This window comes from Apus apus, chromosome 5, assembly GCF_020740795.1.
Source record: "Apus apus isolate bApuApu2 chromosome 5, bApuApu2.pri.cur, whole genome shotgun sequence".
Lineage (NCBI taxonomy): Eukaryota > Metazoa > Chordata > Aves > Apodiformes > Apodidae > Apus > Apus apus.
Window position 1 is genome coordinate 61971954 of NC_067286.1, and position 144179 is coordinate 62116132.

General features: G+C 44.6%; 1 protein-coding gene across 1 annotated transcript; it reads right to left on the reverse strand.

The window, feature by feature from the left end:
• Positions 1-29733: 29733 nt before the first annotated feature.
• PELI2 (pellino E3 ubiquitin protein ligase family member 2) lies at positions 29734-104272 on the reverse strand. The gene is made up of 6 exons (XM_051621247.1): positions 104056-104272; positions 78434-78563; positions 42571-42672; positions 35880-36077; positions 34998-35186; positions 29734-32104 (listed from the first exon to the last, which is right to left on the reverse strand). The coding sequence occupies exons 1-6, from the start codon at positions 104130-104132 to the stop codon at positions 31538-31540; spliced, it is 1263 nt and encodes a 420-aa protein (XP_051477207.1). The 5' UTR covers positions 104133-104272; the 3' UTR covers positions 29734-31537.
• Between the last annotated feature and the right edge of the window lie 39907 nt (positions 104273-144179).

Sequence of the window (144179 nt, forward strand, 5' to 3'; positions counted from 1 at the left end):
CAAGAGGTTGAGGTGCTCAGATGCTTTGTTTTCCAAATATTTTAGGGAAACCAGAAGCTGGGAAAGATTCCTGCCCAGGGCATAAATCCAGCTCATGTGCCCACAGGAGAAGGTCTCAGCTACCTCACCCCGGGGAGGGGGGAGGCAGTGATTTTTCATGGCTGGGGTTTCCATCTCCCCCCCCCCCCAAGCCCATAAAAGGTCTTTTTCTTGCAGAAAGAAGCAGCTTTGCACATTTTCATTTATTGCCACTATTTAGTAAAGCAAGTGGCTCGAGCTCAGCGACCCTAATTTTGGGAAGAAGCAGGTGGGGTGCATCACAATCCCCAGGAGACTCAAAATGTGGATTATTCCCAACTCTGACCGAAACACTGAGCTCCTTTCATCCATTTCAATGCAGATTTGGGCAGCCTTAGAAAGCAGGCATGTGTGGCTGGGGGAAGAGAATAACACCTCCCAAGCTATTGCTCCCAGAGGGTTTGGGGAAGGGTTTTATCCCTGTTTGTGGCACTGGATATTTTCCTTTCTGAAAGAGAACAAAACCACAAGACCACTTTTAGTATGTTTGGTTTTTTTTTTCCTCCTCTTGCTGAACCTGGGCTAAATCCAAGTGAGTGTTCAGAGATGAGGTTGGTCAAAATCCAGGAGGTGGAGATGAGGATCTGCCCCTGGAGTGTCTGAATTTTAGCTGGAGAAAAGAAATTAATCAGGAAGAAAAAGAATTACCCAGCAAATTCCCTGGACGTGTTGTACCAATTTAAAGCAATGTTAATGTTGATTTATTGATTGGGAAAGGTACTTACATTTATAAAAGCAGCAAGGACTTGTCTATAGTGCCAATAATATAACACAGACCTGCTGTCTCTAATCCTGCAAGTCCCTTATCAGCGTGTAAAATCCATCACGTGAGAAGGATGCAAAGGGAGAAAAACCAGGAAACCAGATTTTTCCTGTAAAAAGAGGGAAAAAAATAGGCTAATCCATGGTTCCAATGAAGGACAAGATACTGGATAATGAGCCAACTCTTCTGCAAAGAGCCAAGGAGTTAACTAAGCTGGAAATAAAGCAGTGATTGGATGGAGAAGTGAGATCACTGGCACATCTGTGGTTCAGGGATCAGTTACTAGAACAACACCGTAATTCCCTTAAATAGCCCCAGAAGCAAAAGATGGTTACCCCAGAGATTCAGCTGGGCAGCTGGAAGCAGACAGAATTTCCCAGGCATTCCCAGCAGGAAAGGTGGGAACAAGAAGCAATTGATAGAATTTTTTTGGTTGGAAAAGACCTTTCAGATCACCAAGTCCAACCACTAACCCAGCCCTGCCAAGGCCACCACTGCCCCATGTCCCTCAGCACCATCTACAGGGCTTGGAAACCTCTCCAGGGATGGGGACTCCACCCCTGCCCTGGGCAGCCTGGGCCAGGGCCTGACAGCCCTTTGGGGAAGAAATTGTTCCCAAGATCCAACCTCAACCTCCCCTGGTGCAAAGTGAGGCCATTTGGTGTCATACAAGGAATGATGCTTTAGGGCTGCCTGAGAATGGATGAACAAACCTGGAACAACTTTCCTCAAATCCAGGTGTTTCAGGTGTGTATTTAATGGCAGAATTTGGTTTCTGAGAAGCCCCAGAGCTGTTAGGTCAGAGTTGCTCAGCAAAAGGACAATTTTCAGTAAGAGGAGCTTTCTGGGCACGGGTTTCCTCTGGGCAGCTTGGCAAAGTGAGGTGCCAAGTCAAAAGAGGTTTCAGGAGGAAAACAGCTGAGAGATGAGATGCTGGATGCCAAGAGCCTGGCAGAGGCCATGGACAGACATCCCTGGGGACACCACGAGACAGCACTGACCGTAGCTTTTTTCTCAGGTCACCACAGCTCCCTCTGCTTGGTGGCTTGTCCAGAAGAGATTCATCAATGGGAAGAGCAGGAGGAAAACCCCCTTACATGGCAAAGACAAACCAATAACCTCTTCCAGGCTGGCTGTTAGAGAGATGTGTTAATAAAGACATTTTTAGGACTAGAAGGCAGAAAAATAAGTAATTTATCGTGGATCCAGTACAACCCAGGTCAAACAGGCAGTGTAGGAAGGACTTGCTTCTCCAAGAAAAATCTATATAAGCTCCCCACAGTTTGATCAGACTCCTTACCAGCTTGTAAGAGTAAGGGGAGAATTGAGCTTCTTGCACAAATTCTGCCCCTGGGATTATTCCAGGCTGGAGTGATCCAGAGAGGATAGAAAAGCATGGAAACCAATCCATTTTATCAGCCTGGACATTCCTTCTCTTCATCCCATGAAGCTCCAGGATCAACCCCCCGTGTCCCCCCAGATACATCCCTGATGGATGGGGTGCCCTGTTGGCAGTGGCAAAGAGGGAGGTTGCTCTCTCAGCAGACAAATGATCCACAAATTGTACAAGCCACAGAGGTTGTTTCAGTTACTAAATCATTAAAGCATCTAATCTCTGGAGCCACGAGGATGAACATGGTTTAAAAAACGGGATATTTGGGGAGGGAACTTCTGCAACATCTCTCTGGGGGCTGGGCCGTAGGGGCCCTCCGAAAGAGCCCCAGACAAGTAAGACATCCTTAATAAATCAATGACAGGGAAATAAAAATGGAAGTAGATGAATCAGCGAGCTGATGGGGTCACAGATGAAAAATAGCACATCTGCTGCTGCTTTCAGTGCATTAACAAATAAGGCCACTGGCTCAGACACACTAATGCTCGGAATAATGAAGCTTCAAGACCGATTAGAGCATAAATCACTTTTTAAAAACATAGCTGGTCCCTCCCTGACCATTGGGAGACGTGTTTGCTGTATCCCACACATTCCCAGCAGCTGCCAGCTGGTGCAAGGGGCAACGCTGCTGCCTGGTTCTGCTCCTGGTTTCTATAGGGTTGGATCCCAGCAGCTGAACATGGGGAGCTGCAGCCAATCCATACGTGAAATCCGTGCCTGTGACCTCCACACCGACCTGCTCCCCAGGTGGGCAGGACCCAAGCACCTTCCCCTCTTCTTTGCCCCAGTTTGGGGTTTGATTTGGATTGAAAAGGGCAGCAACCACCAGCTGCAAAATGATGAGCTCCGAGTTACCTGCTTGGATTTTGGGAAGGGAGACAAGGCCACTTATTTCCAGTCACATCCAAAAGCAGGGAGCTGGGAGCAGCCCCAGCATGAACCCCCCGGGTATCCCTGGGGACCTTGGGTTTGGGAGCAGGGACAGGAGGGGGACAGTGTTGCACATGGACCCACACGTTGCACATGGTGAGGTGACACCGAGCAGCCAGTGCTCACCAACTCCTGCATTTTCATTCCTTCCCACTTTCCCCACCATCGATCATGTTGACACAGCCCGGCACGGCATCCCAAAGGTTCCCCCTCATCCATCAGCTCCATTCCAGCCACCCCACCAAAAGCAGCTTCCCTCATGTCCCCCATGATTTGGGGACACAAGCCTGGAGACAACAGCACTATCTGGACACCCCACACCACAACCACAGAGACCCAGGGGGCTCTTCCCTCCCATCCACTCCCCAGTTTCTCCCTGCACAGTTCCACCTCCTCCATCCCCTTCCCTGGACACCATGGACACTTGCATGGAAACGAGGAGATCTATAAGCCAATCAAGCTGCTCCCCCTCTGGGTTTGATGGAGAGACAGATCATTATTGGTGTTTCTATTTTTAAATACATGAGAAGTGCCTGGATATTACAGCCATGGGGTTGTCTGTGTCCCCAGTTTCACTGGGTCATGACCTCCCAGCAGTGACAAGAGGCACAGCCTGTACATGGAAATCCAGCAACCAGAACCATGGAATAATTTGGGTTGGAAAAGACCTTTAAGATCATCAAGTCCAACCATTAACCCAGCCCTGCCAAGGCCACCACTGCCCCATGTCCCTCAGCACCACATCTACAGGGCTTGGAAACCCCTCCAGGGATGGGGACTCCACCCCTGCCCTGGGCAGCCTGGGCCAGGGCCTGACAACCCTTTGGGGAAGAAATTGTTCCCAAGATCCAATCTAAACCTCCCCTGGTGCAACATGAGGCCATTTCCTCTACTTCTATCATTTGTTCCTGGGGAGCAGAGCCCGACCCCCCTGGCTCCAACCTCCTCCCAGGCAGCTGCAGAGCCAGCAGGTCTCCCCTCGCCTCCTTGTCTCCAGGCTGGACACCCCCAGCTCCCTCAGCTGCTCCTCCTCACACTTGTGCTCCAGCCCCTTCCCCAGCTCCCTTGCCCTTCTCTGGACACGCTCCGGCCCCTCCATGTCCTTCTTGTGGTGAGGGGCCCAGAACTGACCCCAGGATCAGAGGTGCCCCCCCAGATCCCTGAGAGACAATCCCTGCCCTGGTCCTGCTGGCCACACCAGTGCTGACACGAGCCAGGATGCTGGTGTCCTCTTGGCCACCTGGGCACATGTTGGCTGTTGACCACAACCCCCTGGTCCTCTTCCACCAGGCACTTCCCAGCCCCTCTTCCCCAGGCCTGGAGTGTTGCCTGGGGTTGTTGTCACCCAAGCTCAGGACCCAGCACCTGGCTGTGTTGAACAACTGGCCTTGACCCACTGATCCAACCTGTCCAGATCCCTCTGCAGAGCCTTCCTGCCCTCAAGCAGATCAACACTCCCACCCAACTTGGTGTCATCTGCAAACATACTGAGGGAGCACTCGACCCCTTCATCCAGATCATTGATAAAGATATTGAACAGAACTGGTCTCGACACTGAGCCCTGCAGAACACCACTTGAGACCAGCCACCAGGGGATGGTTGAAGATCAGGTGGTAGTGAGGAGGAATCTCAGGGAGTTTCTGAGAGGAGAGGGCTGGGAGATGCTCTATTTATTCTGGCTTATCAAAAGGCCAAGGACCAGCCAGCAACATGCATTCATTAGGAAGAGCGTCATGAAGGAGCCTGCTCAGGCTGAGATTACCTGTTTGCAACTGATATTAATCACTGAAGCAAAAACTAATTATGGGGTTCACTAGTTTTTCCCTTTTCCTTCCACAGCTCCACTGCAAATCCTCTGGACCTAGTGGTCCGGGGGATGGGCTCTGCCATGGCACAAAACACCTCCTCCTTCCAAAAAGGAGAGGTTGGGGTGGTTGAAGATGAGCCTGGAAGAACATCGTGGGGTTGTCAAACCCAAAGCTCAGCTGTGAATGAGAGGGAGATTTGCACTGAGAGCCCAACTGGGTTTGCACCTCATGAGCCTCCAAGGTGAGGCCACCGCGTGGGTGGGAGACATTGGGGCTGAGCAATGAGTTTTGGGAAGGGAAAGTCCCAGCTGACCCACATGCCCCCTGAAAGGTGCACCTTCACCTTGGGAAGTGTTTAAAACTGCAGATTTTTACCTAGGAAGAGCACCTTGGGTGTGCCTTCAACAGATGTCTGTCCTTCAAGTCCAAAAAGGCCTGGTGGGGAAGGGTTCTGCCAGTGGGGCTGGCAAAGAAAGGGGGAGAGGGAAGAAAGGGGGAGAGGGAAGAAAGGGGGAGAGGAGAGGGGAGAAGGAAGGGGGAGAGGAAAGAAAGGGGGAGAGGAGAGGGGAGAGGGAAGGGGGAGAGGAAAAAAGGGGGAGAGGAAAAAAGGGGGAGAGGGAAGAAAGGGGGAGAGGGAAGAAAGGGGGAGAGGGAAGAAAGGGGGAGAGGGAAGAAAGGGGGAGAGAAGAGGGGAGAGGGAAGGGGGAGAGGACAAGGGGGAGAGGAAGAAAGGGGGAGAAGGAAGAAAGGGGGAGAGGGAAGAAAGGGGGAGAGGGAAGAAAGGGGGAGAGGGAAGAAAGGGGGAGAGGAAAAGGGGGAGAGGAAAAGGGGGAGAGGAAAAGGGGGAGAGGAAAAGGGGGAGAGGAAAAGGGGGAGAGGAAAAGGGGGAGAGGAAAAAAGGGGGAGAGGAAAAAAGGGGGAGAAGAAAGAAAGGGGGAGAAGAAAGAAAGGGGGAGAAGAAAGAAAGGGGGAGAAGAAAGAAAGGGGGAGAGGAGAGGGGAGAGGGAAGGGGGAGAGGAAAAGGGGGAGAGGGAAGGGGAGAAAGAGAAGGGGAGAAAGAGAAGGGGAGGGGGAAGAGGGGAACAGAAAAGGAAAAGGTTCAAACATTCTCCAATCCTGGAAACAAGGCCAGGATGAGAGGAGCACCAAGGACAGCCAGGGCCGAGCAGGGACAGCACAGCTCAAGTCACCTCAAGTCACTACCAAGAGCTGGCCGAGGAGAGAACCGAGCGCAGCACTGATGAAGTGGGTTAATTCCCATCCCTCAATGATTCTTTTATCAGAGCCACGCTCCTCAGCAGAGCACGGGCCCTGCCTCCCCAGGCTGCTCCCCTGCCCGCCTGTGCCAGCGCCGCCTTCCCCTGAAGAGCTCCCAATCTAGGTCAGAGCTGTGCCTGAAACGTCTCTCAGTATTAAACAAAACTAAGGAGCTGAGAACAACACATCAGGGGGAGGGGGTTCTGCTCCCATCCAGCAGCTCCGTGGGAAAGGCAGCCTGGAAAAAAACACTAGAAGGCTAGAAGTGATAGGACAAGAGGAGATGGCCTCAAGTTGTGCCAGGGAAGGTTGAGGTTGGATCTTGGGAACAATTTCTTCCCCAAAGGGCTGTCAGGCCCTGGCCCAGGCTGCCCAGGGCAGGGGTGGAGTCCCCATCCCTGGAGGGGTTTCCAAGCCCTGTAGATGTGGTGCTGAGGGACATGGGGCAGTGGTGGCCTTGGCAGGGCTGGGGGAATGGTGGGACTTGGTGATCTGAAAGGTGTTCTCCAACCAAAACTATTCTGTGATTCTCTAGTGCTCAAAGTCTCAAACCTGGCAGAGTCCAACACAGTAACGATCTGTTCAGCTAATATTTGATATACTGCTCAACCTCACGCCACATGATGGTGGTTTTGTGGCTGGAAAAAGCCAAGAGTTTGCTTTGTTCTGGAGCTCCGTGAGTTGAAGGAGGGCTCAGTGTTCTCCCATGTGAGGGAGGCTGAAGAGCACCCCCCCACATGAAGCTTCACACTGTTCCTTTCCCATTCACATGAGGATGGTGGGTCTGGCACTGCCAAACCTTTGGGCATAGAGGTCAGGATGAATCCCCATGCCTCCGGGGAGCACATGGGATTTGGGGAGCACTGACCATTGCTAGATAGAGCCTTGGTGCCCCATATCCAGGCACAACTGTTGTGTAATTGCTATTGTAGGGCATGGTGAGCATGGTCAGGGGCTCCAAGGTTGGGGTTTGTGAAGAAGATGGCACTAGGTTTGGGTTCACTGTGAGGGTGGTGAGACCCTGGCCCAGGCTGCCCAGAGAAGCTGTGGCTGCCCCATCCCTGGCAGTGTTGAAGGGCAGGTTGGATGGGGCTTGGAGCAACCTGGGCTGGTGGGAGGTGTCCCTGCCCGTGCAGGGGGGGGTTGATGTAGCTGATCTTTAGGGTCCCTTCCAACCCAAACCCATCTCAGATTCTATGACTCTGTGCCCACTCTCGTCCATTCCTGCTGCAAAAGCTCCAGTTGAAAGGGGTTTCAGACCCAATAAATCCAACCTCCCTGTAGTGCCTGTTACTCTCTGCAGGAAGGACACCCCTGGCCAGAAAGACACACTCACAGCCCATTTTCATCCTTTTGATTTATAGAGCTTCTGCTTTAGGAGATGTTCCTCTCCTCTCCAAACGAAGCCAACGCTGACAGCTCCATCCATCACTTGGGCTGTCAGAGGCCCAGTGCTTTAAATAAGCTACTGAAGTGAGATCTAGCTGGTTAACACTCATAACTGAGCAGAAACCAGAGAGTTTACTCACTTCAGTGCCCGGTGAAATTAATTTCCTTGTAATGAATGGAGACCAGAGGGAGAGATCAATCCCATCTGGGAGATGCAAAGATATGCCTGACCCCAGAAGGGGCTGGAGCACCAGCTTTGAGCACCTACCCATGCTTGCTCTGGAGGGGGAATTTGTCTTCGTTACTGATGGCAAAGCCTAATTAAGGGACTCAAACACCCATGGAGCTTGGCTGGGTGAAGGAGGCGGCAGCTCTTTCCCTGGCAGCCCTTGGGGACCCCTCCATTGACCTGCTGGGATGAGAAACAGGGATAAACTTAACAACTTTGCATCTATATATTTATATAATATGAAACAACTTTAAAATAAGCCCCCCATGGCAGGGGGGGTGGAACTAGATGATCTTTAAGTTCCCTTCCAACCCAAACCAGTCATGTGATTCTATGAAATAACTTTTGTTGCCTACTAACATTACCTATTCTGCTTTTTGGTTCCCTAAAGTAGATGTTCTTTACTTACAAAACTAATGTTGCAACAGATGTTAAAGGTTTTCTTGCATCATTAACCCTTCCATTTTTTTTTCCTGGCAAGCCCTGAAATTAGTGTTAAAATAAATAATGAGTACTGAGACCCGAAGCTTATTGCCTATGTATGACTAAAGAAATAAACATGATCTAAGTGTGATTATGCAAGGAAAAGTCCTACAGAAGATTGAAATTGAACACAGCAACTGTAATTATCTAAAAGGAAGTCTATTACTGTAAGATAAAGCTGTCAAAATAATGATTGGAGGCTCCTACAAATCCTGCAGAAGATCAATACAGCTAATCCCACGTCACAGCTTGAGAATTTAGAAATGGTATTTTGACCTTAATTCAGGATGGAGCCATTCAAAACACATTTAATAAATGGGTTAGAGTCATTCTCCTTAATTAAAAATTCTAACTGTTCCTGCTGGGCTGGGATCATGGTGGGGCCAGGCCCCACTCTGCTCTGCCCAGCATATCCCATCGCATCCCAAAAGCATCCGTGGCAGCAGGACACGTTCCTGGGCACTTTGTTTTCCTCTCAGCTCCCCGAGGGAAAATCCAGGCACTTTGTCTTTTTTAGTGAGCCCAGCATCCCTGTCACCTTTTCCCTTTCAATTTCCACCAGCCCATTTCATCCCTTCCCACCCCACCATCTGTCTTCGTTGCCTTCACCCCATCTCACCCCACCTCGCCCCCGCTGATTTATTTCGGAGCAGCCGGTTTCTGCACCAGGTGGGCCAGGACACCTGGAAATTGGCTTGGATTTAATTTCCAGACCCAGAAGAGGAGCCAGAGGAGTTTGCAGGAATAGCCCTCACCAAGACAGGCCATGAAGGGGAAAATCAGGACCCCAACTATGACCCCATCCTTTGGCCTCTGGATAATTAATTAATGACCACCGATGCCCTGGGGGAAAACCTGCTCTAAACCTTCTGCTTGGCTTGAAGCCACCCACCAAACCAAACTGCTTTGCCTTTACAGCATTTTTGGCCCCAGGGTGGGTGGGGAGCATTGCTTCCCAACCATGAAACCCTTGCTGTCCAGCAGCAGGGACAGCTCACTTGCTGCTCACAGCATAGTTCATTCCTCTGGAGCAGCAAAGCCCCACCTGAACTGGCCCGTTGGCCACAGCCACCTCAGTGGGGCAGGGCAAAGATGCCATCACCCCACAGTGAAATGGACCAGTGGTACCCAGTCCCAGTCCAACCCCTCCAGAAGTTTGATTTCATGGGCACAGGCCCCCAGAATCTCTTATTTATATCCACAGGCAAATATTTTGCTCCACAGCCTCCATTCCCAGCAGAAGGTGGAGGGCATGGCACTGTAGGATGCTGCCCCCTCCTTGGACTACACATGGGGGAAAGCCCTCATGTCCCCTTCCCAGGGGACCTGCCATGGTGCCATGGGGACAGGGGAGCACGCCAGGCTATGGAGGTGATGCTAATACAAATTAATTAAGAAGAGGCTATTTTTGACAATGAGCAAGGACTCTGTTAACTCCCTGTTGCTCACTTACTTTGCCACCTGGGCATGGCCACCCCACACTGGTGGGGACAAGGCCATAGTGACCACAGGTGTGGCTGGTGGCTGTTTCTGCCTTCAGGTGAATTTAGGAAGCATCACTGCAGCGAGGAGACCCTGGAGAAGGATGTGGCCACGGGACTTCACACTGATCCTGTGGGACAAGGCACAGCTGTGCCACAGCCAGGGGACCATTTCTGCTCCTACCACTGCTTATTGCTCACCCCATAGACAACTGGTGCTGTGAACACATGCAGGGAGCTCGTTGGTGTTGAAACCAGCCTTCAAAGAAAGAGAACAAGGTTGGTTTCATTCAGGTTGGTTCCTGGATCAGGTCAGCGTGGCCCTGGGAGGGTTTGCACCAGCACAGGGCAAGGGCAGCTCTGCTAGGCTTGGTTGAAAGCAAAAATACAGCTCCATTTACCTTGGTGCTACAACTCACCTGAGATCTGGGAACAAATAAGACATGAGGATAATCCAAGTGTACCAGCATCTGTTGTTCTAAGTGTGAAAATGTAATTACAGCCAAACTGGAGCATCGTGGGTACCCGGACCACATCCTGCCTGTTCCCATCACCATGGAACCTTCTGCCTGGGGCTCCACCTTGCTCTGCTGTTTAGTCTAAAAGAAAAAAGAAAATCATCATCATCATCAAGGTCACAGTGTGAGGGCAAATGGCTGCTTTTGGGCAAGGAGTTGGGGAGAAGAGAGGGGTCATGCACAGCGACAGGGAACGTGCCCAGCCCTGAGGGAAGCTCAGCCAGACAGTGATGAATGGGTAGGACGATGAAAAGATACAGCCATATTTATTACCACTGGTCATTTCTGACAGCTGAATGTTAATAAGAATACTAATAGTCAATATTTCTTCAGCAGAGGCTTCATCCATTTTTAGCAGCTTGCTGGAGCACAGTAGATGAGTTTCTTCTGGGCTGTTTCCTGCGGCTGCCGACGTGATGTGATGAAATCTGAGCTCCTGGAGCCGTGGCCCAGTGCAGTGACACAACCTTATTGGGCTTCCAGAAATGCAATTTTACTGTGTCCAATATTGTGAGTTGATTAAACCTGATTTGAATCGACACACGTGCTGGGGGGGGAGGGGGTGTGTGTGTGAAAAAGGGAAAGAGTTCAATAAACAGGCTTGGGAGATAAAAAAAAGCCTCTACTTTTATTCCAATAAAACACCCGTGTCAGAAAGCTGGGGGTAGCGTGAAGGGTAAGAGAGAGAAAAAAAGAAAAAAGGTGTCTCCAAGCCAGTGAAGTCTCAAAGATACCAAGAGATTCAAATGGAAAAGCAGACACCAAGGCAGTACCTGGGTGCAGGACCTATAGGCAGAGTTTGGGGATGAGGTGCAGAGAGAGGGAGGCCACAGGAAAGCAGCACTAACCCCCCCCCAGCACTCACCACAGCAGCTGACTGGTATTTCAGAGCTGTCAGGGAGGGCTTGACCCTGGGAGGGAACAAGCCTCTGATGAGCTCAGGACAATATCAACCTTTCCTTCCAGCTGCAAACACCCTGCTGGGCTCAAAAACAGGCTGCTTTTATGGTTTAAAGAGGTGGATCACAGCACCCAGGGCACTACTGGTGCTCTGGAAGAGCCTGAGATGGCAACAGAGAGAGGGAGGTGCTCTCCACTCCTGTCCTGCACATTCATCCAGCCTTGCTTAGGGTCAGGATGCAGCTCTGGGGGTCCTGGGCATCAAAGCCCACCCCCAAAACCCAGTTCATCTCCCACCTCCAGCCCAGTGCAGCTGCCTGGCATTAAAAAATTGTGCCCAGGGGAGGAAGACAGGGTGTCCAGCCATCCCTGATGGCAGACCCCACACCCCCTTTTCTAAAAGCCTTTGGCCCTCCAGGTTAAACCTGGAAGATCCCCAGCCAGCTCCTGCATTACATTTGCACTCCCCTTCCCATAAACCCAGAAATCCCTCACCACAGGGAGCCTGGCCTGCATATTAACCAGCAGCAGTTGGTGAGCTATAAATTCCCTGTATCCCTCTTTGCTAGAGCCGTTTGGAGCTGTCAGAGCTGGGGATAAACCCTCCCCTCGCTGTGATTTAGCTCGAGGAGGGAGATCAAACATAAACAGGGGGCTCTGTGATAGAGTCTCTGCCCAAACACTGCAGGGTCAAGGAGAGCCCCTGCCCTGCATCCCTCACACCTCAAAAGCTGCTGCGAGGATGGGATGTAGGGAATGAAACCATGGAATCACAGGCTCATTTTGGTTGGAAAACACCTTTAAGCTCAGCAAGTCCAACAGTGAAGCCAGCGCAGTGCCCAGCCCACCACCAACCCATGCCCCTAGCATAGTTTGGAAATGGAAATGCCATACCTGGAGGTGAGGATGGAGGAGCTCAGAGCCCCAGCTCCTGCCAGATCCTGGTTTTACTGCCCTCATCATGTATTTTGTCCTCTCCTCTGCAGCCGCCAGAGTCCTTATTATTCAGCCTGCATCCGTGCCCATGGCTCTCTCCCAGGCAGCTAAATATCACAGCCAGAGCTGCTCCAGACAGTCACTGTGACTTTTTTTTTTTTTTCATAAGAAATATGTTGTCAAAACCTTTTTGCAAAAGGTTTAGAAGAATTTTCCAGCCAGGGAGTGAAGATATAAGCTGTTATTCTCAGTCATCCAAGAGAGACGACGGGCAGAGACTGAGCCAGTCTCTGAGATGATGCTCGTGGCTGTCTGAACAAAAGCAAGAGTGCAAACTTCAACCAGCATCTCCCATGGGGCCAGGAAATATCTGGCTTTCCCCAGATTTCTCTGCCTGGACATCTGGCATGAACAAAGAGGAGGCACCTGGCTGTCTCTGCCCTGATCTCCAGGATTTGGGCATCCCACACTTTTGCCCCCAGTGCAGGAAGTGTTCAGGGGTTGTGTGGGTGTCCCAGCCCCCCACAGCACCTGGCAGATGGAGGCATCTGCCCTCACCCATAAAATCCCAGCCTGGCTCCTTGCAATCCCACCTCTGCCCAAGCTTTAATTGCGTGGAAACACAAAGTACCTTGCACCAAACACAAAATTCCTGGGTCTGTCGGATTTGGGTCTCTTTTGAAAAAGTTTGCAGCTCTAGCCCAGGCAGAGAAGGCAAAGCTCAGTATTTGCTGTCAAACTTGCTCTCTGAGCAGCAGCCAGGCCTGGCCATGCTGCTCCAGACAGTCCCTGGCTCCTCTCCAGCTGCCACCAGCATCCAGGCAGCTCCTGAGGAGCACAGGGAGCATAGAGCTGCAGCTCCCCATTTGGTAAAGGTTGCCTCATCACATGCCCCCTGTCTGACACCAAAACATCCATCTGGGCAGTGGGTGACACCCATCACCTCTCCTTGACCACCTCTGGCCCATGGGCTCGTGTGTCAGGCAAGGACAGGGATGCAGAGGGATGGAGACAGCTTTGCTCAGCAACCCTGGTCCCTCTGTGGCCTGAGCACTGTTGGTTTGTTTTGCCCTTGAGAGCCAAAATAAAACAGGATCTTTATGCTGGGAGCTGGGGGTCATTTATAGAATCCATAAATGGCTCAGGTAGGAAGGGGCCTTTAAAGGCCACCTAGTTCCCCTGCAGTGAGCAGGAACATCTTCAACCAGACCAGGTTGCTCAGAGCCCCATCCAACCTGGCCTTGAACGTTTCCAGGGATGGGGCATCTACCACCTTTCAGGTCAGCCTGGGCTGGTGTTTTATCACCCTCATTGTAAAAAAAATTTCTTCCTAATATCTAAGCTGAATCCACCCTCTTTTAGTTCAAAAACCATTACCCCTTGTCCTATCACTACAGGCCCTGATAAAAGCCTGTCCTCATACAGCTGTGACACTGAGTTTGGAGAGATGTCATCACTGCAAGAACCACCTCCCCACCTTTCTCCTCAGCCACACACCCAAATGGGTGGACCAGCCTCTGAGGAAGAGATTATGGACACAGGCTCCATCCCAACCTCACACTTGTTTTATTGCCCTCCTGGCTATCATAACCTAAACATGAAAGGATCAGCCTGCCTCTCCTTTTCCATCCTCCCCCACCCATTTCCCTCAACAACATGTTTTCCCTCCATCACTTCCAGCTTTCTGCCCTGCTCCCACAAAACCAGGAGCATTTCCAAAGCCGTTAGCCTGGGAGGTGCCCAGGATCAAAGAGTATCTCATTGCAACACATGCACCTCCTGCAAGTGCAAATCCACCCCTGTCCAGGGCACCCACAGCAAAGTGACCTTGTCAGGAATAAAATCCACAGCACTGGCAGGATGAAACATCCATGGGCAAACCCTCCCTGTCCCGTTGGTGCTGCAGGTCTCCAAGTTCCAGCAACAGGGATAACACGGATGCACTGCACAAAAATCCCACTTGGGCTTCTGCTTTGCTAAAGCAACTCCTGAAGAGATAGAGGCAGCAGCAGGCAGGGCTGCAGGCAGTCCTGGGCTGCCCCGAGGCACCAGCTGAGGGAATCTCTCCCCAAAACCCACCACAGGTATTTAACAGCCCCGGGATCTGCATGAGGTTTTCAAGCACTTTTAAAATCAAATCATTTTATGCCCAGGATGACTCAGAGCAAGGACCTATCTCCAGGGCAAGTGGTCAGCAAAAGACATTTTCAACCCAGTTTTTCCAAGTAACCAGCTTTTCCTCAGCAGCTCATAGATGAAGGTTGGAAATCTCAAAACTGGACCTCCCCATTTTCTGTTTTCCCCACTTTCTGAGTATTGAGCAAAAGCTTTAATTTCTCAGGGATCATGTTACATGTTGGTGCCACTTTCCTGCTCTAAGTATTGCATTTTGGAGGGTCTATACCCAAATCCCCAGCAGGGAAGGGAAAATTTCACAAATCCCCGAATATTTTGACCACGGATGCTCCAGGGCTCAGGTTCTTCACCTCATCTGAGAACCAACCCCCATCCAAACACACCAGATTTTCCTGGGAAAGCTGCATCTTTCCTCACACCAGCAAGCCTGGTCCTTCACAGCAACCCCAAATGCCTGCAGCAAAGAGAGATTTTGCTCTGCCAGGGAGAATAAAGAGGGAAATGACACAATTAACAGCTCTTCAGGCAAGAAGGAGCTGTGCTTATTTTCCCCCAACACCCCCTTTCCCTGCCCCCAACACCCCTTCTTTGCCAAGTCCCAACTGCCCAGGAGGTCACTCAGTTCACATTCTCTGTTTACTCCCTTCTTCTATTTTCCTGTCCCCAAATCCCTCAGCATTTTAAAGCCAAATCAAAGCCCTATTTGGGGTTTTATGTTTTAGGGTGGTTGGTTGTTTGGGTTTTTTTTTTAATTACTCATAATTAAGTGATTCTTGGCAGGGAAGACCATGGAAACAGCGTTATCCCACAGACAGGAATTCAGCTAGGAATTTCCTCTTAGCCTCCTAGCCCTAAATTCATCTGGAAAGAAAGTATAATCACTTCATTTATTATAGCAAGTATTTCCTTGTAAATACAGCCCTCTCACAGCACCCCGGGACCTTGAGCACAACAGCCTCCAGCAAGACCTTGAGCTGCACCTTCGTTTCATTATTTGTTGAGCTTCACTTTCCCTCCTGCTAAACTTACTGGGAAAAACCCTCAGGGTTTTGTTTATTTTGGGGGGAGGGTGTCTATTTTTAAATGCATTGGTTGGTGCTAAGATAGTGAGGGCATTGCCTGCACCCCCACAGCTGCAGGAGCTGAACATCTGCTGAAAGCTCCGTGGGTTTGGCCATTGTCTCCATCGTGCTGGTGGTCTCTGGTGAGTTACAAGGTGGCCGTGACAAACCCTGAGAGGCCCTCCATGGAAAAGCACCATGGCTTTGGTGAGGGAAGAAAGCAGATCTTCAGTGAAAATCTCCAGGGACATCTCTTCCTGGTGGATGAAAAGCTGGACATGAGCTGGCACCGTGCACTGGAGCCCAGAGCCCACCCGTGTCCTGGGTGCATCCCCAGCAGCGTGGGCAGCAGGGCCAGGGAGGAGATTGTCCCTTCTGCTCTGCTCTGCTGAGACCCCCTGCAGGGCTGGGGCCAGGGCTGGGGTCCCCAGCACAGGAAGGACATGGAGCTGTTGGAGAGAGGCCAGAGGAGGCCACAGAGATGATGGGAGGGCTGGAGCAGCTCTGCTCTGGAGACAGGCTGGGAGAGTTGGGGTGTTCAGCCTGGAGAAGAGAAGGCTCCAGGGAGACCTTAGAGCACCTTCCAGTGCCTGAAGGGGCTTATGAGAAAGCCAGGGACAGACTTTTCAACACTGCCTGTAGTAACAGAACAAGGGTTTATGGTTTTAACCTAAAAGAGATGAGGTTCAGACCAGATGTATTCCTGCTGGAACTTACATGACGAATATCATACCCGCAGCTGCATCCCACCCCAGCTCTAGGCCACATGCTGGACTCAGAAACTGGAGAGATGCAGGGATCAGGGAAAACCAGCCTGTTGGTCAACAATCTCTTCCAGCCCTTCCTTTTTATTCAGACCTGCCTGCAAACTTGGGTCTGCCCCAAAGCACCAAACCCTTTGAAGAGCAGCTGCATCCTTCCCCCACGCTCCAAAGCAGGAAGAAACCCCAAGACTGCTCTTTTCTGACATCTCACAGCATTTCAGGAAGACCACCCATGTCTCCTGGGGCAGGTAAGAATGCAGCCAAGGGTAAAACCAGCCCCAGTGGCCCCTTTCCAAGGTCAGGACTATCCCCCAGAAGTGCTCAAAGGACCGATGAAGCAGGTCAAGCAGGATGGGCTGCTTCCCAAAACCCCAGTGCACCTGGGGGAAATATCACTCACCTGCTAAACCCTCCAAATCAAACCAACCTTGTTCACAAACCTCCAACATGCCCTGCCAGACCGAGTTGCTTTGAGCTCATCACACTCTCAGCTTTGCACTCGAGTTTAGCTCCACTTTTTTTCCAAATAAGCCCAAGGAAAAGCCAGGATCCAAGACTGTCAGCTCTAAATATTCATAAGTCATGAGACTGGCTTCAAAGTCTGCAGGTTTTTTTAGAAACCCACTCACACATTGCCATTATTCAAAATTGTCTTAATTTTATATATTTTTTTTAATGCTCCATATTTGGCTTTCTTTTGATGTATCTCCTCTTTGGGTTTGTTTCTCCCTGCAACCATATGGGCTTTCAAAAAAAGAAAAGGAAGCAAGAGATGCTGCAATTCTGATACATTCACACAGCTCCAGATGTTCATCTTTCAAACAAAGCAGACAGGGGGGAGAATTAAAAAAAAAAAACAACCAAAAAAAAACCCCAAAACAACACAAAAACAACAAAACAACAGGACGAAGCCACAATGGCTGGTGGAAAGTTCTGCACCCAAAGCCCCTTCTGATAGCCAGGACACCTCAGAGGTGTCTGTCCTGTGTTGAAGAGCGATGGCAGGGACCGAGATGGGATGTGAGTCAGGTACCTTATTGTTCTGCTGGATCTGGATTGGCTAAAAAAGCAAGAGGTGGCCATAAATCTGCAGAGAAAATCTTAGGAAAAAAAGCACTTTTGGGTGACAGGGATGTCTGTTGAACAAGGCAGCTCTGCTCCCAAAAGCTGGATGGGGAATCAGGGTGATTCCCCCTGTCCCATCTCCGCACCCTGTGCCTAGAACAGGACAGAAGGAAAATAAACTCTCAGTTCCTGCTCCTGCTGAGGAAATTAGAGGAAAAACTCCATCCTCAGGCAGCATCCCCAGGGAGGGTACCTGTGCCCCCTGCAGAACCCAGCCCTGTCCCTGAGCTTCTCCAACCCCCATCAGCCCTTTGCAGCACTCCCCAAATCCGAGTGGTTCCGGAGAGAATCGAGCCCTTGTGCCAGGTGCCTGCCTCCCCCTGCCTCTGCACAGCAAAACGTTTTGCATAATCCAATTAAATAAAATTGATGTGTTAGTCAGCACGACGTGGGGCTGGTGGGAGCTCCCAGGTAAGCACCAGGGAATAAAAACTACTGGGACTTTGATCGCTGCTGGAATATTCCCTGAGGAGCAGCTTTACCTTGGAAATCCTGGAGTACAGGGTTTGGTGTTATCACTAAGGGGGGGGGGGGGGAAGAGAAAAATAGGGAAATAAAAAGCAAATGCTTGGGTGCAGAGGGCTGGTGTATTAATGGACTGGGTGAAGAAATGCAGCTCTTACTGGTAGTAGTGGGAGCAGTAGCCAGTCATCCCTGCACTTCTCAGCTCTGATCGTGCAAAAACTGGAGGAGACAAACCTGCCAGAGCCAAGTGGGGCTTGCAAGGGGCTGCTAATAATAACTAATTAATTCATAGAACCACGGGTTGGTTTGGGTTGAAGGGACCTTCAAGATCATCCAGTTCCAACCCCCTGCATGAGCAGGGACACCTCCCACCAGCCCAGGTTGCTCCAAGCCCCATCCAACCTGCCCTTCAACACTGCCAGGGATGGGGCAGCCACAGCTTCTCTGGGCAACCTGGGCCAGGGTCTCACCACCCTCACAGCAAAGAATTTCTTCCTCATGTCTCATCTCCATCTCGTCTCTTCCAGTTTTGATCCATCCCCCTCATCCCATCCCTCCCTGCCCTTGTCCCAAGCCCCTCCCCAGCTTTCCTGGAGCCCCTTCAGGCACTGGAAGGTGCTCTAAGGTCTCCCTGGAGCCTTCTCTTCTCCAGGCTGAACAATTGCAGACAGCAAGGAAATTCTAGAAAAAGAAAGATTATTCAGTGTGGATCTAGGATCAAATAAAGCCAGGAGGAGTAAACCCAGGCTGCTTCCCACCTGGTGTTTGTCTCAGATGGAAAATCACAGGCATTTGCACAGGATTCAACTCAAAGAATAAAGAAATGTACAAACAACTGGTTCCACTGAGTGGCTGGGTAGGAAATAAGCATCAAAGGTGCTTTCCTTCCTAATGAGCTAATGCTCAGGTTTACCAAGAGCTCAGCATGCTCTGAGGAAGGCAGGGAGACTTTCCAGGAGGATTTGACTCCAAACACTCTGACATTTGAAAGCAGGACTAGAAAATATCAATAAACACGGGCTAAATGGTTTATGACATGGTCAATACCAGACTCTGGCTGGGGGGGCAGGGCCCCAGGGATCAGCACTGAGCTGCTGCCTGGGGACTTTGCTATTAATGAGCTGGAAATCCATCTGAACATCTCTGCTGAGAGCAGTCAGAGGGTGAAGGCAGGACAGTTGTTGGAGCCAACAGGCTCATTTGGCACGGTGGGAGCTGCCCCAGGAATGGGCCTGATGGCAGCAAGGGGCTTCAGGGTGAAGGTCTGCAGCCCAAATTCCACCCAGATCAGCTCAGCAAAACCAGGAACCCCCACTACTTACCAGCTGCCCAGAGCCTTGCAGATATAAACAGAGCATGGCAAGGATGGGTTATGATCTCACATTCTCACTGAGGAGCTCAGCAGGAAAGTGCATGCACAGAGCTAGTAGAGAAACTTGAAGGAGCCCAGAAAAGCACAAAAATGGTTTTAAAGCCAGGGAAAATACCATGTAGAAAGGCTCATAAGGACCTTATCCCTCTTCTGAGAAAGAAGATTGGCAGTGGCCTGACTATGTCAATGCACCTGAACAAGAGGAAAAACCTGAGAGGTAAAGGGCTCACAGCCTGTTTTGAAAGGGAGTGGCTGAAAAGCAGGACCAGACTCCATGAACTAAGGAGGTACACACCATCCATGGGAAGGGTGAGTACCAGCAGGACATTCTCCAAGGGAAGTTCAGGGCTATTTCTCTGCCAACAGCTCAAAAATGAAGATGAGATGCCACCTTGGTCAGACACAAGCTCAATCCAGGCTCACCCAGCAGCCTGGGCTGGGGTTTTGATCCCTCGTGTCTCAGATTTGTGGAGACTGAAGGTGACCCCTGAGCCCTCCCGGGCTGAGCTCCCAAGCAGTAACCTGAGGAGCTTTGGGGAGCAACAGGAGTGGGCACCACCAGAGGTAAGGCAGGTTCCCAGCAGCCATCTGCTCCTCCAGCTGCTTTTGGACACAACAGCAAGACGTTGCCTAAATGTGCTCTGCCCCACAAGAGCCACTCAAACCTGATGACCTGGTTCCTATCCATGTGTCCATCTCCCCTCATTACCTCTGCCCTCAGTATCCTATTGTGCCCAGCTGCCAGTACTGGGACACTTACTGCCCTTCCCTTTCCACACACTCCTTCAACACAGCCCACAGGGAAACCTGGACAAACCAGTAGATCACCAGAAACATCCAGAACAATTTGCTTGAGGCTGATGGTGCTTTGGGTCTTTACCACGGAGGGGCCCCAGCAAGCTCGTGAGGAAAGCAAGGAGCAACTCAACATCAGTGCAAAATCCTGCAGTGAAATGATACTCTGGACTGTCAACAGGAACAAAAACACAGCAGCATCTGCTGATTCTGGTTAAAACAAACCAAATTAAATCTCAGTCCTTAAGATGCATCAGCCATCCCTGTTCCACCCCAGCGCTGCTTCCCCAGCAGGTGAAGATGTGAGATTTCAACCCATGTCACATCCCTCTTGAAAGAAGAGTTTTTACAAGCCCCAGGCCTGGAAGCTCTTTGCTCCTGCTGCTTGATGCTCTGCAGATCAGGGTCCCAAAGGAAACCCGAGCACCAGGAAGGGCTGCTGGAGCAAACCCTGGGCTATGGCATCCATCAGCTGCTCTGGTTTCCCATTGCAAAATTATTCTTTGCTCCAAAACCAAGATAGTTTTGGGTTGTTTCTTCATTTTGGTTTGGTTCTTTTCAGATCAGTCCATCAGTGTGAGAGTGTCTTCAGTTCAGAAGGGCAGGACCTGGCTGTTTGATCCATGCTTGAAGAGCACAGGAGATGCAGAGGAACAGGGCTGCTGTACACAGTGACAGTAACAGGGCTTTATCCTCCCAGGCTAAACATGGCCCTGCTTTGAAGAATTCCTGCCAAAACCCCTGGATGTGTTTCCAAAAAAGTCCCTTTTAAAAAAAATTAAGATCCAAAGAAGCCTGGGGCAGTAGTTTCACCAGCCCCTGCAGCAGGGCACTGACTTATTTTTGCTGAGGTGAGGGGCCAGGACCCTATTTCCTCTGTGTTTATTAATTGCAGACCTTGAACAACAACTATGCCAAGTCCTTCAAATCAACCAGACAATGTCTGGGTTCTCTCTCCAGCCTGCCTAGTATCATGAATCACTTGAAAAGACTTCAGGCTGTCAAGGAAATTTGCTGGCACACATGATCTGTAACCAGAACCACTGTGGAGTCATTGCCTTGAACCTCTGACTCTTCCTGGAAATCACAGGCTGGTTTGGGTGGGAAGGGACCTTCAAGATCATCCAGTTCCAACCCCCCTGCATGGGCAGGGACACCTCCCACCAGCCCAGGCTGCTCCAAGCCCCATCCAACCTGCCCTTCAACACTGCCAGGGATGGGGCAGCCACAGCTTCTCTGGGCAACCTGGGCCAGGGTCTCACCACCCTCACAGCCAAGAATTTCTTCCTCATATCACATCTTAATCTCCCCTCTTTCAGTTTGAAACCATTCCTCCTCCTCCTACCACTCCATGCCTTTATAAAAAGTCCCTCCCCAGCTTTCCTGTAGCCTCTTCAGGTACTAGAAGGCTGTTATCCTAAAGATGTTTTCAGTATTTTAATTCACACAGCTGTTCAAGATAAAAGTTTAAAACCTCGAGTTTCTGTAGAACAACCCATTCCCAACACTTCCTGGTCATGGCAGAGTTTACTCAGACCAAACTGGTTGAAGTTTTCTGAGTGGGGAAAACTTTATACAGAAAGAGATCTGATCTGGATTAATTAATCTACAGCAGTGGAGCTTTGCATTTGTGAGCAAAGACCCCCCAAAAAATCACTTCCCCCTGCCACTGGATTAGACAATGCTTAGGATGAAGAGAAGCAAGTTAGAGTCATAGAATCATCTTGGTTGGAAGGGACCTTGAAGATCATCAAGTCCAACCATAACCTAAATCCACCAACCATAACCTAATCTACCCTTTCAGTGCTTAAATCATGTCCCAAAGCACCATATCTACATTTCTTTTAACACTTCCAGGGATGGTGACTCCACCACCTCCCTGGGCAGCCTGTTCCACTGTCCAACCACTCTTTCAGTAAAGAAAATCTTCCTAACATCCAGTCTAACCCTCCCCTGGTGCAGCTTCAGGCCATTTCCTCTGGTCCTGTCACTATTCACTTGGCAGAAGAGCCCAACTCCCACCTCCCTACAACCTCCTTTCAGGTAGTTGTAGAGGGCAATGAGGTCTCCCCTCAGCCTGCTCTTCTTCAGACTAAACAATCCCAGTTCCCTCAGCCTCTCCTCACAGGACTTGTCCTCCAGACTCCACCAGCTTGGTAGCTCTCCTCTGGACCTGCTCCAGCACCTTGACATCCTTCTTGTAGTGAGGGGCCCAGAACTGCACCCAGGACTTGAGGTGAGGCCTCACCAGTGCCCAGTACAGGGGCAGGATCACCTCTCTACTCCTGCTGGCCACACCATTCCTGATGCAGGCCAGCATGCTGTTGGCCTTCCTGGCCACCTGGGCACACTGCTGGCTCATGGTAAGTTGGCTGTCAACCAGCACCCCCAGGTCCTTCTCCACCGTGGAGCTTTCCAACCCCTCACCCCCAAGCCTGTAGCTTTGCATGGGGTTGTCATGACCAAAGCTGCTCCATTGCCTGTAAAACAGCCCCTTCCACTGAGGCTACAGACACAGCCTCTGGACTGGAGGGCTAGGAATTAAACTTTAATAAAAATCTCCTCTTCCTCCACATGCAGAGTCTAAGCAAGTGAAAAAAAAGAGTTCTTCCTGACCTAATGGCTTGCAGCAAGTCCACCCAATCAAGGGCACCCCAGACCTACTGCTGAGGAGTTGAACCCTTCATGGACAGACCAACCTTGAAGTGTCTCAGATTCCCTGCATGCTCCTTGTCCATCCAGACACATTCAAGCCCTTTCTGCATTCACTGCACACGTGCACATCCCTGCCTGGGGTAGGGACATGGGAACCCACCTTTGCTGTCCAGGCAGCTGAGGAGCCTACAGGTCACTGCAGCAAAAGAGAGGCAGAACATTTGGCCCACACGTGTGCTGGGGAGGAAAGATTTCTCCTTGTACATCAGGGACTGCCTGGAAAACTCGCTGTTCTCTCCCCTGGAGGCTCCTGGCTGTCTAGACATTGCCTGGTTGCATGCACTCAAATCCCCAGCCACTCCTGATCTGGCTTGAAGTGACCCTCCTGGCTCTCCTCCCAAGGAAGGGCTGGTGCTCCCTGCCAGCAACACTCTCCCCAGCCAAGGGAAAAGCAGGAGCATCTTGATACAAAGGGCCTGGCCAGTGGACTGCAGTGGTTGATCCTGATGGGAAGGGAGAGAACAAATCTTACCAAGGAGACAACACTCCTGGGAGCCCCTGGAGGGTGAAGGAAGAAGAGACATGAAGGAAGACACTGGTTTCTGCAGGGAACGTTCCCACTTCATGAAAGGGAAACATTTATTTTCTGCTTGCAGGGAAGGGGGGATAAAATAATGAAGTTAAAGCCAGATTTCTTACAGAAAACTCTCAAACCTGTTGTTTCAAGCCTGCAAGCAGGGCTGGGAAGCCCTGTAGTTCCTTTTCTTTAGACAGGGAAGAGGAAATGGACAATGTCCAACTCAAGAGCAGGGGGGAGCCAGACCTGCCTCCCTGCTGCCTTTCCCTGGGCTCTGTTAATTGTTGGCTTTGGGTGCCCCCACAGCACAGGGTGGCTGTGGCAGCTCTCGTAGGTCCCTCTGTGCGTGGATCTGAAGATCTTCACGGAGGTCAAGGTTTCCAAACAGGACAACGCAAGACGTGTATACATGGGAGAGGAAATGCAGCTTTCTCAGGATGAGGAAGCAGGGCAGAGGTGAGCCCAGGGCTGTTTGACACAGGAGGCACTGGGGAACACACCACTCCCCCCAGTTCACACAGGCAGGGTTCCCTTAATCACATCTAACGCCAGAAGAGACTCAACTTCACACAGATGCTGCCTGGACAGAGCTCAACCTGGTCCTTGTCAGGACCCTCATCAGGAGAAGCCCTCTGGCCTCATTCTCCCTTCCCCCACCCCTGCCCTAGCTCTTCACTTCTCTTTAATCAAAGAGAAATCGAGAGGGGAGGGGATGCACCACAGACCTGAGGTTAACCAGATGTTCCTCATTGCTCTCCCCAGGCTGCTGAGCTGGATTTGTGGCCTTAAGCTCCAGAGGCAATTTGGCCCAAATCCCCCACTGCCCTGAGTCTGAGGCCAAGCCCCAGCTCCTCTCCTTGTGAACACTCTGGGCTGTGCAGCTGCTGGGCAGAGCCACAGCTGGATTGCAGCAGCCTGGGGCACACCCCCTGCACAGGGTGATGCACAGAACCACAGAGAAAGCATCATCCATGATGAGACCCACCAGCAGCCCTTCTCTGCTCTGTGGGCCCCACAGCCAGCACAGCTCCATCCACCCTCTGCAATTTAACTCCAGACTGAGGAGGGGAGTCTGAGCTGCTCCTCTGGAAGGGGCAGCAACGCTCTCCAAGGCCTCACCGTGTTTCTGGAGAGTCGGGAGTTTAATTTTGGACTTCAGCAAAGCCACATTCCCTGCCTCCCACTGCTGCTCTTGCAGAGGACAGCTTAGCAGAAGTGGCTCAGTCCAAAGGGCAGGGCCTCTGCAATCTGTTTCAGCTAGAGCTTTAAGAACACAGCATTTAAGGCAAATACTCCACAAAATGTATCCCTACACATATATAATTATAGACATGCATATATATCATTTTAAGCACTGATGTAATTGGGGTTCTGCTGAATTCCTTTCTGCTGTCAAGTATTCCCTCCTCTCGAGCCTGTCTTCAGGCAGGAGTTTTCAGTGAGTTAAAAAGGAAAGAAATATCAGGCTCAGACTCCTATGTCAAACTTCTGCCTGCCTTAGTTTTACATGAAAGGGATTTTTTTTCCTCCTAAAAATATACATCCATGCAGAGATACCTTGAAAGGGAAAGAAAAGCAGTAATCACAGATGCTCTGGGAACCTCTCACAAAGCACAAGCTGCAGTAAGTTAGAAGTGAAGTTTCATAGCCAGGTAACACAGAGGCAGGAACACACTCTCTTCAGCAGGGAGTGGCAAACCCCCCCTCACAGCATCTTTCATCAGGTAGCTGGAAGAATAAGAAGAAAAGCAGCAAGGAATGGGATGATTAGGATGATGTTTAGTCCTGTTGTGTCACATAAAACAAACTGAGAACAGCCTGAACGCTACAGGCTTTAAATTCAAAACCAAATTGGTTTTGTCTGACAGAACTGCTACAAAATCTGCACACTTGGCATAAAAAGCCCACAAAAGGTTACCAGCCAGGAGAACTCCAGGGTTGGTTTAGGATCTGAGTGGTGAAACTTCTCTTCCCAGGCCTTTGGAGGACACCACCAACCACCTCCGCTCCAAACACTCCCTGTTCCTCCCTCTCAGTCCTTTTTCTGGCCTTGATGCTCATCTCCTCATCTAACAATTAGCAGCAACCTCTCCCCCACCAACACCCCCAGCAGAACTACTAGGTTACCTCCAACTACTTTTAAATAAAACAGGACCATCCCTATCTTTGGTCAGGTACAAAGAGCTGTTCTTCACTCAGACACTGCTTTTCTTCAAGCACAGAATCCCTACTCAGAAACCCACCAGGCCTGAGACTGCCCTGACCCATCTGTCCAGCACCACTTGGAGCACATTTAAGGTGTCTCAAAATGAAGCTGGTCCCTGTGCAGACAGCCCTGATCCTGGAGGGAAGAGCTTCTACTCCTCCACTGATAGGTGGACTCAGCTACACAGAAAGAACCCAAAGCTTCCCCCTCTTCCACCCTCCTGGGAACATTTTCCCTGGAAAGTAGTTACCACTCTTCAATGTCCTGGCAGCCTGACAGCCAGCTGGCAGACAACCACATCCAGGGAGACCTGCAGATATCCTTGTTTCCCTTTTCCATGCTCACATCAACCTTTGTTCTTTTTAATGCTTAACAAAAAAAAGGCAGACAATTCATTTTAGCTTGTTTTTAAAAGAAATTTAAAACCTCAAGCTTACGTACTCACAGAGACTGGGCACAAAAAGGGACCAATACACAGATGCAAACGAAACACTGAATTACCAGGCTGGAAATTAATTTGAAGAGTCACAAAACATATTATTCCTGGAAATTGCTTTTATTTAGCAACGATGTGAACAGCGCAAGAAGGCAGCTGGCATCAAACAAAACAGGTCCATTTGAAAATCAGAGAAGTGAATTCACTTGAGATTTCAGGGCACTCACACCTCAATACACTCCACTACCTGGAATCCTTCAGAAACCTCAAAGGCTGAGGCTTTTGTTTGTTGAGGAATGGAAGAAAGAGGATAAAAGAGAAAGATAAACTGTTTCTTTTTCAACTTATTTATACGGTTTCGCAAATCAAAGTGAAAACCTGACACCAACCAGGGGAAAAAACTGAGGGAGTCATGTGACAATACAGAGATAATATTTTAATTTCCTTTTTAAGATTTTTTTTCCCCCTGTAAAATGGCTTGTACTTCCACAGGTACCACAGAAACTATTTCGGTCCAGTTCACACGGTGTATAAAAGAACAGTTTTACAAAGAAACCCAGAAGCTTTAACAGCTGCCAACACTGTTTCAAGGTAAAGAGGGCTCACTGTGGGAACGAGACCTTTCCTACAGCTGTGTCTCGAGGAGCCTTCCAGGGACTCTTCATCATGGATTTGATCCAACAGGAAAGCCATACCCATCCCCAATCACCCCGACCCCAAGGGACTTCCAGGTGACTCAAACACTGGCTCACCCACCAGGAAAGCATAAAGATGCCCTGTTAAAAGGAAATCTGGACAGCCACTAGTTTTGTCTGTCATTTGGACATCCAAGCAACTTGTATTTTTGTTCCACTGCCAAGAAATGAAAACTCTGATCAAGACAGAAAGGAAAGCTCTATCTTCACAGCTTCTTGCAAGACCAAAGTGTCTGCTGCAGTCAACTGGACGTGGTTTGCACAGGGCCTGCAGAACTACTGTGACTTCATCCTAGAAACTACCCCCTATCCAGCCCCACCCCCCAAAAAACCAGCCTTACCTTCTAAGTTTTTCCTTTAATTCACAACAAGTGTGAATTTAATGTGAATTTTAATTCACACAAGTGTGAAGACTTGAAGAGTGCTTATAAAAATCGGAATAATGGGAAAACCTGTCAGAGACATTTGCAACTCCAACTGGTATTTTCCTTGAAGAGATAAGCAAAAGCCTGAAGGTATCTTTTAAATTCTCTTCCTTGTTTTCTTCCCAAGCTGTATTTACTTGTTTAGCTGCAACTACACGGATAAATAGTAAAGGAGAGTAACCAAGAACTCACTGAAAACTGAGCAAATGAGGAGGAAGAATCATCCTTGGCCAGAACTCTGCAGAAGAGCTGGACTGTCCTCACCTCAGTCAGCTCAAGCACCTGACAGACTTCTGTTCCTACCTCTCTCCCGTTGATTCCACTACCCACCATAGGCAGCATGTTAACAAGTCTGGGGGAAAGTAAGACTTAACGACCCATAACAGACGGTTCCTTTACAAAGAACAGCCAAGCACAGCTCGTTTCAAATGCACATTAGCAGCTGAACTGTAAGCAAGAGCAGGAGTTAAGCCAGGAGAGTTTTCCTACCACACTAAGAATGCATTTAAGTGCCTCTGCCAGTTCCCAGGATGGTCACACCACGACCAACAGCTCTCTGACCCAGGGAAAGTGTCAAGATTGTGAGCTGGATGAAGGGAAACATGATGGTCCAGGAGAAGCTTCCTTCCACTTCCAGAAGATAACAGATGGTGAGCAAAGTGATCAGCTACTGCAACAGCACTAAAGGGAGAGTTGCCAGAGTTGAAATCCACAGTTTGTTTTGGGTGGTGCATGGAGTTAAAAAAATAAGTTCTATGTGGAGACTGCTGCAGTTTCTCCCTCTGATACACCCAGCCCCCAGCCAGGCTCTGAAGCAGAGCCCTCAAATTCCAGCAACTGCCACTAAAACACCAAAGTGTCCCAAAGTGGGAAGATCACAGCCTTGCCATTTCGTCCGGGAGCTTTGTAAGGAACAGAGGAGAGCATGAACCAAGACTGAAAGAGGGAGCAGCTACAATCACTTTCTGATCCTGGCATGCCTGTGCTTTCAAGGTGTGTCTGTCCCTACTGGAACCAGCCCAACAACGACTTTTGTCTCTTCTGAGCCCTATTTCCACCCTCACAAATTAAAAAAAATAAATCCTCCTTTAATTACTCTGCCAGTAAAGTACCACCACTGTACCCTGAGGCAGAAAGTGACCACCCTTGAAAAGAATTCATGATTAAAATGCAGTATCATGCTGACACTTTTGTCCAACTTGGACCACGACTCAAAACAAGAGCAATGCTTACCACTCAGTCAGCTATTCAGACTTCAGCACTCAATCAAGAAGCTGCCAGGAAAAAGGAGAGTGTTACAGCTCCAGTGTGCATGGATATGACAGCCTGTTCTTTTTTTTTTCCTTTAAATACTTTTAGCTGCAAGTTATGCACTCACAGCTGGGTTTGAAGCAAACAGAATCAACAGTAAAAGGAGAAAGAAAATCCTTACAGAATATGTAGTCAGCATTTGAAATCGTATGCAAGAAATGTCTGAAATAATGAAAAAAAACCAACTTTCAATACAAAGTTTGAGGGTGATTTTCAAGTTCACTCACACCAAACAGAACTGGTCTGATTTATCAAGAAATTACTTTCTCCTATTGAGTTACCAGAGCATTGAAGGTGTGTTTACTGAGGGGAGGAGGAAAGCACTAAGCAGCCAAATGGTCCATCCTTTGATCAGAGCAGCATTATGTGGCAGTACTGTTTGAGCAAAACAATGCTACAGACTCTGTCCTCCTAGTAAATCCAGCTCTGTGGGGCTCACCCTAAATTTCAATACTGCTTCATCTCCAAGCACCTGGATTCATGCAAAGGAATAAATTTCCCAGGTAAGAGAATTTTCCTTCCTGCAGTATTTCTTTGCATTAAACAGAATTGCCAACAGGGAAAGAAAACAAAAAATGTCACTGAAAACACAGTGTTTTCAAACAGAACTTCCCTGGGATACAAATCCTTAGCCAGTCTTTCACTTCATGCAAGCCAGACACACTATGAGCAACTGAAGTGCTAGTGTTTCCCGTGAGGATCCTCGAGTGCTGCACATTCACTTTGCTCAGGGTGTAGCTCTACAAAGCCCTGAAGCAGCAATTTAGCTGCAACAGCAAAGCAAGGAAGTGGAGAAGTTCAGTAGCAGAGGTGCTTGGGAACCCCATCTTTACAATCCATCTATGCTCAGAGGGAGGCTATGCCTACAAGTCCTGGTCAGCTCAGCAAAACAACTGTCACCTCAGACCTGTGAGGCTGTCACACAGCTCAAGACCTCTCTGGCCACCAGCCTTAACACACAGCCCATGGCCTGAACTCAGCAAAATGTTTCCTGGAAGTCTGTTCTCATAGCATCTCATGAGAAACCAAGTATTTCAGAGAGTCCACTAAGAAGGAGGTGGAGGTGAGACCACCTCTTGCAGATGAGGTATATGCTAAATAGAAAGAATGCTGCAGAAAGCACGTGGGACCTGAGGAGCTGGTACTCAACATCAACAAGGAAGAGGCACCTGCAGATTTAGGACAGAAACCGTGACAAGGAACTGAAGGCCAAAGGTGATTCTTCCCAATCCAGCTGGGCTGCCACTCTTGATGAAGATTACCACAAGGTTGTCTTGTTGGGAGTAAGGATTCAGAATATGGAATCACAAGAGGATCTCATTGAAAAGGCACTAGGAAGTAGCATATAGTTTTTTAGGTTAACAAGATTGATCCTATTTCCAATCACTGAGTGGGACAAAAACTGCAGAGTTTGGGATTTTTAGAGAAAATCCTTCAGAATTTTCTTAACAGCAAAAGCAAAAAAGTAAAGCTATTTTCAAATTATTAAAATGCTGAACAATTATACAGCAAAATGATATTAAAAACAGCAGCAGACAACATAAGTCCCATCACCACTGGCAAGGGACATGTAAAATGTTTATAAGGTTAACTATAAAACAATTTTACAACCAAAATATGAACAGGCCAATTCAAGTATATATATACAGAATATATTAAAATCATATAAATTATGTATTTATACAAAGGGCACAAATATAGCAAAAAGCTATAGTTGACTAAACAAAACTTGAATGATCAATTTCATCTAGAGATGTTATTTTCTCCCAAATTCTATTTTTTTTTTCTTTTAAACCTGGATAGATTGATACCTCAGATACCAAGAGTACAGAAAGCAAAAGGAAAAAGAGCAAGTCACAAATCAAAGGGTTATCATTCCGTGTGAAATGAAACTAACAGTGGGTGGGGTACATCTCATATGAAATTCTGATTTAATTATTTCCATAGTAAACATTTATCAGCTCTCTTAAAAAGTCAGGAATTTCAAGTGATCCACTTCAGATGTACCACCCTGGCGCATGTATTTGATTACATTTGAATGCTGCTTTGATTTGAAAACATTTGGGGAAAAAAAAAAAACAAAACCAAAAAGAATGGATACAAACACATTTCAATCTGCAAAAAAAAAAAGGTGACAGATGGCAGCAAGTTGAAAACTGAACAAAAATACTCAGCTGAACTAGAAACGATGCTCTCCTTACAGCATTTTGGCTAGTAAGTGAGCTTTAAAAAGTAACTTGTCATTGCTTTTTGTATTTCAAAATGTAACAGCATATAACCACAAACACTTGAGAATCTCAACAGTCCCATCCCTTAGGCTTATATTTAAACACAAAACAAGTGCTCTCCTCAACTCAGGTTTATGGAAACAAGTTCTGTATAAGTTGTGCCTACACCTTCTGTCTTGCTGCAGCACTACCCCTTCACTAATTAATGCAGTTTTTAAAGCCTTGCTACATCTCAATTAACCCAACAGTCCAGGGCATGCAAAGAGCAGTCAGGGCAGAAATTAAAAGGCCAGACTACACATATACAGAACATTGGCTTAAAAACCAGAACTAGGCTTGTAAAACAGTGAAGTAGTTTCACCAGCTGCAGGTTAAACAGGAGAAAAGGAAAAGAAAAAAAAAAATCAGCCATCTACCATACATAATGAACAGTGGATATCTGTTATACTGAAAGGAAATCAATGCAAACAGGATTTCCTCAGTTTCAAGTAATCCTTGATGCCTTTTTGGCCAGCTGTGTTATACCATAATAGATATTTTAATAGCTTTTATACTCTACAATTTAGGCAGCTAATTTTTCTCTTACATATCCAATTATCTCTAGTGAACATTCACCTGTGGCTGTCCACACATTCCATATTAGCTCCTTCAGAAACTATTCAAGTTAAATTATATTGTAAATTAAAGACAGTTACATTCTGTATGTTCCTTCTCCATTTGAAAAATAGGTTTTAAAGGCTTGTCAAAGTTTAGAAGAGAAAACCTTTCCATTAAAAAATCTTAGCTTAAAAAAATCATTAAGACACCTTTTTTTTTTGATCCAGGGTACTAATAAAAAGATTACAAATATACTACAATTTGACCAAGAAGACTTCATGAATATGCTGCTTTTGAGCATGCAACACCACTGATATCTGTCAAGTTCCAGGTATCAACGTATCCCAATTCCACCACAGTTCCTCACAATTTCCTTGTCAGTTTCCCCACCCCCAACCCCTACCACCCTATTAATAACATTATAAAAAAAAAAAAAAAAAAAAAAAGGAAAGTCTAGAGTTAGTGGCAAAATCTTCACAGTAAATTGTTAAAGAAATTTTTATTGTGGTCATTGCAAAGTGATATCAGTCAACTGGACCCTGAAAAATCAGCTTGACGCAGTTGTGTTCCCCAGACAGCTGTGTTGCACAGAAGGGGCAGGCAGCATGAAATGCATGAGTACCATGAGGCAGTGGGATCTGAGACCAGTATTTTGCAGACTTCTCGGAGCAGACGTGTCCACAAGGGGTGAAAGCATGAGTTGGAGGACCAGCATCCACGTAAAAACCTGCTTCACAGCCAAGCCAGAGAGGCACGTAGGGGCCAACGGTTCTGCACATCGGACACTCCCGCTCGTTGGCTTCCGTGTCACTGCGATGTCCCCAGTTGTGATAGCCATGAACGTGACCACAGCTGAGGTATGCCCAAGGCTGCTTCTCTTCTACCACATCCTTACGGTTGATGCTGGGAAACGCCAAAGTGTTTAACCCCACAGGACACTGTGGCCTGGCGGCGTTGATCTCCTGTCGCAGAGCTTCAATGTGTTTCTGGGTTGGGGTGTGAAACAGCCCATCTGCCGTTCTCCACAGAAGGGTGGCTCCACACAGGTCAATGAGAGAGCCATCTTGGAGGACGTTGGTCTCATTTTCTACCTAGGGGTAGAGCACAAAGATTAGTTAAGCCCAAGAGCTTTTACAGGCAACTGAGTTAATTCTATAATCGTGGAGGCCTTCTCACCAAATCATTACTAGGGACAGCATGCTACCTCATCTTGTCTTACTGCATCCTTGTGACCCCTCCATTTGTATGAATCCATCTCATGCCTCTTATCCTATATTTAAGATAATAATGAGCATGGGTCTCTTATTCTTTGCTTGTACAGGGCATCCTAAATTTGCAACCTGCTATGGCAATACTAATTATTATACACAGTCTTCCTGCCCATAATTCTTTGGCAAAAGTATTACCTGAGTAATCACTAACATCTTCACAGATACCTCTGAGCATGCTTCTTCCCTCTAATATTGATTCTCTGTGTGACTTTGTCATGTTTAAGGTAAGCTCATGATGGACTGAAGAGGAAACTTGTCATTCCCTAAGAGCTGTATTAGCGGATCGTTCCCCCAAAATCCTCTGCCCACACAGACTGGCAGAGGCTGCTCATGCAGATTTTTTTGGAATAAAAGCTGCTGCCCGGGACAGACTAGCTGTCTGCTACTCAAGATACCTTTTTTTTTTGCCTTGTGGGAAGTGCAAAGCCTTTGGCAGAAACCTGAGCTCCCAACAGCATATCTCATCAACACTGAAACTCTTCCACAGGTACATTAGGGACAAATGACAAACGCAACACCAGCTACAGCTACTTGCATAGATTATCATTACAGAGGACTGAATTACCAGCTGAATTTCTGAAGAGATAAGTTCTGCAGCTGAAGCCAGGCAGGCTCAAGTCCTGAACAATTAGGCTCTTTATTTACTGAGGTATTCCATGCAAATACAGCCCCACCGGGCACTGCTTTTCTCGTCTGACTAGAAGCAGGTACTTGAAACACTTTCAAGGGATTATGCCAAAAGCATGTTATACTTTGCTGAAATATTACTTGATTTATTTTAATGTCACCAACGTATAAGCAACTTATGCTATTGCTTCCAGTTCAGTGATATATATTAAGAAGGTTCTTTATGAAACTAAGGAGGACAACAGAACAACTGCCTGGCTTTATACATGGAAAGCACGTAGAAAAAAATACTGCTAAGGAAAAAACAAATGCCCAAATATAAACAAATACCTTAAGTAGGTCACATGAAATAATCACATCTGCCTAAGAATACTATGAATGATAACCAATTTGGCATTTAGATTTTAATCCAGTTTAAATTCAGATTAACTGTGGATCACCCTTGCACAAAACACCTAGATGGTACAATACAGGCTAGAGATAAAAGGTCACCAGTGGAAAGAACTCCCAGCAGAAAAATCCAGCAGTTCAAGTAGAGATGAGAGAAGCCTTGATTTGATGCACTTTTCTGATAATACCTTCACAAACAGCAAAGCAAAAAAGCTCTCTCTTATGCAATGTGTTCAGTTCATTATACCCCATGCATTTGGTTTTATGAACCCAATCAACGAACACTGATCACATCTATACCAGTCTGCCATGTAATTTTATTTAAATGAGAATTCGAGTCATTGTGGATGCAGGGAAAGGAATTTATTTGCTTTAGTATTGCCTTTCTTTAGCAGCACTAAAGAAGGTGTTTTGCTAACCACGTACAAAGGGTGCAATTGCAACATCATCTGTCTCAGTCCCGGAGGCGATGTTTGCCTGCCACCATTAAAGTGACAAAGCAATTTATGCACTGCAGGCTGCCTCCTGAAAGCACAGCAAAATATTCCAAACTCCATTTTCCCAACTCCTTTAAGCAGCCAGTTTCCTGCAAAGCCAATGGCAAAGCTGAAAAGTCATCCCAGTGTGAGTGTGTGGGATACCTCTAACACCAGCGGGCTCTGGGAGCTCCAAGGCAGCAGCACAACAGCAACTTTGGCAGGAGAGGGGAAGGATCCTGGCCCCACCATGCACCCCCTTTCTCAGTCTTTAAACTCTAGCAGAAGAAAAAGGGCACCTCCAGCTCCTGTGAAGACGCCCCTTGAACATCCTCTCACTTCTTAAATCGTAACAAAGAGCAGAGGGGGTGAACCATGAAGGTTCTTCCATGCCTGGAGGCAGGACAACAGACTAACCTATCCAGAGACAAAGAACCTCTGGGAAAGCTCATCTGCTCGAGTGGAAATACAGCAGGCTGTACTTCACTGGGCTACTTCTAGGTGGTAGTGTTTGACTTCTTTTTTCTTTGACAGCTTGGGGAAGAAGGGAGAGCCATGATACCATCTGCCTTCCCAGACCCCACATATCTTGGGGAAGGAAAAGAACAAGAGAGCTTTGGCGATTCCCTTCGGTTTTCTATGGAGAAGTGGACACATCCTTACATGGGGACCTCTCTCCTGGTGATGTATGACAGCACTCTGTGGCAGTTGAAACCTTTCAATGTTGGTAAAGGCAAAGCCCATATTGCTCCATCAGATAAAACAGGAATACGCTTTGCAGGATTCCCCCTATCATCTTCTTCCCAACGGCAGGTAAATCAAACAGGAGCTGCATTATCCATGCATTTCCATGCAAGTGGGGTCTTCCTTTTAAGATAGTACTGCAAAAACCAGCTCCCTGTGCAGTTACTTCCAGATATCCCCATGTCCCAGAAGAACATTTCAGAGATGGAGATTCAAGCCCAAAGTCTATTTACCTCTTACACTCTAGGCTGTTTCAGCTGGGAAAGTGACACTAGCAGAAAACTTGAGGGTTCTCCTGCCTAAGCAGGAGCAGAACAGCAGCACCAAACCTACTGTAACACACAGCTACTTAGATGACTTCAGTGCCCACTGCCCAGGGACAACGTTATTGCTCAGCAGTCACCCTGTGACTGCCTCTACTCAACATCAGCAAAACACGTCTCCCTTGTTCCAATTACCAGTTATTTTCAACTTACCAGCTTCCCCCTTTGCTGAGCAGATCTGGTTTCCCGCAGGGTGTACACATCACCACAGACCGAGATCTCCCGCCAAACTCCAGGTTTGGACTCCTCAGTGAACCCTCCTTTTGGATGCATGACCAGCACCCCATTGGTTGTCAGTCCATCCATGTGGCCATCAGGGTTTTTCCATTTTGCTGCTTTTTCCTACATGTGACAACCACCCCAGGAAAGAAAGAGCTTGTCTAAAAGAGTATGGACTCAAAGTTTTAGACACTGAAGTTTTACTAGCACGGTATAAAACACATTTCCTCAACATCCAGCTGTGCTTAAAACACAGATTTACCAAAAACCCACAATTTTTTACAATATCTTGTGCCCGAGCAGTAATATCATCTGCTTATGAATCTTTGATTAATATTCTATCTTAAATATTATTATTTTAAAATCAGCTGAGTGCCTCTGACTGCAGGTCAGGTAAGAGATAAGGCCTCAAAGGCCAGCAGCATTCCCCTAACACCTCCTTAATGGAACACCACTGCAACAGGCACATCCTTTTCCTTTTCCAAAGCACAGCTGACACACTCCTTGGTCTTCTGTGCTCAGAACTGCAACAGCAGCTTATTCACAAACAGCCTCAAGAATATATCTAACCAACCTAAAGAAAATCCACTAACAGCTACTACAGTAGAGCTGCATTGCTAAAGACAATTAAGACCCAGAGTCCACGCTGTAATAAATTAAGCACATAAAACTACTGTTACTACTTAACACTGCAGCTGGTACACTGGGGTAGTACAAGTTCTCAACTAGTACAAAGGGAATTTTGGGGCTTAAAGATCACAGAGAATAAATAGCAAAGTTTGCTTGTACATAACATTATTAGCAGTAGGTACTTACACCAAGAAATATGTTTTTAGAAGAGTCAAACCCAGCTGCAAAAATCCTTGCTGTGTATGGTGGGCTCCTGTCACAAACAATCCTGCACGCAAAACGGGATATGGTGCTTTGTGTAATCTGGGTTTCATCATTATTTTGACTTCCAGAAATAGTATCTGTTACTACAAAGTCTATAGGGCTTTCTGTTGATCTCCCCACCTGCAAAAATATTAAGGTAATGGTCTAATTAGAAAAAGCCATAGAAATATCAAGCATTAAGAACACAGTTTTGCAAAATTAATGTTGATGGCAAGATCCAACCGAAGACTGATCTGTATTTTCACATTTGTCCTGTGCAGAAATACATCCCTGACACAAGACAAATTTCCACTTGCTACAGCTGCTGTACATGCTTGTCCAACACAGCTGGCATGAACTGTTGGGCTGAGTATTGTCAACAGCATGGAAGTATTATCAACTTGATACTTCTTAATCCAACCACAGCAAATTACTTACCTCTCTATTCTTTCAATGAAGAAAATGCTAGCTTGAGATGACAACTTTTATTCACATTTCTAATTCTAAGTTAATATGCCATGAAAAATGACCCAGAACCTGGTTATTTTCATACATCACAACAAAAAGCTACTACCCACCTTCATCTTTTTACATGTTGTCATTCCAAAATCAAAGAGTTTTCAGGTAAAACCAAAAAAAATATGATTCAATTTATTCCTAATCATGCATGTCCATTTAAATTAAAAATTAGAAATTAAAAAACTTTCTTCAGCAGAAATAAAACACAGCTGATCAGTAGACCAGAATATTTTTATATCTTGACATCTACACATTTTAATTCTAAAACTGGAAACATCTAGGCATCTAGAACAGAAAACTTCATTACAGAACAGAGGGATCTGACTGCCAAACATACAGTGAGACTTTCTCAATATTTCTACAGGCAAACTAGTGTTACACCAACTTTGAGCATAACTGGGAAAGTGGAGCTGAGGAACAAGGAGCAGAACAGAGTATTAATTGTATAGACACCTTATGGTCAAACAGAAGAAAGTTAAGAATATTCTTCACATGAAACTGCCTTCAATATCAGGAATCTACAATTATATAAAATAACCTCCTCACTAAGCATGATCTCATTGTCCCCCAAGAAGTTACATTCTGCTCAGCTTCTTGTTCTTCAAAGCCAGCTGTGGGAACACACGTGGTTCCATCATTAACAAGAATCTCTGCAAACTAAACTTGTGTCTGCTTAAACAGTAAAGGAACATTATTCAAGAGATACTTACACTTTAACCCTTGTCACAACTGACATGATAGCAACAGCAATCTCTCCCATACTTCACTTCTTTCGCTTCTACTTTGCAGCATTAAACTCAAACACATGCCAAAATTCATGTTTTTAAGTGACACATCCAGTTACTTTCCCCACGTCACGTGTCTCAACCGAGTATAAAACGTGACGAGCCACCAAAGAAGCACCAAGGAAATTCTAAAGAAGGCCTAATCAAAACTATACATTTCAATTTTTCACAGAAAATAAAGCGAGTACTAGAATACCCCAGAGACAGCATTCAGAAACTATTTATTATGGGACATTTCTGATTCGTGTAACTTGAAGCTAAAACTATATTCTTCTTTTTACAGTGTTATTTCTAACAGCCTTCTGTTCTCCATGCCATGCAAGTCCTGCTGAGAGCCAGCACCAACCAGCAGCAGGAAGCTTATTCACAGGTTTTGACTATTCTCTATCTGTATGCAAAGTCTCTTAAAGGAGAATCAATAACAAAGACAAAATAAATTTGCTCATAACAAGTTTCTGCCTGTTGCAGTCTCTCAAATAGATCACTCTAAAAGTTTTAGATTCCATTAGAGAAAAACCTGCCTTATTTTTCCTTAAAGGATGAGAAAACACACTAGTGTCTGCTTCCAGTCTTCCTCACATCACACCAGTCAACATGAAAACTGAGTATGTTTGGATATAATCATAACAATCTATATAATAAGCTTTTGTGTGTTTTTAAAAATCTGAATATTTTAAGTGATAACATAATTACTTTACATATCTAATTTGTGGCACAAGTATGTCTATACAACTTTGGCTTTCCTTTTTCTTTTTCTTGAAATAAGCCTTCTAGAGGATCAGTCTCATGTCCTTTGCTACAGTCCAACACTAGAACTTATTTTAAGTGGCCTTCAAAACATGGTAATTTCCTCCTGCTCCATACAATTCAAAATTTTGGGGTTGAGATCACCAGAAATGAAAGGCCCTTGGGAACAAATGAAGAACTTGATGTTATCAACATTGACCCACCAAAAGTTTCAACCCATCTGATGTTGCAGTCTAACTATAGTCCTATTCAAAGCTACTCTTCACAGACTTTATTACTCAGTTTCCTTCTACTCTCCTCTATAGTAGAGAAGACTTTAAATTTTTAGTCATTTTAGGCTGTATTTTGGGACTCTTCTTGCCAACTTTGTCATATTCTGTATTATTTCACCAAGTTTCTTCCAGTAACAAACCATAAATCTTCCAACTGATGCATGAGACAGCTTCTGTTGTCTGCACTGCAGGTTATTGTTAGGAGCTGTGTAAAAGCCAGGCAGTCAATCACTTTCCTAGAGTCTACAGTCAGTCAAAGAAGTGCTATTAAAAACACTCATTCCTGAGACAAGGCAAACCCAGACAACCTGCCAGCTGATGATTTAACAGCTGCAGATTCTTGGACTTCAACAGAATTTCACTCTGATTATAGGGAGAATTGGACCATGCATCTTCTGAAGGGCTGGCCTTCAGAAAAAAAAAAAAGAAAATCAATTCTTCATATTGAATGTACCTGCTTCTTGTAGAAACTTGTAGTTATTTAGGGTACTGGCTACACATTTTTTCTTACTGTAGTAGCATGAACAGCTATAATCACCCTACTCTCATCTAATCAAACCATGAAAGAGCAGGTTTTACTCCAACTGATGCATCATCAACAGATTGGTTACTCAGTTCTGAAGAAAATCTTCATTTTTAGCAGCATATAGATGCTGCAGCACAGAGTTTGGGAGATGGCAGGTGGAACACATAAGCACATTCTATTTGTTATTAAGAAATCTGATCCACGAAGATACATATTAGCACTTATAACCAAATTCCACTAGAGAATGCCTTCAAATCCCTGCTGCAGGAGGCTGGGAAGCGATTTTGTTCAAGTGATCCAGGAGATGTAGTCATTTGAGCAGGATACAAGTAAGCAGGGAAGACAAAAGCACCCATTTCTGCATTGCTTGCAGCTTTCAAGAAGCAAGAACATTCCTGGTTAGTGCTTTAAGTAACGTTTTCAAACATTTCTGTGAAGAGTATGCTTACTTGTAAATAACTCTTCAGGTTATCTTCAGAAAAAAGCTAGAAGGACAGGGGATAGGACTCCTGTATGAAACATCATCAATGCAGCCATTGAACATGCACAGAAGCTGTGTGGTTAACAAATGATGCATATCTGCATGGGCAGGGGGTGATAGAGTTACATGCATGGTAACTTAAACCCCTAATGAACATGCATGAAAATATGGTCATGTTATTATGAAAATTTTGAAGAAAAGTAGTAGCTGGACAGCCTGGACACTGCTCTTCAATACCTACTGAATTGCCTTACCAGACCTTGTACATATTTTTCATTTGTGTATCACTTCTGATAAACTGGTACTCATGCTTCTTGGTTATAGGCTTGGAAAGCATAAAACAAGAAGCTATTCTGGGTTTACAATCTTCAAAAGGTTTGTTACTGGAAAAACTGCAGAGCATAAATCACTAACAGGACTGTCCTCACATTTTCCTTCAAAGAAAAGGACTGACCACAGACTCACAAAGTGGAAGAAAGAAAAAGGTGACAGCTTTTTTGTCACTTGTGGATGTCCCTTGCTTTCACAGGAAATCAGCTCCAGCCCAGTGGATTCACAGGTTAGAAATGGTACCCTGGCCAAGGAAACAAGACAGAACTCATCCCTCCCTTTTCCCTGTTTCAGGTTCCAGTGACCAAAGTGTCAGTAACAACTGCTGTTCCAAGCTTATTGCATTCCTTACTATGGTTCCCTGAGTGAAGTCATGCAGTGCTACTCTTCCATTTCACAGAGGGGGAAGATTGAGATTAAAAAATAGAGTTAGGTGATTTGCCCAAGAAAATACATGTTACCAGCAGCCAAGGAGGGGGCCCAGTCCTCAAGATAATCCTGCAGTCCAGACCTTATCTTTCCCTTTTCAGCTTCCACATCTTTGCCAGTGTTCTACAAAAGCTAGAAAGACTTTTGAAAACAGCTGCTCTATGGACTGTCTATCCAAGTAATGCTTGATCAGCAGGAAGGTTTTATTCTATGAATAAATAAAGACATGTAATTCACCATCATGTACCACAGGGCAGCACAAAACTGCCCTCAAGTAACTTTTCTCTGACCCCCCCCACACACACACAGTAACATTACTGAGACCAATTAAAACCTAACGGCTTATCTAAATAATGGCAACATCTTCCTTCAGCTGCCATGTGGCATTGCTTCAGCAGCAAAGTACTGCCACAGTTTTACAGACCATTTATTTTCCCATGCTCACAGCTGTCAGCCCCTCTAGGCCAGTGCCTGCAGTGCAGTTCTCAGAAGACAGCTACAGAGTGGGAACAGGAACCAGGACACTGCTCAAGGAGAAGCTGAGATCAAGTCGCAGCATGTCAGTCTACACATCTCAAGACAGAAGAAACAGGCTGCACTGAAAAGAGAAATGTCAGCAATATGGAAGCCTTAACCCTGACACAGCCATTTGAGGGGGCTCTAGAAGGACTGAGAGACACTACCAACACAAGATGCAGCTCAAAAAGTTTTATTAAGTGGGATAGTTTGGCCTGTTACAAGTAAAAGAAGTCCCATAACTACAGATGTATGGTAGATCATTGTTCGAACCACAAGCAGCCTCTCACAGGTGAATTACCAAATAAGCCAAAATTAGAGCTTTTGTGACATTTCACCAGGTACCCTAGAGCTGCCAGAAGAAGAAAGCAGCAGTAAAGCAGCAGTAAGAGATGTGCACCAGCCATGGAAACACAGCAGGTTTCTGGGTCAGGCAGCACAGTCCGAGCTGCCTCAGTGTACTATCCTGTGCAAATTCCTCCTCTGCTGATCATCAGTGGATCTCTAAGGGGAGAAGGGGAAGGCAGGTAGTTAGCTGGGCTTAACCAGCCCATTCCTCACTGAGCCAAAACCCTGCTTCAGTTCCAAAGCATCCTTCCTTATCTCCCTTAACCTACTGCCTCAGACAAGGGTCCCTTGAACTATGGAGCACTGCTTTGCCTGTGCTGCATCTCCTCGCCTCAGTGAGTGACAGTGACATGAGTGACAGCTTAAGCACCCCTAATTATTTATCAATATCCCCCAAGTAAAAGCTGTCATCACCACTCGGATATTATGCAGTCAAGAAAAGCACTGTCTATAAACAATACAACCAGAGAAGCAGCTGTTCTGCAACTCTCCTTTATTCGTTTTTTAGTGTACACAAGGGGAAAAATTCCAGCTTCCAAAATGGCTTTTCAAAATATACATTAGAAAAAGTTTCATTGGAAGTACTCAAGACACAAAAGCATCTTGCAGATATGAACAAGCATCACACAGTAACCCAGAGGGATGGCTTACATTTTCCTTTTACTAGCTAACATACAACAACTTACTTCAAATTCCTTTCCTAGCTACCTATTCATGCAGCACCACATGAACAAGACTGGTTTTTATCAATCCCTATTTGGACCTAATCGTTCCAAAGTCACACTAGGAAAAAAGGCCACATGAAGCAAGAACACTTTCATCTTGACAGAGCCATTTCCTCTTCTGCTAACAACACTCAACTGCTGACCCTTCTAAAAGTGAAAGAGTGAATGAGGAGGGATAACAATTAATTATAAGATGCCCTAATTACAGAGGTCACTGACAAGATAGACCCAGTTAGCCTGGACTAGAGAAGGTTGCATGTATTTGTTTTCCTCTGAGCTTCAGGTTTAGGTTTGTGCAGAACTTCTGCTCTCTCATTATATACAAAAACAAGCATTGCACAAGAAAATAACCTAGGTTACCAGAATGTTAGACTATGCAGAAAAGCACAAATGCATACATGGGAGAGTGAAAGCATGTTGTGTTGGAGAGCAGGTAACTTAGAGAAACTCAGCACAGTTCACCACTTAAAATATTTACACACACTTCAGGAACAGTTTTGCTTATCATTCTATCACCAATTTTGTCTCCTTTAGAGCACAGCTCCCATATTCTCCCTCCCTACCTTTGCTTTTACCTTCCTCCTTCCCCATCCCATGTCTTACTCCTATCTACTTCCTTTTACTTAACAGGAGGGTTGAGGGGCATATTCTGGCACTTACTCATTTATACAAACAGCAGACATTTCTTTCCAGTACTATTTGTAGAGTTGCTACACTATCCTTGCAGAAAAAGCAGAGTATAGTGAAAGCAGAAAGGTGGTAAGGATATTAACAGATGCTGGTACTGGCTTGAGAACTGCAGATGATGCAAAATTTCAAATGCTCCCCTATTAATGCAACTGGTTTCGACCACAAAAGTTCCACAGATCACAGAAAATACCCAGATGAATAAAATGCAGAACTGTGGCTCCATATGTTGCTTTTAAAAAACCAATACATATATTGCACAGTCTTACCTGAAACATGTCTGTATCTTTATCATGAGTGTATTCCACTACAACAGTCTGGTTTCTGGATAATGTGTAAGAGATACTGTGCTGACCTTTACAGCTGATCGCCTGTTGAATAAAGAAATATGTCTGTTATACACAGATTCCACATAAATATTATAATCAAATTCATTTCACTACATAAACACCTTTACAATGATCAGGAAAATCAGTGTCTCGTATCATTATATTACAAGGCTGGGTGAACACATACAGTGTGGCTTTTTGTTTTATTGGAAAACCTCAAGCTGTACTTGTTTGTTTCTAGTTCAGAAGCACTCAATACCTACCTTTTTAGTAGTTTAGACACCAAACACATGGTTTTCTCTCTGAAATTAATGTTAATTTCCTAACCCTCATAGAATTGTAGCCCAGCAAAGACCTAGGGTTTAAGGTTCATCAGTTTGTTTGTTTGTTTTTTAAAGCAACTGAGGAATACACCTGATTTCTAGTTAAAAGTGCCAGGATTTCAGGAGTATCGTTACAGTCAAGTAGATTTCTAGTTATATCAAAAACAGCCTAACAATTTTGTCATGAAGAGCAAGCACTTTCAATGACTTTTCCTCATTAAAGGATACTTCTTACTACCTGTCAAAGGAAACTCATCTCTATAGATATGGCTACAGCAAAGTCTAGACAGTATTTAAAACAAGACTAGAAGATGACAACTCCTGTTATTCTGCTGGATCAGGCTAAAACTGAATTAGCTGCTTGTTAAGACTTCCCAGGTTTACATCTCTAGCTTGTCTTTTTGAAAGAGTCCAGGAGTCCGTTCCCTGAAGTAGTCTCTTGACTAGTAAAAAGAGACATCAGCCTCACCCAGGAGCAGTCCAAACTCAGAAAGAAACAGTGAGAACCAGTTTTCCTTGATAAACCAACACACAGCATAGTTGCCACAGCCAAGAGCTATAAAGGAGGGACAGCAATCCTGTCAGAACCTCCAAGACTCAGCATCCAAAATCCTTGTGGCACTGATGACCCTTTCTCAGGCTTAAAGACTAACACTCACTCCAAATGATGTAGTGGTGTCATAGTGTAACTGCACTATGTACACTGTAAATACATTAGTAAAAGTATAAAAGCTTCAGGATGGGGGAAACAAGCCAAGAAACTCAATCCATTGGCTAACAGGGAAATACACGTAAACGTAAGGTCCATATAACTGCACACAATTATGAAAGGCAGTGACTGCTGCTGCTCAGAAAACACTTTGCAGACACTCAACTATTGAATTAATAAGTTAATTAGAGCTTTCTCCAGCTTTCTGCTAAGGGGGGTAATTTTCTAGAAGAGGTTCCCTCCCTCACTAGATGCATTCCTTCATGCTGCTCTTCACCTACAAAATTCGGAGAGGGATGATTAAACTCAGCAGCTAAATATATTCTACACATCTGTCACCCCTCACAAAAGTCTAAATGATTCCAAAGCCCCAGATCAAGTATGAAACAAATCATTAAAAGCCTTACTGAATGCTGGAGGTACAGAAAGCACCTAGGTGCATATTAAAAGCCTACTGCAGGTTAGCAAAAGTATGTGACACAGAATCATTGAAAAAAAGTAACAGAATAGTTCTTTTTCTTAAACTTTGTGCATTTACAGCAACAGATTAGAGATTATTACAATATGCCTCTTGCTGAAAGCTCTTAGCAGCTCCAACACCTGCTAAAGATGTAGGCTTAGGTGATAACAGCTGGAGGCAAAGGATTGGGCAAGATGATCTTTCCCAGTCCTTTCCAGTCCTTTTTTTTTTTTTTTTGTTCTGCAATGAAGCTTTGTTTAAAGTTTCAAGCCACAAAGTCTAGCTTCCCTGATTTTCTTTCCCCCAACAGTTGTAACAACAGCTACAAAGAGAGGTAAACATCCATGGTGATTAGCAGTAAACAGATTTTAAGTTTCCCAGTTTGAATGTGTAGCCTGTTTTGTAATAACCATTATGCTAACACAGTATGCTGCAAGAAGAAACAGCATCTCGAAATGCAATTCAGCTGAAGTCACCAACACTTGGTGACCTGTTAGGACACTGAACCATAAGACCAAATAGTTTTTCCTTTGTATGTGTTTGACAACTAACAAGGGGACCTCGAGCCCTGAGCAGGTCTCAGGTGTTCCTAGAATATAAATAAAATGAAGTGATAAACATGAGACCCTTACACCTCATGTTTTAAGTGTAATATGGCAATAATCAATTTATATTCATATTATCAGAGATGATAATTTCAAACATAGAATGTAACAACTTTCACACAAAGTTTTCATTCATTTCCACAAAATGGTGTTGCAGCTGAGGATACAATGGAGGACAGGCCCATGAGCATCTGTTAACATGATGGTACTGGCTTCAGCTCCAGCCAATCTGTGCAGCATTGACCACCAGGAATGGTGTAAAATTCCCAGGCAGGAATGCATTCCCTAACATTATGCTGTTAGTAAGCACTGGATCAAATGGAAACTTAGGTGAGACTCAAAACTGCAAGTTTTATGGTCTGATGGAAAAAACAAGAGGGGAAAGGTATGAACTTTCAGAATTACCTAGTGAGGTCATGTCCTACACCTACAGAATTAGGGCTCAGACATGTTAATCATTCCTGTTAGGCTGACCAGGGTCAGTATGTCCTCAGATATACTAGAGCAGGCTGTGTGTGTCTTTTCTGTGTGTTTGTTTTCCTTCCCAACTTTTATTCCTCACGTTATTTCCCCTCCTCTTTCTTTTCCACTCTTTAAACCCAGATATTTTCACTGTGAAATGCCTCATTTCGTTTCCTGGGATTGTGTATAAATTTTTAAAAAAGCTAAAAACATTATGAGAAATGTTTCATCTTAGGTGCTTTCACAGTCTGCTTAGCAGCAATAGTTGTTCCAACTCAGAAATTTTACAGGCATTTTAATTGCTGGTCTCAAAACATTTGGCCAGTTCCAAGTTGAAAACTAACAGTATTTCAGGAACTGTACAAAACAGAAGAACTATGAACTATTCACGATGAACTGTGACACATGAAAGGTAAATATCTTAACAAAGCAGTACTGTTAAATGGAATGCAGTCACGGACAAAATAATGAAGGATTTTGACAACCTGAGGAGCTGTAGAACCACACTAGTCCCTTAAAATTGGTTTGTAGCAACCAAAATACTGACGTTGCCTTTTTACTGGTTTTGGCATTCACATTTCTAGACTCTTTTTCCTGCTGGTAGGATTCCCCCCCACTCCCAAAACAAAAAACAACAAAACAAAAACAAACAAAACCAAAACCAAACAAAAAACAACAACAACAACAAACAACACAACATCATGATGCTGTCACCTAGTTGCACTGCTGTGGTAACTGAAGTTATGAGAAAAGCCCAGAGTCTCACAGGACAAAACAGCAGCATCACAAGTTCTAGCAGGTCACTACTGAGTTTCAGCTGGACACCATCACATTAATCTTCCAGGCAGAAATTACAGCACAAATGAACAAAAACTGGGCACTAAATGTTACCTGTATCTCCTCACCTCCACCTCAAGGCTGTCAAGGTGATCAGAGCAATAGTGCCTATTTTCAATGCTTGTACTCAAGAGTCCACCAAACTTTTGAGTGTGTGGGCCAACATCAGCTCAATTTGGGAGCAGCTTTTCTCATAGTTTTTAGGGTTTTAAAAGTTTACTGAAAATCAGCAATTGAGCACAGGAGAAAACACACAACCTAAATTAGTTCCCGAAAGAAACAAATGCTGTAAAAATCTCTCTAATGTAGGTAGCCTGAGGCTGCCAAACAAATTGGAAACATGTGGCTCCAGACTGGCCCTAGCATATGCCATCTCTTGTCCAGCTGAAATGCCAGTGGAGAGATACAGGCTGAATTAATTCAGCCGTCTACACAAGAGTTTGATTTATATGAATTCAAGTAATTCCCTTTGGAGGAAACAGATAGCAAAGCAGAGACTGACAGACACTCTGTGGAGGAACAGAGGGAACAAACAGCAGCGAGAGATTTTTCCAGAATAATTCCACTGCTAGTGACTCTGTGTTACAGAATCACAGAATCTTAGGGGTTGGAAGGGACCTCGAAAGATCATCTAGTCCAACCCCCCTGCCAGAGCAGGATCACCCAGAGCACATCACACAGGAACGTGTCCAGGCAGGTTTTGAATGTCTTCAGTGAAGGAGACTCCACAGCCTCTCTGGGCAGCCTGTTTCAGGGCTCTGTCACTCTTACAGTAAAGAAGTTTTTTCTGATGTTTACGTGGAACCTCTTATGTTCCAGCTTGCACTCACTGCCCCTTGTCCTATCACGGGACACCACTGTCCACATTGGGGCTGAGGGATTTTAAAAAGTCTAAATGCTACGTGAAAGCAACATGGGAAACCTGAAGTGCCATGTTCCACTTGGCATGAAGGGATAGACTTCCACAGCACCATCCCAAGACAGAGCTCATGTTTGCACAGTGATCCACCCGTCTTCATAGGGCTTTCAAGCTGGAGGACAGCGCACAGCAGCTCTGAGCGTCCCTATGTACAGGAAGGCTTCTCTCCTCCCCATTGCTCAAAGCCAACCCAGCAGCTACCCCCACTGTGTTCCAGTGATTTGGGGTCATCACAACAGCCATATGTTATCAGAGACTGAAAGGAGCTGCATCTGAGCAGGCCCACTATCTCACCCACCCACTAACATGGTCCACGCAAATATTTTTTTAACTTTCCTAACAGCCCAAGTTTTCAGTTCTGTCCTTCCTGCTGGCTGCAATTTCACTTGGCCTTAGTTTTTGCCCTGCCTCCTCATTTCATTCTTGCTCCCTTCTCTCCATTTTGAGAGCAAAACCTCATTCCAGCACTCTGCGCTCACAATCAAAGCAGCAGCTAAAGGCAACAGCTTACAAATCTGTCAGGTCTCAGAGGAACAAAGATCAAACAGAGACTGTTTGCAACTCTGCAACTCAGCCAGCCTCTGGAACAGCCCAGCCCACCTGGAAAGTCCCCCTGCTATCAGTTTTACCCCCATTTCAAGAAGAAAGCAGAACCACCTCATCCCACATACAAAAACACCATGCAGATAAGGGAAACAAGAATATACAAAGGTTCCATTTGAAAAGAAGTTTTTCTTAGTACTTTGCTTTTTCAGCAAAGATCCAGAAAAAGGAGGGAACACAACCCCCCAAAAAAACAACCAACAAACAAACAAAAACCAACCAACAAAATCCCCAGCAGACTGGACATAGGCCCAGCCAACCAGCAGCAATGCACACCACCACATCTGCAGAGTGTTGCTCAGGAGCACAGTGAGTGATACCACTGCACCCAAGTGCCACCTCTCTCTGATCCAGAGACAGCATAAGTGGCTACTGTCCTCGAAACCAGCAGAAAGGTCAGTGCATCTGAAAAACTGTTTCCTGTTGTATAATGACAGGCTAATGTCAAGCACATCTCCAGAAATGCCCTTATTGACTGGAAAGGCACAAACCAGCAGCAGACCACCCCTTCTGAAGAGCATACAAAAAGCCCCTAAGATAACCTGACCTAGGATGGAATTCTTTTTCAAGAGGTTAACTATACCGTGATGGATCAATCCAAGTGCAAGAAGAAAATCCACATTTTCCCTGCACTCCTTTATGGGCTGTTCTCTGAGAGCTGTTTAGCACACAGGGATGAACTAGTGCATCTTCTTAAAGTTTGCCTTCTGCAATCAGCATGCCATTGTTTTGAACAATCACAGATTTAAGAGTACAGCAAACACCCTGGCGTAAGGTTCAACCTGAAGAAAGGTTTGCAAAGTGCACATGTACTCTTCCCCTTGCTCCCCCAATTATACTAATTGTTTTAGTAAGAGATTCTATATTTATCTAGTACACAGACTCATCTACCCATAGCCCTGTCTAGGAGCACCTCCTGGTGTGCTGCAGCTCTCTCCTGCACGCTGGTAAAGTTGCTCATTTCCCTTAGTCATCTTCAGCCCAAGAGTTCAAGACCAGGTCAGGAGCTCACAGCACGACTACATTAACACCATTAGGTCAAACCTTCTGTGTAAGAAGTGTGTTAGTGAACTAGAGAAGCAGATCCCAAAATGATCCCAGCCTTTGGGCTGCTGCTTATGAGGTTTGCAGGGAGCAGGTCTAATCCACTTCTAGAAATGGAGATTTTTACCACTTTTTTTTCTGGTCTGCAAACAATGCTTCTGAGAGAAGAAAAAAACCTGAACAAATAAATCAAAAAACCTCTGCTTTTGGAAATTTAAACCTCCCAGTTCACTTGTGCCTAGCCACCTCCCCAAAGATCATGAAAGGGACTTTACATTATTATGGTTACCAACTCTTCTGCACCACAGCCAAAGCGAAGGCTAAAATCCAGAAGAAAAGAAGCAGATGTCTCACAGGAAGGGCTGTGCCATTAGGAGTTTTAGTTTAGTTAATTAGGTTGGATTAGGACAATAAAATGATTTATGGGAACACTTTAGTTTTCTTTGTTGGTAGTCAAGCTGACCGACACCACACTGACGTGTTTAAAATTAATGACACAAGTGCCTTCATGAGTTAAATGCTTTCTTACTTGGCTGCTGGCCTTCAATTTCTTTTATAAAGAGAACACAAGCAACACTCGGGATGTCAGACAAAAGATCTTGCAAGTTAAGAGAAAAAGGAAGCTTTAGCTAGCAAAGAAGAAATCCTTTTAAAGCAAAGAACACATCACATTTGCACTGGATTTTTGGACAGACTGACTGCCAGAGCCAGCAGACACTAGGTTACTGTAAGAAAACACAACAAAAGCTCATGATCATGACACACTGATATTTTGCCCACAGCAGAAACATCTGTTCACTTAGGAAGTTTCCCAGCAGATTATAACAAACGTCAATTCACGTAACATGAACAAAAGACTGTTTGCAATTTGTCTCAACTTAAACCCAACAGCAATTGACCAAAATTACTTCTGGAAGACTAGATTTCAGTAACCCTCAAAATTCACACTGACCTCTGGCTATTGATACGGCTCTTACACACAATTTTCCTCTAGCTTTTGCAAAGGAAGTAAGAGACATTATCACGGAAACCCAACATGCTTCATGTGCCTACAGGAGGGGCTGAAATGACTGTACCAACCAGAACCACAGGCCCAGTGGTGGAACAAGGCTGCTTCCTGCACAGCTCTGTACAAGCCCACCCTTCAATGTTCTTCCTTCCTTTTCTCATAAACAAGTGTTGACATTACAACTGCAGCAACATTTTTTGAATACCAATGCTAGGACCTGTCTGTCTCTAATATTTCAGCTGTCAATATTCTGTTGACAACTAAATGAGTGTTAGGAAATGGTCACAAAAGCCCCAGAGTCAGCAAATGCAGGTAAAGTAAAAGAACATGCCACCATAAAGAAATTAACTACATTTTGTACAGAGCACTTCATGAGCATTTCTGACAAATTTTTTAAATGCATATACTGATGTTGCAGCTACCTACAGGCAAATTACTTCTTTTTTTTTCAGTACATGGTAAACTGAAGAAAGCAATGCTTGCCTTGTAAAAAACACCATTTAACTGGAAAACCATTACAAATTCCTTATTGGTTTCAGATATTTTTGTTCAACGATTGTTAAATGATCCAAGGAATAACAAACAGATTGGGGGGAATTTAAAAATGCACGTGTAACAAGTAATTGGATAACAGATCCTTGACATCTAAAGAAACAGTTTAAAACTAGGTACACTGCCTGCAATCTCAAATCACAATAAACAAGTTGATGCATGTAACCTGCAGGCCACTCCTCTTCAACCCATTGACTGTAAATCACCCCCCCTGAAATTCCTGGTACACCAGCTCAGTCCCTATGCAGAAACAATTTCAGCAAATACTCCAGTTTATTTACACTTCAAGCTTTTATGGCTTTCAAAGCATTCACAAGTGTGTTCTTATGTACCCTTTCATGCTGAGCTTGGAGATTTGAGGGGGAGGCGGCAGAAGGGACAACACATTTGTCTCTTGCATACATCAAAGCCATCTGCTACAAGTGCACATGTGAAGCAGTGTGCTACTACTCAACCAATTTACCATTTATCAGCTCAACAGGCAGATGTTAAATGATTTTCTCCATTTTCTGAATTTGTGTTTGAGTGCAATTTTAGACAACCAGCCAATCCAGTGCACACCACCCTTTCTCCAGAAGAGACAACAATGTATGCCATTCCCATAACTCTCCATTCAGGGTACTGCAACAAGCAAGGAGGAAACAATCTAAAAGTATTGCTATTTAAGCTACCACAAAGCTAGATCAGGGTCGACAGACACTTGACTGCGTGCTGTTGTTCCAGGGAATAATGTAGACCACCTCTCTCAGACAAAAGCAAGTAGTCAAAACACATCTTCAAAATGCACAGTGGGTGTCGATTAAATCACACAGATTAAAGTTAAAACCAACCATCGTTGTTGCAGCCACTTACTAGACCCAAGTCTCATCTCATACCTAGAACTCCTGACCAGCTCTGGTAAAGCAACCCAGGTTGTTCCAGTTAATTCAAAGTATTAAAAGCAGCTCAAAATAGGTGCCAGTTTATACCACCAAGCACAGCTATAAGATACAGTGGCTCAGGAGTTGTTTTGTAAATCACAAACTTCTGGTGGATGTGAATCAACACTTTACCCAACCAAGCCACAAGTAATTTTCCTCTCAACCTCACCTTCTAGTTTTCTAACCATTAAATCCTTTCTTTCCCCTTTCGTTTTTCTTCCATCTGTGTTCACTTACATTATATTGCAAGAGATCTTTCATCCATCTTTGAAAAAGACTGTAGTTCTCCTCCTTTAGTCAGCTTGCTAAGGTTCCTCCCGCAAGCAGACTAGAACTAGAGAGAGCTCAGAGGCATAACACAAGGCTGCAGCAGTGGCAGATACATCAACTACTCACAGCATAAATCATTGACCCCCAAACTCCAGAATGCTCCCCTGGGCAAATTACTGTCTGCATGTTGCTGCTACACTTCCCATTGCAACTGCATGTTGTAGTAGTTCTGTGCTGAGGACACATTTCACCTGTTTTGGAAACCCAGGAGACATGTTCATCGCTGTCCTTTACTGGGCTTCATCTGTTTGATATGCAACATCAAATGGTTTTTTAACAACTGTTTCAGACTGGCAGTATGTGTATATTCCTCTAAATTTTGCAGTTCATATATTGGTAGCCAACAATAATTTATTCATAAGTTAAAAAAAGCTGTCCTACTACAACTTCTCATTCATGCCGAGGTATTATCTTTTCATTATCTCTACAGAGTAGAGAGAGATCCACCCACTGTCTTACAGGTACCTGTCAATACAGATTACAATTGAATGATTAAGATACTTTTTGGAAGACACATCTGTTCTTTTTTCAGCTTCAACCCACCATGCAGTCATATCACTACCTAAAAGAAGCAGCATACAGACATCAATTTGCAAAGTGGTTTTGCAGAGTATTTTACAGCCATTTGGGAAAAGGAAGTAAAACAGCTCAGAAGAGGACCAAAAATTGGCATATTCCTGCCAAGATACTGCTTTGAAACAAGTCCTCTTACAATAAACATACACCAAGCATTCGGGGTCCCCTATCTGCAACAAACAGGGAAGAAGGGAGGAGATAAGCAGCTGAGCTTTGCTGAGAGCTACTACTGTTCCTGGTCATGCTGCTAGGACTTTGGCAGTACTGAGGCTTGCTACCTTCATATAATAGAGCTGGTTCTCTTCATCTCCACAATAAAGAAGCCCAACAAACCTTCTTTAAAAGCAAGAGAAGCTGAAGAGACTAGCTGTTCACTAAATGAGACTTCACAGGAAACAGTTCAGTTACAGACACTTCAGGGAGAAAAGAGACTGAATGGTTGACTGGAAAAAAGCATACAACACCAAGAGCTGGGTTGAATATGATGTTTACAGTACTAAGATCATGTACTGAAGACCAGTAAAATCTTCCCCTGATGTGCGACCTTTTGAAAGCAAAATCGCTGACCTCAAAACCTCCTGACGTTAGTTCACTAAGGGCAGGATTTCTTCTGAAAGCCTACAAGCCTATAAATTTAAACATGAAGGCGTTAACATGATTTTGCCACTGCAGCTGGAGCACATCCCCCAAAACTCTTGATACACCCACAAAAACATCAGTAATTAGAGAAGGATGCAACAGTATAGCTGAACACTCTGGTGCCAACAGTCTACAATTAATTTATATACATACATCAGGAACAAAAGCAGCAGATGCCTGGCTATACTTATGTATTTGGATATGCCAAGCACACAAAATAGCCACAAATTAGAACCCTTAACTAAAAAATAGACAAAAAATACAGTGATAAAGTCCTCTCAAGGGCTTCTATCAACACACAGGCTGAAAGATTTGTACACTTGGTGCATCAGCAGTGAATGCTTCTGTGAATCAAAGCACCCATGAGCACCAATCTAAGCCTTCCTGCCAAAGGAAAGCACATAAGATGAGAAGCTGCATATCATTCTGTAGCTTCCAGAAACCATAAATTCAAACTGACACAAATCAATTTTACATTAAGACAGCCAAAGACTCTCCAGACAGTTACCTTAACAGACCTGTTAGGCAGCTACATGAAAATCTCTCAAGAGGAAAAGAAAAAAAAGTGAACTTCCTCTTGCCAGAGACCTATTTAGTGCTTATAGAAAGCAGTTACAGCTTATAAAGCCCAACAAGGGACAGAAGCTGCTTTCTAGACTTCACACTATTGCTGGAGTGTTGCCCTAATAGAACACATCCAAACCAAATCATTCTATTCTATTGGTCTGAAATTCCTACAGCAGCTGCAGTAAGTCATTGCAACACACGAGACTTTGTAGCATTTTCCTTCCTGGACAGTACCAGCAAAAAATAAATCAATCCTGCAGAACAGCTCAACTGGTACTTGAACCAAGTTGGATAAACATTACTGACAATAGCTCTCAGGGGAACACCAAGTCAGCCCCCTTTCAAGGGCAGCATCCTCACTGCAAGACATTTTGGGAGGCATAATGCACAGAAGGGTGCATTTGCAGGCTCTGTTTCTTGTGTGGTTGAAGGCAAAAGTCTGACCAGCAGGGTCTCGGGGCAGTAACACTCAAGTAGAAGCAGCAACATGTAAGTTAATAGTACATAATTTGCATGCGGGATACTATCAGGTTTTTTTTAAACCTATGAGTCTACTGTAAACAAAAGTATTTCTTATCTTTCAGTGACCATCTACACACACCACCAAGCATCTTCCTGTGTAAAGTTGAGAACTCACATTCCTTATACGTAAGTTGGTATATTGAAAATACACACCCTCTTTGTTTGAACTGAGCTACGAGAGTGATTTTAGGCAACAGGATAAGACACTAAACAGCAGTCAAAATGCAACCCTAATTTATGCTGCTGCACAGGATTTGAAAAATCAACTTGTTAACAAGTGGGAAGCAAGGAGCTTTCTTCACCACACATGCAGTTGCCAAGCTCATTTTGAAATATAACTGACTGTAAGCCCCTCCAGTGCTGGCTCTGAATCTATACAGAACTGAAAAGAAGCCTGATCCTGATTCCCCAACTTTGCCTTTTGCTTTTTTTGTGTGTGTGTTAAACTATTCAGGGAAAAAAAGACCTATCAGCTCTTCATGCAGGAGAAGGAATGGCTCTGTGAGTATGCAGTCACCAGTACTGCCTCTCCATCTTACAAACTGTAACAAACAAGTACATATCCCACTCTCAGTCACCCACCTGAACTATATCAAGTGTTAACAACCAAATTAATGGTTCATTTAGGAGAATGTTTTGTCCCCGACTGTGACTCCAAAAAATTGTACGGTCCAAGCCAACAACTACGATCACACAATACATTCAATACCAGTAACAGGGAGATTCAACTGAAAGCAACTTTGTCTATTCAAACTTCAGTGTGCAATACCAGATGGGGAAAAATTCAATACCAGCAACATGCTACAGAGTAAAGCAAATACAAAAGATCTGTCTGACAGCGCATAAGCCAAAATATGGGTCACGTCTGCCACTAAATAGCTTGGATATCAAAGCGGAGTGAGAGAGAACATTTACGGGTCAGTCCAAGATAAACAGTCGCTGCTGTAAATACACCCCCTCCTCAGCCCCTTCCCCCCAGTCGTCTATCTACCTCATGTTTAGTTACCATTTCAAAGGTGAGCACTGGGCAATTAACACCCAGGAAAATTAGCAGCCGGGAAAATTCAAGCCCGAAGACACATTTAACAGAGTCGCCACATCTGTTTCACTTCTATCAGATAAAGACCACCACAGCCCATTACGATTCTGAGTTGGCAGCAAAAAAACCCTCTCTTTGTAGCTAAATTTATTCCATTCCAAAGCTTACTCGAGATTGTACTGACGGATATTCTGCAGCACAATTTCCAGTGTTCAGAGAAAGTAATTAGAGGATTAGTCGCCTCTATTGGTCTCAGTTCCTGTTATTTTCATTGTATTCTCAAATTCAAATCTTCTGTCTTTTTCTGCAAGATTGATTCAGACAGGGGAGGAAGGAAAATGTATGTCCCTAAAATTTAAATCCATCATGCCAGCTTAAAAATTCAAGCCACAAAGATCTGTTTTAAAATTTATAATACTGGAATTTGGTTTTAGCAGGCTGTGCTAGATGCCCTCAGATCCAGAAGTCACCACTTATCTTTTCTGCAGTTTATTAAAATTTAAAGCAAGCTTTACAGGCAACTTTATATTCCTATGTAACGTGAGATAAGTGAAAGGCTCATCAAAATCCATGCATTTCATACAACAAGGTTTTACCACGGGTATAACCCGTTTCCCTCCCTCCTCTAAACACACACACAAGCTCTCCTAGAAATAAGCAAGGCAGAACTCTGACCTGTATTAATACATTTTTGCCACATATACCTTTGGTAATAAGGCCCAAGTTGCATGCACATGTACTCAGAAAGACCTGCTTTTCTTTTCAAAGGTATAGCATGAGAGCTGCAGCAGCAAAATTACGGGATATGTCACTGATGCTGTGAAAAACAGAGTAGTGCCCAGTGATGTGTGGGATTTGGGGGGTTATATTGAATGAAACAAAGACTGAGAAACAATGTTAAGCAATGACACAATGCACTTAGCAGCCCCTAGGCATAAATAAGGCACAGTTTTAATTAGGCTATAGAATAACAAGTGCTTCAGAGGATAAACCAGCCTACATTTATGTGGAGACCATAGAAGGCTTATAAATTACATATAGCACGAAGCACTTCAAGTATCTCCCCCCTCCCCCACCCCTCCCAACATGCCTGGGTACAAGGTCTTTACATAAAAATAAATCATGTGTACCAGTATTAATTGATTTAAACTATGTTTTAATTTGGTGTTTTAAACTACTTGATTTCTTACATCAGTTGTTTAAACCAGCTTTTAACAAGTTGGAAAATCTTTGCTGCATTGAACTCATCTCCTGGTAGAGCTTCCAGCCTCAGTCTTGTGACTGTATTTAACACATTTTAGGGCTGCCCAGAACAAAGATGATGACTTCAGGATTATTACTTACATTTAAGAATTCATAAATTTACATATATGTTGGAGAGTTTTAATGGCAATGCTTGACATGTTCCACAGTGAAACCACCTCACCATACACAATTTTACAAGTTTACAGATAAGTAGGTAAAAAAAACCCAACAAACCTAACACCCCAGTGTTTCATGTCTTAACCTCCATTCCACTGCAGCACAAACACAGACAGAGGGTGATGAACCAGCAAGTCTCCCCTGTATGACAGGGCACTATGTTCAAGTTCCAGCTCTGCAAACTGCCAGAACACTCTGGCCCAAGTTTAATGCTTCTGACTGTTGCTGATACATTCACTGTTTTCCCTGGCAGGCAGCCCCGAGGTGGGGATTGCCAGTCAAAGAGCCTTGGTGCAGACACCTACACGTTTTGCATACAGCTGAAGAGATTACTGCTTACTCAGGCACTCTTTGCAGCCCATGACCACAACTGTTGCCAATGGAAAAGCTTGAGCATAAGTTCCCGAACCTGTTTGGAACTGTGAGCTGAGCTAGTTGATGCCCACCATTTAACGCATTTTTGACAAACCAAGCAGTTTAAAGGACAACCTCTTTCATCCGCTCAGCTAGGTTTGAAGCTCAGTCTGTTGACTATTCACATTACACAGGTTTTTAAGCTTATTTGGCCTATGATGAACACATCCTAACTCCTGTGTATTACAGACCAACATTCAGAAAAGTTTGAGCTCTCATGACTCCAGCATAAAAATTATGCTGCAGGTAAGAAAAAAGATTCTCTTCTGCAAGTCCTCTGCCAAAAAGCCCCATCACCACTTCCTAGAGAGCTGCAGCATAAAACCATTGTCAGACTTCTCTAAATCAGTCACACTGTCACTTTCTTTTGCACCCACCTTCACCTCCAGACTTGTCTGTCCTTTATGTTCACTTGGCAAAATACCTTATGACTGTTGTTACATGATTTGGAAAAAATACATATCACATTATATATATATATATAGTATAGAATTAAAAGCATGGTTTGGGTCAAATGCTAGGCAAATCCCAGTACATTTGTGGCATATCAGGATGGTGTCCAAAGGAATCTTCAGGACACTGAATGCAGAAATGGCAAATTAAGTCAACAGCGTATGGGTGAGTTAGAAAGCAGGTATAGGGACCCCTTAGAGCCAACATGATCTACAAATAAATTATCAGATTATCTAACATAGGCAAAAGTAGGAAAAACATTAATGGTTTGGGGATTTTGTAATATAAACAGCAGTAACAAAAAAAACTGATCAGCTTCCACTCTCTTGAGCTAAAAACAATAATTTCAGAATAGTTAATGTGGGAATCTGCACTGAAACCACTTGATTCTTCCACAAGGTATGAACTGTAAAGCTATAAAAACCAGCAGGAAGCCTAATTAATGACAACAGATGAAAATGGTGATCCAGATCAAATGTCAGATAAAATAATTAAGACCATACATATTTTTAGAGCAGATAAAATAAACCGAAAGCCAAAGAAAAAGATAATGTATTTAAAGTCAATGTAACTGAATAATGTATACAAATTTACTCCTAATATAATTATAACTCAATAAAATTTTATCACTTTTCATAACAACCACCCAACAAGCTAGTACAGATTCACCTTAGGAACAACAACTAAACAACATAGTATTGTTGGAGAAACACGGACCACAGAGAGTGTAATACCAAGACAAAAATGCTTTTTATGTACAGATTGTACACAAATAGTGAGCTTTATTAAAAGAATTGCTTTCAGAAGACTGTAGGGGAACCCCTATTCCATTCTTCTATGAACACGTAAGGAAAGGGTTTAGTCTCTGTCTCAGTAACTGAATGCACTCCCCACCTGCAACACAACTTCAAACAACTTACTGTCTCAGCATGCCTTGTCCTATCAAAATATGAAGTCTTGTCTTGACTCTGCCATGCTTTATTTAATCTCTGGGATCATGGCATTCATTCATTAACAGGAAGTGTAGTGAGGGAGGCAGTAAGCAGAAAATATTCCACAACTAAAAGGGTTTTTTGCAACTACATTAATCTATCCTGCTGTACCAACTTCTGTAATATATAATGACTATAATAACAATAAGTGATTTAGAGCACCTTTTATCAAAGCACCTCATTTTGGCCTTTTAGTTTATGTACACAGCAGCTAATTTAAAATTATTTTCACTCGAGAGATTCGCCCTCTGACTGTTAAGTTAGGTCAGCAAGTGGGGATAACACAGAGATTTAATATGATGGCAGAAGCTATAAACTAAAATTTACAGTCGATTATAAACCACTTCTTCACAGCACATACAGAATCATTCCAAATTACAATTCTGCAGTTTAAACACAAACTTCACTGTGAGGATTTTTGGTATCTGATTTTGTTACTGAGCCTCTCTAAGAGTAGCAAATACTCTCCTAAATCTCTACTCTGTTAAAGATCGTCATCAACTGCTTTATCTAATGAAGCACCAGAAACAAAAAGCCTTGGAAGCTGAGAGGGTTTCTTTACATCCATGAAGGCTCAGCCTTTTACCTCCTTCCCTGCAATATGATGCCTCTGCAGACAGAGCCGAAGCTACAAATCACAGATGGGCAATAAAGCTGGTATCTTCCTTTAATCTTCCAAGACTAATGCTTCCCAGGTTTCACATTTTATATACAGATAGTACTCTATCTAAGCAGTATCATTTTCTACACCTAAAAGAAACCCACCCCTGGAGCCACAATTTTGGCATTTACTCACAAACAGCCCTAATTTGATTTTACGAGATCTATTACTCTCCACATCCAGTTTCACACATTGCAAACAGTGGCTACTGTAACACACAGGAACATTTTCCATCGTTCTCAAGACAACACAAGAGCTACCATGACACAAATTACCTCAACCCCCACCCCGACTTTAAAGAAAACACTGAACATTTTCTTCAGAATAGCCAAATACCTTTGTGCACTTTAATATTCATTTATCCAGAAGAGCACTTTAACCAATTTAGAATTTAAACATTTTAATTAGCTTTTCTTTAGCAGCTCCAATTTTCCCCATACCAGATACCTTCCATATTGGCTTTTAAGCACACTGTTTCACTAAGGGCTTTTAATCTCCATGCTAATTTGATTTCATAAAGATATTAAAAGTCATTTGCCTAACTCTCTTGCTCCAGCAGTTAACTAGTCTACTAAAATGCTTCCCGTTAGAGTTGGTTTGGCTTCAGCTTCCAGCTGTCATTATTGATTCTCCTGCTAGAAGAGAATTGCCTTTTAGTGTCCTGTATTTTCATGGCTGTGGGATGCACACTAGCAGAGCTCAATAGTCTTTCAGAAGCAAAACAGACTGTTCTTCAAGGAGCTTCAGCTGTCACGCAGCAGCAAATTACAATTGTTGCAGTTCAAAAGCAAGTTTGTGAGCCACTTTCTGCCATGGAAATGGCAATTTCTTGAGTAGCTGTGGAGAGGAACTTGTAGAATAGCTAGTTTAGGCTGCCAGTTTCTATTTGATGCTATCCTACCTACACAAGTCAAGAGTTTCTCTATTCCCTCCTTCCAATAATTTTTGCAACTTGTTTCCATCCTCTCCAGTTTCTCAAAAATCCTTCTGAAAACTTGACAGCAGAACTGCACACAGAATTTCATTATGCAGCCTCATCAACATAGGCTGTATGATGCTACCATTCCCTTACTCATACTTTCCCCCTTCATCCAAACCAAGAATTCTAATACTCCTTTTCCTGATTGTAGAAAGCTCTACACAATCCAATTCCTCCAAAACTCTGAAACCCTCCAAATACTTGGCTTTGCTAGTATTTTGGTTATAGCTGGATTACAACTAACAGCCCTTTTTAAAAAATCCATATCACCAAGTCATCTAGGCAACTCTATGCAGCCACTTTGATCTTATTTACCCTTCTGATAATTGCTCTGCTGCCAGTTTTGTCAAATGTAGTTTGTGGGGTTTGGGTTTTTTGCAGCAGAGGTTGTTGCTTCTTTTAAAATTTTCTTTCATATGATGCATTTAATGCAGTAAATTGCATATCTCTTTGGAATCCCGCTAGTAATCAGCTCTGGTATTGAAATGTCCCAAATAATTTCTTGGGATTTCAATTCATTAATAGCCAGCTGATAATGGTTAAGATAATGCCTTAGAGTGTTCCTTCCCATCTCTCTCTACTTGGCTTTTCATACTACACTATCATAACAAAAAAATCTTGAAGGATAAGGAAAATACAACACGCTAGCATCAACCGGCTGTTCTGCCATCCTTGTACACAATTCTCACTTCACAGTGATACTGTGGAACACTAGCAGTTACTTTATCCCTCTCAGTTAAAAGTAAGTAAGCTGCCTCACATTCACCACAGTAACAGCTACTGTTGTCACCAGGCAACTGAACCACAATATTTTAAAATTATATGCTACATGGTATCGATACAGTTGATCAGACAAGCTTGCATGCAGAGGCCCTGTGTAAATCAGAAGATTATTGACAAAAGCCCATTATCCACAGGATTGTGTTCACTGGCACAGTATTCCCGTCCTGTACACAAAGTTCTAAGAAATTCAACTCTGGTCCCTAACCATCCAGTTTACCTTTTCACACTCTTAGCTGACCATTAAAACTCTTCAGGAATTCCCCCACTGCTCTAATACCAGCAATCAATTACAAAGCCAGTGTGTGCTCTTGCTTTCTCTCTCTCTCTCTCTCTCTCTCTCTCTCTCTCTCTCTCTCTCTCTCTCTTTGGCTACTTGGGATTCTTGGAAACATACCTATTTAAAAGTGGTGGTTTTTTTCTAGTACATACTCAACAGACCAGGACTCCAGTGAACAGACACACTGTTCTGCTTTCCTCCCCAAATACAAACAAATACGTGTGAGCTGGGATGAAAAGGCAGTGCAGAGGTGCTGTGCAGGCCTTACCATACCCACCTACCTTTGAGAAAGAAACACAGTCAGGCTCATGTTCTTGATGAACAATACTTCAATACTGATGCCTCAATACTTCAACTTTAGGAAAGAGACTGTAAGGAGCCAAATCTAACTAAAATGGATGAGAAACTAGACCGTGGCATTCACGCTGTGCTCCAGCTCCCTTCCTCAATGAACAGGAGAGCCAGTAGATTAGAACACCACATTCCCCCTTCCTTCTTGGCCATACACTTTCTGAAAGCATCCTTTCTTAGATCAGCATTTAATTTGCACAAATCCTCAGCAAGTTGCAGAAATGCCAAAGAAGGCTTCTCCTCAAGTGATGGCTAACAGAGATTCCTTGCATTATTATGTAGGCAAGCAAGGAATTTCTTCAGACTAGAAGCTACTGACTGAGTTTATCTTTGCTACTTAGCAAACTTGGCATAGACTGCTCCCCTGGGTGCTCTAAATTGTCTTCAACCCAGATGAGAATCCCACTTGCAAAAAAGTTAGGGTCATTCTTCCTATAGTCCTAGCTTGAGTTAAAATGGGTTAAAATAATGCACAACATCCAAACATTTAATTGTCACTGGTCATGGTACATTTTTTTCCCTTCTCCTTGCTGAGGGAGTCTGAGAAAGCCAGGATTCACATGGTGCCAAATCTATATATTGACATACTCTCTTTTAAGGAAAATATACTGGATAAAGTAGCCTATACCACCTCTACTTCTAAAAATAAATATTGAACAATAGCTAACATTTATTTTCCAGGCACTGAATTGCAGATAGCTACTTCCATAGCTTTTTTTTTCCCCAAAAGATCACAGACATTGCCTTAACAAGGAGCTACAAATGCATGTATAAACTATTGATTTCCCCTTACTTGCACTGAACACTTAAATGCTGGCAAAGACACTCTAAGGAAACAGAACTAAGCCCCACTAAAATACAGAACCAAAAAAAGAGCATTCAGTTGGAAAATATATATATTATTAATTATATGGAGTTTAATCATTTAAAGGGTCTTGAAATACCCCTTGCCCAACTGACACATTATTATACAGACAGCTTTTGTGTCCATAACCCAATGCATCTTTATCAGTCTTGTGCTGAGGATCACACAAGTGATTCAAGAGCTAAAACAGTCACATGGAAGAGGGTTTAAGTGTTTTGAAAGAACAAAGTACTACCTGAAGAGGACAATTGCTCTACAGTGAAAAAACAACAGCCTGGAAGGTCTGAAGTATTATACACTTGCCTCTCAGGGTTTGGTTATCAAATGCAAAACTTCAGGAAAGCCTGCTTAAATACACGTTATCCCATCATGAAAGTGTTGCTATAGCATAAAGTTTTAAGAGTTAAGGTATTAAGTGCCTGTCAAATCATATTAAGCAATATTAGAAATACACCAGTTTAAAGCCATTTCAGAGATGCAACTATCCCTGTCTTCAGCTGGTAGCAGTGAATGAGCTGATGCAGCAGAACAGCTGATACTTTTGCTACGTTGCTATCAAACAAGTAGGTTTAAATACTTGAAAGTCTGTCAGAACTCACATAGATTCTTCTGTTGCTACAAGAACAGCAAAAAAAAAAAAAAAAAAGGGGGGGGGGGGTGCTAAATGGTCCTTCTGCAGGTAGGAAATATTACACACACAAAAATAATTCTTGTGTCTGCTGAATCCCAAACTTCGCTTTGCTGGGGAAGAGAAGCTGCTAATGAGGAGCCATTTTAATGAAGCCCCACGGGAGTAGAAAGATAGAGATAATAGCAGCTTTGCCTCCCTGCACATCCACCTCACTAACTTCTGTTAGGAAGTTCAAATGTAATTTCACAAATTAATGCAAGATTTATTGGGGTGTTTTTTTGTTTTAGTTAAAAACAAACAAAAAACCCACACAGCACTTACGGAAAAAGCATTCATAAAAGAACAATGCACTTAAGTTGGAAGAACAAAAGACATTCCTCCGGGATGGAAAAAAGCTGAGTTGTTACTATGAAGCTTCTCCAGTGCAAACAACACAGGAAAAACAAGCTGAAATTCTGTCCAAATCTGGAAAGACTCATTTTATTTGTAACACCAGGAGATCACAAATCAGTGTCATGCTGCTAGACATACAGGTAGATGCCTGACACTTTCTGCTCAGACCAGCTTCCAAGCAAAACCATAGTTTTCAGGAAACAATAGCTGTGAAAAAACAGTACGTACCCTACATTTTTCCCTCCAGTTGCAGAGCCTCAGTATAAAGGAAAATATAAAAACAGCAGAAGAGTTTGAAGTCAACCATAACATGTCATTTTTAATGCTTGCCTCTGTGCATCTCACTTAGCAAAGCATGTAAAGTATTGGTTTTCAGTATGAAATAGTACAACGAACAAATAATCTAGTGTAACTAATATTCTAATTATAGAAGCATGTTTATTGCTCCAAGATTCCCCTTCACAGAAACATGACCCGTTCACAAACAGCAATGCAATAAAACCCTACATCTTCCTGCTTTACAAAGTTAAGACTTATTTATTCATGAAGATTCCAAACTAGGATTCAATGAAGATTTTAGGATTTAAGTCAGAACCAGCAGTGTTCTGAATTACCTTCATGAACACGGGCATTGAAAACAAATTATTAAGAAAACAATTTGTAGTTCTACATTTTAGGTTATTAAAATTTCTTTCCAGACCTGAAGTTACGTGCGAATATTCTGTCAACACATCCCCTCCCTTTAAGTTGCTACACTGCCATCATCTGTGTTCAGAAACAAGGAAAGAAACTTCCCACGGCAAAAACAAGTTTCACATTTTGGCCAGCTGAAGGGCAAAAAAATCAAATGCTACCCACAAGGAGCAAGGGATCAACATAGTGAAAGTGTTTGTGGTACACACGAAAACTGGGACACTGGCTTACAATTCCTGAGCATCCTGGACTATTTTTACTTGATGTATTCCAGTAGGAACAAGGCACTACAACAGTCGTGAGTGCTAAGCACAGTGCATATATGTTTTATATATTAAATGCAAAACAAGAAGGAAAATTCTCTTTAAAAACCCCCATGAGTACAGTTTTAACATTTTTCTTTCCAAAATGAAAACGTTCAGCCATGTTTTTCTAAAAATCTCAAAGACATCTCACTGATACCCATCATAGCCCAGCTAGAAAAAAATAAAAAAGAAACAACCACAACTTCTGGCTCCTGGTGTCCTTAACTTCCCAGTGACTAAGGAGCACTGAGTAGAGGAGCAGCACAGGATGGGCAAACTGGCAGGGATGGGAGAGGGGAGGTGTGCTAGGAAGGAGAATAAACATAGAAGGGCTTTGATTTAATAAATTGGTTTGAAAGGATGGGTTAAAGTTCCATTTCTTTCAGCTATTATACCTATTTTCATAAGATGCACAGGAGATTATACGTAAGGGAAAAAAGACCAGCAACAAGCTTATTTATCAGCTTATTTCCATATACGTCATCTTCCCATAAAAGGTCATTAGAATATATTCTTCCAAAACTATGTCACAGCCCGATCCTGTATGTCAGTTATTTGAGAGTTTAATGCAACCCTCAACCCCCTTTTTAATGATTCAAAATCTTGGCAATGTTAGTCCCCTACTCCCAACCTAGCAACTTTGCAGCAGTGCACTCAAAAACACCACATCAGAGAGCAAGTCTCACTCTGCTTACACATACAAACAACCCAACTACATACTTAAGACAACCTGCCCCAGAAAGCTATCAGTCTTAGTTTCTGCCAAAAGCACTTTAATATAACCACAATCCCTATTTTAAAGACAAGGTGTTTTCCCCTCAATGAGAAGCAAAACATACACTCAGTGTAACAAACTATTAACACAGAATTACTACAGCAAGGCACAATCATAAATGAGATTAATACTGTACTGACAATGCCAAGGCATTTAGTACATTTTTTGGCCTTTCTGTTCCACATGCAATTGTTTGCTGCTGGCAAAGTTATGCCAGCAAATTCCATCCAAGGTGTATCTTATTCCCCTCAAAGTCTTCCACCAGTCTGCATGAAAACAGCCTTCAAACATCATACTGGCCAAATAAATAGGACACCAAATAAACAGTTTTAAATGTATCTGATGTGCTTCATGAGAAAAGATTGCAATTGTAATTTGCATGCCCCTCCTGCCTCCCCACATAAGTCTCCTTTAAGTCATCTATCTTAATAAGAGTGTAGTGCCTAGACCAATGCATAAACAAAAAAACCCACAACCATCACATCAAATTAATATGAAGACTTTGGTCAGTCGTTGAAATGAAACTGCAAGTCTTTAATATTCTAATGAGGTTTTCCATTAAAAAAACACAACTACTTAAAATTTTCATTGTCCTTCAAATCGAAAACAGTCCAGAGGAGCAGGACTTGGGGGTGATGGTGGACAAGAAGCTCAACATGAGCCAGCACCATGCTCTTGAAGCCCTGAAACAATGTCCCGGGCTGCATCAAAAGCAGCATGGCCAGCAGGGGCAAGGAGGTAATTGTCCCCCTTTACTTGACTCTTGAGACAACACCTGGAGAACTGTGTCCTGTTCTGGAGCCCCTGACATGAGAAGGGCATGGAACTCCTGGACAAAGTCCAGAAAAGGGCCATGAAGATGATCTGAGGGCTGGAGCCCCTCTCCTACAAATACAGGCTGAGAGAGTTGGGGTTGTTCAGACTGGAGAAGGTTCCCAGGAAGACCTTATAGCAGCCTCCCAGTAACTGAAGGGGCTACAAAAAAGCTGAGGAGGAACTTTTTTCAAGGGCTTGTAGTGAGAGGACGAGGGGGAATGGATTAAAACTGGAAGAGGGGAGATCTAGGTTAGATATTAGGAGGAAGTTCTGTAGTGTGAGGGCAGTGAGACACTGGAACAGGTTGCCCAGAGAAGCTGTGGCTGCCCCATCCCTGGAAGTGTTCAAGGGCAGGTTGGATGGGGCTTGGAGCAATGTGGTCTGGTGGGAGGTGTCCCTGCCCATGCAGGGGGGTTAGAACTAGATGGTATTTAAGATCCCTTCCAACTCAAACTGTTCCGTGATTCTACAGCAATGGGAACAGTTATATAAATAACACAGAAGATACACTATGTACCTGTAAGAAGGGTTCCAAGTGCTCTCTCCTTCCTGTTAATCAAGCCTGAGAAACACAAGACTGAGACAATCCTGGCACACTAAACAGGCTGATTAGACAGAAACAAGGTTCTTGTGATTTATGAACTTTACTTGTACTAACAATGCAATTCACAAGTTGGCAAGTGAAAGCACTGCCTTTAAGGCAGAGCATTCAGGGCGAATAAAGCCAGCACTAAATATGAGCAGGGCTATGCACAATTAACAAACAATTCTGAGCATGACATTTCCTTGAAAACTTCCTTGACTGCAAAACAAAGAGTATCTGAATCTTGGCAGAAGTACAGAAAAAATTATTCTGCAGACACTCCTTGAGTGTTTGGCAGAAAAATTACTGAAGGACAACAGATTGCAGGAGGCTTCCAAAGTGTCAAATATCCACTACACCCATATTTGCTAGAGTTCTGGAGTCATCTTCAGCTGGAGTTAAATCTTCAATTGAGACACCCAAATTGGTATGACCTGCTGCACACATCAGATGCTCAAGCTGCTACTGAGTCAATGGAGCCTTGAGCAAATCAGTTTGCTGTGAAAAAAGCAGGTCCTGCTCAGCTGAGCCACCTCCTGAACTCCACAGAGGAACCACACAGACAAGGCTTCAGCATCTCCCCACACACAGCAAGTGTCAACACAGGTGTCGGCCTCAAACTCAAGCTCAGCCTTAATGTCCCCAACACTCCCCTCCACAACCTCCACAGGTAAGAGCTGCTGAAAAAGCAAGGCTGCCAAAGTGATGGACTAGCTCCACTGCATCTGCCTTGGAGCACGCTTGTGCCGTTTTGGTTTTATCTAGTGCAAAGTGGCTTATTCACAGCAATTCTAGGCAGAACTGTTACACTTACAGCTGGGAGCAAGACTGTTTGGGCACCAGGGATCATCTAATTCACATTAATACTCTGCCATCAACACAGCAGCGAAGCGTTATGTGGCAAACAGTGCAAAAGGAAGGATTACTGCTTCCTGAAAGCCGCAATGTTTGCTTGTTGAGGCAGAACTATCATCTCAGAATTTACATAGCCCGAAATCCTACCTGAGGCAGAGGTACTGTTTGTTACATTCCAAAACCTTCTTTGCAGATATTTGTTTGAAGCCACCCAAGCCTCTCTCACCTAGGACGGTGTCTCTGCACTCTCGTTTCAAAGTGGTTTAGTGCTTTCAAATGTGGTTACCTTCCCTGCCACCAAGTAAAACAAATTACTACTTCAGTCTGAAAAACTCAGTACCTTCAAACTGCCATGCTGTGATGGTGCTCCCTCTTGTCACCTCTATTTGGTATGCATATATGTATTTTTATTTGTCATTAAGGCTAAAGTTTAAGCAGAGTATTTTCTACACAGAATTCCTGAGCATTTACTCGTACAGTCACAGAACAAAATCAGGGCTCTACTTTTTCTCCTTAGCAGAAAGTATGCAGATACCTATATACAGGGAGAATAACCCTAGAGCAACTAAGGATTAGAAAGAAACTTGGATGTTGCATAGGCTGGTATGTCTGGATTTGGGGATGGTCCTCACATCCACTCCCCAGGAAAAAGCCTTCTGAACTTGAAAGTATGGAACTAAATCCCACAGCAAACAGGAAGAAAAGCATTCTGCCAAAAGGCTTTAATAATGGACTGTAAATAAATTGTTGTCCAGCATCCAATATTGGAACAATGTACAACGTATAGAAAGAACATAAACTCCTCTTTAGATCTATTAACTCTGTACTCAAATTTTACTGTGTAAAGTTTTATATCCACTGATCTAAAACTACAGATTCTCTCTCAAAATTTTGCAGTATTTTTTAAATAAAGATTGGAATGCTTTCTTTTTTCCCAATCCCTAAAATATTTCCACAGCAAAAGCCAAAAAAAAAAAAAAAAAGTTTAGAAAAAGATCTGTAAATCATACACTGTATCATCTAAATGTGTACACTACATAGGGATTTGGCAAAAACATTTAAGGACAAGTAATGAATCGGCCAACTTAAGCTCAATAGCTTGATCTTTTCACAGTCTTCTTGAGACCTTGGGTAAATTCACACATCCAAAGAACTTAACATGCAGGCAACTTCTTTCCTTCATTAAATTGTTTTCTATTATTTCCAGAAAAAAAAGTTCTTCAGGAAGAGTCCTGGTTTTTATATGCATCACATAATGCCACAGTCATACTCTTAACTCCAGCAGTATCTGCTATTATAATACAAAGATACAATATTAAATAACCAAGATATTTTTAACCAAGGAAACTAGAGTTAGACCTTCTCAGGAACAATCAAGATTGAAAGAGAATGATATCTTAACACATGTAACATGGGCTGTCTCTTGCACAAAATTGCAAAGATTTTTTTTTTACTTACAGCTTATTATGCTAAAGCAGCAATTGAATCAATGTTTGTGAGAAAACACCAAACAGTAAGATTTGAAAATGCTTTGAGGGGGAGGAATGAGTTTGGAAGAACACTTCGAGCTATTAGAAGTTTTGCAATCCAGCTTTCCAAGGCCAGTTTTTCATTTGGAAGGTCATTTGGAGGTCATTGCATTTGGAGGTCAGCTTTGTTCCTGCCTGCCTCCCACCTGGACCACCAAGGCACTGCCTTATTTGCTGACCTTCAGCAGTGGAAGATTCTTTGGTGGGCTGAAGCAGAGGGAAAATGGTGTGGAAAACCAAATGCTAGCATAAGAAAACAAGGAGGAGAAAAATTTTCTCTGTTTCTTACAAAGTAGTCTATTGTTGAAAACAGTAAATAATCATTATATGAAGACTAGCAGTCAAGTCATCTACAAAGTTCCCAAAAGTTCCTTTCAGTCCTCCTCTCAGTTTTTGTGGGTTTGATGTCACTGTCCTATTCAAGATTTCCTCCAAACCTGCTTTGCAAATAATTAAAAACTAGTAAAAGGCTCAGATATATAAAGTACAGTGCCATCAAATATGCAAACCTAAGAAATCAACCCCTAATTTTCAAAGATTTTTTTTGACCATTTGCACACTTTTCTTTGCGCTCATGCAGTACAGAAAAAGTGATACTTGAAGAACCCTGACTAAGCACTCTAAAACCTCAAGTACAAAAAAACTCGCCTCTCCCTCACCTTCTCTCAACCACATAATCTCCTTAATTACCTCTTCTGGAATTCTGGACTCAGGAGGAGACTGCATGTCAAAATACTGCAAAGGGCTTCAAAGAGAGAGGTTGGTTGGTTATCTGTGTGATCAGCTTATGTTCACCATGCAGTGAGGAACTCCAAGCACAGCTACCTGATGATCCAGTTGTGGGAAAAAGTCTCCTTGAGTCCACACTTCAGCCAAGGACTGAAGGACAGCTTCTTCCAAGTACAGCACCCAGGTATTTCAGCCATAGTCATCTAATTCAGCTGAAACTAAGATTCAACAACAGCAGCTGCTTCAGAAGAGCACTGCCTGGGGAAGGGAAGAGGAGCTCTAATCCTCACAGGCTGTAACCCCTACCCAAAGAACAGCTTCTATAGAGAATTCCCCAAAGAGCTGGAGAAGAAGCAAGCTGCTGCAGGTTCAGAAATACCCTGATCATCCGGGATGTAAACGTGTATGCTCTGGTCCCACAAAGTCCTGATTCCTGGCAGAAGTCTGATCCTACAAATAAAAGTATCTCTTCAGTTAAACATAACTGAGATTTGAAATTAACTAGCAATAAAAACAGAAGACTGCTGTGCTGCAGAGCAAGCCTAAAATGTGGTTTATACCGCAAGTTTCAGGTTCTTTTCAGGTTCCCCTGCTCAAAAGTATTAACCCTCACTGGAGCTGAACAGGACTGGTTTAAGCTCAAGAGCTAGCCAAGATGTAAACTGGGAATGCTTTGTAATCTACACCTCCAATTACTTAAGAAGTCTGGGAGGAGTAACAGAACTGTGCAGCTACAGGTAGGCACACAACAGGCTCTGGAACCAAAGTTTCTTTGGTCACGTGGGAGCCATGAAAGAAAAATAAATAAATACATCTCAAACCTATGTTTGCTTCCCTTTCTTTACCCAGGATTAGGGCAAAGGAGAAAGGAAAGTATGTCTCAGTGTCTTATACCTACAAAGTACTACAAAGGTCTCCCAGGCTGAGCACACAATACTTCAGGATTATCCCAAGCCAAGACTTATCCCCAGTTAAGCCACTGGTCCTGCTCTCAGGTGCAACCAGTCCAATGCCAGGCCAGTAGACACTGGAGTGAAAGTTCCAGGGGGAATATGTGAATCTGACTTCAGTGCACAAATCCATGGGTTTTTTTAGCTTGACAAGGACTGATGCTCCTCCTTGCTTGCCAACATTGAAAAGCAGAGAAGAAAGCATCCATCATTCTTTGACTGTGATGAACTCAGTGTAGGAGAGATCTCCCTGAGCTCACACTGATACAGAGCTGGAAGAAAACAAGAGTACTCTACGACCAAACAAGTTGGCAGTGCTGGGCCTTTAATGAGCTTCCTCCAGTGGAAGCGACAAGCATCTGTTGTTACTGAAATTAGAAGGCCAAAGTATGTATTACCATATGCATTATTTCACACCCAGCATCTGCAGAGTCCAGAACTTCCTGAAGTACTGGCAGAATCACTATGGACATGAGACATATGTAGCATTTTAAGACAAGTCTGTACACGACGCAAGCCTGCATGGAGGTCATGTAAGTACAAGCTCTGGTGTAGACCCAGTGCCTAGACGAGCTTGTTTTCATGGAAAGACATCTCATGAGATGATCAAAAAAAGATAATGATCTTGTAGAAGGAAACCCATAGTGCTAAAGAATTCTGAATTGCACTTTTGAATGCCAAACATATAATAATTTCTCCATGCAGTGCTAAAGAGCTCGGAGCACTGGGCAAATGGAGCATCACCAGAAACACTTTGCTGCGGATCCATCCCTTCAAAAGAGATTATCCTGATAAAGTACTCCCTGTTTTCTCCCCAAATCTGTGAGGTCTTTGGTATTGAGTAGGAGGAGCAAAGCAGCAGGATCCCAAAACAAAGTAGTCCTGCATCTAAAAGAAAGCATAAACATGCCTTAGACAAAGAGACACACAGTTGAAAGAGGAATCTTGCACAGCCTCAAAAGCCAGTTGCCCTCTAGTACTTCACTTAGTGAACAGACAAAATTACTCATTTTACAGATGGAGTCCTACAAGACTCCCCAGAAGAGAAATATTTAGATTTTGTTCTTTCCATCAACAAAAATCTCAAAGCACTCTAGAAAATAAGTATTTTCTAATTTGTAAAACAGGAATAGCAGCTGCTAGCTTCTTTGAAAAGTTACTGTTGGCCCATGAAGCTTGAATTGCTTTTTGTGCTTTCAAAATAATTGCCTTTCTCAACAGAGCCTCAGAGCATGAGTCTCATCTACTGTTTCATGCAGTTCCAACTCCTCTGTTCCAGGAAAGCTGTTCCATACTGCTATGACTGAGTATATGCTACCCAATTTTTCCAAAACACAACATTCCATCCATTTAAGACAATTTTCTTTGGACATTACCATTTGAGATAACAGGAAAAGCACACACATCATTAGCTGCATGTTCCTCTTGCCACCACACTTCCTCTGGAGCATGAACCAACCTATATACGTATCATTAGCAACAACCACTCTCAGAACCTTCAGTTTCTTTGAAAGAGGGTAACATAACAGTAAGATGCACTCGGCCTTACCCCTCTTCATAGTGCCAGAACATCTGTCTTCAGTTATGTGGTACAAGCCTCAGTCAAGGATAGGGTCTCTGTGTCCTATGTGCTATAAAACCACAGCCTAGAATCCAACTCTCTCTCTCTCTCTCTCTAGGGGCTTTGCAGTTCAAAGCTAACATGAAGGCCACATTTCAGACTGTAAAGTCCCCCCATGAGAGAAGTGATAAAGCATGCTTCCAAAACAGTAGCTAGGAATTCCTGTACTACAGATGCTAACAGTCCCAGACTTCTCTAACGGTTCTGTATGAGTCCCTGTAGCCATGAGGCTGGATCATTGTGCTGCAGCACAGCCCACCATCATCACTAATATTCTAGGGAGCTTCTCATTTAATAATGCCAACTTGCAACACTGTTATCCCCAACAGCAAGTTCAAAAGGCAGTACCACCAGGCAGATAGAAACACTACACTCAGTCCATGCAGCTTCATTTGAACCGAAACCAGTTCCATTTTTTGTCCCAACTTTCAAGAAGCTCAGACCAGACCAGCTCTCAAAAGACATGCACTATAAAACCAGATCCATTCTAGCTAATTAAGGGCCAAAATAGAATAAATGCATAACAAGATGGAGCTTCACCACTGAAGTAGGTGATCCAAAATTTCCACTCTAAATCCTGAGGAGTGCTGGGGACGAATGCAGCAAATAGTCAAATTGGAACAAGTTCGTTTTAAACAAGCTGTGCTACATGAAGCTGAACTAATGAAACTGCCATTTCCCAGTGAAATGGGCAGCTTTGCTTCCTGGAGTGCAAATCTGACTTGCAGCTCTTCCAGTGGCACAAACAACTGAGGATACTCCCTGATGGAAAGCAAAAGGTTTGCAGCATCTGACCTGACACCACTGCGTTTGAAACTCAGTCTCTACTTTACCCAGCTCTCCACTGCCACCCAGACTAAACTCCCCCAGGTTATTTCTCACAGGGTAATGAAGCTGCAAACTGACAGATATTGTGTGGTGGTGGGTTATGCAGCCTGGCTGCCTGTGGGAAGTGAAGTGAAAGTGTATGGGGAAACCCAACACCCCCCAATTTCTTAACACTAGCCCTGGTGATCACTGCACCTTCCTCTGCTTTCTAAGGGCACCCAAATTCAAGTAGAATCTGATTTAAATATTAATTTACAGCAGATGTAGTTTAAAGAGTTTACAAGAAAAGCATTTTTTGATCTTTTGTCTGCCCTCTGAAGGGAGAGCATGAAAACAAAACACAATGTTAAGTCATAAAAAAATAATGTTTGCAGTCCCTCAGCAATTTTTAATTCCCCTTCCTTTACTAAACATCTGTTTTTTGTTAGAAAACACTGTAAAGTGATTTTCCAAAACCTTTGACATGCATTCTGCTTGATAGGTCCCAAAAGCTCAGGAAGGAGAGCTTCAAAGTAACAGTTGTCATTTATTAAGCCCTACTAATGAAACTGGTCTATTTTCTTCTGTCTAACCATTCCCTCCTACTTTCAAGGGCAAAGGGAGAAGGCCTTGGCATGTTCAGATGATGCTCATATAATAGAAGGACACTCAAGACCAAGGAAACTATTATTCAGTCTGATGCACCAAGAAAAAGCTGCCTCTGCACAACTCAGGACTCTCAAGATACCTATGTGATTGAGTTACTTCAGAAGAAATCAGTGCTCCATGAACTGCTTACACCATAAATAAGCCCAATAGGAGAGAGAAGCCACTGACAGACACAGTACCCTTGTGACAACAGCTGAGCTCTACAGCTCCCTCGTTCAGAATGAACACCAAAAAGCTGTCAGTGCCAAAAAGTTGTCTGGTCTTTTTACTCAAAACTCAAAGTATGTCAAAGCAGATGCAGTATCTACGGTAGATAACAAATCACAAGAATCCTACACTTTTCATTTTCTCTCATCACTCAAAGCACAAATTGCAGCTCTCTCCCCAACCTAATAATTACTCGTATGGCTGCATTTTGTTCTTCTCCAGTAGCAGCATGAAACTTGATTTGAGCTGCAGGAACCCAGCCAGTGACTATACAAGCTGCTGTTGCGACAGCACGAAGCAGAAGCCAACTCGGCAGGTAACTGGACTTGAAGTTGGAAAGATCTTCCCCAGTCAGCTTGAAATAGTAATTTCATAGGGGAGAAAATAGGTTGTCTTTATCTACCACAGGTTACCAAAGGAACACTTTGATCTGCAGACAGAATAAATACCAAGCTCTACTACCATAAAAAGGTATTATAAGGCGGAACTTTTGTTCCATGCAGCAATTCAAAGGATGTTTTTAAACTTCTATTAGGTTCATATTAAGAATGCAAGCACTTAGGTATCACAGCACAACATTCAGCCATTAGAAAGAAGCACTTCTAGTTCTTGCTAGTTACATCCTCTTGCTTCCTGACTTAATACTTCGGAAGGACTCAAATACCATACATGCTGTTACAATAGAATTCATTCATGCTTCCAGAGTAATCCTATGGAATCCTGGAGAGTTAATCCCAAAATTTCACACTTTCTAATGCCATACTTCAAGTAACCCAAATGCATGTGAAGCTCCTTCTTCATTTTTCTAACCTTCAGACCCATGGAAGTAATTCCAAAACATATGAAACCAACAGAGAAATCTAAATGCCTAGGTATCTGGAGCCATGGGGGGGATTACATGACTTGAGTGTGCAGGATCACCAGTAACCTCACAGCTTGTGCCAGCTGCCAGCATCTCCCTCACATGGAACTCTCCCACGGTTCCACCAACTCCAACAAGGAGTTGGTGATGGCTATGAAGAGGAGGAAATGGGGATGATGATCCACCTGTGTTGGCACGTGGGAAGTGTCAACCTAATGGCTCACTGAACCAACAGACTGAATGTGTACAGGAAGATGAACATCTTTGCTTCACAGAAACTGGGATCATACATTTTATCTAGACAGGGCATATTATTCATTTACTTAAGATCTGTGAGAGATACACTGCTCTCAAATATTATTCTAGAGAGATATTAAGCTGGTTTGGTTTTAGACACCTTTTCTCCTATCAGACATGTATACCCCAAACCAATAAAATGCCCCACAACCCCCCAAAATACAAAAAAAAAAAAATCTACTTAAAATAACCTCACACATTGCCTCCAAAATCTCTAATAAACTCAAGTTTACCACCCCACCATTCCCAGGTGATTATTCTGAAAACTTACAGCCCACTCAGACTTGAAGTTTGCACTAACTGGAAAATCTCAGCACAACCTTGTTAACTTCTCAAACACCAGCAGACCTAGACTTGAGTTTTACAGCAGCAACTATTGTGTGTGAAAGCAACAGTTAAAACAACTCAACCAAAATAAACTCAACCAGAATGAACATTACAACTAACTTTCGATTTTTAGAAATAGCTCTAATAGCTTGAAAATAAATATCAGCAACCCTAGATGTGCCATGATGAGCCAGTAGCAAACTTACAGCTAAGAGTTTGGTAGTCAGAGAAAGGTTTTCACAAATCATATGATCTTGACTGATTTACAGTCTTTCTCTTCACCATCAGACCCAATGTAAGGAATGGCCTCTCTTGGGACTTGATGATTTTGAAAAGTTCTCTAGTCTAGCAAAAGTCTATTAAAATCTTGAGTAAGGTTCATACACAATTAACAGTCTCACACTTCCTCCCCACAGACATGTACACATAAACAAGAGACAGCATAAGATTTTAAAGCTTCCTTTCATACAGTAATGCCAATTTTGATAATGTTAGGAAATTCTGTCTCAAACAGTCTGTAAAACAGGGGACACTAGAGAATTCCCAGAATTGTGTCTAAGCATAGTTTTAATGAAACAAGTTCTAAAGTCAAGCATATAATGTTAGAGATGCATTATATTTTATCAACACTCTGAAAGAGCTTGAGCCTTGTGACCCCATGCAGTGCTTTCTCCCCAAATATACCCATATAACCTCACTAGGCCACACAATTTGAATTTTCTTCAGCACCTCCAGAAGGCAGAGTGGCAAAAAACAAGCACTCCAGTGGAAAAACAAACAAAAGGCACTGATTCATATGCAATTATCTCTGCTAAATTTACTACTGAAGCCAATGCTACTCCAGCTGTCCTTGACACCTGCATAGCAGGGACAATGGAACATAACAAGCACCCTCTTACCATCTATTGCAGTTTTCAGGCTGACACATGAACTTAAAATCACACAGTTCTTGAGCTGCTGTATTAACAGAATTAGCACAAAACCAGCCACGCACCTTATTCAAGCGTCCATGTCAAATGGCAATTGGTGCTTCACCCACCTCTACTAAATCCACCACCCCAAAAGCATCAGTGCTCTGAAAATAACACATTTCTTTCTATTCAAAGAGTCAGTCTGCACAGTGACAGACAAGCAAGGCAAAACAGAACTGGTATCTGAGAAGTCAGAAGGAAGGATGTAAAGGGAGGAAACTTGTTAATATCCTGTGCAGCACAAGTTCTCACTGTTTTATCTTCCTTAACTAAGCGTTAGACTGAGAGCAGGACAAAACTTTTGAGGTCAAGTTGCACATTATTTTTCCAAGAACAAAGCAGCTCGCTCTTTTCTCTATTAGCCTATGTTTCTGGAATCATTTACAGAAGTTGTATGCAGAAGCCACTTCTAGTAAAACACACTGGTGTTAAAGATGTTAGAAAAGCTTACAAAAAGAGTCTTAAAATGTAAATGTCCTTTCCATGCACCCAAAAGAGCACTGAAATCCAGTGCATCACTGTTCTGGCACACATCCACCAGCCTTGTCCCAGACAACAGTATAAATACACAAATGCTCTTTTATAAGGGTTCAGAGAAAGTGCAAAAGAATACATTCAACCTGGCAGATCTACCTGAATCCAAATCCTCAAAGGATTTAATGTTTCAAACCATGTGCTATCTTTATAAGGGCACTAATTTGTACAGCACACATACTTTATCTGCACTACAATCACCACACAGATGAACATTAACCAGATATCTTGTGGTGTCTGCCAGGTGTTCAAATATTTTGCAACTCAAATGCTGAAATACTATCTGCAGTCCAAATGCTTAAGATTATCCAGTGAGAACTTGTGTATATTTCCACCATCTATGTAAAACATTTTTTTCATTTGTTGCATTTTAAGCAACAAGAGTTACCCACATACAAACACATACTACAGGCATTCTATTTTGAAGGCTGATTTCATCAGGAAGATTTAACTCAAATGTTTTCATTCCAAAAATAAGAACACTGAAAAAGTATTTATAGAAACATTTCATCCAAAAGACTACATATTTATCTGCACTAGGCAGGCTGCAGACAACCTTTTAAAAAAGCTCTAATATTATATATTGTGATAAGTTTAGGCATATACTGTGTATGGAATGTATTATAAAAGAAAACATAATTCAATACGATGTATGAAATAATATTCTTCTCTTGATCTAAGTTATGAAACAAACTTCCAGAATCACAGAATGGTTTCGGTGGGAAGGGACCTTTAAAGGTCACATCTAGTCCAAGCCCCTGCAGTAAGCAGGGACATCTTCAATTACACCAGGTTGCTCAGTGTCCCAGTCAACCTGACCTTGAACGTTTCCAGGGATGGGGTATCTACCATCTTGCTGGGCAACCTGGGCCACTGTTTTATCATACTCATAATAAAAACATTTCTTCCTTTTATCTAGTCTAAATCTACCTTATTCATGTAAAACCACCACCCCTTGTCCTACCACTACAGGCCTTGCTAAAAAGTCTGTCCCCACCTTTCTCGTAAGCCTCCTTTCAGTACTGACAGGCTACAATAAGGTCTCCCTGCAGCCTTCTCTTCTCCAGTTTGAACAACTCCAGCTTTCTGGAGAGGTGCTCCAGCCCTTGGATCATTTTTGTGGCCCTCCTCTGGACCCACCCCCACAGGTCTTTCTCTCTTCTGTGTTGAGGACATGAGAGCTAGATGCAGTTCTGAGAATGGTGTATGTTCTCTCCCTCTCCCAATACATATTTTGGTAAAAGTGACGTACACCTCTGACAAACCATCCACTTTTGTGAGTGTCACCACAAAACTCCCCCTCCAGTTTGGCCAAAACTAGTCACTTTTTGCTTCTAGGAAAAAGGATTTGAGAAAACAGACAAGATGATGTTTTGCAGCTTGAAATATGTTCCACCACAGTAACTTTAACCCAGACAGTTCTATATACTAATATATTTACATTACTACTTTTCCTCCTTCACATACACTAGCCTTGAAGTAAAAACATGCACAGTATCATTATTAGCAACAGAAAGGCTCAGAAGGATCACTAAGTTTTCTACACCCTGTATGTGGGTTATCTTCCTAAGAGGAAGAAGACATATCACTATTAGACTCCAGTGAGAAAGAAATTAAAATACTTCTTGTATTTGCATCACATGACTACTTTATGGCTCAGATAAAACCATTAGCACTGACAAAGTAAGCTGTCTGAACAGAGGTATAAAGGTCAGATTATCTCATACCTGAGGTTAAAGACTATTTTAAACAAGTAAATGGATTAAAATTAAAGATAGATATGCCTAGAAAGGAAATCCAGTGGACACTATTCGTCATAACAGTTCTATCTGACTACCACAGAATGAAGTGGCAGCAAGGTACATTAGCAGTAATCTAAGAGTTTTTCTGCACTCAGGATAATCAGAAAAGCAGGATTTTTCCCACTGTCACATACCTTTGATGCCTGGGGAGTAGAAATCACGTGAACAGTGCTGGGCTTAACTCCATTTGCCTTAGGTCGCTTATAAAGGGCAAATCTGCTTTTCCTGCGTCCTCTGTCACCATTAGGGAGGGACCCATTATACCTAGAAAGAAACAAAGAAAGTTGGACATAAAAGACCACCAATGTGGAATACAGAAAGGGAGAGCAGCAACTATACTGATGTCATCAAATAAATGCATGGTAAAGCCAAATAAAGTAACACAGCCATAGTAAATATTGTTTCCTGAATTAAGAGCATTCAAATACTTTTTCCTATCAATGGTTAAAATTTCATTCAGCATTAACAGTCATCAGCAAATGAAATACTGAGCTGTTCAGCCCCAGAAATACTCCTTCACCTCTAGAATTAAAGGAATTTGAGAGAACAAAGTCTTCTCTGTATTTTCAGCAAGTGGAGAGTTTTTAAAATACCTTTATCTTACCATCCCCTTCCCCACATCTCATGCAGGAATGGAAAAGACAAGAGGAAGAAGAAGGGTGATTGGGATAAACACACAAATTTAGGGGCAAGTCAAACAAAGTGAAAGGGAATGTTACTCTACTCACATCAGTGTCTTTTACTTGGGGTTGTGTGTGTGTGTGTCCCTTTTTTTTTTTTTTTAAATCCAGTCCTTCATCTATTATTAAGGAAAAAGGATGCAAGTGTTTTTAATTTATGTGAACGTATCTGAAGGCTGCTAATTACTTTATCTATCAGGTGTAACACAGTAGCCTTAGACAGTTCTTTCATCTCTCTCTGAGGACAGAGACCCAAAGGATTAATTATTCAAAGAAGTCTTAAGCCTCAAGGGGACATAGCTACTTCCCCAGGGAAGGAATCAAGTGGAAATTTCTCTGCAATGCATGAGCATTTAATCCACCGCCACTCCACCCTGAAGATGTAGGAGAAGCAGATGCTTCTCATCACAACACTGTCACCTATAACATTCTTCATAACTCTCGGCTGGTGTACAAAGATCTCTGAGCTTTGCTGCATAGAAGCCTCTTGCATTTGCATTCCCCATCCTCAGAGGTTTCAGACTTTTGGCTGAAGAGCTACAGATGTTATTCCACTTATAAATCTACTATTGGTGAGGTCTAGTCTATACTGATCCCATATATCCCTCTCCTATAGTCTCTATGATTAAAAGCTAACATCGTAGTCAGGAAAATAATCTGAGAAGAAAAATTACTAACTGCCTGCAAATCAGAAAAGGTTTAAAAAAGTTAAGGAGAACTCATTATCTCTTTAGAGATACACTTAGAAATAGTTCAGCTCTACACCCACCACACAATCTGCAGATTAACATCATTTGTAGCCCTGCAGAAGGCTAATAGTCCCTCACTGCTCAGGCTGCAAGAGCAGTTCTATGACAACTGCTGACTAGGAACAGCAATGCAGTAACTCAGAATTTTATTTTTTCCTTATCATTACATTCTGTGTATGTAAATAAGTAGCTTGTGTAACAAGAGAATGTACTTGGAGAGCCCTGTATCCTTTTGCAAACAAATGAGGAGTGGATGAGAACAAGTGGTCTCAGTGTTAAGGCTCTGGAGCCCTGCAGAAGGCTTTACTGCTTAATTCAGGCAAGGATCTCCTGGTGTCAGGCAGGAAAATAGTTTCAAACTTCACATGCACATTGTCTAAATACCAGTGATGGAAACTGCAGGACTGCTGAATGTTTGTGGGCACAAACAAGAACAGATTCCACTGTTGGAAATAATCTCAAAATTAAGTACTCTCAAACCTAGAACCAGACTTTTTTAATACACATTTAATACACAATGCTAGAGACACATAATAAGAGCTTTTCAAGTGGGCTACAATTGAATTTGTTCTCTCATTCTTACAGAGAAGATTACTGTATCTTGCAGGAATATTAAGAGATTCCCCAACACAGCAGAGAAACAGCAGGAGAAAATCACTATTATTTCATGCCAGGTCTACTCGTATTTTGGAAACTTGTTACTAAGCCCACACAGGAGGAGAGTAGCACTCAGTTAACAGAGCGGATCCTTGTCACAAGAGACCAATTCCTAGAAAGATATATCAATATGATCCACAGGCAACTTAAATACCAACCCTTAAAATAGGAATGATTTGATTCTCCAGCTTAAATCTTCCTAGATACACACACATGCTTTCTTTCAAAGACACTATTGCCATGAATATGCTAGCAAGTTTTAACTTGCCTGAAGACAACATTCTTTCTACAAGTATTTTTATGCGAGAACCTGAAAAAGCAGTAACTCCTGCAGAAATAATATATAACCAGTATCATTACTAGCTTTATATACTGTTATTACTGTTTTTTCTATTTGTGTAACTGTTAAGCAGTACTGAATGTAAGTAGTTCCACTGAAAGTTAAAGCCAAGTTAGTGGGGTTATTTTGTTTGTTTTTTCTCATATATACAATCAATTGTAACTGGGGAAGGCTACTTGATTTCATTTCAGTTCTCTGTGGGATTTAATTATATTTTTTAAAAGAGGAAAAAAAAAAAGCTACTCATGGTTAAAAAACCTTTTGGAAACTTAAAATAGAAAAGATATAAAGTTGTTTCATTCATCTTGATTAGCACTGGCAAGTTTCATGAAGGCCTTCCTTGTGTCAATTTCTGAATTTTGTCCACACAAAAAGGCAGGAGGAATTGAGTGGTAATTTTACTACTACCCACCCAGCATCTCTGTCTCTGTGTGCAACTCAGATTGCTCTAGAGGCAGCACACCCTCACTCACTTCTTGGCAAGTTGTTGCCTTTCCAAACTGAGCTGTCCCGCAGGACACAGAGAGTTGCAGCATTCAGGAGGAGGAATTCAAGCATGTCCACCCACACCTTGCTGAGTCAGCTTTTCTAAGCCCAGGCACAGGGAGCTATAGCAAGAGAAGCAAAACTCTCCCATTCTTCATTTTTCTGCAAAGTGCCTGGTTGGAGCAACAACTGCCTCTCACAGGCAGCAGCAGGATGGAACCGAACAGGAAGAAGGACAAGAACTAAGGCCACCAATTCCCAGTCACTGAATACTGGGAGACTCCAAGATTCCCCATAGGCAACAGGAGTTTCATAAACAGAACAGAAGCTCCTTGCTGGATCCTCTAACAACCCCTCTCCACAAGCTTCTCCCTGCATCCTTCCAACAGCTCCAGAAGTTAATGTTTCTCAGGGACCAGCCCATTAGCATGCCAACTATTTGCTTCACAGGACAGCCAGCATTACCAAAGACAACCTGCAGCTGGAACTCTTCATCCCACCAAAAAAGCCTACAACAAATGTTTCAAATTAATAAAACAAACTAGGAGAAATAAAATTTCACAAGCGACCAATTCTGAGACCATCCCGCTCACATACAGATCCATGGAGCACTTCTGAAGCTCTCCAGATGTTCCAAAACATCAGGCTAGTAGATGTGGTGAGAGCAGCCCTACACTTTTTCCAAATGCTTCTCAGCGATAGCAATACTGGGACAACCAGTATGAATCCTCATGGGATAATTATCTCTGTTGATAGCACTATTCCTTGCAAATAAGGGAGTGGTGCTGGCAGAGGTTATAGGCACCATAATTATCAAAGCCAGTTTCCTACAGATTTACATCAAACAGTCCGGGACTTTGGTATATCATGAAATGCAAACTCCAATTAAGCTTTTCCCATGGTTGGGATATGTAATGAAAGCCTCTCCTCTGTGTGGATTCATGGCTGTCTGGAGAGCAAGACCACACACGCTCTCTCCCACAGTCCGAACACTGTGGCAAGTCTCTATTTTCTACAAGTCTTGTAAGAACCTACTCAGCTACTTCAGAGATGATCAACAAGTTCTGAACCATTTGTGGGACTGCTTGTTACACCAGATTTTTTGTTTTCCTTTTGTAAATGGAATCAGGCTTAGCCAGTGGCTAAGAGTAAACAAGACTTCTATTATTTAGGACAAGTGCTCTAAAAGTCTTCACCTGCACCCCAACAAGTTACACTTCAACTCAGAGAAGTCATCCTCAAAAATTAAGGGGAAGATCTGCTAGCTACCAGACACAGAAGCTGTTGCCAAGTAGCTGTTTTGTTTTGTTTTTTAACAATGCTATGAAAATACAAACTACCATAAAATCTAAATACTTCTCAACATCTATACAACCCACCTCCTAAAAGACTCCAAACAAGTTCATGGGTACTATTTCATCCTGACAAAAGAAGAGTAATTTCACTTTGCTTTCCTCTCCTACTGCTTAGAGTTCTATTGCACACCTTGCATTTTTAGATGCAAACCATCCCATTTCACAGACTTAGCTTGGAACAGGTGACTTGCTACAGTTCAGTTCTTACCATAGCTCTAAAGGATAAGAGAAAGCACATCTTTGCTGTGCAAAACAATAAAGCTGCAGAAGGATTAGCGACAGCTTTCACAGTGAAGTCAGACTCGAGTTAATTTTTCCTTTTAAGTACGTTCTGATTCCATGTTTGGTATCATACAGTAGTATATACTCAGCACCTATCAAAAACTCAATTTGTGCTTACACCATATTTTCACCATAACTGAGCTAGTGTGGGCCAACACTGCTGCCAAACTCAGCAGCCCCACCTTTCATTTGCTCATTTGTTCCTGCTATTTCTCTCCCTGATTCATGTGAAGGTGAAACAAAAGTAGATTTATGCTTTAAATTTAGTTTTAACCACATCAGTTCCTCACTCTCCAGTTCACTGCAAAGTCACAGAAGCATTTATACCAGAAAGCAGGGAAAAATGTCACAGAGGGCAGGAGAGATTCCTCTGGAAGTACTGCAAGTCCTCAATAAACACATCTACAACATTAGAAGACTAAAGATACATTATTCACCCTCACAATACCCAGCCCCAGAGCCTTTCAAGACTGTGATGAAGCACTAACTAGAAAGCCCTCTTCTGCTGAAGCAGCCAACATTCAGTCACTTCTACATAGGTTAAAAGGGAAAAAGCTACATGCTAGTTTGTATCAAAACACAAACAAAAAGCTTAAACATATGCAACACTGACAACAAAGTAAGTGAACTTGTGTCTCCTTTTATGTAATACCACTGCCAGTATTTCAGGCTCTTTACGCCACCCCTCTTGTACAATACTGAAAAGTTCTCTTTGTATCTAGGAGAACTGATGTACTACCTCAGCAAAATAACTTGAATCATCTAGGATTTTCATTAAAAAAACAAAACAAAACAACAAACAAAAAACCACAACCGTATTTATTCCAAGTGCATTTTTCTGTACCAGACCTTCATAAAACAAGCAGTTACTTCTACCACTTATCTGAGAATTTCAGTGAAATAGGACAGTGAAGTTATTCTCAAACTTAGCCCCATTGGGAAGTGTTGCCAAATAGGAAAAGTACGTACTTCTGTACCAACAGGACAGCACTGGTTTATTTTCTCCTTTGAACTCCACTATCTGGTACTATGCATCGGTATTAAAGATATAAACCCAACATGAATTTAAAGCTAAGCTTGTCTCCAGCTGATTATTACAAGCACCAATGTCTGTCCCAGAGGCAGCCTCCACCACCAGAAGTATTTTTAATCATCAGCCTGTTCCTGTGGTGAATTTTTGGCAGGGAAACCAAGACTGGTTCTTGAACACTATAGTTACTGCTTCACAGATGACTACAACAGATTACAACAGCAACAACTAACACTGAAGTTTCTTGGAGGTTGGAAGGAGGATACTGTTGTCTGTATCAGCATCATCTCCCTGCACTCAAAAACTCATGTTTTCAGAGGTAGCTCAGCAAGCCTTGACTGACAAGAAAGTTCCCTTCTTTCTCCAAAGATGCACTTTCCTCATTGCATCACTTGTAGCTTCAAGAATCTGCACAGTTGCTTCCTCATCACCGAAAGACAGAAAACAGAGCTAGATGAAACTTCAAGGAGTCACCCAGTCCACCCCAATTGAAAGGCTTGATCCAGTCCCTCCGCAACATTTCCATTTCGGTAAATCTAGAAAATCCAGGTCTCCCCACCCTGTTTCAAGATCTTTAGAGTTAAAACTCCCCCTCTGCATGCAGCAAGGGAGATTCAGGTCAAAGCAACTTTCCTGCCCTTCCTGCAAATCTATCAAAGGACGTAAGTCACCCGTTCACTTCTCTTTTTCACAGCAGGCTCATGTGCTGAAAGATTTGATTCTCATCTGTTTTTTCTTTCTTTTCGAAGGAAAATACTTTAAAAAGTCACAGCAGCAAATTAAAGTCACCTTAAGTAGAGTTTTTGTTACTATATTAACTATAGCAATGAGCAAATCACAGGTAAGAAAAGGGTTTCCATTGTGTCAGTAACAAGAGGCACTGATCCTTGGTTTATGCAACCTAGGAGGAAGTCCTGCATGAAAGACAGTCCCACCTCAGACTTTGCTGGCTAAGACATCTCTATAAGCAAGAATGCTTCCTAATCACTGCCAGCAGTATAGACATCCTTAATAAAGTAGCCTTCCTGCAGAGCAAGAAAACTTGCTGGTTTGGATTTTCAAGTCCCAAATAATCTCTTTCCCCAATTAAAAGCAATGTTTTTGCATCTGTGTACTTGATTATCTCTGAGAAAGGTATGTTGGAGTAATTAGTTGTGGCTATAGTCAGCTTTTTTTGTTGGTGGGGTTGTTTGGTTTTTTTTGAGACAAGTGTTTGCTCTTACGACTTGCATCTGTGAAGTCATTTTACTCTCATAACAAACTTTAGGAGGCATTCCCTTCTCCAGTACTGTTGGAATATTCATTGGCATAGTGATCAATCCTATGTGTTCACCATAAGCTTTCTCTTCCTGTGCACCAAATTTTAGCACCAACTGCCTAGTTTGCTGCTACCTGTACAGTCTTAAAGCCTCCAAAGAGTTTGCAGCGGCTCAGCAAAATGCAGTCTGACTTGATAACCCCTATAGGTATGAGGCAGGTTTTTTGGAGAGAAAAGGCTGATTCACATCAATGGCTAGAAGTTAGGGGTTATTTTCAATTATTATTTTTTTTAGCTACCCTTCAGTTGCTTCCAGTTGCTCCTACTACCATTAGGAACACAGCAGTCAGCTTGACCAGAACCTGTACACTACAACTATGGTGCTTTTATGCTCAAATACAGCCAGCCTCCTTCTGATCAGAACAGCATGGATAAGCTGAACACAGACATCATGAAAACAGAACAGATCTGTCAGAGACACCTACAACAGATAAGCTAGAACATAATTCCCTCCATCACAAGGTATACAAATTAAGTAGGACCTTATCTACTGTGTAAGTAGATAAAAAAACCCACAGATGTAAAGCAGCTGGGCTTCTCCAGGGGAAGTTTGCTTCTCCTTTGGTGCTCTGGAACAGAAGTGGTTGCTCTTTAGGTTTGAAAGTTCCTGATCAGGGGAAAAAAGCCTATTTCTGGCTGCTATGGCCTCTTTCCATCCCTCCCACTAGCAATGGAAGGATCTGGTACACTACAGTTCACATTAAGTCACAGGCTGCTTTTCAAACTATACCACTCCACACATTCCCTCCACTGTCAGCAGAACTATGCTGCTATTCTAACAACTCTAATGTAGTAGTTTAAAAAAAAGATTTATTTGTTTTAGGGAGAGTATTTATAGAAAATACAGCTAGCTAATCCTCATGCATGTTTAGTTTAGGTAATCTAGGCAATTAAAAAAAAACAACACCTGATCTACATTAATGCCATCCTATACAAAAAGTTAAAGGGTGTTCTTGGCTTGCAAATACCAAATCAATTGTGTAAGAGCTGCTTTTGATCAAGCTTTATTTACAATACACATGCAGTTTCTTTCTAAATTCACAAATTTCTCTGCTATTTTGATACTCTCCCTGTCACTAATGGGGGAAATAAAAATTATAAAAAAATACAGAAATAAAGTAGGAAAAGCAACCCGTCTCAGTGAAGAGCACAGGAGTCAGGGCTTTATGACTCTAATTACTTGTAACACAGGACAACTAGGATCCAGTCAGGAGCATAGTTTTGACATTTGTGTAAACTTACTATAGAAATTGTAACTCTTTCTGACCACATTTTTCTTAGAAAGCGGTTTGTTACTTGCCCTAGATTATTATTCTGGAAAATGTTTTGTAACTTTTTGTAAATTCTAACACAGCAGACCCTTGCCACCACTTCTGAAAGTGTCAGTTGGCATTGCAACCTTATTCTAACCAAAGAAATTGGAGATCATCAATTGCATGTGTTAACGACAAGGTGGAAATAGGTATTTCAAGAGGCAATAGTGAAGAGTATTTGCTACTTAAGCTTCTGCAAGACAACTATAAAAGCAAGAGAAGAGATTGATTGAAGCTGATACTCTAGAAGAGCCTGAAGACCATGCTGAGGTAAACTACTGGAGCACCACGATGAGCTCCAATTAAAACAGTCAAACAACCTGACATTTCAGAAAACTTAATAGCTGAAAACCTGTATAGGCAGCCCAGTTAAGGACTCTAGCCAGAGAAAGGAATTATTATAGTCTCACCTACAACATAGATTTCCTAGAAGTCATCCTTGACCATGACACACTAATAGGGAAAAAGAGCAGCTGCTCCCTTTAACAGGAAAACAACTAACAAAACCCAACATTTAAGATACTATTACACCAATTCCAATATAAGTAATATGCCAGAAGAGCATGAGAATGCTAGGGGCTTTCCTTTTAGAAAGCAAAGGGTAAGGAAATATGTTCTTTCATATAATTACTTCCTTAAAAATCCTTATTTCCAACATTTTACTGCTCCCCCCAGCATTCATTTAACAAGGAGGCAATTTTATTCAGTGCTTTAAGCTCATCTCCAAAGCTGACAACTGAAACCATTCACCACTGCATAAAACCAACAATGCAAGAGCACAGCAAAATACAGGGTATAGACTAATCAAGTTCATTTCAAAGCATGCTTTTTATTCCAGCTAAAAGGGCATAAGAGGTGAGCAAAGCAGCATGTTTAGAGAATCCTCTTTCCAACCCTAAACCTCTCATAGCATAGTGGAAATACTATTCATCTGAAAAATATCTATAATCTAGCCAAATGCCACTGAAATTGTTTGATACAGAATTTTGTTAGGTGAAATACAGATAGATACAATAGAAAGTGAGATCTACCTTTTATTGCATTCAAAACAAGTCAGATAAACACAAAATTCCTTTCAAAGGAAAGTATCATGCACAGCTGGGTTTTGATGCAAAGAGAGAAAGAAGGAGGAAGACTGTTTATCCAAAACATCAGAGACTTAGGATCCACACACTTTTGTATGGTAACAAATACCAGATCAAAAAAAGGCTGAAAGTTTTAAAATTAATACAAATTAGACTTCATTTAACGCAACGAGACAACAGACCTCAAAACACACCTGAGATACCAACCATGCTCCCAACTTATCTGTGCTTTATATATGCTCGAAGGTGCTAAAGCAAGCTGTTCAAGCTTTAGCCTGAGGAATGAACAGTAATAACACCATGTTACATTTGAAACTTCACTACATTAAACATTACAGAGAACCTACATGTGATTCAAAGGACCATCTGGGCCATTAAAAAAAATATGCACAATTCAGACACGTTCATTTCCTAAAGCTATCAAATGCTTTCCCTAAAACACTATCAAGGGCTATTTGACAGTCCACATTCTCATTAGAAAAAGCGATAGCTTTCTTCTAACTTCAGTTACCCTCCAAATACAAGTGGTTGTAATACCCTTTTTGTAATTCCACAGACAAGAACTTCCAGGATGTCTGTTACTTACAGCTTTTTCAAACACTCAAGCATGACAAGTCTCATTTAGCACAGAGGAAGAGCCAAAATTTGCATCCATTTTGTGGATATAGGTGGTCTCACAGGTAGGGTACCGAACAGAAAGTGAAGCACTCAACTGCTGAATCCTGACCTACAACATCTGTGTCAAATCCTATCAATTTTAACATCCCTTGCCTTGGAAATAGAAAATATAGAATGTGGTTTCCTTGTTTGTAGAGCTTGTAAGCATTACTGCCTCTCTGAACACAGCAGCTTCCTTAATATCACTGGTGCTGCAGCATCAGACTGCTATAGTGGCACACACAGCCAAAGGCAAAATAATCTACTGCACACCTTGCCCCAAGCAGCTTTAGAGCAGGTAAGTCAAAAGAAAAGCCAGAGTTACCATTCTGCCTTCTAGCACAAGCAAGATATAGAGACTGAACGTCTCCAGATGTAGGTTATTTCAGAGGGCTGCTCCACTACCACCTAGTTGGATCAAATGTACCAAACTATCCAGGAATCTTTCTGTGGTTCCCTTTAGCATGTAGTATTCAGTTTAAGTTATTGTCTGAGATTCCTGCTTCTAATTCTTACTCAATATAAAAAAGAAAAGAATGGGCTTTCTATGAGGTACATGTAGCAATAAAACCACTGAGACAAAGAACACACACAGAAGAAGGCTGGAAGAACAACTGCACAGCACTAGCAGTCTGGAGAGCAGCATGAAGCAATGCAGCATTTCACCTAGAGCAGCTAGCAAGAAAGCTAAGCAGTGCCTATCCTTTGGTAACAAGTGTGTTATATACACTAAAATCCACACAGGATAAATTATTCTTCCTACCAGTTTTTAAGAACTACCGGGAACCTACCAGATCAGCGTGTAGACTGTAACTACACAAGCATCTCAGCACAGCTGAAGCTGTGGGGTTTGTGTTGTCTTAATAAACCAGAAATTAACAGTGCAGCAATGCAGAGAACTGGACCTCAATGTATCTTCTTCAGGCTTAAAACATTCTGGCAACTTACTAATTCACAGCAACCTTGGGTGTTTGCTCTCATCATAATCTATAACAAAGTTAATCAGTCACCTGCAGCCAGGAAAAGATTCTGCAAGGCTGTTGAACATTTACTGCTGATCAGCAAAACTAATTCTCATCCATATAGTTTTATGACAGCGAAGTGTCTCAGTTTCACACTATTAACAGAATTTTGAGATTTTTCTTCCCTTAAGGAGACTTCCCACAACATTCCATCAAACAATCAGGGACCCTTTAGAGGTCTCAGAACACCATCAAATATTTAATTATGAGGGATCTGTGTGTACTTATTAGAGAATGAAGCATAGTCACAAAAGTGAGGTATTCCTCAAGATTTTATTTTCTAGATGCTCAGAGATTCTAATCTCAAGAAGAATCTCACTACTCAAGTTTCTTGCAGCAACTGCTTGACCATGTGATTTTGTACTCCAGTTGTCTCCAGATGAGATGATGTTCTCAGTGGTGCAGCAAGACATGGTTTTCTGCAAGATAACTGTGCAAGACTGTGTTTATATACAGATGCAACTATTGAAACCCTGAAGCCACACGGAAGGCTCTATCAGGACAAAGTTTCTTGGCAGACCAAAATTTTTACTTCTTTGCAGTGCTAATCCAGCCTGCCTACTTCTGGTTACATACCCTACAAGCCAAAGTTTCATAAGATTTGCATTCATACATTCCAACAAATATTAAGTAATGCACACAAGTGGCACAATTGTTTGTACAACAGAAAACAAGTTTAAAACCACATGTAGTTAGTTCTCCCTCCAGTTTTTTTTTCCTTTGGAAATCCAGCTCTTTTTCTTAGCCAAAACCCACAGAGACAGTCAGCATACTATTACTATTTTTGTTCACCGGCTTTCAAAAAACAAGCCACCCCATATGTTTCCCTCTATTTATTTAGATTTCTTTGATTTTAAAGGCAAGTACCCCCTATGGGGCAAACCAGACCAAGAAAACAGAGGATCTGTTTAAAGCAATGTTTCCCAAAGTACAGGCTATAATTCCAAACAGTATTACAGTACTCAGAAGCAGCACTTGCAAGCCAAATGGAAATTCAGCTGTGGAAATAAAGCTCATGAGCCCAAGACTGAAATTGGAAGTGGATTCCTCAGCAAAGCACATCTGAAAAGAGCAAGTTCAAGAGACATAGAAATAAGTCATCAATTACAACTAGCTGGCTCAAGAGATTCCCTTTTGCCCTCAAGTTTTTATACCTGACAGCACTCTCCATAAGGGCACCTTGGCCATGATCCACTGCTTTCAACTTAACAGAGTAGTATGATGCTAAGAACTTTTGCATCACTCTCCCCTGCCAGTGCATGAGGATGCACAAGTACATATATCATCTATCTTCTTTTTATGTAGGTTTTGCAGATAATCAAATTCTTACCTCTTCCCCCCCGCCCAGCTAAAGATTGCTACTCTGTCAATACTTTGGCATTATAGCCATACAAATATCTATAAGGGTCTCCCACAACTGTTTTACTTTCTTCCTACAGCTCTACCAAAAGCAAAGAGTAATAGCATTTGCTTCTATTATGTAGAAATCTCTCAGACAAGAGATGCCATTACTCTACCACCCTGAGGGGCAGCAGAAGGTTAAGAAGGACATACAGAAACACTGACAGCCCATCAGCCTGTTTCAATATCTATGTCTATAAAACTGAGAAGTAAATCATCTGGAACTGCCCATTGTAACCGAACAAGCCTGGAGGCCACTACAGAGGCATTCACATCTGGACAAATCCCAAACAAAAATCCTCAACTAGGCCATTTTACAACCACTTGGAAAGGGAGACTTCTCACATTCAGAAAATTCAGTGTTTATGTTGAGTAACACAGAATAGTAGTCTTAGTTCTGAACTGAGCTCACACACAAGAGGTAAAAGTATGAAGCTGCTAAACCACGTGGGATGTAATTTTCAATTTCCAAAACAAAGTTTCAGGTTGTATTCAAAATGCCTCCAGAAAGCTGGTTTTCCATGAAAAGCAGACACTTGGAGTTATTCTTCAGAGACACTTTTTTCCACTGAAAAAGTAGAGATTCAATGCTCCAAAGCCTATCAGCACAAAACCTACATTCTACACCCAGTGCTTTATGAAGCACACTTACTTAAGGTCTTTCTAGTACCCCAAAAACAACCAGAAAATTTATCATGCCAAGGCACTGTGCTGACCTGTACATACAACACAAGGAATATTTACTATACTGAAGGTTTCTTCACAAACATCTGTGACAGCCATTATGGTGTGGCCCAGGCTGCCACTAGGGATTACACCACCCTCCTACGTTCAAACCTCTTCACCCATAGTTAGCTACCATGCCCAAGCATTTGTATCTATTCCCATTCCCTCAAAGTTGGCAACCCAGAATTACTGCAGGCAGCAGAGGCAAAGCAATCACAGTGACAAAGAGAAAACCAAAAAATGAGGAGTCTCACAAGCCAGAGAACCAGCAAAGCATGATTTCCTCTGGGTGCATGTCTTGCAGTTGAATTTTTTTTTGTCTGCTAAGGTGACAGCTCCAATTGAAGCTTTTCCTCAGAGCTGAGAATCACAGTCACATGGATCCCTGATGTCTAAGAAGGCAGGGGTGTGGGGGACTCACTCATCTTACAGACTCAGTAGAGCAGAGCTCAAACAGCATTGGGGATCTCTGGACTAAAATCAGTTCAATGACATACTTAATTTCCACTTGCAGACTACAACCTCACCTGTCACTACATCTTTCAGTAAATCACAAGGTATTCATCAGAGGCAGATGGTAAATGACTGGACTAGAGAGCTAATATTGCCAGCAGAGTTGAGGAGGTGATGTCTTCCAGCAAGGAGACTGCCTGGAGAGCTGGGAGCAGAAACTTCCTCATGTACCTAACTTCGCTCCATCCTTTTGGGTCATCACTGACTACATTGTTCTGCCCCTATACAATGTGTGTCCTCTACAGTCTCAAAGAGGCAGCAGATCCTCTGATAAATCAGTTTATCCCATACCACTTTGATACTTATAAGAAGTTCTAGAGTCACCACTATCAGTCCGAAACAGGCACTTTTTCAAAATTTCTTTAGATTTTAACTAGGATTAATTATGTCAAGAGAAATGGCACATCTGAACAATCATTATCTAGACTTTTTGTTCTTCCAAAGCAAAGAAAAACAAAACAAACAACAGACAATAGGAAACTAAAAGATCCTGTCAGATACTGCATGCTGTAACACTATTATTTTCGTTTTGACAACAGCTGTCACACTCAGCATAGGTCTGTACATCAAACAAAACTCCTCTTTCACCAAAAATGGGCAACAGCATATGCCAAAAGTAGGAGTGGAAGAAAATGTAAAGTTTAGATTATCCCTCACCAGACCACTCTTCAGGCTTAGTGATGTACATTTGTGGGAAGTTATGCTCATTTAAGTATACAAAAGGCTGCTTACAATCACTTACAGAGGCTTCATTTAGTTCATAGTCAAGTAAGAATGGGGACGGTGAGAGGAGCAGGGAGATCACTTTGCACATCTGGTTTTAATGAACAAGTTGTTGTTTTTACAAATGAATGCACTTATTTTTATGGATATTAAAGAGCATCATACATGCTTAGCTACTAATATTTCTTCTAGTTTAACTCAACTAAGTGTTTTGCTCTCTTGACTTATGCATGACAAACTGATCCTTAATGCATTTCTCAAACTCTATAAACTTGCACTTTTACTATCTGACATACTCACAAAAAATGTCATCAGTCCACAAACCTGAGACAGCTGTTTTTTCTCAACTGCCATCTCTGCTCAAAACTTACAAATCAGCCCATACTCTTTCTGTGTTAGGCCTGAATAAGAGTCTGCAACTGGAATCTAGCCAACCCCAAATGCTGTTCCTTCCTGCCTGCACTGCCTTACAAAATGCCCACTGGAGAAAGAGCAAATCGCTTATGCCACAGAAAGATTATTTACTCTTTAACAAAGTATTATTTTACAATTGTTCTCTCTATGCTGAGATTTCCACTAGGTAAAGCCTTAATACAAACCAGCCTCCTCTGAGGAGTTTAAGGTGCAAACTAGCAATATATGACCAGAGGCCATTTCCAGAATTGAATTTGAAGTCACATTGCACATAATAAACCAGGAGGGTTTGCTGGGCTTGACTTAAACTCCGCTAATCACTTAAACCCTAGCTTTGCTTACAGAGCAATGGTACTTTACATTTTGTAGTCATCCTGCCTACTTACATGGAAAGGTATTTGCTGTATTACACCAGCCTCTGCACGCTGGAAACTCAAAACTGCCAATAAAACTAGATAAGTAACACTCAAGTATTGCAGCTGGAAGTGTGATTGAGCAATCAAAGAGATAAGGCAGGGCTTAGCCTGAGTAACAGGAGTATTCTGTGCTCAAACATTGAAAGGCCTAAAACAAAAGACAAAAGTTAAGGCTCTTTTGCTCTGACAGCCAAGTAGACTGTGAAACTACTGCAAACAATGGCTTATTTATCTCTCAAAGGCTAAATGAGGAACACATTGAGAGCTCTGAAGAAAACCCTATTGACGTCTTTAAACGAGTGTGGGGGCTCACTACCAAAAAGGGTTATTTAGGAAATGGTTTGAAATTGTGGAAAAAAATTCCAGCATACATCCCTAAAAACAGATGAGTAGCTTTGCAGTCTCTACCCAGGCACCTTCAGCAAGACATCTTACCCCAGGAAATCATCTCACCACAATCAGTAAGACTAAAGCACTGCAGCTTCCGCAGACACTGACCACAGAGGCACGGTCCTGTAACTTCTAGAAACACTGGTACTGTCCCATGGGCTTGCCAGTGGCATTAAATGCATCTCTTGTGCTTCTGACTTGTCATTAGTCCAGTCAAGACCAGTTAAAAAGAAGAGGAGTAAAAACATGCAAGACTGATCCGTTCGGCTATTGCCAAACTTCCTTCTCAAGGTGGAAGAAGTTATTCAACTGCTCATGTCAACCAAAACTTGCCTCCTCTTAGATCTGCCCCAAGACAAATTTGTTCTATTTGTGTAATTTGCTGGTAGCTTTTTGACAAAAATCACCCAGGTTCTGACAGCCCATTTAATTAAATCTTTCGGCAGAATCAGATTAGGCAACACTTTAGAAGAAATCCTCTGTGTCTCCACTGCTGTTATGCCAGAGGGGGTGTAGACCTGCAGCAAGGCACTGTGACCATCACCCACATGGTTCTGCCACAGTATCTCTGCCCACAGCCTATGACAAAAGGCCACATACTAAACTCATTAATTCAATACTCACACCTTGATGCACTGGGAAACTATTCCAGCAAATGTTAAGATTGAGAAAGTAATTCAAAGTAGGTCTTACACATCTGTTAGCAGCAAGGTTAGGACAACTATAAGGGAATTAAATCCGGTCTAGTTTGAAGGATTCCTCTCCAATGCCAAAATGATTTTTTAATCCAAATACCGAGTTTCACAGCTGTTTGCTCTCAGAGGTCAAGCACAGGCCAGGAGGAAGGCAAGTCGGAAGTACAGTAACATTTTGGTTTATTAGTCAATGTTCCATAAAAAAAACAGTCATTCTTAAGATACAGAACCCTATCACAGGATGGGCAGGGAAGCAGAAACCATATAGCTCTTCGAGTCCTGTCAACAGCTGGGTCTTTCCTGTGAAAGCAGAACACAGACACACTATTCCTGTTTCAAAGGCTATGACGCCACCATTACCAAATCAGACACCAACAATCAAAATAAAGTCATGCTGTTGCACATGAAGAACTCCAGCTGTGCTTATATCAAAGTTCCAGCCCATTAACTTCTGTGTCTAGACTAAACAGTTCTTTCACTTTTCCTAAAGGCACGTGCTAGAGAGTTTGCACATTTGGTCTCCTGTTTATTTGTAATACACAAGAGGAGATTTAAGCTTTGATATGTCTCAGTTTGTTTAGTTTGCTTTCCTACAGTGACTAATTGTCTTCACAGTCAATACCACTTTGTCTTCACCCACTACATGCACGTCTTAAGAGGATACACCTCGTAAGTTTGAAGCCTACTTCTTTGGATAGGCATTACTAAAGTCATTCGGTCTGAAGAACAAAATTGTTACTTGACAGTTTCTGCACTTAGTAGATTTTAAAACAAAGATAGCATACATATTTGAGGCTGAAGAGTAATTTAAAAGTCTACTAAACACATCACTACAGTTGAATACGAAGACTGCCTTCCAAAAGTGTTTCTCAGAGAGACTATGCCAACACTCCTCTGAATGAAAAGAGGAATAAGAAGAATTTGTGAATCAGTTAACATTACAATACCCAAGTAGAAAGCCATCATGCACATCTGCCTTCTTTTTAACTTACTATGTGCCAGCTATTTTCTTGCCTGTCCCCTTTCCCTTGGTGGAGGCAGCACAGTAAACTGACTTCAAGTTTGTATGTGTCTCGCTGTGCTACTGGCTGCTTTCCTCTCTGTTTACTACAATTAGTTGCTACACAGAACTATAGCTATTTCACAGTTAACATAAACAATAAATATAACAGACAAACATTAGTTCTTTATTGTCAAACACTTCATAAAGGCACATGTGGCTTTTGTACCATTCTCTAGCACAGATTAGGAACAGCCCTGCATCTAGTTCATCCTCCTTAAAGTATTCAAGTTGCACCTACAGTGACATCAGGACAGTGTGCCTAACTCCAATATTGAGGAAGATATTGTTAAATGGGGGAAAAAACAAACCTAAAGTAATTTGCTTCCAGAAGCACAAAACAGGGCTTGCTTCCTTTCCCTCCCTACAGGAGAAAACTGAGAGTTATTGATAGAAGCATGCCTAATAGGTCCTTCAGCTATCAGCACCTTCATACCACGCCTAACTGAATTAAGCTCTTCTCAAAACGACTTAACTTTTAATACAACAAACTCTCCAGCATTGCCAACAATGTCTGTGTCCATTTTCACAACTGCTCTTTCATCTATATGACGTTTCTGCTGTGAAAGAGAGGAAAGCTTTCAAACAAATTATTCTTTCTTCACCATGAGCTAATAACTGCCACTACTATGAAGCTGCATACACTCTTAGGACTTCACATTCTAACCTTGGAAGAGCTGAATGTAAAAACTGCAGTGCAAAACAACTGATACTTGCTGGTTTTAGGAACAGAAGTTATACTAATGAGAACAAGTAAAAGCTACATCTAGTCAATGTAAGTCCAGTGTCAGCTTGTTCACACAACATTCATAAGCAAATCATATCAAAATGCCATGTCCTCCAGCCCCTCAGTAACAAGTTTTCAAAGATTGAATGTTTATATTACAACTGGTGAAGCTTCGCTGTGCAAAGATCTCCTACAAGGCCTGTCTCTTGTATCTTAAACAAACAACAGTCATTTGTGGGAAGGGCAGAAGAAAGATGTTTATTCGGTAGAGTCAGTCAAACCCAGAGACAGGTTACACTGCTGAACTCCCAGCACCACGATCTCTACTCAGACACTGAGAAAATCCACAAATAGCTTACTGCCTGCCACCCTGCCCATCCCCCAGTCTTTGGTTTTAAATCACTCATCCAGAAGTACACCCATTAAATAGTACCCAACAGTACACAGAGACCCAGACAGAGAGTACCTACACAGGAGCTCATGTTCAAGACCTAAGTAATCCTGAGTAACAGGATTAAAACAGTCTAATCTCAGGTGTTACTTACAGTTTGCCAGAGAAGTTACGACTTAGTTCCCCAAAGTTTGTGAATGACACTACAACCTCAAGACCCAGTACTAACCTGCACAAAGCTACACCAGCAGACATCTAAAAAATATGAGGCAAAAGGAAGGGAGGCATAAAATTCTTCACTGCATCTTGTCAAAGAGGGAAACAAGTCATCTAAAAGAAAAGCAGGACCCATTCCACACAATATTAGTATATGCACGTGATAAAAGCTAAAAATGCAAGATCATTTAGTGATGTGTTCATAAAACAAACAAAATGAGAAGCTTTGCCTTACAAGTCTCTGGAAGTGGGCATGCTCTCTATGCCAGCAGCCCTGCTCCTGCCCCTCGAGGTTTAAGCTTGTGACAAGTCACATGCAAGCTTTTCAAGGGTGACCTTGGGACACAGTGAGAATAAACGTAAGGATATTTGATGATAAAAGGAAAAGCATCCTCAACAGAAGCGAGATTGAGCGTATCAAACAGAAAAAGCAAAACAGGATTTGACAGTACAAAGTACAACTGGAAACCAACTAGTTTCTGCTTCAAGCTGGGAGTTCAGGCTGAATCATCCTCTACCTCACTTGCCTGACTGACCACAGGACAAATAAACTGCAATTATGACAGTGCAGATTAACCAAATACAACTCTAGATGACATCATGAGAAGCATTGCAACTGTAAAACATGCTAGAGGAGTCTCCTTTGGAAGCTTTCATAACCACACTCATCACGGAGACTCAAAGACAAACTCAAAATCAAAACATGTGCAGACAATACCAAGAAAAACGACACAAGGCAACGGCTGGTTCACCCTACCTCAACAGCTGTTGCCTACAGGCATGTCTACAGTGTTTTGCAAACAGTTGTAAAACTTCTCTGCTGGCACTCTAAACCAATAAATGCCACCTTCAGCAAGGCGTGTTGGCTCAGGCTCAGTGCCACACTAGATTCACACAGCTTCTCCTTAGCTTGGAGTACAGGAAAGTTTCCTCTTCTCAAAGTATCGAGCTGATACGCACTATCACTACTGAGGAATGAGGACTAAGCAAGTTAGAGAGCAGCATTAATTCCACAATAAATGAGTATAACAGCCACAATTTCGTTTGAACTAGATAATAAAAATTACCTGACTTCTTAGGAAAAATCTGTTCCAAAGCCACCTTGTAATCACAGTTGAAAACAGCCTGCTGTTAAGATGGAGCATGAAATAGCTTAAGCAAGATGCTGCTTTCAGCAGTAAAAACCAAATTATAGTAGCCTAAAAAGTAATTTCTATGTTTATATGCATATTTTAAAGAAGCAGAACCAAATGGACTTCCATGGTAGCTACTCATTTATAAATTTCAGTTGAAAATGGAAAACTATGCATCCTTGATTCTGCCAAGATAGGAAACAAGCAGCTATTTGGTTCAACATGAGAAGTGCATCAATCAAAGGCAACAGTGTCTTACATTTCCCAGACTTGTTTACTCAGAGTACACAGTCTGTTTTCTGTATTGTAAAAGTCTTCCACTTATATATGTGGCCTGTAGATGCTAAAAGGATTATAATTTAGTTTCCAGAATACACTCAGCTTCCTTTTAATAACAAGCATTAAACATGCAGATGTTTGATCACAGAATCATATTGGTTGGAAAAGACCTCTAAGATCATGAAGTCCAACTATTAACCTCTGCTCTGATTTGCTTCAACAAATAGATTTTTAGCTTCTAGAGTTTGAAGCTGTCTGATTTTCCATGAGTATTGGGATGCCTGCAGCTGGATACAAACCTGCACTCTGAGAAGTCACAATACTCCAAAGAACAGGATAATCCCCAAGCACCAACTCAGCTATGTTTTCTTTCTTAGCTTAAATGAAATAAAACCTTTGTTCTATCCAGCTATAGACAAGCTTTCACAAAAATTCCACAAGTCTTCTCTCAGATATAACCCTCTCTACTATTTTTTCCTATATTGCAGTTAATGTTCTATTCAGACATAATACTTGTGGTGTTTGATTAATCTACTTGTAAGCTCTGACCTGGTACTCATCACATATTCTCAATATACAGCATAAAAGATGCATCATAAACTAAGCACAAGACAAAAAGGTCTCCAAGAAGTCACTGTCAATATCAAATAAAAATAATAAAAAGAAGTTTCTTCAGAGCAGCAGCCTTCCAGCTATGACTGTTGAAGCAAATTATCTCAGAGAGAATCATGACCTTGAACATATTTAACGGGTGGTTACCATTATGTGATAGAGATGCTCCTTTAAATGAAGCCTAAAGTAGATTTTTAAATAAGGTTGAAAAGCAGAACTCAAATCACCTAAGCAGTTTCATCAATGTATCTACACGATATAGTGCAGAAAATTACAGAATCATTAAACAAAGCTTTGGCTTTGGTATCAAACAGCAAACTGAGTGCAGCACAAGTGCCTGGTTTAATGCTACAGCCAGGATAACCCTTCCTCAGCCTGCAGTCCATAAACAGAAGCAAAAATATATCAAGGACAAGGAGAGATACCATATTTAGTCTGCATTTTTTGACACTACTGGAAGACTGCATCAGCTTCTCCTGCTGTACAGATTGGGAAGATGAAGAAGAGTTCTCTGAAAAGCCAAAAAGGTAAGTTAAAAATTGGAAACGTGCTTAAAAGTAGGAAACACTTCAGGAACTTTTAAGCTTATCAAGGAGGTGGCAGTTAGGGAGCAACTTTGATCAGTCCGAAAAAGCCTGTACGAGAGACAGGAGTCTAAAAATGGAGGTCCCTTCAGATTAACACAAAAAGACAGGTTTCAAACCTAAATTTGATCCAAGTATAAAGTGGTCCATCAATCAGAAAAACTTCCCGGAAGTTACCATAGAATTTTTCACTGTAAACACAGATGAGCATTTCATTCTGTTTTTTCAAAAGGTTAAATTGAAGCAGAACTACAGCCTGTTGACCTGAGGATGTCCAATGGTCCACATTAAATGATACTCTCATAAACAACTCTTAGTGGCTGCTTTGGGCACTGCAGCCTCCAAGTTAGCCACTTCCTTGATTTTCACTTTAATTTTTTATTTTAAAGTGACTACTGTAACAACACTCAGCAGCAGCTCACAGAGTTTTGTCTAGTTAGATAAAAAAAATTATTGGATATCGCAAGACCTATTGAGTGTATCAATGTCTTCCTCAGCTGAGGACACACCAGACTGCACCTCCTTGCTAATGAGCAGCTAATAACAGCCTTTGGTTAGTAAGATATAATTACTTGAACACACCTATTAGAAACTCCATCCAAAACTCCTTAGAATTGGTTGCAATATACCATATTAGAAAGTATCTAACATTAGGTAAAAAATCCCTGCACTGCTAGAGAACTCAGCCATTGACTAAAACTTCTGCTTCTTCAGTATTTCTCCTTCAACCTACATCATTTTAACCAAGTGACTTTTCCGAGTAACTAAAACTGCCCATTGACTTCACTAAATACTGGAAAAGCCTACAAAGATATATCCATGGTCTAAGATAAGTATTAAAATTCATGCCATCCCAAAGGAAGAGAGCTCTACCTGCACCAGGCCATTGACATCTGCCTTCAGGGACAGCTGCCCCACACAGGCCAGTGCCCAGTACACAAGACAAAGCCATGTCTGCCTGAAAGCCATCATACCAAAATAAACTCTGAATTCAGAGTGCAATTCAAACTTGGGGGGAAAAGGGGTACTGGGAGGAGGTGAACAGTACAAACACCTCAAAAAGTTACTGTTGCTTTCTTAACTAGAAGTCACCCTGTATCACTAACCAGAGGCCAGACAAGCTAAATGAAGGCTACTGACAAACAGCGTGTTTGTCACATGCTATTCAGGTACTTACTGCTGTATTAAGTATCTCTTTCAAAACTCCCTCCAGCCCAGAATATATAACGGGTCATTACACTACTTTGATGGGACCTCAAATAAAGCTTCTTTTTATTTTTCTCCAAATTAGAATATGAATGTTCCTGCTTCACCAAGAAATCCATAGTCTTTTGTGAACAGATGATGCCACGAGCAGATGTACACAATCAGATTCGACAAGCAGATTCACAACCAGCAGATGAGCTCTTCTTTACCAGCCATCTTGACCTGTCTGGCTTGATTTACATAAACTCCTTTTATTCACTACAACATTGATTATGTAAACCTAGACACAATCTTACCCAGACATGCACTGCCACAGCGCTTACAGAAAATACGTAACAGACTACTGAGAGAAGATTATTGGAAATGTATTTGCTGCAATGACTGACTTCAAAAGCCTTTGGCTTTACCCTCTGATCACATTAACGCACAGACAAGCAAACACAACTACTGTAAGACAATACAGGAACTTGTTCTGGTGGGAGAACTACCCACTGCCAAAAAAACGCCTCCCCTCAATTTAAAGGTCAAGTGCAGAACAACCCTACTTTAATACTGCTGACACAGAGGAAGAGAAGAGATAAAGGGAAAGTTTTGTCATCTAGAAACAGGACTCCCAGCAGTTTGCCAGGTATGTCAGTTTCTTTGTTCACTGTATTTTCACCATCTAATTTAAAAGTCTCACGGCTCAAGCCATAAGTTATTCATCAATATCACTCAACACTGCAAAAAAAAAAAAAACAACACACCCCACAGTATCTAAATCAACTTTTTTTTTTTTTAAATCTAGCTGTGAGGTCACACTCTATCAATTTTAATCAAGCAGTTGTAACAGGAGCTGTGATGCCACATCTCTGCAGCTCACAGGTCTCAGTTTCACTATGGGGAGGAGAGCGGATTTACATTGTCTTATTTAAACACCACTGCAGATTACAAGGCTTTAATACAAAACAGGTATTAAGAATTTTTTTAATTATTTTTTTTTCTAGAATGCTGAAGAGATGCTTAAGCTGTTCCAAGAGTTCTCAGTCAAAAATGTTGAGTCACCAAAGAAGGTGTGTCTGTATTATTTATGGCACCACATGCAACATTTAGAACATCACTGATACGAAAGGCAATCACCAACTCCTGAAGTATCAAATGCATCTTAAAACCTCACCCTCCTGTCCAGAAATGGAAAACGTAGTTACTGAAACTCATGGCATTTCCTGGACTGCTTCCATCTCATCTACCTATTTCTACATGACGCCCACCAAGCACAGTGTCAGCGAGCTGTGGCAGCCAGTGCCCTATTGTTTCACTGCAGCCTACAGACACACTGACCAGAGGGATTCAGCTGCCCCTTTCCAGACTTCATGCTCGTGATTCCACTACAAGAAAAAGAGGCTTTGTTTGTTTTTTTTTTAGCACATATAGCACCCAGAAGGTACAATCTCAGCAGTTTTAGAGAGCAGCTGGTACTCAAATAAAACCAAAACTCAGTCATATAAAGTTTATTTAAATTTTATTGGCACGTTTCAACACACAGCAGTGAAGATCAAGACCTCTGGCAGAACCGATAAGCTGAGATCAATGCATTTCCATATTAAAGGAAAAGCACACCAGACTTTGCTAGGTAAAGATCAGAGCCAAAACATTTCATACTTCTGTACTTTCAACTGCTGCTAAAAATAGTAAAGCAACAGAAAGGAAAATGCTTCCAGCTGTGCACAAAAAGCCTCTGCAGCACAACATCAGTTTATGCACTCTAATTTAATTAAAGATTCAACACTATACTATGACTTTATTGTTAGAGACACTGCTGCACAGCTGAGGTTACCCTCCATTTCCACAACCGAAACAGTATGAATGTTTCTTTATTAAATTTAGTTTGATATGGGTATTTCTCCCAAATCAAGTTACTCGACTTAAATTCAAGTCTTCCAAGTGCCAGCTATGCCACGTTCATGGTAATAGCTGTATTTTATTCCACAGTAATTGTATCTTGACCTAGTCTCGTGGTAAGAAACATTTTGCATCCCTTAAGGAAAAAAAGAACACCATTGGACACATGAGTACCCAGTCTTGACTGCTCTTTTCATCTCCTCCCAGACATTCAAGCAGTTATTTTGCAGAGGTGAACACCGATCTTTATGAAATCACTTGACCAAAACAAACAAACAAACAAAAATCCCCTAACAAACCAGAATAAGGTTTCCCACGACCTTGCAGCAAATCTGTAACAGCTTCTGGGGGAGGCTGAGTAAGGCAGCAAGGCTGCAACTGCTCTGCTTCACGGCTGGCTTGAAACCTTTCTATTGTATTTATGACTAAATAATTATTCCATTAACCATATGTCCCTACACATTAAAGTATCGAAATTAAGCATCTCTTGGAGGGTTCACAAGGGCTCTCAGCAAGCACGGCTTAGGCGCTTCTCCCTCCTCTGCTTCCACAGCGTTCGGCAGAAAGGCTGCAAGCTTTAACAGCAGGGCAAGAACATAATACCAAGCGGATTACTTCGAGATCCGTATCAAGCTGAGAAAATAAACATTTCCACGACGCATCCGAATAGAAGCGCTTCTTCATCCTCCTCTCACCCCCCCCCCCCTCCCCCCGGATTCTCCTCCTAATTCCAAAGTCATCTCCCCTGCAATCTGCAAGGAGGACGCCGTCTCCGGGAGCCAGGGGAAGAAACCACCAGGGAGAGAGGAGAGAGAGAGAGAGAGAGAGAGAGAGAGCTCGGCAAGCGGCTGCTCGGTAGCATCTGCGAAAGGGCCGGGGGTCTCCCCGCGGCCACCCCGCACCCCCCGCCCCACGCAAAGTTTTCTCGGCGGCCGCGGTGCCCGGCAGCCCGCCTCCCTCCCTCCCTTCCCTCCCTCCCTCCCTTCCCCCGAGCCAGCCGGAGCCGCGGCGAGAAGACGGCCGAGCTCTCCTCAGGGGAAAAGTTGCTGCCGACGGGGGACGAGCGGCCGCCCCCACACACAGCGGGACCCCAAAGGCCGCCCCCCCCCCCCCAACCCCCCCCTCCCCACCACCGTCACGGCGGGACCCCCAAGGGCCGAGCCACCCTCCCTCCCTCCCCCCCGAGACCGCGGGACCCCCAAGGCTGGACACAAGACACACACACACACACACACACAATCCCCCCCTCACGGCGGGACCCCCAAAGCCGCTCGGGATGGGGAAAGGCGGGAAGGGCCGCGCTACAACCTCCCCCCCGCCGGGGGTCTCAGCGCTCAGGTGACCGAGCACCCCCCACGCCCCGGGACAGCCCCCGCCCCCCCAAAACCCGCCGGCGCCCCTTCCCCAGCGCTCACCCCAGCACCACCAGCTCCCCGTACTTGACGGGCTCCTTGTTGGGCGCGCAATGCTCCTCCTGGCTGGGGGAAAACATGGGGGCGGCCGCCGCCGGATCGCACCCGCCGCTACAATCCCATCCGCCGCGGGGGAAGGCTGAGGCGGCGGGGGCCGGGGTTGGGTGGGGAAGGATGAGGGGGAATGGAAGGTGAAGGGAAGCCCGGGCGGGCCGGGCGCTGCGCCCCGCGCTGAACCGGCGAGAACGGGCGCGGGGAGGAGCGGCCGGGGGGGCCGTACCAAGTCTGGGCGGCAGGGGGCGGGCGGAGCGGAGCCCGCTCGGCGCCCGAGGAGCCGGCAGGGGGGGCGGGGCTGGAGCCGCCTGGCCCCGCCCCTCGCTCGGCAGCTCACACCCCCCCCCCCGCCCCGCAGTGGTTCGGCCGCGCTGTGTTATGTAAACATAGAGTAAAGGGGACCGGGCCGCTCTTAAAGGGGCCGCGCCCTACCGGGATTTCGGGAGGGGGGGGGGGGTGTGGGAGTGTGGGAGTGTGGGGGGGGTGTCCTCTGGGTGACTGAGGGGGCCGCGGAGGGGGAGGTGTTCGAAGGCACTTGGTCAGGACGGGGTCCTGGGTTTTAAATCAACGGGGGTTCTAGATCACCTCCTGCCCCCCGGGGGAGTCTAGATCCCGGGGGGGGGGGGGGGGGGGGGAGGCTTTAGACCCAGCCTGCAAGCTGGTTCTAGATCACTGGGGGGGGGCTTGGTCACCTCCTGTCTAGGCTGGTGGTTCTAGATCACCGGGGGGGGGGGGCTTGGTCACCTCCTGTCTAGGCTGGGGGTTCTAGATCACCGGGGGGGGGGCTTGGTCGCCTCCTGTCTAGGCTGGGGGTTCTAGATCACCTGGGGGGCTTGGTCACCTCCTGTCTAGGCTGGGAGTTCAAGATCACCTGGGGGAGGCTTGGTTACCTCCTGTCTAGGCTGGGGGTTCTAGGTCACCTGGGGGGCTCGGTCACCTCCTGTCTAGGCTGGGGGTTCTAGATCACCTGGGGGGCTCGGTAACCTCCTGTCTAGGCTGGGGGTTCTAGATCACCCGGGGGGGGCTCGGTCACCTCCTGTCTAGGCTGGGGGTTCTAGATCGCCTGGGGGGGCTTGGTCACCTCCTGTCTAGCCTGGGGGTTCTAGATCACCTGGGGGGCTTGGTCACCTCCTGTCTAGGCTGGGGGTTATAGATCACCTCAGGGTTCTGGATCACCCCCAGAAGCTTCAAGCCACCCCTCCCTGAGAGGGTGGTTCTGGGCCACCTGCAGAGCTAGATCTAGCAGGGGCTCTAGGTGTGATCTAGGTGGGTTCTGTATCACCTCCCCGTGGCTCTGTGTCACTGTGGTGCTCTCCAGGGATCTGCTGTGTCACCTCCTGCCCCAGACCATCACCCACCTCCTACATCATCCCCGCAGTCTCCAGCACCCTGGTCTCAAGCAATCACCTTCTGCGCTTGTGGCCGAGGAGAAGAGAAGGCTCCAGGGAGACCTTAGAGCACCTTCCAGTGCCTGAAGGGGCTGCAGGAAAGCTGGGGAGGGGCTTGGGACAAGGGCAGGGAGGGATGGAATGAGGGGGAATGGCTAAAAACTGTAAGAGAAGAGACTTAGATAAGACATTAGGAAGAAATTCTTTGCTGTGAGGGTGGTGAGACCCTGGCCCAGGTTGCCCAGAGAAGCTGTGGCTGCCCCATCCCTGGCAGTGTTGAAGGGCAGGTTGGATGGGGCTTGGAACAACCTGGGCTGGTGGGAGGTGTCCCTGCCCATGCAGGGGGGGTGGAACTTGTTGATCTTGAAAGGTCCCTTCCAACCCAAACCAGCCTGTGACTCTGTGACTTCCAAGGACTTTTTCCCTCCAGCCTGCCCCTGCCTTGGCGTTTCCCCCAACACTCCCTCCACTCGGAGCTTCATATCCTTTCTCCTCCGTACCCAGTGGAAGCACAAGCTGGAGAAAGATGAGCTCCACATCGATCTGCTTTGAAGGTGGAAATTCTCATTAGCCGCTATTTGAGGTCTCTGACCCGCGAGCCCATTAACAAAGACAAAAGTAATTGCAGCAGCAGCCACGCTGCTCCAGGCCTTCACTGAAAAGCCTCCCCTGGGCCAGCATGGGATCGAGTCCTGCTCCTCCTGCAGAAACCTTTCCCCCTGCCTGGAATTGTATTTGGCTATTAATTTTCCTAGTAATGTTATTTTTCTGTCGGTGAAATGGAAAAACCCAGCCAATCTCACCGGGCTGCAAAACGGAGATCTTCCCAGGGGCTGTGGGAAGAAGACAAGATTTTATTAAAGACTGAGAGCTGAATTATTGCAGATTTATCTTCTTTATTGCCCTAACAAAATAGAAAAGAAAGCCGGGCTGTAAGTCACTGTCAAGGAAAACAAATATGGCACCGAAAAGAGTGTGAAAAACAAACCTCCTGGCTGCATCCTCTTCAGCTTCTCCCGTTTCTGCCCCCAGCCCCTCTGAAAGCAGGACCTTCGTGGCATCTTGGCTTTCACACGACAAAAAAACAAACTTAGTCCTCCTCTAAAAAATGCTCCCTAACAGCTCAGCTCAGCCAGGCTTCCCACAAGTCAAACCTCAAATGAACACAGTTGGATTTACAGCATCTTCTGCTGCTCCCCCAGCCCCGCGCAGGGACAGAGGGACAAGGAAAGGACCTTAAATATGTGATTTTTCCCCCTTTTTCCCCACTTTCTCACTTGCTAACACTATACTTTTTGGAGAGCAGGAAGAGGTTGCCCAGAGCCTTGCACAGGAGGCTGGGAACTGCAAAGTTCTGCACCCTTTTGCCAAGCCTGGCTTTTTTGGTTTCTTTCAGTGTGCAGACCAGCACATTTGCTGTATTTAAATACAGAAATGCAGAAACTATTAACAACAGAAAATGCACTGCTTTGTGTTGCTGAAGAAAAAGACCCCTGTTAACTACAGAAAATGCACTGGCTTGCATTGCTGAAAAATAAATGTGCAAGGCAGGAAAAAAGAGCCCAGCAGGACTGATGGGGAAATATTTGCACATGATGCTCTTGCAGGAGACCGTGTACCTATGATGGGAAACAGTGAGATAACCCCTATCACTTGGGTTGATGCATTATTTTTTTCCTTGGAAAGGTACTCTGTGTGTACATGCACAAGCTCTTCATTCTGTGTCTCCCTGTGGGGTGTTTTGGGCTGAAAAGAGAAGAGGGCAGGTCAGTCCCCCGGCATGTTTTAAGGGCTGCTGGGTATTTTCTTTCCAAACTGTAGGTTTTCTCGTTGCCATTTCCAAGGAGCTATTGCTCCCAGCACTGGAAACCTGCTTTTAGTATTTTAAATGTTTCATTTTTTTACTAATGAAATGGAGCCAGGAGCCACTCTGGGTACATTGCAGCTTTGCTGTACGTGGCACAGCCCCCTGTCCTGCACAGATCACAGCCCCAGGTCCCAACACCGCTCTTCCCTCCAGCTCCAAAAATTCCTTTTGCAACTGGTGCAAGCAATGCTTGGCTGGCATTGTTCTCCAAATCCATTGAAATTATTGAGAAATGTACCCATGGCTGCAGCCATGATTTTTCAACTCCAAACTCCTTGTGGTCTTGGATTTGAGATGATTTGGTGTGGCTTCTTGAGGAGCTTTAATTGGTTTCCCCTTGGAATTGGGAATCACACATAACTTGGACCTCCTTCCCAGCAGCAGTGGTGCTACAAGAGGGAGTTTGATCCCAGGTTTAGCTTGAGCAGCTGCTTGGCCGGATGGAGGGATTTCCAGCCAAGTCAGAGGAGCATTAAAACCAATGTTTGAAAAAAAAATCTCAAACATGATGAAATGGGACACGCCCGTTTATTTTTTAAATGCAATAAAAAGTTATTTGAAATGCAGGAAGATTAATAAGGCTCTAATTCAGCCAAGTACTTACAGATGTGCTGGACTCTGAGTAAGGACTTCAGCACTTTTGTGAATCAGGGCTTAGGGACCAAGCTTGAACTATAGAGAAAGTATTGAAAGATGTGAATAGCTCTGGCACCACATCCACTGCACGTGGAGCTCATGGTACATGGGATCAGTGCAAAAAGAGGGAAAATTGAGGGTAGATTTAGATTAGATGTCAGGAAAGAAGAAATTTGTTCCCGTGAGGGTGGTGAGACACTGGCCCAGGTCACTCAGAGAATAATTAAACAGCATTATGTCCTCAGCAGATGAGAAACAGCAAACTTGACACTGGTTTCTGAAGAGGCAGGTTTGAGAGCTGTGACCCCACCAGTCTGACCTGCACTAAGCAAATTTATAGAAAATATAATAAAATATACATAAATATGAATACATAGGGATGCATTTGGCAGATCTGATACACCAGGGATAGGGCAAGAGAGGGATTTTGCAGAAAGAAGTCAAAGTTTATAACACATTCAGAGCCTTCAAAGCAAAACAATGAATATCATGTAGGTGATTTAATGTGTATCACGTACCTGGGGTTCATGAGAGCTTTGCCACTGTAAGAGCTGTCAAAGCAATAAAAGGAGCATAAGATAAAGAAAGGGCTTCATGGATTAGCAGCTGACTACAAGAAAAACCAAAGGCTAGAAATAGGTTCTCCTTTTGGCAGTGGGGAGAGGCTGTTGCTGGGATTTTGTGGTGTTGTGGGGCCCTGGCCAGGCAGCTGACTTCTAATGGGAAAGTTTGCTGAGAAGCCAAAGATTTTGAGCTGACTGCAAAGAGTTATAGAAGGACCCAGTGAGAAAATGTCCAAGTACATAAGAGAAGATGACCTTAGCCATATCTGTCTAATGACTGGCTCTAATTGAGCAATTATCATTCAAGAAAGACATCCTGAGGTTTTACAGGCACTCTAGGTCCTTCTCTTGAAAGATCAGCTCAGAGATCAACCTCAGTCTAAAAGACAAACAAAACATGCCAAGGAGCTTCTGTACGTCTTTTCCAGCAACATGGGTTGTTCTGGGAGGATGGTCTGGATCCCTTTTCCCACAGAGTCCCATTGCTCACCCATCTTCCCTGGAGCACCAGCACTGTGCACTCCCTTCACAGCTTCTCTCCTGAAGGACTTGCCACAGCTAAAAGGGGAATATAAACAGCCTTTGTATGTGGCTGCCAAAATCAGAAGCACTAGCAACCCCAATCTCAGCATCCTGCCCCCTCCCCAGGAGGATCCAGGTCCATGCACATCTTCAACTCCTGCCAAGAACCTAGAACCAAATCCCCTCTCAAATCACAGTGTCCCTCTTTGCAGGATGCTCTCTCCTGTCCCAGTTGCTCATCTGGGTGTGGACTCTCTCCAAGACATTGCCCCTTGTTGCTTTTAAATTTTGTCTCCATTTGAGAGATAATTTACTTATACCTAATTTAGGGGAAATTCTGCTACTCTGACCTTTACCCCAGCAGACAAAGCTGGTGAAACCCGTTCCCCAGGCTTGGAACACATTATCCTTCTATGGAAACCAACCCTGGCATTGATGCTCCCCACCCCCAGGAGGGCAGCTTCGAGAGCAGATGGCTGGGTCTCCATCCACAAAGAGATATTCAGCCATCCCATCAATCAACCAGACTTCCCCCATCGAACGTCATGCAAACACCCAAATCATTGCAGGACAGAAGGCAGGAGAGGAGCTCTGCTTTTCAGGAGCTGAAGGGCTGGCAAAGCTCAGGTGCAGGGTCCCAGCCCGGCTCTGGTTTTTCCCACACCAGCCCCTGTATGAAAGGCTCCTGTTGCGAGGAGTCAGCTAATTGCCCTGATCCCTGCGTGTGCTGAAAGCTGGTACCACACAACCATTTTTATTTCTTGAGCAAGGAATCTGCTTTTCAGAGAGCTGGGGTGATGTGAACTCTGCTGTGTCAGCACCCTGAACCTCAGACCCAAAACTTTCTCAGTTTGCAGGTGCCAGAGTATTTCACCCACCAGCAAGGCATGAACACCCACAAAGCCACTTGGAACTAAACGTTGTTTTCACATCTTTCCACTGCAGAGAATGAAATGCATTTTAGAAGTTACTGCACTTCAGAAACCAGAGATGGTCCCCTGGCTCCCATGCGGCCAGTAGATAACCAGTGGGTTACAGCAGCATCCTCCACATAGAAATATAGAATCCCAGACTAGTTTGGGTTGGAAGGGACCTTCAAGATCATCTAGTTCGAACCCCCTGCATGGGCAGGGACACCTCCCACCAGCCCAGGTTGCTCCAACACCCATTCCTCTCCAGCATGACCCAGCCCTACTGTTTCCCAAGCAGGATTCAGCTCCACATCCAAAAGCACTGACCCAGTGAGGATCTGTCACCCCATCTCCCCAAACTCCTCAGCATTGCCTTTTGCAATCTTTGCAGCACTGGTGCACACATATGATTTTAGAAGAGAAAAAAACCACACCGTCTTGCTAACAACTGCAGGCTCTGTGGTTAATAACCACTTGGGAGTTCAGACTTCCCTGGCAGTTAAGACCTAACAATTAATCAGTTTGTTCCTCTGCATCTTGTTAGGGTAAAGAGGTGCCAGGTCATATCTGAATATGTTAAAAGCAGCATTTGGCCTTCCAAGTATATACATCAGTAAAGCCTTGTAACTACCTCTAGCATTTGACGTTCTTTTCATTACTATAATTTACTAAGTGCATTGCCAGGTGCTCCTGGCAGGCTTCCAGGCTGCCTTCAACCAGGCAATGGGTAAACTCAGGAAAGAAGTCGCTCGCTGCCCTCAAAACCTTGAAATCTGAGCACGAGGAAAAAAAAAAAAACCCAAACAAACAAACAAAAAGAAGAACAAAAACATCCCAGTTCAACTGGACCTCCCAAAATCCCGAGCGCTGCCACCGTCCCAGTCGTGGGAGCTTTCAATATATAAGTGGGTGTAGATGGTCACTTCTCCTACCCCTGCTCAGTATGTGGAATTATTCAGTCATTAGCTTTGTAAACTGAAAGGCTCCCTATTGTCAGGATCCCACGATGCTGGTTGAGTTGTCATTATTATGGGCTCTTTAGCAGATGAATGGCCAAAACTGTACCTCATAGCAGCAAGGTAATGGGTGAGAAATGCAATTCTGGTAACTCCCTGATTGCTGCTGGCTTTTACTGGAATCATTAGGAGATGAAGATGCCTCGTACCTTGTCAGATAATGCCTTTCCTTAACAAAGGAGCTGAGTTATCTTGGAAGTCTTGCAAGCTCCTTGCCTTTCAGACAAGGAATAGGCACTGTTACATGTTGCTGATATTTACTAGTTATGTTCAATCAGGAAAGATTTTGTATGGAAACACTAGGAGAAGCTAATTATGTTAAATCAGGGAAGATTTTGTATGGAAACACTAGGAGAAGCTATGAAAAGATTGTGAGACTTTTTTTTTTTTTAATAGAAGAGCACACATATACCTGATGTTGCCATTAAGAGACAGAAGATGAATTTTAAAAAGCCTTTGAGCTGAAAGAAAATCAACATTAATTCATTGCTAAGTATTAGCAATCATATATATAGCACACATCCAACTACAGCAAAAGCAAATACATTATTGAAGGAACAGAAAGAACAGGAAACCACTTGCTAATGGAAATCATCAGCTGCCTTCTGGAATGAAGGGGACCCTATTTCAGATGTTTTCGTTAAATTGAAGCATCCAGGAAAGCAAAAGCAACCTTATAAATCCACATCTGGATAGGAGGGATACGTAGAGCTTGTGGCAAAATTCCATTGACTTACTAGGTGAAGTGTAGGGCCTTATGACTCGGATTCTCCAAAGGGCAAAAGAGATGTAAGGAGGCCCTGTGGCCTCATTTACAGCCCCCTGCCAAGCTGATTATACAATGAACATCCCCAACCTGCTCTGAGAAAAAGAGACACGTATGATTTTCTGCTCCATGGGCTGTTAAACCCCCTGATTTCCAGGCACGTGATGAGGCTGATGGCAGGAACATGCTGACATCTTCACGGGGAAGAACAGGCTGTGACAGCCCCGTGTGTGAGCGGGGAGTTATTTTGTGTTTTCTTAGCCTGATTTTTGGGAACAGATGGGAACAGAGCCATAGGAAGCCTCTTCCTTCAAAAACTGGCCCAACTCATTAACGAGGCCCTGCACAGCTAAACCCTCTGCTCGTCCCATCTGCAGCACCAAAGCCTCAGTGACCTGCAAACCCACCACCTGGGACCCCCAACCCTCCCATCACTGCTCATAAATCTTTACGTTTGAGACACGCAGCCGATCGATAATTCCAGGATGCAAATGGAGCATATGGAGGCTATAGCAAGTGAAACAAAGGCAGAAGCCACGGGCCATTTCCATGATCAGACGTAAAAAGAGATTCTAATTATGCAAAGGTCATTGACTGAGCATGGCCCTACATTCAAATATTTTAGTCTGCATTTGCCTAGATGCTCTCAGAAATGTTTGTGTGCATGTGGGTAAATGCTCCTCTGTGGTTTTGATAAGATAAAAGAACAGAGAAAAAGTGCAGATATCTCTGTTTCATGACACGTGAGATCTTTAAAGCAGAATCAAGCATCTTAGGGATTTGGGGCTTCTTTTTTTCTCTTTTTTTTCCTCCCTGTAGTAATTTATTCATACTTTGACTCCTGGTGACTCCACAGTTTCCAGCATTAATTCAAGATGAACACTTCTGCATCCAAAATTCACATCAGCTTTGTGCAGCACTGATGGATCATAGAATGGTTTGAGTTGGGAGGGACCTTCAAGATAATCCAGTTCCAATCCCCTGCCATGGGCAGGGACACCTCCCACCAAGCGCCATTCTTCCCTGCTCTTGCAGCAATGAGGAACTGGCCAGAGACCAAGGGCTTGATTTTCACAGAATCATAGAATCACAGACTGGTTTGGGTTGGAAGGGATCTTAAAAATCACCTAGATCCAACCTCCCACCAGCCCAGGTTGCTCCAAGCCCCATCCAACCTGCCCTTCAACAGTGCCAGGGATGGGGCAGCCACAGCTTCCCTGGGCAACCTGGGCCAGGGTCTCACCACCCTCACAGCAAAGAATTTCTTTCTTAGATTTCATCTCAATCTCCTCTCTTACAGATTGAAACTGTTCCCCTTTATCCCATCACTCCCTGCCCTTGTCCAAAGTCCCTCCCCAGCTTTCCTGTAGCCTCTGCAGGTACAGGGGAACCTGGAAGGGGCTCTAAGGTCTCCCCAGAGCCTGTGGGGTGTCACCTCCAGCCTGGCCACCCCATCACCTCCTCTGTGCCCACAGGGCACGGCTGGCATAGTCAGGGCAAAGAAGACAAAGTTTGACTTTCCCTCCACCCCCCAACTCCTCCTCTCTCCAAATGTGTAACAGTGAGAAGGGACATTGTCCACAGGTCCGTGGGAAGCACAAGGCAATGGCTGTGCCAACCTCCTTATAAAAATTCAAGGCTGTCCTCATTTTTCCTGGAGGTTTGGTGGTTTGCACACACGTGCCTTTGTTGTGTGTCCCCCAGCCCCAGCACTGCCCGGTCCAGAAAGCCCCCAGGGCCAGCCCAGCCCTGCTGCCCACACAGAAACCAGCAAATTTTGACATACTCATTCAAAACTTGAACAATTAGGGATAATTTTTGAAGATTCCTTCTTGGAGAAAAATCCTGCTTTTCTATCCAGTGATGCTGCCACTTCAGAACTTCAATGAAGCTCAGTTGCTTCAGCTTTTCCCAAAAGCAAGCCCAGAGGAGGCCACGGAGGTGATCCCAGGGCTGGAGCAGCTCTGCTCTGGAGACAGTCTGGGAGAGTTGGGGTGTTCAGCCTGGAGAAGAGAAGGCTCCAGGGAGACCTCAGAGCACCTTCCAGTGCCTGAAGGGGCTCCAGGAAAGCTGGGGAGGGGCTTGGGACAAGGGCAGGGAGTGAGAGGATGAGGAATAATGGCTTTAAACTGGAAGATTTAGATGAGATATAAGGAAGAAATTCTTTGCTGTGAGGGTGGTGAGACCCTGGCCCAGGTTGCCCAGAGCAGCTGTGGCTGCCCCATCCCTGGCAGTGTTGAAGGACAGGTTGGATGGGGCTTGGAACAACCTGGGCTGGTAGAAGGTGTCCCTGCCCATGCAGGGAGGTTGGATCTATATGATCTTTAAAATCCCTTCCAACCCAAATCAGTCTGGGATTCTATGATTCTGTGAAAATCAAGCCCTTGCTCTCTGGCCGGTTCCTCATTGCTGCAAGAGCAGGGAAGAATGGGATGCTGGGCTTCCCAGGAAACTACTGCACATGGGTAATTTGGAGATTTCAATTTAAATATATTCTTTATGATCACTGAGGCCCCTGGCTGGCATCTGTGATTTTAGAAAAGGATTAATGCTGTGGGAGCTTTCATCCAGATGACACCCAAAGAGGTTTTGACCTGACTGTGTGCTGAGTACTTTGCCCTCCTAACTCTACCACTTCAAATCCCTCTTGCCTTCCTATTTCCAGCCCTATTATTTTATTTTTTTTTCTCCTTTTCAGGCATTTAAATGCTGAGCTCACAACAAGTATAAATGAATTTTAAAAGACCTCTCAATTTAACAACCTCACCTATTTGTGAGGGGGGAGGATGGGTGCCCACGGTCATACGGTTGCAATCCATGTTCATGGAGAACATGAGCTTGGTGGCTGGGATGAGCATGTAGGCTCCTCATCTCTCCCCATCACCCACCAGCATCTTTGGATGGATGCAGGGTCACTCTGCTCATCTCTGAAAATTTGGGATTTAAGTGCTATTTGGGAGTGAAGAGTTACACTGTTGGTAAATACGGGGGCTGTGCAGGATTTCCTCCCTTAGCCTCGAGCAGGATTAAGGCCAAAGAGCTCCTTCCTGCCAAAAACAGGGAGAATAATCCTGTCATAAGCTATTAATACGGGGCTGCATTGGCACTTGGCAGCAAACCACCAAACCCACAAAGTTGTGTTTAATTTGCTGTGAGAGGACAGACTGAGTCTTCTTCACTCAATTATACCGAGGCGGTATTTCAGCACCGAGCCCTGGAAAAATGCCAGGGCTCTGCTCACCACGGTCCCACACCTCCATCCTGGGATCACTGGCATCCCCTCTTCCCTGCTACTAAAAAGGAAATTTCCAGAGCTCCTGTTTGGCAAAGCAGCCTTTGTGCAATAAATCAAGGGGTTTGCAGAAGGTACCTCACCCTCCACCCCACCAGCCCCAGCCCTGGCTCCCATCTCATTTGGACCCCAAGTTCATGGCAGAGTAGCAGGAACAAACAGAAACAACCCTGTGTCTCCCCAGGAAAAGGACCAGGGTGGATTTTTTACTTTCTACAGGGTTTCTTCACCTTCCTCTCATCTCAGCTTGGAGGTTCCCATGTGATCCCAGCTCCCAGCCCGTGCAGGGCTTTGCCTGGTGCCTTCCTGCCTTTCCCAGCTCCCTGCCGGATGTGATGCCTTCCCTCATCATCCAGGATGTCGTTTTCTATTTTTACTCAAGTCCCTTTAACTTCTTGACATTTTTAAGGCAGCATCCTGGAGGAGACAGATTATCCCATTGGTGGTACTGCGGGGCTCCGGTCCTTGGTTAAGAAGATAAAACTTCTTCTTTTCCAGGTTCACGACATTCCTGAGCTGGCCACAACTCGCAAAATAGGGAATAAAATACCCATAAGCTTTTGTTCTGTAAAACTTCATCATTAGACATCATATAACTTCATTATTAAACATCATATCCTTCATGGGGAAGACAAGAAAGTAAGCTCTCTTGTTTTAATTATATATCGCATGGGAGACATTTACAGCCTTTTATCTTGGATCGTTGAATATCTCTTGGCTTGTTGAAGATCCATTGGAGTTAGGAAGCTGGTTAATTGCCACAAAAACCAGCTTCCATTGCTTGGTGACATGAAAAACAGGACACAAGGATACACTGAGGACCTTACAGACTGCAGCAACTGAAGCAGGAATCACTGCTGGTATGAATTCCATGCTGCACTCACTGTTTAGAATATGAGCTTGGTATTTCTTTCTGCAGGGCCAACCACTGTAATTTTTTTTGCCTGTTTTGAACAAAATTGCTGTTAGGTCCCACTTTGCCTTTGTTTCCAGCACATGGAGATGTGTAGAACAGCCACCGCCTTAGGAGTGTTTCGAGGCAGCAAGAGGAGAAACTCCAGAGCAGCTCCAGGGAGAACGCTCCCACGTTCCTGAGATTCCTCTTCCAACGCTCCACAGACTCTCAGTTTTATTTGCAAAAACTGGGAAAGCTTCCAAATCCTAGCCTGTAAAACCTTCTACTAAAAAAAAAACAAACAAACACACCACTAAAAAAGCACCCCTCACAAAAACCTAATGAAAAAAACAACCAACACAGAAAAATCACATTTTCCCCTGCCATGGAGCAAGAGAGCCTGGCAAGCAGTGAAGCCCCTGCAGATGTGCCCCCGTGAAGCACAACATGCTGTGAGCCATTCACCACAGATCCACAGCTTCCCAGCAAGCACGCAGGGCCCAAGACTTCAATTTGCACACACAGCTCTGGGTTGTGTCTCCAAGGATAACGTGCTCTTCGTCTGCTGGAAGAGTCAAGATGGGAATAAACAGCACTTGCTGGGAGCCCTGACAGAGCAGTGTCTCTTGGCTGAGCTCTAGCACTGATTTTTCTTGTGTCTTGCTGCCTGCAGCATGAAGCCCTGGGTGAATCCCATGCACCTGGATGGCAGACTGTTGCACTCTCCCCCATTTTCCCAGCAAGTAGGAAAAAAAAAGCGGAAAAAAGAGGTGTTTCTGCTTGGTGAGGGAAGGACGTGTGTAACCCCCTCACGTCTGCAGCCAAGCCAACATGGGCAAGTCTGTCCCTGCAAGGTTTGACACCTTTGAGGTGAACATTTGGACTGATGAGAGCAGCGGCCAAGCAACTCCTGCTGGTGGCACAATTTTGTGATGTGGGCTCAGGGGCTTTGATTTGACTGTTGCTCCTTCGTGTTTTATTGTCCCACTGGAGCTCAGAAAAACCACTGACCTTAGAAGTGCAGCTACCCTTCTCTCATCGAGCCAAAGAATCCCAGCAAGGTTTGGGTTGGAAGGGGTCTTTAAAGATCATCTAGTCCAACCCACCACAGTGAGCTGGGACATCTTCAAATAGATCAGGTTGCTCAGAGCCCCATTCAACCCCATCTTGGATTTTTCCAGGGATGGGGCATCTACCATCTCTCTGGGCAACCTGGGCCAGTGTTTCACCACCCGCATTGTAAAAAATGTCTTTGTCTAAATCTCCCTCTTTCATTTTAAAACCATCACCCCTTGTCCTATCACTACAGGCACTGCTAAAGTTTGTCCCCATCTTTCTTACAGGCCCCCAAGTGCTGCACTTTGTCTTGGTCAGTTACTGACAGTGACACCAACAGAAGAGCAATAAAAAGCTGAACCAGTGGATACTACTTTGTTTTAACCTCATTTTTCACATCCTGAGCACTCCTTCTGTTGGCCAGGGAGACAGGTAAACTCCACATGTCCAGATCTGACCTACTCGAACTTGCTGGAGCCTTTCCTGGAGCCACATGTTCTCTGACCCAGGGGTGATAGCTCCCCAGCCAAAGTAAGGCAGATGGGTGGCACTGGTGGACAACTTGTCTTTCCAAGACAGGATGGTCACAGAGGAGCTGGGCCAGGTCTCTCTGTTGGACTGTGCAGCCTCATCACATACAAGCACTTAGAGTTCATGCAGGGAGGTCTGACAGACCCTGGTTTGCAAATGCTGAAGTGTTGACACTTCACACCAAGGTGCATCTCGTGGTATTGGCAAAGAAGAAACCCCTCTATTAAATTCACAGGTTTTCCCTGGTAGACCTTCCCGTTGCTCTGACTCTGAAGCAGCCCAGCACTGATGTCCGTGCTCCTATCTGGAGAACATTTAATTGCCAATACAGCTACAGTCTGCTTGCAGATAGTCAAAGTCAGCAGTGGAAGGGGTGGACAGGCCTGGCTGGCGTGAGCTGAGTGAGGTCATGGTGGACTTGGTAGGTCATGGGAAAGGTCAGTGTCTAGTCCTGGCTCTGGCAGCACCAACACATGACACATCTCAGGTCCAAATGCTGGTGTTGTTAGAGGATCCTATGAGCAGCCCAGATCCACCATGAAGCCAGGAAGCAAGATGAAAATGGATACATTTTCCTGCCCTGTGTCTCTTCCCCAGCCCTCTCCACACCCAAAACTTTGTTGTGTCTGGAGCTGGTACCAAGGCACCATCCTGCCAAGAACCAAAATGCTCCCATCTCCTCTTGGTTATCATCTTTGCTGCTTGAGTGCAGACCACATCAAAAGGGTGAAGGCAGGTCCTTAAAGGTTCTCCAGTCACCCAAGTGCCCATCTCCCACGGGAATACCTCCTTGCCTTCAAAAACTTCCCTTCCTGGTGCAAATCTTGCTTTTGCTTTGAATTTGAGCTGCCTGACAAGCAGTGGGCTGGGTCTCCCCCACCTTCCCAGCACAATCCCTGCTGCTGCACTTGCACGGGGCAGCCCAGCCCCACTGAAGATGTTATCAGGAAAAGGAGTTATTTGCTACTGGAGAACGTGCTTGTGCCTTGCAGCCATTTGACTGCACAAATATGTGGAGTGTTGCTGATAACTCACCAAGGGAAGTCTGGAAAACTGATTCTGCAAGGAGATAATTCTGCCTGTAGACACTTATTTTATGTATTTCTGTTTCCTTCCTCCTTCTACCACAGCCCCCAACCCCCTTTTTTATTTACAACTAAATGGATCTTTGTTTTTCCTGAGTCAATATTTAGTCACTTGTTCCTCAGTCAAGCCTCCTAGGTTGTTTTCTCAGAGCAGAGACATTCCCAGGGGAGAGCCAGGCCTGAGCAAGATGTGGATCTGATGCCATGTAGCTCCTCCAGGTATTCATGGCCCACACTGGGAAGAATTTTTACACATGGATTTGTAATTGTGGCATGCAAACTTTTGGATGACAGGCACCCAGAAATAAATGGCACGTCCTATACACCATGATATTTAGTATAACAAAAAAACAGGACCAAGTCCACTTTAGAGGTGATTTGCATCGATGTCACCCAACTTCAGATAAAGAGACACTGCCTAAAGACCCTTCTCAAACAAGGATATATTTCAGCTAATAGTTTGAGATCCCCTCTCTTGCAGAGACTCACATTAACTCTAGGAACAGACAAGGAAACCTGTCCATTAAGGGATTGATTTCCAGTGAGGTATCAGCCACTCTTTGTCCAGCGATGCTCAGAGCAGCCAATGGAGCTCAGCTGATTTACAAGGCTCCAGAACTCATGGTCATTGCTTTTTCTTGCTTTTTGCATTGAAACTACAAGTATGTACATTTGCTTCTGGGCTTGTCTATATGCAAAAATACTATGGCCTTGTCTGCAAGCTGAGCTGCACCAGCTGGAGCACAAAGCTTGCCATTGTTTTAATGCAAGATCCTGTTACATCATATGCTCTAAACTAGATTTAATTTATGTTTGTAAATAAGCAGATACATTAAGCAGGGTAAAAAAAAAAAAAAAAAAAAAAAAAGACCTTTTAGGTTTACATAAAGCATCTGCACAGACCTAAGCTGAAATAAATACAGATTGGGTTACAAGTTATAAACACTGTCATTTTTCTAACCAGAGACCAAAGTTTCTCAGTTCCGCCATATGGAGAGGCCATGAGACCTCAAAGTGATTTCACCAGCCCTAATGCACACAGCTACATGGATGTGGTGGGTTTGTTTTGTTTGCTCCAATCCTGTTCTGCCTTTGCTCAAGTTAGATGGAATGGGACCTGGCTGTATGGCAGGGATCAACCTCCTGGAGAGCAGCAATGGCTGAATACCCAGGGATGCAGAGTTGGATGTGGCTCCTGGGTGAAAATATGGAGGTTCCAGCCAGCATCACAGACTTACAGAATTACAGAATCACAGAATCTTAAGGGTTGGAAGGGACCTGGGAAAATCATCCAGTCCAACCTCCCTGCCAGAGCAGGATCACCCAGTGCACATCACACAGGAACGTGTCCAGGTGGGTTTTGAATGTCTCCAGAGAAGGAGACTCCACAACCTCTCTGGGCAGCCTGTTCCAGTGCTCAGTCACTCAATGCCTTGCTTGCACTGCTCAGCAGAAGTATCCTGACCTCATGAATTGTCAGGAAAATAGAAACAGAATCTTAGAATCACAGATTACTTAGAGGAGGAAGCCGTGTCCCTCTTCTCAGCATGGCCACCTTTCCTCGGGGCATCAGCATTATTCAAAGTGAAATACAAGGAAAAAAACCATCCTTACCCCCTCTTCCCATGGGAAAATTGGTAGCAGACCAGCATGAGATGCACCCATTCCCTTCAGCTGAGCTCTCCCAAGCATTTATAGACACACATACTTAATTCTGACCCAAAGTAACTTGAAACCAAACAATGTGATTTAAAAACATCAGGTTAGCACTTGACTCCAAAACCCTCTCTGCCTCCTCAGCCACTGCCCACAGCAGGATGGTTTTGCAGCCATGCTCAGCATAATGCTCTCTTGAAATCCCACCGAGATTAAGTTATGAAACACTGCTCTTTAAGCACCAGCAAAATGCACAATTTGATTGATCTCAGCAACGGAGATCTGAAAAGACAACCACGTGCATCCTAACAAAGTTAAAGCCCAAAGCTTTTCATTTCATCCTAATGGATAGCAAAGGTCGTTCTCCATTTGATAGATAACCAGAGAACTGCTGCATTTTTCTTCTGCCTGGCAGAGCTGGGTTCCTCTGAAGTTTGTGTTAATGAGATTCCTCCTCCCATGGAAACAAAATCCTCCAGTGAGGCACTGGCACTGGATTTACTGTGGAGATACCTGTTCTCATGGACACAAAAGGGAATGTGCAACTTCCTATCTCACTGCCCACAGCAGCTACATCCTGATGGAATGCATTGTCCAGGTGGTGGGAACTAACTCAACAACTAGACATGTTTCTTCTCTCTGTGACTCAGTTGAGCAACAAGAACATGTATCAGCAGAGAATTGAAGATACACTAAATATTTGTCCCTAGAAACACCTAAAATAAAGCTATCAGCCCGTATCCCAGAAGGATTAAAATTTTTTGCTTGCAAAACCACTCAACAATATCCAGAAGTCACAGAGTTCCCAAATAACCCACCCAGGGCTGTTTTACAGGTAGTGGAGGATCTGAGGTAGGTTAGAAGCTCTGGCCAACCTGTTGCCCATATACCCAAAAGACTTTTTTTCTATTTTGATGTATCAGATAGCACCTGTGTTATTCTCCCTAACGAGGACAGCTCATGGGCAGCAAGAGGTGCCAAAGGGTCAACACGCCACTGGCCAAGTAACATGGCCCATGTTGGCCCATCACCTTTGGGGACTGTCCCTGGCAGCCTGGGACCTGTAACGTATGAGAGAGGCACAAGAGGGCCAGCACATGCAGGTCACCTCAGAGCAGGGATGGTTTTAAGCTGCCTTACCTGTGGCTCTCATCTTATCCTGCTCCCTTTGCATCTGTTTTGTCACCATCTGCGTCACCACCAGCATCTTTCTAGGCCCTTTGTGCAGAGAGAGGAGCACAACAAAGGCCTTGCACTGCTTTGAATGGTCAGATACTTCTGCAAACCCCATGACTTCAAGCCCAAAGCATCCTTGGTCTGTATGATGGTGAACACAGGGCTGAGCATCATCCCAAGGTTTCCAACAAACCCCTCAGTCTCAAAATCAAAGAGCAGCAACTGCGTCCAGAGCTGACACATGATGAACCCTGCTGACCACCAAGCCCGTTCCCATGGTGGGCAGCAGACATGCCCACACAACTGCTCCTTTCATCCTGACCTCCAAAAGGCACCTCCTTTCAGGCAGCCACACAGCTCTCTGCATCCACATGACTTTGCCCCCTACCTTTGCCTCCAGACAGGGAAAGAAATCACCACAGTAGAGTTCAAAGAGCTGCCATCACCCAAAATTCCTACTTCTTAGACATAATCCTATAATGACAATATAGCACATTATAATTTGCAAGGCTGGGGGGGTGGGGGAATCTTTTTGTCATCAATTTCTTCCTTCTGATTCACCAACCTGAGTGCAATTTCGGCCCATCAGGTGTAGATACTTCATGTGTGGGTCAAAAAGGCAGAGGGCTTGGTATGAGTTTCACTACCCTTGCCTTCTGTCAGGACCTGCTTGGGGAAATCTCAGCACCCACCAGACTCAGCCCATCCTGCTTGGAATCATCATTTGCACCCCAGAAACACAAAATGTCCCGCTCATGGGTCCAGGACTCACCTCTCCAAAGAAAAGGAGCCAGAAAGCAACCTTTGCTGCAAAGACTCCACATCCTAGGGAAACTGAGGGAGCAGTCTGGAGTCAGAAATGTGTGTTTTGGTGCTCTCTCTCTGTGCTGTCACAGGGGACGGGCTGCAGCCAGACCAGCTCTTCCTCAGCATGGCCAGGATCAGCTTAGCAAAGGCTGGCTCCAGGTGCTGCAGCGCTGCGGCAAGGGCTCTCCGAGCTGCTGGAGCTCCTAAGCACAAAAACATAAATAAGATTTACTGGAAGTTGCTGCAGTTTCACCAAGGCTGAATTATGGGGGCTCCCTCCCCTCCAAATGCAGATGCTGCTTTTCCTTGGGGTGGGGGGGGAGTCTCCTTCGAACCCCCAGCAGACACCCCCAGGTTTCTCGTGCTGGCACGAGGCTCTGCTGATGAGACACGAGGCTGCATTTCAATCTGAAGCTGTGACAGTCCCTGGGACTCGTTAAAGGTTATGGTGGCTGAATTACTCATCCTGGAGGGGAAGGCAGAAGGAAGCAGCTGAATCACATCACGGCAACACGGAGAGGGGCAGCAAGACCTGAGGCCTGATTTTTCCCCCAGCTCAGGGCTGCTGTACGAGCACGGGTCATGATTTCCCTCCGTAACTGCTCCTTCTCTGCTGACTGCTCTCCACAAACAAAGCTCCAACAAGCAGGAGAGAGGTTTAATTTCCCATATGCCTGCATGTACGTGTACCTGCATGGGAATACATTTGCTTTTCCACCTGAATATATAACATCTCTGACAGCCTCCACACGTCTTGCATAGCCTGGGGGGGTCTAAGCCTCTACCCAAATCTTCCCCCACGCACTGCACATCCCATCCTTAGCCCAGCTTGTTTCCTGCTCTTTACTAAGGGAAAAGCCAGATGACAGGCATGTCTATAATTTACCCCAAAGCCATGAAAGCTCTTACCATGGCTAGAAAACCCCAGTCACCCTAAAGGACGTGCCAGAGCCCCCTACCTGCCATGGTCCAGGGGAGCCTTGGCTCTGCTGCACAATGGGGAAGGCAGGCTGCAGGTAGGCATGTTGCAAAAAGTTAATTTATTGGCCTGGCACAGCACTGGAGCTGTGCTTTCTGCCTTCTGACAGCATTAGCCAGAGCATCCAGATGTCCAATATACCTCTGGAGAAATGAACCCATCAAACTGACTATTTTTTTTTGTGGTTCAGGGCTTTGCCAAGGTGTAAAAGCAGATCGCTGGGAGCTAGCCTGACCTTGCAACCTTGATTAGTATATAGCAACCAGTTAAAAACATCCACCACATTCTAGAGCACAAGTCTTACAAGGAATGGCTGAGGGAGCTGGAGGTGTCCAGCCTGGAGACAAGGAGGCTGAGGGGAGACCTGCTGGCTCTGCAGCTGCCTGGGAGGAGGTTGGAGCCAGGGGGGTCGGGCTCTGCTCCCAAGGAACAAGAGGAAACAGCCTCAAGTTGCACCAGGGGAGGTTTGGATTGGATCTTGGGAACAATTTCTTCCCCAAAGGGCTGTCAGGCCCTGGCCCAGGCTGCCCAGGGCAGGGCTGGAGTCTCCATCCCTGGAGGGATTTCCAAGCCCTGTAGATGTGGTGCTGAGGGACATGGGGCAGTGGTGGCCTTGGCAGGGCTGGGGGAATGGTGGGACTTGATGATCTGAAAGGTCTTGTCCAACCAAAACAATTCTATGACTCCCAGGTTTATGCAAACACCATTGGTAGCAACTCCTGGAAATGGCCTGGAGAGCTGGGAGAAGGCTGCAGAAAAGATCTTCCTTGCTTTCCCCAACAAACCCCTCTCCCAGGAAAGCAGTCATTCTTTTTTTTCCAGCTGTCTGTGTTATTTTTGTGTTGTGCTGCCAGTTAAAAATACTCCTTGCCAGCAAGAACTGAGTTATTTAGGGCACCCTTGTTTGTTTGGGAAGAGCCGTCATCAGCTGCCTCCTTCTTCCTAAAAATTGTCTTTTTGCAAATAACATTGATCCTGTGCCTGGTCCATGGGCCCTGGAGAGATGCTCAAGGCCCTTAAGGGCTTCAGCCAGGCTTGATGTCACCAATGAAAGAGGCAAAGGACATAAGTGTCCTTCAGATGTAGGGTGTGGGGAAGATTTTCCCTGGACATCAAAGTTTGTAGCTTTTGAAGGGGTTCCTGAAAACACATCACTGTCTGCAGGAAAAACAAGAAAATAAGGATCTGGACATCAAAGCAAACAGGTTGAGAGGTTTTTGCTCACTGAACATCTCCATGACACCAGATGCCCCAAAGACCCCAGGAGCTGGCTGCAGTGGGAAGCCAGTATTGATCATAAATGATTGATGGTGAAGCTGGGGCAGGTCAGGGAGCCAGCACTGCCCTGGAGCTCCCCTGTCCCTCAAGCTACTGCTGCAGGAAGGAACAAGATGGGAAGGATCCTCCTAATCCCTCACATGAGCAGGGGCAGGGGTGGAAGGGCTGGGAGGGAAGGTTCCCAGGCAACCCAAAGGCCCTTCAAGATCCTTAACAAAAATAATCCAAAAATCAATTTGTCAGCAGCCACAACTGATTGCCAGTCATGGCCGGGGACCATCCCCCAAACAGCATCCTGTAACTCGTTAGGTCAGGCCAAATTATCTCCTCTGCTCCCTGGCAACCCTTGTTTTTTTGAGTTTATATCAGGGTATTTAAAGACCTAAAAGTGTTCCTGGGGAAACTGTAGCACCCTGTGTGGGGCAGTGCTCTGCCCTCATCAATGAATCAGGCTTTTCTTCTCACCCTCCGATGCATTGCTTTTTTTTCCAGGCTAAAGTAATCAGGGAGTAAAAGTCTGGAATCTAACCACAGGGAGCAAGCAAATATTTAAGCAGGCTGGTTTAAATCAAGGCTTTGACTTGCTTTTGTAATGGCCCCTTTGGTCAAGGCTTGAACATGCTGTTGCATTTTCGAATAGAAAACAGGAATGGGTTTGCTCCATCTGCTCTCAGGGTGAGCGTGGAGGCAGAGACACAACCTGTGGTCTCCAATATTCCCAAGAGAAAAAGGAATTTCTTTAATCCTCCTTTTTCTGTTGGGTTTTTGTTTTTTTTATAAACCTGCACAGGGGTGGTTTTGATCCAGCCTGTGGTCACCTGGGCTCACATCGCTCATCCTCCTCCATCCCACAGTTGCTGCTACACGTGGGAGGAAACCCAGGAGCACCAGAGGTGACACCAGTCCTCCCAGCAGCTCCTCCTTCTTTATTTCTTTTTTTTTTTTTTTTTCCTCTGTCTCCAGGCACCCTGAGGAACAGTGTGCCTCCATTTCCCACCCATCCTCCCTCTCAGCATCCCCAGATGCACATCAAAGCCAACCTCTGCACCCAGGGAGAGCTAGAGAAGCCTCCCTGCTTTCCAGGGTAAATAATGACTTTAATTAGGAACTATGTCTAATTAACCAGGAGGAGTTGATGACTCAGCTGACTGTCAAAATCCTTCTGGCTCTGGTTTTGCTTTTTCACAGCTTGACCCTGTGCCTGCCCCTGTGTGCAGACCTTGGAGCTCAGGGAAATACAAGTTACACCAGGTCCTTAGGGTTGGCTTCCAGAGAGAAGGGAAAAACCCCTCCTGCAAGGAACTGCCAGCCTCCTGGAAAGGAGATTATTGTTATCCTCATTTGAATTTTAAAGCACAAACAAGTTCTGTGGATTCAGACATTACATTTCAACTCAGGGTGGTAAATAATGCAAGGTTTGCTCTTTTTGTTAGCTCGCTCGGCAAATCAATTGGAGGACACAAAAACGTCTTGTCATCATAAACGGATGAATTCATTAATGCTCGTTGTTTGCCTTCCTCTTTTAATCGAATGCAAAGCAAACACACATCCAAAGAGTGCTCACCGAGACAGCCAGCAGGACTGAGGTCTCCTGCTAGTTTATAATTTGCCTGGAAGAAAGAGGAGACGGAGACAAAGAGGTGGCAGGACCTCGGTGATGATGACCAGCAAAGCTTGGGACTCGCATCTCCTGAGGGTAAAAAAAAATAAATACATATTTTGGACATGCTATCTGAGACACCCAGGGATTCCTTAGGAGGTATCTCCAGAGCAGAAGAATGTGTCCACCCCTCTTAAAGCCCCTTTTCTTACCAGTGGGAGAGATTTCATCCCATTTAAAGCCTCTGGACAAAGCAGCACACGTGAAAACCGTATTCCTTTAAATACTCGGCGCACCCTCTGACAGCCCTTGCTGTGAATCACCAAGGCCCAGCCAGAGCAGCTGCACTGGTGGTTATGTGTGTTCAGCAAATATGTTCTTTGGCACTGAGCTGAGCGACTTCTTCTCAGCACTTTTGATGTGCAGGAGGGGAACGATGCCAAGCACCAGCTCCCTTTCCCATCACACGCTTTCAGGAACAATAACTCGGTCCCATCCAGCCCCACGAGCCTGCAGTGGCAGCAGGAGGCTGGGGCAGGCTGAGAGGTTTGCATGTCCCCCTCCTGGAGCAAAGCCTCATTCCAGGAGTTGGGAAGCAGGGTCAGATCTAGACACAATGTGGGATCCAGCTTTTGTGCCCTTCCACACATCCCATGAGTCCTCCTGGGGCTCGGACAGTGGGAACAAGGGAAATTCGTGGCGTTTGCCAAACATCCAGCGACCACGACTGGATGGATGGCACTGCAGATACTGCTCTGAAGAGATCTAAAGTATTTTTTAAATTCCTTTCTCCCCACTTGCTCGGAAGCAGGAATGACCCTTCTGCTGTCCCCATGGGAAGTCATCTTGGCACAGCCCCTGAGCAGTCACACAGGGCTTAATCTGGCCCCTTCCAGTGCCCGCCTCAAACGGCGGCGGCGCCGCCAAACAAGTCAAGCTCGTTTGCACGTATTTATCACCAGGAAAAAATAAAAAAAATATTTTACAAAACCCCACCACTCACTGATCCAGAGCATTCATCTCTAAATATTTACAAAGCATGATTTATCTGAACGAAAGAGACGTTTTTCCACTCAACAAACCAGGCACATGGTAGCAGCGTGCGATAGGAGATGAATTGCGACGAGTAATTCTAAACAGATTTAACGCCAGCAATAATTATTTTTAATCAGACAGAAAGTTCCCTGGGTGATAAGTGAATATCTACCATTTGAAAGCAATTGTGTCAGCCCACATTGTTGGATACTGTTTGATCCAAAATGCTTGTTGTGCCTTTTGATACTTCAGTGCGACTTCAACCACCCCCACCCCTTTTCCATCTCCCTTGGGGAGAAAACAAAAGGAGAGGGGGGGGGGGAAATTAAACCAAAACAAACCCAAAACCCCCAGCCCTCTGTCATTGATTTCAGGCATGTCTTTTAATTACAGCTCTGCATTTAGATAGTGTACACAATATTCTGGGCTGGATGCCTATTTAACAGACTCCCTGGTTGCTGCTTGAAGCTGCTCAGCAGAACACTGTGAATCATTCTAAAATCTCCCACTTCAGTATGCACCGAGGAAAATGGAGAACAAAATGTACTGACAGAAAACATTTAAGAAAGAATGACACAGGAGGAGGGATTTTTGCCAGGCCTTAGCTCCTCAGAGGAGTTTGTTAGATGCTACGGAAGAACCCGGCAGGTGTCCGGCCCCAAATCACTCTCCCCTGCTCCACAAGTCAAGGTGGTTTGTGTCACCTGCCTGTCCTGATGCTGGCACACTGCAAAGCTCACTAATTCCCTTCCAGGGGCTCCAAGCTCCCAGGGGTTTTTGTCACATTAGGAGAGCCCACCTGGAGAAGATGGAGAAACCTTTGGCAACTCTGGCAGTCATAGAATCACAGAATGGTTTGGGTGGGAAGGAACCTTTAAAGGTCACATCTACTCCAACTCCCTGCAGGGAGCAGGGACATCAACCAAAGCAGGTTGCTCAGAGCCCTGTCAAACCCAGCCTTGGATGTCTCCAGGGATGGGGCATCTACCACCTCTCTGGGCGATATGGTTAATTCGTTTTTAATGGTTGTTTTACTCTTTCTTTCTCCTTGTCACCTCCTGATTACAGCTGTTGGGGGTGTTTGATCCGGTGTCTGTGTCTCCACTGTGCAGTCACTCTCTACACCATGACCATCACCCAGAGCTACTCGTGCCCTCACCCAGGCAGGGGACGGCAGAGCCACGCTCCAGCACCAGCGCCTTTCCCTTTAGCCTTGGGACCGTGACCCAGAGCCACATTTAGGACCCCTCTCCAGCCCTGCCCAGGCTGGCACAGCTATAACCAGGTGATCTGAGGCCTCTCACTACTTATTTTGGGCTGGGGAGGTGAGGAGCAATGACAAAGAGATGCCAAGGACAGGCTGATCTGGAAACACAATCTCTCTGCCAGACGAGGAAGGAACAAGATCCGGGAGGTGAGCAGGGCACATGGGTAAGGCTAATGGCATATTAATGAAAAACTAGATCTACCTGGGAACAGTTCATCCATCTGCTGAATAAACCCCTGTAACAAGCTTACGTGCTGCCCTTACCTGGGCTCTTCGTTACATGCCAGGAGGGTGCAGCAGCCCCCAGACCCTCCCTGCCAGTGCTGGGCTCAGGGTTGTTCCCCTGCCACCATGAGAAGCAGAAATCCCCCCGCTCAGCCACCTGTAGCAACATCTCAGAAAAGATTAAGTTATGTTCCTGGCAGAGCTCAGGGTTTCCAAGTCCCCTCCAATTACAGTGACAATTACAGGGCTGCTGACTGCTGTGGTCAGAGGCAGGGAAGCAGCGCAGGGTCTGCTGTAATTTTATCCATCTAATTCTCAGCTTAAGGGAACTGTGATTCCTGCTGAGGGGTGTAACCAACACCAGGACCTCATTGCCTAAATCTGCACAGACTCGCTGTGAGTGGTAGTCCTGATGAACCCACAGCTAAAGATCAAGGATACAGGAGAGGTGAGGAAAAGCAGCATGGGGAATGCACTGGACAGATCTTCATTTCTGGTCCAGAAGAAGAATACCAAGTCCAAAAGGAAAATACTTTGGGTTTGATATACTCACAGATGCTCAGGGCATCAGCCTCCTTGTCCCAGAGAAAACTTACCCAGGAGAACCCTGAGCATCTACATCACCTGGGGAGGCTTGGCTGAAGATATGTCTCAGAGCCTAACACCTCTTCCAAGAAGGTAGAGGACTTCAGGAAACCCTTTGCAGCCTGACCTAGGAGATCCAGCACAGATCCCATGAAGACAGGTCCCACTGTGTTAATCTCCAAGGTTCTCCCATATTTCTAATTGGCTAAAGGGGGTGACCGCCCAAGTCAGCAATGTGGCTGATGAGAAGCAGGCTTTTCATCTTCAATTCCAGGACTGATAACAAAAACCATCTTATTCAGCCAAATCCATCCTCTGCACATGAAAACTGGTCTAAACTGCTTATAAATGTGAGGGACATTTCTGATCCTCTGACCACTGGTGTTCAGAAAAGATAAATGGGATTTTGCTTACATCCCTGGAGCCTCTGTGCTCGGCTGGGCTGGAGTACACAGCCAGCACACACAGACTGAGCTGAAACACAGGTTCTTCCAGCGAGGAGAAAGCTCAAGGGGAATCATCTTATGCCTCTGAAACATAACCATCAGGCTGAGAAGGTCTAGGGCTTGAGGTTTAACAGTCAATATTATTTTAAGCAGGAAAAAGCAGCACTGCTTTATCCCAAGGACTTAGCCAAGTGAGGGGAAATGAGTCTTGACATGTTTCTCTGCTGTGAGGGTGGTGAGACCCTGGACCAGGTTGCCCAGGGAAGCTGTGGCTGCCCCATCCCTGGCAGTGTTGAAGGGCAGGTTGGATGGGGCTTGGTGGGAGGTGTCCCTGCCCAAGCAGGGGGGTTGGACTAGATGATCTTGAAGGTTCCTTCCAATCCAAACCATTCAATGATTCTATGATTGTGTTCTCCACCATGGCTGCTAGCAGCCCTGGGATTTGGGGTGGAGAATTTTGGGACATGCTGGGAGGATCTTCCCCTACAGCCTTGGGGTTGACCCTAAATACACCCAGGAAAGACTCATATGGCCAGGCCAGCCCCAGCGGGACACTAGCCATGAGACCTGCCAAAACCCTCCACCAACATTGGCCTTGACTTTCAAGTGAACCTCAGCCCCCAGTGCCTGATGATGGGTTTCACCATGTTCCCAAGCAGCCGTGCTAAACTTTCTGATAACGCACAGATTTACTGGAGCTGGGCTTGGAGGTGGAATTTTCTCTCTTTATTGCTGGCATCAAAGCCGTGCTCTTCCAGGGTGCAGCGTTATCAGCAGTTCATTATCCCTCCTGCCCAGCCTCCTCAACCAGCAGCAGAAGTCAAAGGCATCATTCTGGGGAAAGCTCTCAGGAACTGTTCGTCAAACTTGCCCTTTTATAATGAGAGCCATCTCATTTGCATGCTCATTTAACTCTCTATCCTACATCTGTCATCATATTCTGGGTGCCTCCTTCCTTTAGCTGAAACCCAACCCTTGTACAAAATCCACATCTCCCTTCAGTTGTAATTAGGTCACTGTGACCCCACATAAGCTCTAGCAAACCCCTTTGTGGCCAAACTGCACAGCCTCCCAAAAGCTTTATCCAAACACCCTCATCACGAGGTGAAGCATATTAACAGAGCTGCAACCAATTAACAGAGCTGCAAGCTTAGTCTGCTTAACAAAATTGAAATGCCTAAGGGAGAAAAATAGGGAAATCATTCCTAGGTCTGTTCCTGCTGGGGAACAAACACCTTTTTTCCCCTGGGGAAGCCCCTCCTGCTTCCCTCACATGACCCTTTCCAAAATTCCAAGCGTAGCTGGCAGCCCACAAACCTCCCTGTGAGGGCCTATCCCAAAAAGCACTGAGAGGACTTCAAGACTCATCTGTCTGGAGGCTCTCAACCTGCAGGAGATAGTCAAATGGGGGAAGAAAAAAGCATTTTTGCCCGTGTCTGGTCGGCTGTTCTATAAAGCACTAGTGCAACATTGTGGTTCCCAGCACAGGAGCAGCACACAGTGGCTCAGAGCAGTTCTGTGTTGCCCCCACTCCCCCCACATCGTTCTCTCAGACAGACCTGAGCATCCCCACCACCAGCATCCTTCATCCAGGTCCCTGCAAGCTCCTGCTGCCTCTCCCATCCCTGGGCACATCCCCAGGCAGAAAATGCCTCTGATCGTCCCACTTCTGCACTTCCAGACCCCTCCAAACCCTCCAGTCCATGCCTGCCTCACCAACTCACAAACTGCTGGTTTTGTCATCCTCTGCACACTCCTCAGAACAGCCCTGGGCCCTCCCTTGGGAACACTTCAGCTCCACAGCTCTGCTGACAGGAGCCTGCTCAGCCACAGCACGGACCCGACCTGTGCACAGGCTCATTAACGCCACTGAGCACTCATGGCTAATAACAGCATTTCTGCTCTGCAATCATGGAATTGTTTTGTTTGGAAAAGACTTTCAAGATCACCAAGTCCAACCATTCCCCCAGCCCTGCCAAGGCCACCACTGCCCCATGTCCCTCAGCACCACATCTACAGGGCTTGGAAACCCCTCCAGGGATGGGGACTCCACCCCTGCCCTGGGCAGCCTGGGCCAGGCCCTGACAGCCCTTTGGGGAAGAAATTGTTCCCAAGATCCAATCTAAACCTCCCCTGGTGCAACGTGAGGCCATTTCCTCTATTTCTATCATTTGTTCCTGGGGAGCAGAGCCTGACCCCCCTGGCTCCAACCTCCTCCCAGGCAGGTGCAGAGCCAGCAGGTCTCCCCTCACCTCCTTGTCTCCAGGCTGGACACCCCCAGCTCCCTCAGCTGCTCCTCCTCACACTTGTGCTCCAGCCCCTTCCCCAGCTCCCTTGCCCTTCTCTGGACACACTCCAGCCCCCCAATGCCCATTCATAAGGCTTGTTCTCCAAGCTCTGCTCATCAGCACAGGACCCATGGGAACCCATTCACAGGTGGCTTTGCATTGCTCTGTATGTATAGCAGGGACCTTGCCAGGACCCCCGTGCTCATCCTGATACCCACCATGGTGCAAGGAGGCATTTTCAGAGATCCCTGATTTCTTTTCTTTTTCTTTTTTTTTGCAAATAACATGGGATAGGCATATAAAAGTAAAAATTTAAAAGATCACGTGGTGCTACGAATAGTCATATTACAATACTAACATTAACATAAGCTCAGAATCAATAAGACACTGGTTGGACTCAATGATCTTAATGGTTGGAGTCGATGGTCTTAAAGGTCTTTTCCAATCAGAAGGATTCTGAGTGATCCTGTGACACTGTGAATGCAAGTCAGGGAGCTCACACCACCACACACCCAAAGGGGTTTCCCAGCTCTGCCCCCAGTTTGCTGCCAGCACAAATGGCCCTGTCAGACCTTTCATCAACTTAACAAGCTCTGCCTCAAAATTAGTTTTGAGGTCTTTCACCCCCAACAATCCTATTAGCCCCAGAAGTCCCAGGATCCTGTAGCCACGTGCTGATCTCCTCTTAGATTTATTCCTGCCCAGTTCAGAGCAGTTTGTTTTTCTGCTGACATAGCCCTTTGAGTTAAATCAGTTTGCTTCCCTCCCTGGTGTTTACATTCCTGCTGTATTTATAGACAGGCATCACGTCCTCTCCCAACCTCCTTGGCCAAACACAGATGATATTTTTCATCTCCTTGCTTAAAATAGGCCCCTTTTCCCTTGCCCTTCTACACCTGCTGTGTTTTAGACTCAGCCTTTTTTGGGGGAAAGACCAGAACTCTGTGACATAATCCCAAAGAGATTTCCCCAGCATTTCACAAGGCACTTACATATTTCCTCATCTCTGTTTTGCTTGTTATGCTCTAGGGTTGCATTTTCCTTTTCCCAGCAGCAGAACATGTAAGTTGTACACATCAAATGCACTGAGGTTTTTCTCCTCCTTTTAATTTGTACCCAGTTCAACCAAAAATCTGCTTCACCTCCCAAATTCATGAGCTCACCCTTTGCAAGATGGCATTTTGCCCTATTTTATATCCCCTCTAATGCATCCCCTTGCCTTCTCAGCCCTTCTCCAGCCCACAGTAACATCAGTGACCTTTATACTCCCACTATAATGATGCTTTAGGAGGGCAGGCAGACAGCAGTCACTCCATTTTTTCCTTGCCTAGAAAGTCTGCTCCTTTCAGAAGAAAGAAATCAGGTGACAACCTGCTGGCCTGGCATCCTCTGTGGAGAACCCTGTGCCACCATATATCCCTGTTTTCTAATGCCTACTGACAGCCACCAAGAAAAAAAACAAGGGAGAGCATCTTCACACAAGCTTCTAGGACCAGGGATTTAATTTCCATGTAGCTCATTAACTCACTCAGCAGCCTCTTGCTGCCCACACTTTATAACTCCAATTATTCCCTCCATCCCTTTTCATCCTGCAGCCTCCCAGCCTTGGAAGCTCAAGAAAATGAAATCATCTCAATGAGCAGCAATTTTTCCCTCCCCCTTTTCCAAGTATTTTCTCTTCTCCAGTCAGATGACACCACCTCTGACTTCTCTGTCCACGAAGGGCTACCTTAAGTATTTGATGTAAACCCTGCAGGGAGAAATACTCACTCCATTCCAGGTTATTATCTCACCAGAACACCATATATTATCCAGCAAGCTCCTGCTGAGCAGGGAGTCCACTGTATCATTGCATTATCTGGTTTGGAGCACACAAATTGCTCACTGCTGTGGTTCTGCCCACAAAAGATACATTAAAAATAAAAATAATTTTTAAATCCACTTAGGCTGCTGATAATATCCTGGTGGGTTAAAAAAAAAAAAAAAAAGAAGTGCAGCAATTGCTACAGGTCCTGGTTTTGTTACAGACACACAGAGTCTCCCAGGTCTGGTTTCTAGAGCCTGGGTTGAAACTGTGGTGCTTGGGGCCTGTTATTCCCTCTATGACCCTGCACACACTCAGGACAGTGAGGGATGTTGAGGTTAAAAACTCAGATTCATGGAGTGGTTTGGGTTGGAAGGGACCTCTAAGATCATCTGGTTTCAAACCCTCTACTATGGGCAGGGACACCTCCCACCAGCCCAGGTTGCTCCAAGCCCCATCCAACCTGCCCTTCAACACTGCCAGGGATGGGGCAGCCACAGCTTCCCTGGGCAACCTGGGCCAGGGTCTCACCACCCTCACAGCAAATGATTTCCTCCTCAGATCTCATCTCAATCTCCTCTCTTTGGGTTTGAAATCATTCCCCCTCATCCTATCACTCCATGCCCTTGTAAAAAAGGCAAAAGGCAGAAGTGTAAAGATCAGAGCTGCTCCAAGTCATCAAGGAACGGTGCCTCTCATTGAATTTCCTTCTGGAGCTCAGAAACTTTTCACAGTTTGAAAAATCTTTTTCAAACATTAAATGCATACATGAAAATACACACATTCCTTTGAAATGCACTGTATTAGATACTTGGCACCATGGCCATTTGCTGTGACAAGACTCCTACCACCAAGAATATCTCGCCTCTTTCAAGCAATGGCAAGTGTTGAAGGGCAGGTTGGATGGGGCTTGGAGCAACCTGGGCTGGTGGGAGGTGTCCCTGCCCATGCAGGGGGGTTGGAACTGGATGATCTTGAAGGTCCCTTCGAACCCAAACCAGTCAGTGATTCTATGATTCTAAGACTTGTGCGTTTCAGTTAGGTGGAGAACAGTGTGTCATGGATGAACAGTGCCACAGGGAGCTGGGGAAATGGCAATGCCCACTCTCAAGCACTGGTGAGCTGAGATGTACCCACCTCAGCCCCATCTCCAGTAAATACCAAGCTCACTTCATGATCTCCATCACTGTGACCAGGGAAATGTCCTGTTGGTTGGAGAAACATGGAGCCTCTTGAGACAAAAATCAGGGCTTCCCTCTGAAGAAGCATCAGGCACTGGGTCATCACCCCCTGGGTTTGGTGTTTCTCACGGGAACGGATCCCACCAGCATCCTCACACCTCAAGGACTTCACGGGGATTTCGTAAGGACAGCAGTGAGAGTCATGGATGGATTTAAAGAGATCAGAAATATTTCATGCCCCTGGTCATCAATTCATCCACTCAATTAGCTTTGCAGATCTAAGAAAAGATGGATCTTAGTTCTAAAGCAAAAAAAAAAGAGAACAAAAAGCAGCTCTCAGCATCTCAGCAGCACTGCCACCCTGGTGGAGGCTCAACACGAGGTGTCTGCAGCAGCATGGTGGGCACCAGCCCCGTGCCCTGCAAAGGGCAACAGGATCCAGATGTCAAAGAAGTCAATAAAGGGAGAGCAGGAGCAGATGAAAAGAAGGTCCTGCCCTAAGCTAGGAAGGTGTTGGAGTTATCCACAAAGGCAGGGGCATGTTTTGGAGCCTCAGTGCCTGTCCCCAGTGACCATTCCTGGGCTTCACCCATCATTTGCCTTTTCTGGAGTGAATAACATGGAAAAATCCATGTTCTATGGCACCACAGCTGGGACAGAACATGGGCTGTGGTTCTGCCTCCAGTGGGCTTAGTGTTGGGAGGAGGCAATGTGATTTAACCTGCTGAGTATGAGCTGCTAGGGGACAGCAAGAACTTCAACAAGAAAAGAAAATGCTGCCAAGTGTTCCCAGCTGCTGCCTCCCTCTCCTCCCTGAGCTGGCTGGTCTTTGTAAGGCTGGTGAACAAAAGGCTGGGACACTGTGGTGTCCCCAGGAGCCAGCAGCACAGCCCCAGGGCTGGAAATCCACCACCCCCACTGTGTCCCCAGGGCCTTTTGGCAGGGTGTCATGGGTCACATCACAACTTCATCCACCAGCCACACATGCAGCATTTTCTACCAGTTGCAATGGTGGTGATTAGCAACTAAATAATAATAATAATAATAATAATAATAATAATAATAATAATAATAATAAAGAAACCCTTCAGCACATCAAGCCCATCCCAGAGCAAAACAGCCACCCTTTTGCATGGCAGAGCAACAGGGCAGAGAAGCAGAGGGGAGAAAACACTGTTGGGGGTTCTGACTCCTCCCAGACTTCCTTTCACCTTCCCCAGGAACATCTGGCAATGGCCAGTATCAGTGGACAGTGCTGGAGGAGACAGACAGGGGTTTAATTCAGCACATTCCAGGGCAGGGCTGGTCTGATCCCTGCGGATGCGTGTGCTCTTACTTGATTCATCAGAGATGATTCTTTGCTGCTTTCCCTCTCTCCCCATCTTCACCAGCAGCTCTCTGGGAGGACCAAACCCCATGCGTGGCACAGCAGCCGTGTTGGGTGTCCCTGCAGGAGCAGAGCACCTCTCCTCACTCCCTTAATCTCCTGTGTTGGCTGCACAGAGGTCAGGGATTAGAGAAGTCTTGCCCTGCAGGTACCACACAGCCCAGAGGTTTCTATCCCTATTGCACAATCCAGCTTTGAACAGTCCTAAAACCCCACAACAGCTCAGATACTTAGAGCAGCATTTCCTCTGGACCAGGCATATTTTCCAGTACCTACTCAGCAGCTTCCATTCCTCTGTGACAACCCGGAGAGGTAGTGACCACCCCAAATCCTGCCCCTCCATGGGCAATTTTGCTTTTCCTATGTTAATCACCAGCTCTACCATTTGCATCATTTGGTCTCAGCTCAGGAAAGGAAAACAGGGATTCTGTTTGCTACTGGGCTGACTGGGAAGGTTGGGCTGGGAAAAAAATCCCTGTTGCTCTAAGGGATGGAAAGGGGTGGGAACCAACACCCAACCAACCCTTGGGTGCTCCACCCCTACTCTGAGGCTTTGTCCTGGTGTTGAATAGGGAGAGGTTAATTAAGTTTAAACTTGAAAGCAGGAAGATTCTCCACCAGCCCTCTTGTTACTGACAGCTATTGCAATTCCAGACTCTCTCATTTTCCAGCACAGACACACAGCTCCTTTGAACAGGCTAAACCTCAGCCTCAGGAAATCCCTGACACCAGCTGGTTCCTGCCGTGGGTCACCTCTTAACACATCTGACACCTCCTCAGGCACCAAAACTACCTGAAAAGCAGGCACTGCCCTGCCCAAGCCCCTCTCCCAAATTATTTCGAGCAACCTGGTCTAGTGGGAGGTGTCCTTACCCATGCAGAGGGGTTTAGAATTAGATGATCTTTAAGGTCCCTTCCAACCCTAATTAGTCTGTGATATTATGATAATCAGCACCAGCCCCATGTCCCTGTGGCTGAATTGATGGGGCATCCCCATCCCCCTGTACCACTGGCTTCAAAATGCAGCCTGGGATTAAATAATCCTGCATTCAGTAGAGAAAAAAGTGGTGCCACTCCAGCTGGAAGCTATTGCTTCAGCAAGGAAAGCCTCTGTTCCAACCCAATTACCACGATACTCCAAAAAGGCCAGGGACAACACTAATATAGAGAGGGGAAATAGCAAATAGTGGAGTTGGACTGGGACAAAAGAAGGAAACAAAAGGTCAGACAGACAACATAACCTCTTGGCAAAACTCACCCTAGATAGATAATTCTGGATCAGGGGGACAGCACTTGGGAGAAGGTCACTGAGGACCTGAGGATGCTGTAAAAAGGCTTCAGGGCTGGGATGTATCCCCTATCCACCCCCACCAGGATATGCCCCCAGGAGCCAAAACTCTGGGAATGCCTCCCCCCAGGTTACGGACACCCCGGTACTGAGGTGTGTGCCCAGGAGGGGAGGGCTGGAGGCCCAGCTCCCTGTGTTGTTTGAAATGGAAAACCAAACCTGGCAGGGTCTGAGCCCTCAACCAGGGTGTGCCAGCAGCTTCCCACCCAGGGGCTGCTGTGTGCAGCTCTGGCTGGGCAGAGCTTTGTGCTTAGAGGGAGTTTATCAGGCTGTAATCCAGGCTGCATTGCATAATGGGCTGCCTTACATGTAATCCTGTCACTAATACCTTCTGAGCAGGAGCCAGAACCTGGATATCAGACTGTTTACCTCAGGAAAACAACCCACCCTTCTGCAGGGTGGAGGTTGGTGTGGCTTGTGTCAGCACTGGTGTGGGCAGCAGGAGCAGGGCAGGGATTGTCTCTCAGGGATCTGGGGGGGCACCTCCAATCCTGGGGTCAGTTCTGGGCCCCTCACCACAAGAAGGACATGGAGGGGCTGGAGCGTGTCCAGAGAAGGGCAAGGGAGCTGGGGAAGGGGCTGGAGCACAAGTGTGAGGAGGAGCAGCTGAGGGAGCTGGGGGTGTCCAGCCTGGAGACAAGGAGGTGAGGGGAGACCTGCTGGCTCTGCACCTGCCTGGGAGGAGGTTGGAGCCAGGGGGGTCAGGCTCTGCTCCCCAGGAACAAGTGACAGAACAAGAGGAAAAGACCTCAAGTTGTGCCAGGGGTGGTTTAGATTAGATCTTGGGAACAATTTCTTCCCCAAAGGGCTGTCAGGCCCTGGCCCAGGCTGCCCAGGGCAGGGCTGGAGTCCCCATCCCTGGAGGGGTTTCCAAGCCCTGTAGATGTGGTGCTGAGGGACATGGGGCAGTGGTGGCCTTGGCAGGGCTGGGGGAAGGGTTGGACTTGGAGATCTGAAAGGTCTTTTCCAACCAAAACAATTCTGTGGTTCTGTACACATGGTTGGGGAACTGCCATCATAAAATAACACTCAAGTGATTCTAGGTGAAAAACTAGTAGAGCATATAACAATTACTGTAGGTAAATGTATCTGGACTACTAAGATATTGCTATAGATCACATTGACCATATATAGAATACAGATCATATATAGCAAACAGACAACATATCATAAACATTCAACATATAACACATTTCTGTGGATGTGTGGAAGGACTCATGCAGGGAAGGAGTAGGAAATCTGGAGGGTGAGGGTAGATGTGATCTCTAAAGCAAACCCTGACTGTGGGTCTAAGGAGATTCAGAGCAGAGACCCCAGAAAAAATGCAAAAGTAGTCAATATAGATTAAAAAAAAAAAAAAACAAGAATACCTGTAGCAAAATAAAGCTGACTAGACTTGCAGAGAATATTTTAAGTTAAAGGTTTTGCAAAATGCAAAGTGGTTTGTGTTTAATAACTTGCAGCCAGAAGAAGAAAGTCATGACAAAAAGGAAGAAGGGGAGGACACACCATAGCTTCCCAGCCCCACTCACCTCCCATCCAGGGTGCAAATGGGAGCAGCACCACCCAAATGCCAAGCAAATGGGCAAACACCAGCACTTCCCTGTAAATCACAGGGTGATAAAGAGCAGGAGATTTAACTTCCTTTAAAGATGTGTTACAGCTGTGACAGCTTCAGGCCTGTGTCTGGGGTGGGGGGTGGCAAAGAGCTTATCCCACCCCACCTCCTCCCAAAAACAACCTTGGCACCCAGCCTTATCTTCCCTAGGCTGAGTGCTGTTGTGTGTCTTCATGGAGAAACTATTTGCAGCCCCCCCAAAAAAAACAACCCCAAAACCCAAACAAATGGTTTGGCAATCCCAGAAGTTAATTAGCATTTTACAACCTGAATTATCTTTTCCTTCCCCCACCCCTGGTGTCCTTTGCTGAAATGTGCTGCATTGGCCTTTTTTGCTCTTCCAGGACCAAGTCAAACTTTTAGACTAAAGAAGAAACCTTAGAGAGTTAATTTGAAAATAACATTCCTCATTAATATTATGGAGTGAATGCATTTCATGTGATATTTCACAGGCCATTAAAATTGAAGAATTTTTGGCCAGCCTGCTGACAGTTTCTGCCTAGGATACTGATGTTTTCCTTACAATGTATGTGTCTGCTCACTCCCATGTGCCTGCTATTACCAACTGGGAACAGCCTTTTACTACAGTAGGTTTATCACACAGAGAAATAAGCAGAGTTGTCAACCTCTCTAATAAAGATGAGAGTTGTGGCAGAGATCTAAGCACAAAATACTGCCTTGGATTCCCTACTAAGCTGGGTACTGTCAGGTTTCTTCTGTGGCTGTATTTCTGTTCCCTTTTTCCCAGTCTCAGTGAAAAAAAGAAACTGTGAGGCTGGAGAAAAAGGAACAATGTTGCTTTATCTAGAAAGAAACTGATTCCAATTTGCAAGGGAACCCACTTGGTGAGTCCTTCAGAGATGTCATAACCATGGAGCTGCAAGTACCAGAGCTCAGCCTACATGGGGCTCTACAACATCTCCTCCATGACTGGAGAAGGATTTGGGGTCCAGAATAACATTTCCAGGTTGTTTCTGAGTAGCTTTGAGTACGAATGAAGAGTCTTCTGGGCTCTTAATTCACCACACCTGACCACGCTCCTGCTTACAAACCAAGTGCAAATGAGCCCTAAAGCTTTAAGTCTGTTCTTTCCATCACCAGCATCCTTCATATCTGCCAACTGACCATGAAAGCAGTGTTGCACAAAAAGATATAGTCAGCCATCAATCTTCTTTTCTTTCCTTTCCTGTTTTCCTTTTTTCCCTTTCTCCCTTTTTTAATCTTTCTTTCCCCTTTTTCTTCACCCTTTGCTCCCAGGAGATCAACATCCTCTGTGAAGAACTGTGAGATCCTGATGAAAAGACAACTTTGCCAGGTGCTGATGTATCTCTTAGTGCCAGTTCCCAGGCTGCAAGGAGCCTGACCTTAAACATATATTTAAGGCAAACCTGTTCAGCAAAGCACTCGAGCACTGAAATCACCAGGAATTCAGTACATCCTTGAATCCATGCTGCAGATCCAGGGCTTGCAGTGCCACGGGGCCAGAGGAGTCCCTGGAAAGGGGGATAATTTCCTCTCCATCACAACACCATGCCTGAATATTTCCCATCCCTGGGGTGACACAGTGTTGGCACCTGTGTTTGAAAAAAAACATCTTTAAAAAAACATCTTTAACACAGGATGGTTTGTAGCTCAGGGAAGGAGCCGTGGGAACACTCTCACCTCCTTTTCCCAGCCCTCCTCAAGTCTCTTGCCCAATTTCAGGCTGCTCAGAAGATGCCCATATCACAGAAAATAATAATAATAATAATAGAAATAAACCTCCCTCTTGCACTGCACTTTGCAAGGCTGTGACTGGATGCTGAAAGGCCATGGTGTATTTAAAAGGCTCCCAGTGGTCTGCTGTAGGTCTTCTGGTTTGCTGCACAAAAGTGTTATTCTTCCAACAGTGTTTGCCCTTTGTGTTCCCAAAGCCATGAAATCCTCTCTCCTGCTTCCCACAGCTCTGTGCAAACAGGGCAGCAGTCACAAACATGGTTGTCAGGGCACTTAGCACTGCTGCCAGCTCTTAAAGCTGATGGAAAAATGCTTTGCAGGCACTTCCCTCTTCTGCTGGGCTAAAGCAAACCAAGGCCAGAGCCAAGGGGATGCCACCAGCCCTAGAGGCAATGGGGTACATTTGCCTTCCAATAGGAAGCATCATCCAAGATTGGCACACAACCACATCCTGCCCAGAAATGGCATTATCAATTCAGGTTCATCATTTCATCCTCTCTCTCTCTTTTTTTCCAAGTTAAGAAGGGTTTGCTTAAACCTCCCCAAGGATTTTGCTGCACCACAACCAGGGTACTGTACCCTCCTGCCCCTGGCTGCAGAGGTGGCATGGCTCAAATGGGACATGACAGACCTCAGCCTAAACCCAGGGCATATGACCAGAGGCACAGCTAATTTATGTATTTAATTTAAACCCTGATTTGAATGGTCCATTACTCACGTACACGTAAACCAGGCACATTTCTCGTGACTGGTTAGCAGCATGGACAGCAAATGGTCTGCCCTTGGCTAGCAGACGCAGCTCTTTCTGCCCAAATTGATGCCAAATTGGCAAATCTTCCCTTGATTATTTCATTTGTTGAGCTTCTGTGGCTGAAAACACTAGGAATTTTGTGAAATGTAAACTTTTGGGCGTGATGTAACTCTGCTAGAAGGACTGAAAGGATGGGCCACTGTTGGATTTCAGCTTGGCTTCCCTCCAGGTTAAGCTTGGAGACCTCTCCAGAGGCCTCAGGAGAAACCTGAAAGCCAAGGACATGGTCATCAGCTCCTCTTTGACCTCAGTAGGGCCTGGATATCATCCCATGTCCTTCAAAAGTGTTCCAACCTTTTCCTGAATCCTGTATCAGCTTGATTTGGGGTTCCCCTGACAGCCTCAAAGCTGATCTCCTGTAGCCTCTGCTCTGGAAGTAGGTTGGGAGCTTTTCCAAGGATGAGCCATCCCATTTGGCATCTGTTGTCCAAAAGGGCTCTGGCACCTGCAGAAACACAGCTTCTCAGGAGGGCTCAACAGCAGCAATGCTGAACTCAGCCATGGTTATTTGGGCATGGCTGGAAAACATCTCAACTCCACTAAAAGCTCAGAAAGGCCAAGAAAGACAGAAATCAGGCTCCTGGGGCTGAATTTGGAGGTGATTCTCCTGAATATGGGAGAGAAAAAGCCAAGCACTCACTGGTGTGTGTGGCCAGCTTGCCAAATAAGCTCATCTGTGGCAGCAAATGGACAGAGATTTGCAGTAATTGAATGGAATAATATACTGTACAGCCATTTTAAATATTTTTCATTCAGAGATAAATTAGGTTGTAATTAAATGGTGTTATTTAATGTACTGCCCAATAGACACAGTAATTGCTTTTTTTAAGAGGCTACGTGGTTGGATCTGCTCATTTGTAAAGGGATTATGAAGCTAATTTAACCTATAAACAGCCAGGCTGTGGATCACACCCCAGTGTGACAAACCTAGAAGTTCACTTTGATCACAACAGCTGCATTTGTGCATCCTCTAATCAGCCTCCTGCTCCTGGCCAAACCAGCTGGGAGTTAGCACTGGTTTCAATGGGAGAGACCTGGGTCTTGCTCTTTTCGTAGGCTCACAGGATGGTTTGGGTGGGAAGGGACCTTTAAAGGTCACATCTAGTTCAACTCCCTGCAGAGAGCAGGGACTTCGACTACACCAGGTTGCTCAGAGCCCCATCCAACCTGACCTGGAATGCTTCCAGGGATGAGGCACCTACCACTTCTCTGGGTGACCTGGGCCAGTGTTTCACCACCCTCATGGTAAAAAATCTCTTCCTTACATCTAGTCTAAACCCACCCTGTTTTAGTTTAAAACCATCACCTCTGGTCCTATCATTACAGGCCCTGCTAAAAAGTCTATTCCCATCTTTCTTACAAGCCCCCTTTTAGTATGGAAAGGCCACAGTAAGGTCTCCCTGGAGCCTTCTCTTCTCCAGGCTGAACCACCCCAACTCTCTCAGCCTATCCTCACAGGAGAGGTGCTCCAACCTTCAGAGCATCTTTGTGGCCCTTTCCTGCCCCAAAAGCTGAGGACACCTTCTTATGAGAGTTTGCCTTTGAGAATGCAAAAGGGAAATGGTGACACCTTCCCCTTAGCTGTCTTCTCTGTAGCTATACAAGACCACCAGTTTAACCAGTATAACAATTGGAAGTGTAATGTCTTGCAAAGAGCCCAAAAGAAACCCACTTGGATTTGTGACTTACATGTGATAAGGCTCACAGGTATCTCCCACCCTGGAAAATCCTGATGCTTGAGTAGAAAAAAGTATTTCCCAATATTTTAAGGACTGGCTGGAAGATTCTCCAGTCAATCAGCTCCTGGAGCCCCACGTGCTGGGTATTACATTCCCCTTCATCTCCTCCATCCCCTCACCCTGCTCCCTGTTGGCTTAATTCCCCCCACTCGGAGCTGCCCTCTCCTTTCATCCCTGCTTTAATGAGCTAAGTTGTGGTTAATGATGCTCCTCTTTAAAGTGGTAGGAACAGGGTTAGTATTCAGGGCTGTTCTCAGGCTAAGTCAATAGAGCAAATTTGCCACGACCACAGGTAATTCATCCCTGACTTATCTCCATGCCAGCAAAAGAAGCCCTAGAAACATTTGGATTTTAGAGACAGCATCACTTCACTCCAAACAACTTCAAGGTTTCCCCATCACTGATTTTTCTGCTTTTTTTTTTTTTTTTGTCTCTAGTTCACAGACTGAAAGCTCGTTTTGCAAACAGAGCAACTAGAGACTTGTGAATATATTTATACATTTATATGCTGGTTTTTAGGGACATGGTTTAGTGGTGAATTTGGCAGTGCTGAGTTAATGGTTGGACTCAATGATCTTAAAGGTCTTTTCAAACCAAAA

Bases quoted from the DNA above. Each gene is read 5' to 3' on its own strand.
- PELI2 (XM_051621247.1), bottom strand. From the start codon at position 104,132: ATGTTTTCCCCCAGCCAGGAGGAGCATTGCGCGCCCAACAAGGAGCCC. The intron at 35,187-35,879 runs GTAAGTACCTAC...TGTCACATGTAG, and splicing joins CTAAAAACATATTTCTTGGT to GAAAAAGCAGCAAAATGGAA. The intron at 32,105-34,997 runs GTAAGTTGAAAA...CTCTACCCCTAG, and splicing joins CTCAGCAAAGGGGGAAGCTG to GTAGAAAATGAGACCAACGT.